Below are 136,583 nucleotides of genomic sequence, written 5' to 3' on the forward strand. Positions count from 1 at the left end.
TTCACGGACTGGAGGGCGGCCTTCCGCACACATGAACCCCCGGGTGTGTCCAGGCCCGTCTCCCCTCACTGCCCCTCCAGTCCCCCTGCAGCCGTCTGTGCTCCGTGGCTGGATGGAATGGACCTTCTAACACGTTTTGCTCTCTGGTGGGGCAAGCGGTTCTCACTCTTTTTTTCTGAGAGGTTGTGGTGTTTTGTTTTGTTTTGTTTTTTGGACTATTTTTGCTTGTTCATTTTGCATGTGAACGCTAGCGTCAGCACATCGAGTTCAAGGGGAAAAGCTATTTACTCTGCAATACACTCCTATCAGCTTCTCGCCAAACTCCAGGCCACCAAATCAAAGAGGCTTTCTTGTCATCATGTTCTGGATCCGTTTCTCAGCAGCATTCGCTCAGAGGGCGGTCCCCCTTCAAACACTCCTCCCCGGGAGCTCCCAGGTTTCCTTCTACCTCGCTGGCCTCTCTTGACTCCTCCCTGACCTCTCCCTGTCAGGACCTCCCCTCAAAGCCTGGCCACACGTCTCCTGAGTGGTTTCCAGGAACACGGACTGAGATCCGGACTTCCCCTCAGCAGACCGGCTCCTCACCCAGCTGCCCCCATCCGGCGAATCAGGGCATCAGCGAGCCGGCCGGCCAAGCTGGGGGCCTGGATGTCATCCCGGGTCCTTCCTCTGCCTCACTCCGCGGTCTCCCTACAGCCTGCTGCAGAACAGGTGCTAGCCCGAGTATAAACAGCCCCCGCCCAGCTACCCCGGGGCGTGGAGTCCCGCACGGGAAGCACGCCCAGCCTCCTTCCTCGCCCGACCTCGCTTCCCAGCACCGTCCTGAGCCTCCCCTGGCGGGGAGGGCTGCCCTCGCAGCGGCGCACGGGGCGGCCGGGACCGGGGAGCGGGCGTCCCGGGCCTCCTGCCCCTCCTCGCCCCGCGGGTCCCCCGTTGCACGCCGCCGCCTCACGCCATGCCCAACGGCTGCCTCTGCTGCCGGACGCCACCCGCGGAGGCTCTGGAGGGGCGCCTGCAGCTCGACGGGCGGCGACGGAAGGCGGGCTGCAGGGGACGGCGCCGGGCCGCCGCACGGAGGAGGGCGGGCGCGGCCCGCCTGTGCTCACTGCCGCGTCCCGCGCGCTCGCGGGCCACGCGGGGCGGTATGCAACCAGACGGCTCCGGGGCGGCCCCGGCAACGCGGGCGGGTCGCGCGTTGCTCACGGATGGTCCGTCTGCCCCAGTGTGTGATCTGCTGACCCGCGTCCGCAGGGCTCCCGCCGGCCCAACGCGTCCTGCCCGCACACCGGGTGTGAGCGACTGCGTGATGAAGGCCTGAGGACCGAGACCCTGCCTTCCTTGGTGTGTCCATTGGTGCCCGGCACTGTCACTCCATACTGGGCGCGTGAATCAGGAGACACGGTAGGTGGGTTATGCACATGCCCGCTACAGCCACCCCGTGTGACAGCAGGACCTGAGGCCAGGCCAGTGTCTGTCCCCGGTGGCTGGAGGAGAGCCTGAAAGCATACACACTGATGGTGTCTGCTGAGTCTGGGGCTTTATTCAGGCCTCACACGCCTGCTGAGCCCTCCTGCTTACCCAATGCAGCTCCAACCAAGATGAGTAGCCACGGTATGGTCCCGCTACTCCGTGCTCAGCCCTGGGTCTTGTGGGCAGGGATGCTCTGTCCTGACCCTCCGCAAGGCAGCCTGCATTTCTTACTAAGCTCTCTAGAAAGAAACCCTTCCACAACCTGAGTGGACCCAACTTGGGGGAGACGTCTTGGTTTTATCCCCGGCTGGCCTCACTTGGGGCCTCACCAGGCGGAGGCTGGATAGAAGGGGGGGGCGGCAGTATGCAACCAGATGGCATGAAGCTCAGGGGGAGCCTGCATTTCCCCCAGTGGGGGGAGGAATGTTAGCGGCAGCAGTGGGACGGAGGGGAATTCTGGCACATCTCCAAAGGCTGAGCTGCGTGGGCTCTGGGAGAAAAGCCTCCCCTACTTTAGAGGGCTACAGTGCAAGTGGTATCCTCACTGGAGAGCTTGGTTTTGTACAAATCTAGGAACCGGAAACTTTCCGTTTCCCTAATCCTCCTGCTAACAGTACGCATTTTGCTACAGATGACATCTCTGGAGTGAACTCCATCTCCATTCCCACATCTATCTTCCGGTTGGTTTCTGTGCCTCCTGTCTCCTCCAAGTCTCTCTAAAAAGCGAGCTTAACTTGCTTTTTAAACTTGCTCAAGTAAATTTAAACAAATGTCCCTCATTAACTCTAGGTAGGTGGAAGAATGGTTGGATATGTTAACCTAAAGCAATAAAATAGCCAGTTATTTTAGCAGCAAAACAAGTTCATTTGGGAGCAGTAAAGAATTGAAGTTTGGGACATTCAACTGCGGCAAACCATGTGAGACCTGGAGAAGCAAAGAAGACGAAGCCCTTTTATAGAGGAGAAGAGGGAGTTGGAAGGGGCTGTTATAAGCAAAAAGTCCACTGGAAGAAACTGGGAGATTGTGGAGTGTATTGGCTCTTCATTGGCTGAGTTGTGACAGCCTCTCATTGGCTGGGCTGTTGCCAGTCGATGAGAAAATCTTTCTGCCTCCTGCTGGTGGTAGTAAAGCAGGGTCACTTCCTGCCAGGGATATAAAGTACCTCCCTTCCTGTTGGAATCTGTATTGGTGTCAGTGGTACCTGCATGAGAGGTCTCCCTCCTGACCTCCCAACTCCACTTTGGTGAGGTTTCCCTTATTCATTTTCACAGATAAATGGATGGATAGTTGGATGAATGGATGGCTAGGGTATCAGTTAGAAGCACTTTTGGCTTCAAGTAGCAGAAATTCTGACAAGTGCAGTGGTTTGAACCAGTAGGGTTTTATTTTTCTTCCATAACAAGAATCCTGGAGGCAGGCAAGTCTGCTTTAGTTCAGCAGCCCATTCATGTCAGACCAGCATCTCTGCAATCATATGGGGCTTTTCCTCGTGGTCACAGAGGGTTGCCACAGCTCCAGACACCACACCTATGTTCCAGGCTGGACAAAGGTGGGAAAAGAGATAGCTAGCTCTTTTATCATGGAAACAAAGTTCTCAGAAGCTCCCCAGCAGGATTCTGGCCACATCCCACTGGCCAGAACAATGTCACATTGCCAACATGACTGCAGCACAGCTCGGGGAGAGGACACTAAGCTTTCCCAGTGTTTAGAGTGGAAGAGAGAAGGGGAAAAGGGTGTGGAGTTCACGACGTGGTGGACATCTGTCATTGTGGCAGCTCAGCATCTTCTGAGTATCCTCCTGCAGTTTGACAGTCCCCACATTGTGCATCCTTCCTGTCCCTCTTAGACTCCAAACAGCGGCCACCAGGGTAGACGTCTGACCTGACCTGTGAGGGGCTGCTGGGGCCACGGTTTTGCTGGGCCAGTATATTTCTGGGCCGGGAGGGGGCGGTGTAGGCTTCCTGCTGCTGCAGAGACGGCTCTGGGCTTGGTGGGGGCAGCAGGGCGCTTACCCAGGCCAGGTCTGGCAGGAGTTCTGGGCACGGTTCCCGGAAGCTTAGCCATCTCACAGCTCCTTATAAATCCGTGTCTGCTTAGACAAGCTGGAGTGGATTCTTTTATCCACAACTGTTACAGGTTGGATTGTGTCCCCTCCAATGCTATGCTGAAGTCCTAATCCCTGGTACCTGCCAGTGTGACCTTATTTGGAAATAGGGTCTTGAGAGATGTGGTCAAGTTACTGAGAGGTTATTAGGGCAGCCTTAACCCAGTGTGCTGGTGTCCGTGTAAGAAGAGGGAAGTCTGGACACAGACACAGGGGAGAAGCCGTGTGATGGCAGAGGCAGACACTGAGGTGCTGCAGCTCTGAGCCAAGGAAGGCCAGACTGACAGCCGCCCCAGAAGCTGGAGGAGGCGGGAAGGAGCCGCCCCTGGAACCTTCAGAGGAGGCACAGCTCTGACCACACCTTACCGTTGGACTTCCAGAGTGTGAGAGAATGCGCCACCTGATCTGTGGTGCTTGGCCACGGCAGTCCCAGGGATCTCCCCCAATGACAGAGTCTGGGTGCGTGGACGGGGGTGAGGAACGTGTAACCAAATCTGAGGGTGGGTCTGCTTAGTGATGAGGCTTCCGCGTCCTGAAGAGAGATGGAGCAATCAGCCCAGACTTCTCTCCCTGTTCTTCCGGAGAAAGTTCCATGAGAGCTGCCAGCTGGCATGTCTTTGTGCAGCACTGCACCCGCTCTGGTCCTGACTGGTGAGGGAGCTCCGTGGGGTCTTTTACAAGAACACTAATCCCATTCATGGGGGCTCCACCCTCATGACCCAATCACCCCAGAAGGCCCCTAATGCATCACAAGGGGGATTAAGTTTTAATACTGGAATGTGGGGGACAGAAACATCAGCCCACAGCACTAGGAGCACGAGCGGGGTGCCCTGCACACCCGAGGAGGGCAGGGCTGGGAGCCACCCAGGCAGGAAAGGTGCAGCCCTGAGAGGACCAGTCCCTGACTCTTCCCCAAGGGGAGGGACCCGCTGTGCTCTACCTGTGGCCAGGAAGCTGGCCGGTCCCCAGGGGTGGGGCCACATGGTGGCTCCGACTCTGTCTCTGCTGGTGGTTAGACAAGGGTCTCCGCTTGTGCAGGGACAGCAGTGACTTGGTGAGGACGTGGCCGAGGCTGCAGAAGATACCGTTCTGTCTACCTGATTTTTTGAGAGTCTCCTCATCAGGGGATGCTTCTGGGAGCACTTCCACGGAACACACACATCTTCATCTCTGCCTGTTTCCAGTGGCTCTTAGAATACCTCACCCGAAGCCTCCACTCCCCCAACCACCCCAGCTTATATTTTTTTCCTTTCTTTTTTAGCTTTAAAAATTTTTTTTGAAGTATAGTCAATTTACAATGTTCTGTCAACCAGCTTTTTTTTTTTTGAATGGTGATGGGGGGACTTAACCCAGGATCTCGTGCATGCTAAGCATGTGCTCTACCATGGAGCTGTGCCCCCCCCCCAGCAGCTTGTTTCTGCCGAGTCACTCTACCTGTGACCTCTCCGATGATGGCTTCACCTCACTGTCCCACTGAGGGGACTGGGACTGTTGGGCGGGGGCGTCCCAAATCACCCTCAGGCCACACGTGGCCGACCCTGCACTGTCGCTCTGCGCGGAGACGCGCCAGCCTGGAACAGGTGTCTGCGTGGAGAGACGCCTTTCCTCCGGCACTCAGGCTCTCTCAGCGTCTGGAAGGGGGGGGGTCTCAGCATCGGGGGCGCTCTCGGCATCCCAGGGTGCTGTCAGCATCCCGGGGCGCCTCGCTTCCCACGACTAGAGCGCCACCTGGCGACGCCGCAACCGAAATAGCGCCCCGTGAGGGCCTCCACGCTTTCCCGGCTGCGCTAAAGGGCTTCTCCGCGGAAACCCCCGCGGCACCGCAGGGCGGAACTGTGGAATCTGGGTTCCCGCCCCGCGGCGGGTAGGGGCGCAGGATCGGGGGGTGGAGCCCTGGGGCGCCCGGGGTCCGTCCGCACTGGACAAGAGGGGCGGGAGAGGGCGGCAAGGGTCTGCGGGGGGAAGGCGAGCCCTCCGGGAAGGGGCGGGCTTTGTGGTGGCGGTGGCCGCACGTGCAGAGACTCGGCAGCCGGGACGCCCAGTCCAGTGGCGACCGGGGCGTAGCTGCAGCCCTGGGGCTGCGGGGGACAGGAGAGCAGCGGGATGAATAGGGGCTAAATTGGGGGGTGGGGTTCCTAGGAGAAATGGGGAAACATGGGGGATTTAAGCAGGCGCGACAGGGGCCGGTTTGCACGCAGGAGGGCTGCTTTGTGTATAGAGCAGATAATGGTTGGGAGACTTGAGGGTGGCTGCCCTGGTCCAGGGTCTTCCCTTGGGATCTTTGGAGTGGGACGCCCACCATACGCCTTCCGGTGCCCAAGGCCTTGTCTCGGAGGCCCCAGGTGCTGTCGGAATTCCTGGGAGTGGGGGGAATTGCCCGCAGCGTCTACTGGGGCGCGGTCCTTGCAGCTGGCGCTGCGTGGGGGTGCGGGGAGGCCGGCGTAGGTGGGCGTGGCGGCGTAGGTGGGCGTGGCGCGGTGGACAGTCGACCGCGAAGACTGCTGTCTCCTTCTTGCGCCGGGGCAGCCGCGGAAGGGAGCGCGCTGGGGACTCGGGGGAGGTCGGAGGAGAGTTCGGGGACTCGGGGGAGGTCGGAGGAGAGTTCGGGGACTCGGGGCCACGAGAAGTTCGGAGAGAGAGAGAGAGAGGCCAGGCCAGGCAGGTGCGCGCGCCCAGACTCGGAGAGAGAGGCGGGGAGCAGGGCCTCAGTGGCCGCAGAGACAGGGCAGTGCCCCTTGGTTCACACCGCTGCCTCCTCCTGCATCATTTTGCCCTGGCCCCTCCCGGGGTCCCTCCCAGGATAACGTGTTCATGTTCTTTAAAAAATTCTTTAAGCTTGTTTCCTGTGTTTAAACTTACATGAATAACAATGTATTAAAAAGGATGCTGTAGGGGGAAGGTGTAGCTCAGTGGTGAGAGCACATGCTTAGCATGCACGGGGTCCTGGGTTCACTCCCCAACACCTCTGTTTAAAAAAAAATCCATTTTTATTCACTCATTCATGAAACTTTTATTCAGAAAATGCCAAAAGCGGGTTTCACTAATATGACCCTGGATAGGTAGGAGGCATCCGATAACACACAGTCCAGTTCCACCAGAAGCCTAACGGGCAAAACAGACTGGACATAAACAACTGTCCTGCCTCTCTAGGATTGGAAATGCGAACAATTTTCCATTTAAAAGTGGAATCTGGTTTCCATAAGGTTTGGAGAAGAGTCCTACTTTTAAGCAGCAGACCCTCAGGTATTCTAGCTATGCGGTGCGAGGCGCCTAGGGCAAGGGACAGTGTAACCCTGGTCATATGAGCCATTCTGATGAGCTCCTCACATTTAAAACCAAATTATAGGTCTTGACCATAAATTCCATCATTTCATCACTGAGAGTTTCTTCATGTGTTTTGGAAAAAACTGGCAGGCCCCTGCTTTCCTTACAGCTGGTGTGTCAGTTAGATGTACATTGCCCTGTGTTCTGTTTTGGTTTTTCCTGTAAGTTTCAGATTTAAAAAAAATTTTTTTCTATTGAAGTACAGTCAGTTACAATGCGTCAACTTCTGGTGTACAGCAAAGTGTCCCAGTCATGCATATACATACATAAATTCATTTTTGTATTCTCTTTCATTAAAAGTTATTACCCAATGTTGAACTGTATTCTATATTCCTGTGCTTTGATCACAGTTTAATGTAGGGTTGTGCATTTGTATTAACAAATCCTTTGCAGTGGATGTCTTCTTAATATTTCTTATTAACAATAACCATTTTGTCACTAATTCTTCCATAATCATGTGAGTCTCACCCCTGGAGTCCCTTAGGCCTCCACGTTACCCGCCACATGAGTATGTTTCTCTAGTCCCCAGTTTTAAGAGTTCCTTGTGAATTGAGTAGTATCTTCCCTCAAACGTAGAACCTTTCACTCTTCTGCTTCGTCTTCATCTGTTTTGCCTTTGAGATGGATCTTTACCTGGACGCAGGTTCCAGAGAGGTGCTAAAGTAGTTTCTAGACTTTCTATGTTATAAAGCTAACTTTACCTTTAATTGTTTGTTTTACCATGTCTTCGTTGGGTTGTCCTTCTAACTTCTAGTGTTCCCTGACCATGTGTTAGAGTGAGCCTTTCCCTTCCGTGGGTCTCTGCCGAGCACAACTGTCTTGTGCTTCTTTATTGGTTGCCTCATACCTTTTGCTGTTATTAATTTCTTCCTTTTTTGGCAGAGGAGGTAATTAGGTTTTTTTTTTTTTATTTTTTAATGGAGGTACTGGCGACTGAACCCAGGACCTGGTGCCTGCTAACCAGGCACTCCACCACTGAGCTACACCCTCCTTCCTTCCTTTTATTAAATTGAAGTATAATTGGGTATAATTTACACGTAGTGACAGGCACAGGTCTCTGCTGCAGAGTGCACGTGGAGTATTGGCTGTTGTCCAATGCCTCTTATGCCTCCCTTTTCATTCTCTTTCTTTTTAAGAAATTTAAACTGAGAGCTAATTCGTATACTGTAAAATACACCCTTTAAATTGTGTAATTCAGTGGCTCTCAGTATCTTCAGAGTTGTGCCACCATCAACCATCATCAGGATTTAATTCCAGAACATTTCCTCCCCTCCGAAAGAAACCCTTGACCCTGTAAACCATTGCTCATCGGCCTTTTGTGTGTCTTCACTGGAGAAATGTCAACTCAGACCCTCCACCCATGTTTCCGTCAGGTTCCTTGTCACTTCACGACCATCGAGGTGTGTGAGAGCCTGTGCAGACTCCGGTCAATAGGCCTATCACATAGGAGAGCTGCGCGTATTGTCTCTCTTTTTGTGAGTTCTCATTTCTTTTGCTTTTTGCTGTACATTTAGTAGCTTGGGGTTTTCTTTTTGTTGTTTAAAAATTTTGTTTTACTTGAAGTACAGTACACAATGTTGTGTTTCAGGTATACGGGAAAGTGACTCAGTTTTACATATATATATAATATTCTTTTTCAGGTTGGACTGTAGTTTGCTGCAGCTGCTATGAAAAACAGTATGGAGATTCCTCAAAAAACTAAATATGGACTTACCATACGATTCAGCAATCCCACTCCTGGACATGTGTCCAGAGGGAACTTTAACTTGAAAAGATGCACACACCCCAAAGTTCACAGCAGCACTATTTACAATGTCCAAGACATGGAAACGCCTGAATGTCCATCGACAGATGACTGGATAAAGAAGCTGTGGTATATTTATACAATGGAATACTACTCAGCCATAAAAAGAATTAAAATGCCCATTTGCAGCAACATGGATGGACCTAGAGATTGTCATTCTAAGTGAAGTAAGCCATAAAGAGAAAGAAAAATACCACATGATATCGCTTATATGTGGAATCTAAAAAAAAAAAAAAGACAAATGAACTTATCCACAAAATAGAAACAGACTCACAGACATAGAAAACAAACATGGTTACCCAGGGGGAAAGGGGTGGGAAGGGATAAACTGGGGAGTTTGAGTTTTGCAGATACTGACTACTATGTATAAAATAGATAAGTTTCTACTGTGTAACACAGGGAACTATATTCAATATCTTGTAGTAATCTGTAATGAAAAAGAACATGAAAAGGAATACATGTATATCTATGTGCGACTGAACTATTATACTGCACACCAGAAGGTGCCACAACACTGTGAACTGACTAGGCTTCAGTTAAGAACATGTCAGTGGTCTCTTTCAGAGTCTTGCCTGTTGCTGGGCACCTATCCCCCACGTGAGCTTTAAGATGATCTGAGCCGCTGCGAAGGCTTCCTGGGAGGCCTGCTTGGTACTCCTTTCCTTTGTTCAGGTCTCGCTTTATCCTGCTGTGTGAGATTTCACAGCTGTGTGCATAGAAGTCCTGTGCATTCCTTAGTGTAATCGGGTTTTTTATTTATTTATTTTTGTTTCATTCATTTATTTTTTGGTAGGGGGAGGGGGTGATTAGGTCTGCCTATTTATTTGTTTTTAGAGGAGGTACTGGGGTTGGAACCCAGGACCTCCTGCTTGCTAAGCATGTGCTCTGCCACTCCAGCTGTACCCTCCCCTTCTGAGTGGTCTTATTTTATTTTTCTTTGCTAGTGTAGTGAATGAAATGGACTTCCCATTTCTAGAAGTTCATTATTGGAATAGAAAAAACTGGTTGATTATCAACAAGGACTGGCCTTTAATTCTTCTTTTCCCAGGTTTATGCCAGTTCTCTCATTTTTATCCATATTCATAAGTGGGAGGGCTACCTTCTCTCTTTTTTTTATACCATCTGTTATCAGCTGTGGAGGGTGGTCCTGCCTACCCTACAGGATGGAGTACTGTCAGCACGCAGAACTGTCTGCTCTCTAAAGGCCAGACGAGGCCTGCTCGTTCTGCACGCCCAGCCTCCTTTGCTCCTGGCCTGCTCTGGGCCCCTGCAGGACATGCCGGCTGCTCCTGTGACTCCCGGCCACCCTCCCGCTCATCAGGGAAGGTTTTGAGGACAGTCCCTGACCTCCTGAAGCCAGGGATCTTTTAGCTGGTGGCTCCTCTCAGCATGGGGTGTAGCTGTCAGCCCACACCGTGTAGGCTTGGGGGCCGAGGGGGAGAAGCCTGGAGCTTTCCACCCCGGGGGGCCCATGGAGGGCCCAGGCCAGCCCCGCTGCTGGGCATGCTGTCAGCCCTGCTGTCACCCTGGGGTCACAGAGACTTCCCCGCCCAGTCCACCTGTAAGTGGAGGTGGTGTGTGACACCCCAGGGGGACAGGGCAAGGCCAGACATCCCAGGGACAGGCATACAGCCGTGCTCAATCCTGGAGGTGTCCCTCCCTCCCGTCTGGGGCGGAGTGCCACCTTTCCCTGCCCGAGGGCGGCCTGGCCCCTGGCCTCCCTCCACCCTTCCTACGGCTCCCAGCACCTGCACCGTCCCTACTATGTCCTTCACCGCAGGCTCCCCATCCTGAAAAGGGCATGAAACCAAGCGAAGTCTGTCCCCCCACCCCCGACCACCCCGAGCCACCTCACCGTAGCGACCTCCAGCCTCCCCTCCCCGGGCTCCCCGCGGACCAGACCCCATCCCGCCTTCTCTGGCGGGTGCTCTTCCCCGGCCGGGAGGCGGGGAGGGGCGGGGGGGGGCGGGGAGGCGGGGGGCTCCTGTACCCGACGCCGAGTCAGCGCTGCCCCCGTCTTCCGGGGGCCGCGCCCCCATCGTGCACGCTGCAGGAGGGACTCTCGGGTCGCAGACCCAGCGGAGCGCGGAGGGTTGCGGGAGAGTCGCGGGCTGGGGTCCAGCCGGCCCGGGGTCCTGCTTCTGAGGGAACAAAGCGGCCGCCGGCTTGGCTCAGAGCTGCCCAGGCCGCGTCCTCCTGCCTCCTCGTGACTCCCCGCGTCCTCCCCTCCCTTGGGACCCCCGTCCCAGCGCGGCGGGACACTCACCGTCCGCACCCAGCGCTCTCCCCGGCCCTCCCTGCACTCCAGTCCCGGGCTCGGATTCTAGAAAACCCTTCTCTCTGAGCACCGGCGACTGAAGGGGAGAAGCGCGGTGGCTCTGGGACTCGGGTCCCCGCCGCGGTGCCGCAGCTCTTCCCCCGCGTCCCTCCGCAGGGTGCGGGCGCATCTCAGAGGACAGTCTGCCGCCCTCTCTCAAAGGAAAAGAGCCCACGGTTGGCACCTCATCTGTCTTTCCCTTCCTTGGCCAGTCTTCCCCGTTCCCCTCTTAGGGTCTCCCAGCTCCCCCCTCTGCTCCAGGGGCTTCAGCCCTGCAGCCTCCAGGCCGCCCTTCCTCTGCATGGCCAGCACCTGGCACGGTGGTGCCTCGTGACAGCCACGGTTCCAGGCCTCTCCTGGGGCTGCGGCTCCGCGGGCTCGGCCGCCGGTTCACCCGCTCCTCCCCCAGCCACGCCCACCACCAGGGTTTAAAGTTCGGTTGAGGAAGTATTGCCGGTGCAGGGGCTGCAGGAGCGAAGAGCAGGGACAGACCAAGGGCGGGAGGCGGAGGGGTGTGGGGGAGGGGTGGGGCGGGGGTCAGCCAGGCCTCCTGGGGGAAGAGACAGGTAAGTGTCTGGGAGGAAGGGCATGGGGGACACAGCCCTTGAAGGATAGGGAACAACAGTGAAACAGCATGCACAGAAGCTCAGAGTCAGGAAGTGTGGTGGCCTAGAGCTTAAAGACAGGTGGACCTTAAGGAAGGTGAGGGGCTGGCTCAGGTGGGTCTCTTAAGGGGCTCAGGTATGCAATGTGACCCTGAGGGCCACCCGGAGCCAGTTTGTGTTTTGGGATGGCTACTCTCTGTTGGGCAGAGATAGGAGCCGGGGCACAGGCCTGAAAAAAGGGGTGAAGGAGGCCCCCAGGATCTGGAAGATAAACTGCTGCCCTTGGAATGACCTCAGAGGAGGGGAGGCAGTGGGGAGTCCTGGAGAAAGCAGGGGCTGGCCCTCCACCCCAGCACTGCCCTCCCCTGGAGCTGCCTCCCCTCCCACAGCTCAGACCTGTTCAGACCCTGGTATGCTCACCTCACCTGCAGCTCAGCAGCGGTGTTCCCCAGCCCACCTGCTCATGAGGCTAGGGGTACACCGGGTCTGCAGAGTGTCCCCAAAGCAGACCCTGAGATGGGGACCAGCATGCACATGGAGAAGGGGGCAGTGGGGCAGATGGGGGTCGGGAAGCAGCCCAAGCGGCAACTGGAACCCAAATTCCCCAGTAACCATAAGATTGTTTACTGTGTCTGCGAGTCTATTTCTGTTTTGTACATGAGTTCATAGTGTTCTTTTCTCTCTCTCTCTCTTTTTAGATTCTACATACAAGTGGTCTCATATGATATTTTTCTTTCTCTTTCTGGCTTACTTCACTTAGAGTGACGATCTCAATGTCCATCCATGTTGCTGCAAATGGCATTGTTTTATTCTTTTTTATGGCTGAGTAGTATTCCACTATGTAAATATACCACAACTTCTTTATCCAGTCATCTGTTGTTGGACATTTAGGTGCTTCCTCTCTTGGCTGTTGTAAAAAGTCCTATTTTACAATCACTTATCTTTACTTGGAAGATTTCTAATTTATGCTTATTTGATTAAGGTCCAGTTGCTACTTTTTTTTCCTCTTAGGAGAAATAAAAAAGGAAAGAAAAAATGTAAAGAAAGTCATAAGAAATTCACATGCAGCTAATAAACATAAAAAATTCCAAGCATATGCGCACAAAAATCCCCAAAGCAATTTCATAGATTTCTAAAATTCTGCATCATAGAAAAGACAGCATTATAACACACTAATATTAAAGTCTGCTGCTGTATTTTCATTATTCTTTTTCATACATAGCGTTTATACAGCCTGTCTCCTACAAATTACAACGCTCTATTAAAGACGCTTACACAAAAAGTGGCTCCAATGCTGGTTTAAAATAATTTTTTATTTCCCAGGATATATTTTTCCTTGTGTCATTCCCCCAACTTTTTGTTTGTTTGTTTTCTTCTTTTTTTCTTTTATAACTATAAATTCAACCTTAAGGAAGCTTGCCTTTTTCTTGAAAAACAGAACAACAAAGCTTTTATATCATTTGCTAACCTGATCTGGTTTTAAGAGAGAGTGGAGAGTTATCTTGCAAGAGTTAAGTTTATCAAAAAAGAAAAAAAAAAAGAGAGAGAGTTAAATGTATCCTGTGAATGATGGATCTTGCTATGTTTTAATACTTTCCTATTCGAGCCGTAGAACCAGGAGAAACATGTTTGCAGAGTGCATGCATTTGATGAGCAAGAAACATCGGAGGGCATCCGGGTATGTGCTGACAATAAAGCGAGTCACCTGGGGGGAGGGTGTAACTCAGCGGCAGAGCATATACAAGGTTCTGGGTTCAACCCCCAGTACCTCCTCCAGAAATAAAGAAACACATAAAACTGATTACCTCCCTCCCAAAAAAAGTTAAAAAAAAAAACCAAAAAACAGGAAACTCAACCCAAACTAAAGCAACGTGCCTGGAGCAGCAGGCAGGCAGGACTGCAGATGCTGCGGGACAGCAGACACAGCAGATGCCGGGCTCCGGCCAGCGTGCGTGTGTGCGCGTGGGACTCCCAGGTAGGTCGTGCATAACAATGTCTAGAAATGCTGTTGTGCCTTTTAAAAATATGTTGACTTTTATTAAAATGTTACAGCCGGACACAGAGCATGTGTGTGAGTTAAAATACACAGAGGAAATATATGTAGAGAGTGAAAAAAAAATCTGAGATGTGAAGCCAAAAATTCCTTTCTGTAATCAAAATAAAAAGGCACTTCGGGGATAAAGGGTGTAGCTCAGTGGTAGAGTGTATGCTTAGCATGCACAAGATCCTGGGTTCAATCTCCAGTACCTCCATTAAAAGAATAAATAAATAAACAAATAAAAAATTTTAAGAAGGCATTTTGCTTAATGAAAAGTGGCATTTCAATATATCAAGAAGTCTTTGGTTAGGGCTCTAGCAGAAGCTTTTTCTGCCACAGTTCATCCGGGGTCGGCGTCAGCCTTGCTGACCACGGAGGCACCGGGCACCGCTTCCCTAGCCGGCTCGGGCTCCACGTCTGAGGGTTGTCCGCTGAATCCTTCCTTGTTAGTTGTTCAGCACATCACTCACGGATGTCACCATTCAAATTCCAACGGGGAGAGCCCATCTCCAGCCATTGTCTTCCTCCAGTGACTCAATGAGAGCCTTTCACATTTGACTGCAGCAGTGACCATCCTCCCAGGGGTGGCTCTCATGGTCCCACTTCAGATGCAGAATTCAGGTGGCCACCAGGAAGGCCACTGGGCTATCCGAGTGCCACCCTCTCTCAAGTGTTCTGACCCGCTGGGAGTCTGCTTTCTTCCGCTGCTTCCTGAGATAAAATTCAGAGACCCCTGAGCTGTCTCAGTCCTGGCAGGGGTGGGTGATATGACGGGGGACATCTGGCCAAACCCCCCCAGGAGGAGAGCTTTGAGAAGGTCACCTCTGCTAATAAAATTGCAGTGGTCACCACTGTCACCAACAGGGTCATCAACCAGGGGTGGTTGGTTGCACAGGGCATTTGCAAGAATTAACACCTGATGGAAAACTGCCAAACAAGCCTATCAAAATAGGAGGGGAGGAAGAAGCTGTGGTGTGTGTGTGTGTGTATGTATGTATATTACTCAGCCATAAAAAGGAATGAAATCATGACATTTGCATCAACATGGATGAACCTATAGATGATCATACTAAGTGCAGTAAATCAGAGAAAGACAAACATCAAATGATATCACTTATATGTGGAATCTAAAAAAATAGATACAAATGAACTTATTTACTAAACAGAAAGAGACTCACAGACATAAAACAAATTTATGTTACCAAAGGGGAAAGAAGGGGAGGGGTAAATTAGGAGTTTGGGATTAGCTGATACTAACCACTATATATAAAACAGACAAACAAGGTCCTACTGTACAGCACAGGGAGCCACATTCAGTGTCTTGTAATAGCCTGTAATGAGAAAGAAAACGAAAAAGAATGTGTGTGTGTATAACTGAATCACTCTGCTGCTCGTCAGAAACTAACACAACGCTGCAAATCAACTAGACCTCAGTTTACGAAAACAGGGGGCAAGGGGTCGGGGTGCTGCCCGCCATTTCCTACGTGTCGTGGTGTCTCCACTCACATCTCACTCACATCTCGCAGGGATGTTCCAAATTCGAGGCCAAAGGGGCCGAGGAAACAGGATGTCCACCTGATGCTGGAAGTACTCTCTGCCTTTCCTTCCTAGGGCTGCCGGGCCGAGGGGGGTGTCAGCTCCTGGGAGGGACAGCACACGAGGACTCTGCAGAGACTGGGCGCCAGCCAGGGCCCTCCAGCTCTCCTGGCGGTGGTTCTTCCTGAGCAGGTCCACCGGACCCTCTCTTCAATGTCCTTGTCCCTAAGGAGAAGGGACCTCATCAGTGGCTTCCAGGTGGTCGCGGGGAGCAAGGGCTAAGTTCAGGGGTTGCGTCCTGGCAGGCGGGGCCGGGAGTGTGTGTGTGCAGGATAATACATCTTTATTTTAAAAAATAGATCACCAAAATTGATTTTTCCCATAAATCTGTGTATTACTAACATTCCAAGGAACAGCTGGAGAAAGCCAGTTTAAGTGTATCAGGCCACATTGATGTCTGGGCTGCAGTTAACAGAATATTCAACCCAAAGTAGCTTAAAAGGCAGTGGGGCTTTTTGTTCATTTGCCTTAATAAGAATAAGGAGTCTGTTCTGGGTCTGGTTCGGCAACAGCAAGGAGTGGAACTGGCCTCGCAGCTCAGCTCCTGGTCTTCTCCTTTTGGTCATGCAATGGCTGCTGCAGCTCCAAGCATCACAGCCTCACCCAGCAAAGGCAGTGAGCAGATGGCAATGTCTCATCTCACCTCATCTGTTACATGCGGAGGAACAGCATTCCTGGGAGCTCCCTCCATGCCCCCCTGCGGCGGGCAGCCCTGGTGCCTGTGGTGGCGGAGGGCTGCGTCTGCAGGTGAGCAAAGACATCCCTTGTTCTCTGGGGAACCCCTGAGAAAGGGTCGCACTGAGGCAGGAGGAAGTGACTGACTTCTTTAGCCCTTCCTCACCCATCTTGTCTGTCCCAGGAACTGCAGGGTTGTGTGTGTGTGTGTGTGTGTGTGGAGGGGGGGTGTATAAGGAGCCTGGACCTGGGGTGGAGATGGGCCCTGCACTCCAGCCTGAGGGCTTCGTGACCTGGGCCTTCTCCGGCCTCGTCACCGGCCTACTCTGTCCCACAGCACTGGAGAGCCGTCCTCAAAGCCTGGGGCCGGGGACAGTGGGGTGTGAATGGGGCGAGGGGGCAAGAATTCCGTGCAGCACAGCCACCACCCTGCCCATGCTCGGGCTCCCTCTGTCGGGCGACTGACTTCTATGTGGGGTGCAGGCGGGCACCGTGACCATGCCCTTCAGGAGGGAGGCCCAGGGGTAGGGGGACACTGCCTGGCAGCCCCTCCAGGTTAGCGGTCCTGGAGCTAAACCGTCCCGCCATAGGCCAGCATCTGTGCTCCCAGGACGGCCCTGGAAGGATGGCAGCCCCTTCCCCGGAGCGGTGCGGTGCCCCCTCAGCTGCTGGGTCTCAGCCCGGCCGCAGAATTAAACAGGGACACAAGGCGGCTCAGGCTTTAAGGACCCAACCCTCCTGCTGTCTGTGGGTAATTACCTCAGCCAACAGACCGAGCCCAGAGGACTGGGTCCTAGACTGGGAGGCCAGCAGACCTGGGCAAGCAGCCAGGGGCCTCCACGCCGCTGATGTTGGGTGAGGTGTGGGGGTGCTGTCTGGGCCACCTGCCTCCTGGCCCTGAGCAGGGCCCTGCCCCAGCTGCCCCGACGATGCAGATAAACCCCACTGGGCGCTCGCAGCTGGGGACCCGGGGGGCCCAAGCTTGCAGGCAATTCCTGCTGTCCCGGGCTGGGCAGGTCCACATGGACCTGGGTAGCCACGCAGCGGACATTTACAAAATGGGAAGCTAGCTCACTCACAGCCAAGGCGGCACTTGGCCTCGCCTTTGGGAAGGCCCAGCCCCTGGCTGCAGCTGACCTTGGGCCCTGGGCGCCAGCAGGGGCACGTGAGGCCACGCAGACAACTGGGAAGGAATAAAAGGGCCCTGGGCCTGATTCTCGGAAAGGAAACTGCGTTCTCTCTGCCGGGATGTGTGTCTGTCAGCTTTGTGCCATGTTACTGGCTAGTGGGGAGGAGACAGCGCAGCGGTAGAGCGCGTGCTTAGCACAAGGTCCTGGGTTTGATTCCCAGTACCTCCTTTAAAAATAAATGAAATAAATAAATAAACCTAATTACCTCCCCTCTCCCCACAAAACTTTACCCGCCTGCAGTGAGGTTTTTCTGCCACTAGCAGGAAATGAACATGAAACTAACAACCAAATGCAAAACTCCAGAGGCAGAGGGACAGTTGAGGTCCCACAGTCCCTGACCACGGAGGACAAGGTGGCTTGGCTTCTATGAATTTGATCAGATCCCCGGCCTAAATCGGAGAGCCGCGTATGGGGTTCAGGAGGAGGCTGAGGGAATGTGGGCCGACCTGAGGTTGGTTCCAGCTCCAGCCCCACCTGGAGGCTGTTGAGCCCAGTGGCTTCAAAGGGCGGCAGGGCCCTGGGGCTGGAGCCGGGCTGGGAGGAGGAGGGGAGGTCTCTGCCCCTACAGCAACCTCTGCTTTTTTTAAAAATTTTATTTTTCATTGAAGTGTAGTTGATTTACAATGATAGCTTCAGGTGTACAGCAAAGTGATTCAGCTATATATATACATACATATATACATATATTTTTCAGATTCTTTTCCATTACATGTTGTTATGAGAAATTGAATATAGTTTCCTGTGCTATACAGTAGGTTCTTGTTGTTTATCTATTTTGTTTACAGTAGTGTGTATATGTTAATCTCAGACTTTTAATTTATCTCTCCCCCCCTTCTCCTCTCGTTTATCCCCTGGCTTCACTCCCACTCGAAGGCGGTCTGCATGCCTACCTCAAGCCCCAGGCTCTGCCTCAGACCCCTGCCTGGCCCTGGAGCCACGAGCCCACAGGATGTGTGGGACAATCCCTTGACACCCCGCCCCATTCTGCAGGGGAGACCCCCGATGACCGCCTAAAGAAACCAGCAACTCTCATCATCATTAATACAGCTTCCTGGTTTAAAAAGTTCAGGCAGTACCAAGGGCAAAGGTGGAACAAGGTCTCCCCATCCCCCGTTCTCACGTGCAGAGGCCACCCCGTGCAGAGGAGGGAGCGGGGGCTGTGGGTTCACTGAGAACACTGAGGAGCTGGTTGGTTCTGTGCCCACCCAGGGAGCTGATGCGTGGTCCCCAAGGCTGCACAGCATCCGGCATCCCCACCCATGCCCTCGCATGGACAGAGGCCCCTCTGTTTATAGCTTTGCTTTAGGTGCAGAGCAGCGATGAAAATCTTGCCTGGGCTGGGTGCACACGTGCGAATATTCCCACAAGACAGGGGAAGCACAGGCTGGCTGGGCATGGGCTTTTGTAAAGTTGATGGACACTGTCTCCTAACCTCCAACCTCAGATTCACACATCAGCTGAGAGCCCATCTCCCCACCACTCCTGTCTTGTCCCTCTGCAAAACCTCCAATGTCTGCCCATCTGCAGGTGAAAAATATGAACTCCAGGTCATACGAGATTGCATTTCTCTGATTGTGAGTGAAAAGCATCTTTCAGCCAGCAACCATGTGAGCTTCCTTTTGCACGTGTCCAGGCTGCCGGCTGACTTCCGGCGAGACTTGCAGCCCCGCCCTTGCTCAGAAGGGCTCTGTTGGGATGTGAGTTAGCAACAACTTTTCCCAGTGTGTGGCACATCCTTTGACTTGAAAGGTTATATCCATGGCAAATGTTGCAATTTGGGCTTTAATTAAATTTATCAAAAAATTTTTTGTGACTTTGGCTTTTGTCACGCTGGGAAAAGCCTTTCTCATCATGAGCCTCTTCAGCCATCTCCAGTCCCCTGCGTTTTCTTCAGATGCTTTTGGGGGTTTGTTTTTGGCATTTATATTTCTGGTCCATAGGGAATTTATTTTGGAGTGAGACAGGAGTCTAATGTCATATTTCTTTCCAACAGCAGCCCAGTTTTCCCAATGCCCTTTATTAAAGACTGCCCTTTTCCTCGTGGATTCTAAATACCAAATAATTGTATGCTAAATGATCACACAGACCTCTGATCGGTGTGCTCAGTCAACCGCCTGTAACAGAATGTTCTGGTCAGTTTTGTGACAGATTCTACCCTCTGGCAGGACTGGAACCTTCTTTTTCAGAATTTACAGGCGTGTGTGTGTGTGTGTGTGTGTGTTAGGACACATCCAACATAAAATTCACCATTTTAACCATTTTTAAATGTACAGTTCAGTGGCTCATTTGTGCATAAGTACATAAGTACATTTGTGTCATCATGCAACCATCATCACCCTCTACTTCTTAACTTCTTGCATCTTCCTAAATCTGAACCTTTGTCTTCATTCCACACTAACCCCCATCCCCTGGCAACCACTATCCTACTTTCTGTCTGTCTGTAATATATTTGATTACTCTAGGGACCTCATAGAAGTGGAATCAGAAAGAATTTGCTTTTTGTGACTGGCTAATTTCACGTGGCATAATGTCTTCAAGGTTCATCCATGTTCCTTCCTTTTTAAGGCTAAATAATATTCCACTGTATGGATGGACCACATTTCACTTTTCCGTTCATCCATCAGTGGACATTTGCGATGCAGCCATCTTTTGGCTGTGGTCAATAATGCTGCGATGAACAAGGGTATACAAGTGTCTATTCGAGTCCCTGTTCTCACTGCTTTGGGCCTGTGCTCAGAAGTAGAGTGGCTGGATGGAACAGTAGCTCTACTTTTAATTTTTTGAGGAAGTGCCATCCTATTTTCCATAGAGTCCGCATCAATCACATTCCCAGCAACAACACCCAGGATTCTAATTCTCCACGTAGACCCTCGCCAACATTGGTATTTCCTGTTTTTCATTTTGACAGTAGCCAGCCTAACAGCTGCTAAGCGTGTCTCACTGCACTAGCTCGTGCACCTCCCCAGTGACCATGATGCTAAGCCTTTTCCCACGTGCTTGCCAGCCCTTTGTGTGTCTTCTTTGAAGACAAGTCCACTCCAGTCCTTCCAGGCTATTTATTCTTGCCCTTCAGAATTGGTTCACAGAGGCTAAAAAACAAACATCCTTTAGCTACTCTTATTGGGCTGCATCCAACGTGTGGATCAGCTTGGGGGTCAGTGGCTTCACCCCTCCCTGGGCTTCCTTTCCAGTCTTCACAATGAATTCCTGGCTCAGTCTACCTCGTTCTTTCTACCCCCTCCCTGTGGCTCCAAGTTATCACCCACACCTGATGACCTAAAGCTGCCCCGAGCTCTGAGCTCTGTCCTAAACTCCCAGATGCTCCTGGACAGCTCACCTGAATGTCCTCAGGTCTCTCCATCCCCATCCCTCTGTGACAAATTCTCAACTGCTGACCCCTGCACAACTGCTCTCCTGGCCTGTTCACCTGTTTCCTGGTGACAGCAGGGGTCTAGGTGACACTGGGCATCGTCCTTGCCTTTGCTCTCCCTCGCCTTGGAGGGAGGCAGGGTCCTGGCAAAGGAGAAAGATGCAAAGAGAGAAAAGGACTTTCCTAAAGGTCCATCTGCCAAGGTATGGGCAAGGGATAGCTGAACCCAACAGGGTGGTGAAGGCCTGAGTGGGGGCTGGTCCCAGAGCCCTGCAAGTGTAGGAAGGGCCTCAGGGCAGGAGCTGGGGCCTCAGGGAGAGGACCTCAGGGAGAGGACAGGTCTGTGACCATCAGGGAGAGAGCTGGGGAAATTCCCCAATCTCTGGGCCCAAGTCCAAACTTACCCAAAAGACAGTGGAGAGTGGGGGAGGGGGCCCAGATCACCGGGCAGTGAGGGGGCAGGGAGGAGCAGGGAGGAAGGTGGGTCTGGGGGGCAAAGCAGGAATACGCAGCCCACTTCTCAGACCCCACCTCTTCATTCCAGGGCCTCTGGTTGGACGCCTGGCCTTTCCCCCACCTCCTAGTCCCGTTCTGCTGCTGCCCACTCCCTTTGGCACCCGGAGCTCTCTGAAACCCTCATTTGAGCAGGTCTCAGCTGGCATCAAACGCTCCTTGGGCGCCACGTTGTCCTGGGGATGAAGTCCAAACTCCTTGATCACCAGGCTACAGGGTTGCTTCCCAGGCTTGCCCCCCACCCCCATCTCCATCCCTCTGGTCCCATCTCGGGTTCTTCCGTGAGCCCAGCACAGGTGCTCCGCCCACTGCCTGGCATACACCGTGCACTCTCCTAGCTCTTTCCTCTGCAGTGGCTTTGCACTCGCATAGTTGGTGCGGGGCTCCACGCTCCAGAGTATGGGACCCCCTCCGTGCTCCCGTCCCCCAGGTCAGGGCCTGGCTCTGTCCGGGCCTAGTGACTTTGGTAGCAGATTATGGAGTGCCGCCGCGGGGCGGGAGCAGGCCCAGGTGCTCCAGGTGCAGGGCAGGGTGGGCCCCGTCGCAGCCGGTGAACGCTCAGTGGCTTCAGCTGCCCACTCCAGAAAGCCCAGGTAACTTGGCACACGCCCTCCTCAACCCCATCTCCTAGGACTTCCCTTCACTTTTGCTGCGCACCTGCTTGCCTTTGTCAAGGCCAACCCCCACCGGTAATGCCTACAGGGGAACCCCTCCACCAAGGCACCTCCCACAGCGCCCCCCGCCCCCGGCGTTAATCCCTTTCCCCCTCTCCCCCGCCGGATAGCTCCACAGTAGCGCCTGGAACGGAGCGGGCAGCCCGTGAGAACTTACTCCAGGAACCACCCCGCCCCCCACCCCCCGGCCCCTCGGCAGGGTCTGGCTCACAGTCGGCGTCCAGGTAGGACGGCGTCGACACCCACGACCCACCGTCCCCCAGCCCCGCCAAGAACGCCCGGGGTAGGAGCGCAGGGTCACGGGAGCGCGGGGCGGGCCTCTGGGACTCGCAACAGCTCCTTCGCCTTCCACCCGTCTTTGCGGCGGGCGGGACCAAAGGTTAGGGGCACGGGGTGCGGCTCGAGCTTCGGGCTCCCGGAGCTTGGTTAAGCGTTAACCGCGGGCTCCGAGCCAGGTCGCGGAGCTGCTGTGGGCACCGGGTTGCGCCCGGCACGCAGGGGCGGGTCCCCAAGCCGGGGCGGGACGGAGACGGGGAGGGGAGGGGAGGGGTCTGGGGGTAGGTGAGGGGAGAGTAGGGGAGGCTGGCTGGGCCTGGGCGGTGGGGGCAGTTCTGGGGCGCGGGGGCCGGGCCGGCTGCGCCGCCGGGGGACTGGAGCCGCGCTCACCTTGCGCCCCGGGCCCGCCCTAACCTGGATTTCCGGGTGACGGGGGCGGGGCCGGGACGGGGGCGGGGCGGGGCGGGGCGGGGCGGGGCTCCCGCAGACGTCAGGGACCCACCGCGCGAGGCCCGGGCAGCCGCTCTGCCCGTGGGCTCGCCGGGCTCCCGCGAGCGTGCGGGCCGCGCCGGGCATGTCCTAGGCGGGGGCCCCGCCCAGCGCTCGGCCGGCCGGGCGGGAGGGCTGGGGCCGAGCCGGGGCTGAGCTGGAACCGAGCTGCAGGTAAGACGCGCCGCTCTGCGCCCGAGGCGGCCGGGCCTCCCTCCGCCCGCACCTGCGCGCCTACGGGCAGTGGGCAGGGGGCCGGGAAGCGGAGCCCGGCGGGCCGGACAAAGGCGCGGGGGTGGCGGCTGCCGGCGCACCTGGGCAGGCCGGTTCCCGCCGCGGCGGAGGCGGCCCAGGTCTGCGCCAGGCCGGGAGGGGCCGCGCGGCTCGCGTCTATGCGGCCCGGATAGGGGGCGCAGGCCGGGGCGCTGGGGTCCCCGCCCAGGCACCGGCTTGGCCATGGCCGCCCCCGGCGAGCGCTGATTCAGGAGAAGGCGCCGCTCCCTCCCCCTCCGGGCCCGGCACTCCCGCCCGGCCGCCTCCCGGCCTGGTCTCTCCTCCCGCGATCCCTCCCTCCTTCTTCCTCCTCCTCCTCCCTCTCTCCTCGTTTCCCTTCGCCGCCGCCTCTCCGCTGTCCCTGCCTCCTCTCCCGGCCTGTCCCCGGCCTCCGTTCCGTCTGCCTCTTCCAGCCGCCTGTCCGCCCGCAGCCCCGCCGTCGCTCCCTGCCCCTCCCAGCCCCTGCCTCCATCCCTTCCCTTTCCCCAAGCTGGCGGCTCCCAGCTCCTGCCCCGGGCGACTCCACCTCCCCTCACCTCCAGGCGGGTGGCCCTTCTGGCTGGGGCGGCCGAGAGGACAAGTTTCGGGTATTTATTGTTCTCCGTCCTGGCAACCAGGGCCAGCCCAGCCCCGGCCCGGCCGCAGGCTGCTTGGGAGCGTCCACGACTCTAGGCCTGGGCCTTTTCCGGATGGGCTGGCGGTGGCAGGGGCCGCCTGGCTCTGGCACAGCCGCATAACCAGGCTCTGGGGGTTTGGCCTCTCTCAGCCGCAAGCAGAGGCTGTGGCCTCCTCTGGGTGGGGTCTCCAACTGCTCTTCAAGACCTGGGGACAGGTGATGGCAGAGGGTGGGACGTGGGGTCTGGGCTGGAGGTTGTAAGGGGGCTGGGGAGCACGATGGTGGGGTGGGGGCTCTCCTCCAGCTGCCCTGATGAGGCCTCCGAGGGAAGGCCCCGCCCCCTCAGCCTCCCGTGCCTGCCCTTCTGGCTGGAGGCAGGGCGGGGGTCCCAGGATGAGGGGGTTCTGTCCGGCTGGGGCTGTCTTCTGGGTGGATTTTTCCCATCTTCCCACCTGCTTGCTTGTGTCTGCCATGGGTTACATGGGCCTTCCCAGATGGGTGGGGCCTGGAGTTGGCCTCGCCCACTGGTCACCCAGAAGGGATTTGAGACCTGGGCTAAGAGGCCTCTAGGTGCGGGCACTGCAGGGACAGGGCCTGGGGCTGCCCCACATCCTCTCTGGCCAGGGTGCCCACACCTGTGTCTCTGCCTGGTTATCATCTCGCCACTTGTCTCCAGCCTGGCTTCCTGTCTGTTTGGATGCTGAGCCAGATCATCACCTCAGGACCTCCAGGGCCGGCCTCCAGGGTGTGTGACACACCCAGCCCTGCCCTCAGACCCCGAGCCGACTTCAGCGCATTGCTCCTTGTGAAATCCCTCATCCTTTTGGAACAAGTGCCCTGCGTTTTCCTCCTTCACTCAGCCCCTCAGTGGTGCAGCCTGGCCTGGGCCCTCCAGAGCCTCCCGTCTCTCTCCTGGGTGGCTCAGTGTCTTGGCAATGGCTGTTCCCTCTGCTTGGAGTGTGGCCCCGGCTGTTCATGTGCCCACCTCCGCCCGCACCCCCTCCCAGGAAATCTTCCCTGGCCACCCTCCTTAATCAGACCCCTCCTGGCAGAGCTCAGGACATGGTTTACCATGTGTGTGCGCATGCACACATGCAAAGCAGCCAGGGCACTTGTAGGTGATAGGTGTATGGGGATGCTGTGTGCATATGTGTGTGGCACAGGTGTGCCCACACACTTGGTGCCTGCACACCTGTGCTGACGTAGTGACACAGCTCTGAGTGACAGGGCACCTGTGAGACCACATGCACACTGGCTCCATGGGGCCTCAGGCTGCCCCAGGGCCTGCTCTCGGCGTGACATCGGCCCTTGTTGTCACTCCAGTTGCCCCCACTGCACCACGGTGCTCCTCTGCCCATCCTGACCATATCAGCCTCTCAGAAACCAAAGTGCCACCTCCCTCGTGGGCCCTGGAGGGGCTGCCTGATTCCCTGACCACCTGGCATTGTCCTGGCCTGGGGGCGTCTGTGGGGCGGTCGTGGTGGCCACCAAAGGATGTTTGGTCTCCTCTCAGCAGTAGGCTTGTCGATGGTTCCTGGCTCTGGTCTCCGACTGCTCCCTCCCTGTCCTCCTGCTGAGGCCCACCTGGGGTGTCCAGCTGAGGGAAGGGGTCCTCTGGTTTGGAATCTGTCTTGGGTCATGGACCTGGCCTTGGGGGACCCTGATGGGTCAAGCTAAGTCCCACGTGGGAGGTGTTCCTGGTCAGGTCACGGGGACATGGGTGGGTCCACGCATCTAACCCTGGCACCCGGAAGAGAGAAGAGGTTACGTGTGGGCCTGGAGCATAAGGGGGACCAGGCGACCTTGGCCTAGGATGGGGTCCATGGTTGACAGGTATACTCAGGGAAGGGCTGGCCTGGAGCCCAGCATCTCTAGAAGCAGCCACTGCAGTGGGGCTGAAGGTGCTTGGACCCCAAAGGGACAGAACCCGTGCTGGGCCTTCAGTGTGTCCAGGCTCCCAGGCCCAGGCAGGGGAGTCCTGCTCTGATGACTCCTTCCCCTGCAGGGCCAGACAGACCTCGCCAGCGCCAAGATGAGTGTCACCTCCTGGTTCCTGGTGAGCAGCAGTGGCACCCGCCACCGGCTCCCACGGGAGCTCATCTTTGTGGGGCGCGAGGACTGTGAACTCATGCTGCAGGTGAGTGTGGGGGCAGGGCGGGGGCAGGGTTGGGACTGGGTGGGAAGGTGCCCACCCCACTTGCTGCGGGACCCATGGCAGGCTTGGGGGCCTTGGGTGGGTGTGCACTCGGGAGTGAGGGTCTGGCCTCTGCATATGGGACATTTTCTGATGGGAGGATGCTATCAGATTGTCAAGGTGTTGGGAGCCCTCCTTTGGAAAGTGCCAGAAATTGGATCTGTCCATATTCTGGTTGTCTGGGAGCCCCAACCAGGCTGTGAGTTGGGGACCATAAGTGGCCAGGAGATGGCTAGTTCCCAGGGGTCAGGGACAGGGGCCTTTCTTGGGCTCCAGAGGCTGGCAGGACACGAAGGGCCGGGACACCAGGCACCTGGCAGTCAGGAGTTTCCCTCTGGCCCTGAGTTTGAGTTGAGACAACCTTACCCTCCACGAGGCTCACACACCTGGCTCCTAGGCACAAGGAGGGAAGGGAGAGGGCGGGGGACTTGACCCTGTAGGGTCCACCTGGGTTTCCCCACCCTCAAGGGTGTGGTCGAGTGGGGTCCCTGCAACCCTGGCCCCTCCCCAGCGTGGCATATAGGCCCCTGTCTCCAAGCGCCCCAAGCTCTCCCCCCACTGTGGGGCTGTCTGGAGGTGTCCTAGGTGGGCCACACTGCCTGGTCTGGCCACGGGGCCCACTTGGGTGCAGGGTGAGGTCGCGCTTGGACCCCTGTTCCATGTGCAGCCCTGGCTGCTGCCACCCACTCCCTGGGGTGTGTGGGGCTTGGGCTGCAGCCGGAGTCCCAACCACGAGCACGTCCACTTGGGCAGCAAATGCAAGTCCTGTCCATTTCCAGAACCCTGTTCTCCCCACATGTCCTCTGATTTGCCTGACTCCAGACCTGGCAAGGCCCCCCTTGCTGTGTGTGGCTGTTTGGTCTTTACTGAAGTGCCTTCGGTCTAGAGCAGCGGCTCCTGTGTTCTCTTTGCTTCTTGCCTTTGGAAGTTGGAGAGGCCGAGTCGGCGGCTCTGTACAGGGCTGGGCGAATGTTCTCTGTAAAAGTCTGGCTAGATATCTGAGGCCTTGCGGGCCACATGCCTCTGTCACAGCCACTTAGCGCTGCTGTTGTCGCAAAGAACTGTGCATAAACCAACGGGCATGGCTGCGCTGGTACAACTCTGTTTCTTTGTTGAAATGTCAGTTTCGTGTCATTTTCTCCTGTGGTGAAAGTCTTCTGATGTTTTTAGACCACCTAAAGTGTGAAGACTGGTCTCAGGCCTCATGAAACCAGCAGAGGTTGTAGGCTGTGGCCCTGGCCCCCATGGGGTGGCTGATGGGAGAGTGCGATGTGGCCGGCGGCTCCCCAATGCTGTCGTATGACATGACCCCTGTTCTCTGTCCATTGGAAAGAGCCCTGAAGGGGTCACCACATTAGGCCCTGACCCCTGGCAGGGAGCTGTGTGTTCCCTGCTGTGCCTGTGTGGCCTGTTGGTGGCCCAGCCTTTCTACCCATGGGCCAGGAGGGCCTCTTGGAGGAGGTGGCATCTGGTGGGAGTCTGTGGGGGAGCCAGAGTAAGCCCACAGTGGCCTGTGGCTGCTGGGGGCCCAGAGTGGTTGCTCTCCCCGCCCCTGGCTCTGCCCTCCCGTCCCAGGCCCTCACTCCCAGGTGGTGGGGGGAGGCTGCTGGGGCAGGGAGTGGTCAGGGTGCTCAAGGTGAGTCTGTGGTCTGATTCCTAGTTTCTGGGCCAGTCTGAGCAGGGCAGGGCGATGGGGGCCTCTCAGGCCTCTGGACTGGGTGCACCTGCGTTTCTGCCCCTTCCTGGGCAGCATGGCTGTGTCTCCATCAGAGAGGTCATGTGGGTGTAGAGTGAGTGTGGGAAGGCTGCCTCCCGCCCAGCGCCTCCCGCCCCAGCCCACCTGCCCCCTGCTTAGGGTGCCCCAGCCTCTCGTGTCCTGGGGGCTGTGCTCTCCTGCTGGCCCCCCTCACCCCTGCTCTTCTGTGGAGCCCCTGCTAGGGAGTTCCTCACCTGCACACCACCACCCAGCCCCTAGTCCACCCTCTGCCACCAGGCTGCGAGTGCCTGCCCCCCGCCCAGCCTGAGTTCCTGCCCTTCACCCAGACACCATCCCCTATGGCAGTTCCAGGCCTCCCCATCTCTCCCCTCCCACGTGGCCGCCCCTGCGGCTTTCCCTCGGGCTGGGCTCTGAGTGCACCAGGCCTGTCATCTGCCTGCCCTCTCCTTGGAGGGTCTGTCCACACCCAGAGCCTCGGTTTCCACCTCTGCTCATATGATTCACAGGGTGTCTCTCGCCACCCTGTCCCCAGCCTCCTGCGTTCATCAGCTGCCTGGGGGCATCTCAGAGGCAGCCAGACCCCCGCCAGAGTCCCGGGTGGTGAATGTCCCCGCCAGGTGTGCGGGGGCCAACCCTGACCGTCCCTCTCCCTCATTCATGCCGTGGGCACCCCCGAGGGCCACTTGCACCCAGCCCGGCTGCTGGGACAGCCACCCCCACCTGCTAGGCCTCTGCTCTCCCCAGCTGCCCTGGCTCTGCGGGGCCCAGCACACCATCCCAGCCCCTGCAGTCAGGCACCTGTGCCCGCCCTGACCTCGCCAGCCAGCTTGTCCTCCCCGCCCCATGCTGTGCTCCCGCAGGGCTTGGGCCTGCCCTCTGCACGTCCTTGCGTTCATTCCCATGGGTGTCACTCAGCAGTCACTGTGCTCCGTGTTAGAGACCCTGCCTCCTGGGGTCTCCATTCCAGGGAGGGGCTGGGCTGGCCACAAACATGTAAGCAGGACCAGATGATCCCCCAGGAGACAAACCTGAAGGTGGCACTAGGGGTGGGACCGGGGCCGTGGGCCCGACTGGGCACGGTGATGTGGTGAGAGCCAGGGCAAAGGGGCAGCGTTGGGGGTGCTAGCAGAGGCACCAGGCCGAAGGTGGGCTGCCTCTGTTCAGGGAGAGGAGGAGGCAGGGCTCTGGTGCATGGCATGTGTGGCTGTGTGCACCAGCAGACTTGTGCACATGCGTGCACACAGACACACAGGTGCGCATGTGCACGTGTGCGCATGTGTGGGAGTTGCACACATGCACCTGTGTGTGCACGGTGTGTATGTTTGTGGTGAGGTGTCCTCTGCTTCTGCCCAGTTTGCCCTGGGCAGGCATGTGACAGCTGGGACTCATTTGACCGCACCCTCACCCGGAAACCACTGCCCTGAGAGGCCCAGCTTGGCCACCCCTGTGCACACTCAGGCTGAGCCCACCCGCTGCGTGTGCTGTGGCCCTGCCGGGTGGCGCTGGGTGTGAGCTGCAGGAGGGATGCTCAGAGCCCTAGGCATTGGGGTCCCAGGCAGGCTCTCACCCGTGGAGGGCATCAGACACGTTTTGGAAGCACATGCCTATTTCGTTTAAAAGTGAGTGCAAACAACTGGATCCTTTTCCAAAACATCCCTGTGTTTGGAGCTTCTTGGGACCATTTTACACATCTGTTTCACCCACTCGTCTTCCTGTGTGGCCGGACCGCTTTCCATGGGGCCTGGTCTATGTCCTTTTAAGTCTTGAGACCCGGGCCGAGGGGCTGCCTCCACATCCCTTGAGTGGGCTTCCAGGCTCAGATCACCTAGGCTCAGCAGGGTTGAGGTCTGCTTCTGGGCTGGGAGGGAGTTGCCTGAAGGTGGGGCTTCTCCCCGCCTGTTTCCAGCAAGCCCTGGTGCTGTCTGCAGTCTAGGGAGGGCTGTGCTGGGAGTGGGCAGGGCAGCCCAGGCTCTGGGTACAAATGGGGGCGGGGCGCCGTACCAAGTCCAGGGAGTCAGGAGGTGGGTGGGGTGGGCAGGATGGGGCATCTTGCTGGGAGAGGGAAGATGGGCACAGGGCTGGGGGGTGGTTCTGGGCAGAGAACCAAGGTCCAGGAGAGGGCACAGCACCTCCAAAGCCTGTGAAGCGGTCTGGCCAGAGGGCTGGCTGGTGCAGTCAGTGGAGGGGGGTTTGGAGAGGGCCTGTGGCTCATGTGACACGACCAGGGAGCCCCAGCAGATTTCAGCAGAGGAGGGAGGGGCAGGGCCAGGTGGGGGCTGGGAGGACAGGAGAGGGGAGCCGTGGTTAAGGAGGTGGGCTGGGGAAGGAGGCGGGCGGATTTATGGGGGGTTTGGGGGTGTGGAGGAGGAAGGCCAGTGAGACTTACTGCCTGGGGCTGAGGAGTGTGGCTGGAGCAGCTGGGGGCTTGGCCGGAGGTCTTCCCAGAAGGAGGCATGGGGCCAGGTGGGCAGGGAGGGAGGGGCTGGTTTGACCAAGCTGGGCTTGAGCTGCTGGAAGGCAGCCAGGGGTGTTTGCAGGAGCCGGGGGTCGGAGGCTTAGAGAGGGAGTGGAGTTGTTCCTGCTGGAAGGGCCAATGCAGAAGCCCCTCTGGGGGGCTGCTCCTCAGCGAAGGAGGCGTCCACACCTGAGGGATGGGGCGCCCTTGTGCTCGCACCCTGTCCGCCTTGGGCTGGGCAGAGCCTGGGGCCGGCCTGCGTCCCACTGCATCCTGGTGTGCGGCGCCCCGTGCGGCCTTCTCAACGCCGTTTCAGGTCCGCATTCCAGGAGGTTCGATTCCTGGCGGGGGTTTGGGGGATCCCTTTGGCCCAGCGGCATCCAGGTGTCAGGCAGGGCTGAGCTATGCAACTGGCTGTGCACAGAGAGGGCGCGGAAAGCGGTGAGCTCCTGTCCTCCCAGCTGCCTGGCTGGACTCTCAGGAATGCCTGATCCACGGGGCCGGGGCAGGGCCGCCAAGGAGCCAGTTACCTGGCCTGAGGTGGGGCGAGCCAGAGCACGCGGGCCCCCTGGAGAGTGGCTGATTCTTGTCTGTGCCCTGGGGCTGAGTTCTGGGGAAGCTCCTCCAGCGCCTGCAGCTAGGAGCCCAAGGCCCAGAGAAGGGGGTGCTGTTTCCCCCAGTGTGCCCGCCCAACCCTGCCTGGGCCAGGGCCAGTGGGAGAGGCTGAAGCTGAAGGTCACTGGCTGGCTTCTGGAGGAGGTGAGTGCTGGGCAGGCCTGCATCGAGAACAGGAGGGGAGTCCAGTAGAGGAGGTGGTACCTGGTGTCTGGGGCTCAGGTTGCAGTCAGGGTGGCCAGGAGCTGTCCAGCTGTGGGTGCCAACTCTGGATGAGGAATTCAGGACGGGGGCAGTCAGTCTCAGGGTCTGACTTACCTCGCCAGAGACCCATCACTTTGGAGGCAGGTGGGTTGGTGCCAGGAGCCCCACCAGGACCAGTTCTGGGAACTTCACAGGCAGGGAAGAGGCCCTACACATCCCTGGGCCCATGCGGGTGGCACCAGGGCAGGTGGCTCCAGGTGGGCCTCTGTGTCAGGGAAGCCCTGGCTGGTCCTGCAGACTCTGCACTGCCCTGGAAGCTGCCCCTGCAGCCCTGGTCCCTTCCAGAGGACCAAAGGTCCATGGCAGGATGAGCTGTGGGCCCTGCCACCCCCCCCCCAGCACCCCCACTGTAGCAGCAGCAGTGCGTCCAGCCAGCCACCTCAGGCCAAGGGCTGCAGCCTCCCAGGAGCCCTGCCCACAGCAGTCTCCTTTCCAGGTCCTGCCTGGTGCCTTGGCCAAGTAAAGTGACCTTGGGTAGGGGCAGGGCTGGGCCAGAGCCCATGTCCACCCCCACCCCTACCCTGTTGTGCACTCTGGTCTCATGGAGGGAGGGGGCCCACCCCTGGGAGACTCCAGTCCTTGGGGGCAGGTACTGGGGCCTCCCCTAGAAACTGGTCATTTCTGGATGGTGCTGGAGGGGGTGGGCAGGTGGAGAGAATCAGAGAGATGGCGGTGGTGACGTGCTCTGTGCTGGGACACAGGCATCTTGGCGGGGTGAGGCGGCCGTGCTGACGATACCTCAGCAAGCGGAACGTGGCCCTCCAGCTTGACCGTGTGCAAGAGTGACCATCCTTGGGGTGGGGTCCCCGGTAGGCTGGTGGCCAGAGCGGAGCTGGAAGAGGTCAGGGTGGAAGTACCCACATGTGAGCACATGTGTGTGACAGCTGGGTGGCAGGGCGTGCTCAGGGCGTGCTCAGGACGTATGAGCCCTGTGCATGCGCGTGTTAGGCAGTGGGGCCTGAGGCACATCACGCATGCGTATGTGTGTATGTGTCCATCACTCCAAGAGGCTGTGTGTGCTGTGCGGCTGGCTGGGCGGGGAGGCCTCCCCCAGAGTATCCCAGCCCTTTGAGCCTCCCTCTGGGCTCTGCCAACTCTGCAAGGCCACCCGTGCCTGCCCTTGGGAGTGAACAGTGTGTCCCAGATGACCAGAGGGTAGCCAGCCCCTTCCACAGCTGACCCAGGAGCTGTGGCTGGGATGGGAGGGGGTACTGGCCTATTGGTGCAGTGGAGGGCTAGTCACAAAGGGAGGGGCCCTGGTGGCAGCCTGGGACAGAAGGAACCGGCCCTGGGATCTTGGCAAATCCCTGCAGCCTGTGTGGCTGGGTCGGGTCGGGTCGGCTGGCAGGATCAGCCGTGCTTGCTGGGGCACATGCACATGCACTCGAGATGTGGAGCCGTGGGTGGGACCTCGTGGGTGTTAGGCCTGGTGTTGGTCTTGTGGTCTTATTGGGTGGGATGGGAGAGAGTGTGGGCGGGGCCTCCTGGGGGTGCCTCTGCTTCCTGGGCCACTAGCCAGCATGGCACCTCTGTGTCTCCCAGTCGCGCAGTGTGGACAAGCAGCACGCCGTCATCAACTACGACCAGGACAGGGACGAGCACTGGGTGAAGGACCTGGGGAGCCTGAACGGGGTGAGCGCTCTAGCCGCGTGCTGGCCCAGGCCCCTGCCTACTCAGCTCTGCAGGGGCCCCACCCCTCCTCCTGCTCCTTTCCGTGACCCCGTGCTCTGTGCTGGCTCCGCTCCTCAACGGCCCCTCCCTCTATGCTGCCTCACCCTATGGCCCCACCCCTTTGATGGCCCTACCCCTCCATGACCCCGCCCTCTGTGCTGGCCCCGCACCAGCTCCATCCCCACTCCGGCTCTGCCCACCTGTGGCTCCGCCCCTTCTATGATCTTCCCCTCTGCTTTGCCCTTACCTAGCTCCCTCCAGGACCTCCTGCTCCCGTGGCCTCCTTGGGAGGGCTCCTGCTGAGCAGGGCCTCTGGATGGTGGGGCTGCTTTCTGGGTGGGCAGGGGAGGCACTGGGACCACCTGCAGGCTGGAACTGGGGCTCCTGAGATGGGTGGGGCTGTGCTGGGTACTCTGTCCTAGGGGCGCATGTGAGCTCTTTTGTGAGTTGGGGGCGGCAGGCACAGGGAGGTGACCAGAAGGTGGTCCTGGCTGCAGGAGCAGAGAGGGATCAGATGAGAGGAACCTCATGTTTGGGGTGGAGACTGGCCAGGAAGGACGGGGAGCATCCTCTCCAGCGACCAGGGTCTGTCTCGGTGTCTTGTTCTTTCTGTGTTTGGTCCCCTGCCCCAGGACGTTGTTTCAGGAAGAAGACAAACCGCCAGGCTCCAGCCCCTTTATCTGGGCTGAGGAGGGCCCTTCCGTGTCCCTCCCCGCCGATGCAGTCTGGCCACCCCCACCATTCCTGAGCAGGGGTCCCACAGCAGTGTCAGGCCAGCCCTGCTTCTGCAGTGAGAGCGCTCCACCAACTACTGGACCCCATCTGACGGGTCCCCATCAGGGTGCCCCCAGCTGAGGGTCTCAGGCTCTGCTGGGCTCTGCCCCCTGAGCCCCCTTCTCCCTCAGCACGCCCCTGTCAGAGGAAGCAACCCTGCCCAAATGGGGCTGCAAGGGAGCGGGCCTCCCCTCTGCCACACGGGGTGCACCTCGACCCTGTGGGGCCAGTTCCTCAGAGACCTGTGATGTGCCCAGGGCAGGGCCCACTCCTGCCGGCCCACGTGACCCCAAGTTCAGCCACACAGCTGTCCCCATGTCAGGACTGCTGTCCTCTGCTCCTTGCTCAGAGCCCAGACTCCTACTTTACATCCAGCGTGTCCAAACCGAGCTTGCAGTCCCCGGCTCTCCCAGCCCCGCTCTGCTCCACACCCATCTCTGCGTGCGCAGGCCCCTGGCTGCGGCGCCTCCCCGGGAAGCCGCCCTCCTCCTCGGCAGCCAGAGACCCTCCTGTGACAAGGCCCCCTCCTCTGTCCTGTGACGAGTCCTCATGCTTCTTGTTCCTTCTGCCAGACTCTGGGCACAGCTGCCTTGCTGAGCCACACTCGTCTCCCCTGTCACCCTGGCTGCCCAGAGGCTCTCAGCGTGCTGGGGCCTTGCACTCATCTGACCACAGTGTGGTGTCTTCAGCCGGCTGACAGGAACGCCCTGATGGGGGAAATGGGGCTTCCAGGGGCTGGCGCTTCGATGCCCCTGTGAGCAGGCAGCCTGCGTGGGGGTCGACGTCAGAGCCTCGCACAGCCTGAGCAGCCGTGCCCCGGGGCCACCCTGCGTGCTGCTCCCGTGGGCATGGCGGGGCCAGCACCAGTCTCTGTGAGGATGAGAGAAAGGGTCCGTTTCACCAGGGCATCCGTGGTTCTGTGCTTGAGGGGCTCTGTCGGGCCCCTGGGTGCCAGGGGGTCTTTCAGCGGCCGTCTGTCCTGTGGTCGCCTTGGGGCATGGGGCAGGGTGCACGCATGCTGGAGGGATGGTGCTGGGCCCAGCGCAGCACAGGAGGGCCCGCTGGCCCGCTGTGGGGGCTCCAGAGTGGTTGTCCCGCCCGCGCCAGCTCAGCCGCACCACCTGCTTCCCCCACAGACGTTTGTGAACGACGTGCGCATCCCAGACCAGAAGTACGTCACATTGAAGCTCAATGACGTCATCCGGTTCGGATATGATATCCTTTCCTGGTGGCGTGCGACCCGTCCTCGGAAGCGGGTGGGGCCTTGTGGGCACAGCTGGGGCCCGAGGGCATGAGAGGTGGTGAGGGTGAACCTGGGCTCCGCTCCTGCCGCCTGCCCCCCCCCCCCCCCCCGCCAAGGCCCCAGCTTCGGCACCTTCTGCCTGCCCGCTGGTCCGAGGAGCTAAAGAGCCCTCCTGGGACCAGGAGTATCAGCGCTTCTGGGGCTGCCCAGGTGTGGTGTTCTGCACTCAGAACGCAGCTGCGAGGGGCCTGAGCCTCTGCCCTGGGCCGCCGCAGACCCGCACGCATGGCTGCAGAGCATCTTCTCCTCTGTCCGCCTGGACCCGCGCTCGCCTTGGCACAGCCAGACCCAGCCACTGGCTGAGGCCCTCCCCACCCCTGGAAACCTGTGGGCCAGGGCTGTGGGGTGCTCTGGGATGGGAGGCAGAGCTGGGCTCCCTGGCTGTGAGTGGGGTGGACAGTGCACCCCAGCCCTGGGGCTCTTGTGTGCTGTGACCTGGATCAGCCTGTGTCCTGCCCCTGAGTGGGGGCCGCACGGCCTACAGACTGTCCCTACAGTCTGGACATGTGCCGGTGCACGCGTGGCTGTGTGTGGCCAGCACGGTATCTGCCCCCCGACCCCTGGCCATGTTCCCTCTTCATCAGCCACGCCTGGGAGTGGTCCTTTCATCTCCGGCTGAGGCCGCTGTCCGAGGGCCCCGCCTGGCTCCCCCACCTCCTGTTCTCCTTGACACACTGTCACATTCCAACATGTATGTGCTGGAGCGCGTGCAGCACCGTGTCCCCGAGGAGGCACTCAGGGTCAGTGCTGGTGCTCAGCTGGGGGCCCCTGGCATCTTGTCCCCACAGCCCTCTGCTTCCTGCTGCCTGTTTGCCCCTGGCCTGGCTGTGGTGCCGTGAGTCAGCCCGCTCTGGCCTGCCTCACCGGATGGCCCGGTCGGGCAGGTGGGGAAGATAGTCACCCCCCCACCCCCCAGGCTGATGCAGCCACGGACTGGGCGCGGCTGGAGCCCCAGAGGAGGCTGCTGTGCCCAGCAGGAAGGGGGGCCGAGAGGGCCTAGCTGGCATCAGGCCACCATGGGTTGGGGTGGCCAGCAGCAGGCAGGAGGGCCTGTTTGGAGGCCGGCAGTGGGTAGCCTTTGGGGCCAGCCTCGTGGGAGGTCCTGGGTGAGGGGTGCCCTAGAGTGCCCTTCCTTCAGCTGGGTGGCTTGAGGGTCCCAGTGGGGGGGGGTCACAGCTGGTGGGGTGTCTCCTCTCCCCTTGCTCTATTGTGCGGGAGTCATGGAGCACTTGGGGGACCCTGCCAGAGCATTTCCCAGGAGCCCTGTAGGGGATAGCCATAGCCCCTTTTCCCAAAGTAACTGTGGGCAACATGGAGCATGGTGGGGCTGCCCAGAGTCACACGCCAGTGAGGGGCAGGGCCAGTGTGAGCCCTGCTCTGCTGACTGCGACCTCAGCCAGGGGCCCCAGCATGCACATGGACACACGTGCACGCACACGGACACACGTGCATGCACGGACAGACGTGCACATACAATGCTGGGTCCACTCCAGATGGAGCGGGGAGGAGAGGCAGGCACCCCGGGTGGGGGTGTTCTCCCCAGGCAGCCCCCCTCACCCTGGCCCACTGCCCACAGCACGAGAAGTACACCAGCCAGCTGCAGGTGAGCGTCAAGAGCCCGGCGCCCAAGAGGGGCGAGGCCTTGCCAGGGCACACGCCGCACTGTGAGTCCTCAGCCCCCAGGCCTGAGCGGGGGGACCGGAGACCCGGAGCAGGTAGGATGGCACTGCCGTGGCCCCGAGCACACACAGGCCCCCCGCCCCACGTGGCCCCCACACCCCACGTCCAGCAATCCTTTCGCCCTCACCCCCCAACACACACCTCCCCCCCCCCGCACGACCCAGCCCCACCCCACCCCACCCCATGGCAGCCGCAGCACAGACCTGCTTGTGTGTGAGTTCAGGGACCTGCACGCCCCTGTGCCCCCCACCCCTGTGGGTACCCCCACCCGTGTACCCGCACTCCTGTAGAAATATCTATCTTACATGTCCTACACCTGTCTTATCTCTGTAGACACACTCACCTGTGTGTGCCCACAGCCCTGCATGCCTGTAGGAATAGTCACCCACGCACACTGCCTGTGTGCTCCAGTCAGACTGCAGTGGCACTCAGCCCCCAGGTCACCCATTTGTGGCCTGAACCGTTTGCAGAGCCTTGGAGAGAGGCCAGCCCTGGGCTGGGCTCACTGCTGTCCTTCTGTCCTTCCATTGGGCAGGCCTTGTGGGCAGAGGCCTGGGCAGGATGGAAGGGGTGGCTTGCCCCAGGACCGGGGCGCCGAGGATGGTGCTGCCCCAGGGACGAGTTTCCCCTGCAACAGCCACCCCATGGGGAGGCCCAGGCGGGGATGGAAGAGGCAATTCTGCAGCTGTCTCCTGCCGTGGATGCAGGAACAGGACCAGAGCGGTTGGCAACTGGCCAGGGGTGGCTGGGTGGCTGCAGGTTCCAGCCAGGAGGTGACACCTGGGCCACCTCCAGACCCCAGCATCTTCCTCAGCTCTGGTCCCCCTGCTATCTGTGTTGGGGCCAGTGACCCAGGGTCAAAATTCCCTCTGCAGAGGCAGCAGCCTACCGCACCCCCCTGTACGGGCAGCCCTCCTGGTGGGGTGAGGATGAGGGCACCCTGCCCGAGTACCCGCGCCAGGACGAGCCCTGCATGGGTAAGCCCTGGAGGGCAGCCTGGTCTGGAGGGAGACGGAGCCGGTGGTCCTGGCGGAGGTGGGTGGGGTGCGGGTCCCACACGTGGCCCCACCTGACCATGTGTTCCCCCACTCCCCAGAGCGGCCTAAGGAGCTGGCACAGAAGGATGGGGATCTCACAGGGACAGTGGCCGGCTTCCGGGCCCCCGCGGAACCTCAGGGCTACTCGTTCCGGCGGGAGCCCAGCTACTTCGAGATCCCCACCAAGGAGACCCCACCACCACGGCCCCTGGAGGTGCCGGTGCACGAGGCACCCCCCAGGGGCGTGGAAGCGGGCGGGGGAGGGGCGGCCCCCGTGGTGCAGAGCCATGCGTGCTTCACCATCGAGTTTGACGACGGCAGCCCCGGTAAGGTGAAGATCAGGGACCACGTCACCAAGTTCTCCCTGCGCCAGCGGCGGCCCCCCGGCAAGGAGGCCGCGCCCTCCGAGGTGGTCTCCGCAGAGACCAAGGTGGCTGACTGGCTGGTGCAGAATGACCCCAGCCTGCTGCACCGGGCTGGCCTCGGCGACGACCGGCACAGCACCAAGAGTGACCTGCCCGTGCACACCCGCACCCTGAAGGGTGAGTGCGCCCGGCCCACCTAGCCGCCTGGGGGCCCGTGGCACGATGCTGGGGGGCGTCCAGCGAGCTGGGCCTCATGTGTTGTTCCCGGTGGGGCGCCGTGTACCCTACCACCTGACCCTGTGGTTGTGTGTCCACCCTCAGCCTTACAAGTTGCGTTCCCTGCCCCCTCCAGGCCACAAGCATGAGGATGGTACCCAGAGCGACTCGGAGGACCCCGTGGCCGGGGCGGCTGGGGCCCCCGGGGAGGCCAGCGGGGAGCAGGTGCGGCTGCAGAGGCAGATCAAGCGGGACCCCCAGGAGCTGCTGCACAACCAGCAGGCCTTCGTCATCGAGTTCTTCGACGAGGACACGCCCCGCAAGAAGCGCTCCCAGTCCTTCACGCACACACCGCCCTGGGACCCCAGGCCTGACCGGCGCCGCGGCCCGGGGCCGGCTGACAGGGACCGCCCGGCGGCCCCCGCCCCGGCCCCCACCCTGGCCCGGGGGGCGGGCAGCGGCTCAGGGCCACAGAGGGCCGGCTCCCTCAAGCGGGAGAAGGCAGAGGAGCGGCTGGGCAGCCCCGCCCCCGCCCCCCGGGCCTCCGCCCGTCCCTTCGGCAGCGTGGGGCGCCGCTCCCGCCTGGCCCAGGACTTCATGGCTCAGTGCCTGCAGGACAGCTCCCCTGCCCAGCGGCCGGGCCCTGAGAAGGCGACCCCCGCACTGCCCGCCCCCCTGACGCCCCGCGGGGCCAGCCCCGTGGCCCCCTCGACCCCGCCACCACCCTCTACCGACCCCCAAGTGACGAAGGCGCGCAAACAGGAGGAGGACGACAGCCTCAGCGACGCGGGGACCTACACCATCGAGACGGAGGCGCAGGACCAGGAGGTGGAGGAGGCCCGCAAGATGATTGACCAGGTGCCCATTTAGGGGGGAGGCCTGGGCGCCTGGCTTTGGGCGTGCTGCTCTGACCCGCTGCCCCGCCATTCCTCCTGGCAGGTCTTTGGGGTGCTCGAGGCCCCTGAGCTCTCCAGGGCGTCCTCGGCCACCTTCCGCCCAGTCATCAGAGGAGACAGAGACGAGCCTGGTGACGGGGTGGCCCAGCGGATGGCCCTGCTGCAGGAGTTTGCCTCCTGCCCAGTGGGCGTGCCCCCACAGGTGGAGCTTCAGGTGTGTGGGACAGAGCCCTGACGCCATCCTTGGAAGGGGCTGGGCGGGGAGGGGCCGGCATCTGGGCCGGGGCCCAGGTCACAGGGTGCCATATGCCCTCAAAGGCTCCGATCCTGGCTGAGCTGTGGGCTCCAGGCTGCAGACACACAGGGCAGGACCTTTCAGAGGAGCGTGCCCACCTGGCAGGCAGGCTGGGGCCCTGTGCAGAGCTGTCAAGGACAGGCCTAGAGGCCCCGAGTCAATTGGGTGCCTGGGTGCGTGTGCCCATGGGCAGGGCTGGGCTGAGTCTGAGGGGCGGGACACAGCCACAGCCACTGACCTCCGAGCCACTGAACCAGCTGAGACGTGGGGAGTTGCGCAGGGTTCTGCAGGCTGCTTCTGCTGGGGGAGCAGGTGGCAGGCACAGGGATGGCCACCTTGCCACCTGCTCCCGCTCCCAGCACCTCCCCGTGGGGCTCCTGCCTCTCCTTGCTGCAGACACACCCCTGCCCTCCTCTCTGTAGGGCCTCCCGGTGCCAGGCTCCCCTGGGGGTCAGAAGTGGGTGTCTCGCTGGGCCAGCCTGGCTGACAGCTACTCGGACCCAGGCCTGTCAGGTAAGTGGCTCCAGCGCTGTAGTGGGGAGAGGGCAGCCTCTGGCCACCGACTGGACAGCTAGGAGCTCATGTCCCCATACCTGGAGCAGGGCCAGCTCCCTGAGCAGGTGGAGGGCCTGGGGGCAGCGGCCGCTCTAACCCGCTCCCTTGTCTCCGCAGAGGATGGCCCTGGGCGCAGAACTGGGGAGCTGGAGGGGGCCCTGCCTGTGCGCCAGCGGCGACTACTCCCGCAGCTGCCCAGCGACAGAGCGGACAGCCCCGCAGGCCCCGAGGCTGCCAGGAAGAGTGGGCCTGGGCCGCCGGAGCTAGGCAGCGAGCAGGCTGGCCTCCTCTTGGGGCAGGAGGACCTAGAGCCCGACAGCCTCAGTGATGCCAGTGGGTCGGATGGCGGGCGAGGCCCTGAGCCAAGTAGGGGCCCACAGGAGGGGCAGGCGTGGACGAGGGGCCGGCGCTCACCAAGAGGCCCTGGGGAGCCAGCCCCCACCACTTTCTTCATCGGGGACCAGAACGGGGAGGCAGCCTTGCCCAAGAAGCCACCTGTAGCCCCCAGGGAGGCAGAGGGCCCAGGGCGGGTGGCCCAGCCCAGCCCCCCAGCGAGGGACGGCATGTATGTCAGCACCAGTGGGAGGATGGTCATCCAGCTGCGGACAGAACGGTCCCCAGAGCCCGAGAGCTCCTGCCCGGCGCCCCCCAAGGAGGCCCTGGCCTTTGTCCGGCAAGACAGCTTCACCAAGGAGCCCACCAGTGGCTCTGCAGCGCCCGGTCAACTCCCGCACATCCCCAGCCACCCACTCCTGCAGGACCTGGCTGCAGCCCGGGCCTCGTGCGTGGACCTTCACTCCCAGGACACTCATCTGATTCTGAAGGAGACAGAGACAGCGCTGGCTGCCTTGGAGGCCCGACTGCTCTCCAAGTCCGTGGAGGGGCCAGAGGGCGAGATGGGCAGTGCCCCCCGGCCTCCTGAAGACTCTCTGTCTGGGGACTCTGACGTGGACACGTCCAGCACCGTCAGTCTGCTCAGTGGCAAGAACGGGCCCAGCCCAACCGGCCCCCAGCCCACAGGGCTGCGGAAGGAGAAGGCACCGTCCCCGCCAGCAGTGCAGGACCCGGGGACTGTCGCCTTGAGCAGCGCCCGTGAACGGCTCTCAGAGAAGCAGCGTCACCCACTGGGCCTGCCAGATGTGGGCCGTGGAGAGCCGACAAGGCGCCCGGTCGTGCGGCGCAGCCACGGGCCCCAGGGTTCCAGGGACTGGCCTGAAGAGGAACAAGGCTCCAGCCTTGCCCACCTGCCCAGTGCAGACATGGTCACCTCTGACCACGAGACCCCCACGGCCACTGGGGCAGGGCGGCCAGGGCCTCGCCGGAAACCCATGGCCCCCCCGCCACCCCCTGCCGCTGCCCGGGAAGAGCAGCCCCGCGGCTCAGCCAGCGTCCAGAAGGGGCAGCAAGCACTGACCCGCTCCAACAGCCTGTCCACCCCGCGGCCCACGCGGGCCTCCCGGCTGAGACGGGCCCGGCTGGGGGATGCCTCGGACACAGAGGCCGCAGACAGTGAGCGGGGGCCCCCGGTCAACCCCGAGCCAGTGGGGCGACCACCTCTCGAGCAGGCCAAGAGGCTGTCCCGCCTGGACATCCTGGCCATGCCCCGGAAGCGGGCCGGCTCCTTCACCGGCCCCGGCGACTCAGAGGCCACCCCAACCCGTGCTGGCTTCTCCGGCCGCAGCGTCGAGTTGTACTGCGCCGGCCGCAAGCCCACCGTGGCCGAGGCTCGGGCCACTGCCAGGAAGGCCACCAACACTGCCGCGGTCTCCCGCCAGCCCTTCAGCAGGGCCCGCCCAGGCAGCGCCCGCTACTCCTCATCCAGTGAGTGCCGGGGGGGGGGGGGGCAGGCAGCTTTCTGGGCGTCAGCCTAGCTCTGGGCTGTGGGGCCCCTGTCCCCTGGAGGAGCCCCCTTTCCCATCGGCGGGTGCGTCTCCACACACACGTGCACTCAGGTGTGCACGGCAGTGGGCCTCCCGCAGCCCCCGGGCCATCCTGGTGTGAGGGCAGAACCCCGACCCTCTCCGGGATGAGGGTGCTGCCTCTGACTCCCAGGTGGGCCTGGGGGCTGTGGACGGAGGGCTGGGTCTGCCCACTCTTACCTGGAGTTCCGGGTCCAGGTGGGACCCCAGTGGCTCGTGAGGCACACGTGGAGGCCCAAGCTGTCCCCTGTGGGGCTGGGGGCTTAGGGGCCTGGGGAGGGTGCGCTGCCCTAGGCGGTGGTGGGTGTGTGAGTCTGGGAGGGCCCCCTGTGGCCGGGGGAGGCCTGTGGCAGTCCCACCAGCACACCACAAGCAGAGGCTCCTGCAGCCCACGGTCCCTGTGTGCAGCGAGGAGGGACGGGCTGCTGTGGCCCCGGGGCTGGCTCCCGCCGGGGATGGATGTCCACGTCCACGCAGCCACGCTCGCCGTGCTGGGGGCTGAGCCTCCGAGAGAACTGGTTTGGAGGTGTCGGCACTTCTCCCAGCTCCGTGCTGCTGCTGTTGCTCTCGCCCGATACCAGACCCTGCCTGCGCTCTGGCTGGGCCTCCTCCCAGACTCACAGCCACAGAGTTAGGGCCCCTCCCTGGCTGCTGGGTCTGCTGGGGGGCCGAGGTGGAGTCTGCTCCGTGGCTGGGGGCTGAGGAGTGCTGAGGGACAGGGTTCACTGGAGGAAGGGACGGAGTAGGGACAGGATGGTTTTGGGCTGAGGACCACACCTGCTTGGTGGGAGCCCCCCACCCGTGCTCCTTGTCACCCTGAGCATGTTCGCAGCTGCGGTGGGGGTGGGGGCTCTGAGCAGGGGTGGGCTAGGGGTCAGGTCTGAGAAGACCAGGTGGGCACAGGGAGGGGCTGCAGGGGCTGAGCCCTGTGTGGTCCAGCCCAGGGCCACGGCCAATGCACGTGGGGAGGTTTACTGCCGTCTAGGGTGTCTGGGCACCACAGCCCTGCCACCAAGGGTGCCGGTTCTCAGCTGACGGGCACAGACCCACCCCCAGGACATGGCCCCTGCCCGCTGGCTGGCCAGCTGCCCCCTGGGCTGCTCCGCAAGGGCCCACGGACGCGCCAGGCTGCCCATCCCTGCTTGCACCTCCGGGTTGGCGGCGGCCTTGCCGGCCCTGGACCCCAGCAGCGGCTCGTGCTTCAGCTGAAGGGCTTCTGTGTGTAGGGTACCAGCTGCAACGCAGCTTGTCCTGCGGCGCCAGGCCCTTACCCGGAGGGGCCCGGGCTGCCTCGTGGTGCTGAGTGCTGCTCTGTTCTGTTCTTGCTTTTGGAACCAATTCACTCACCCGAGACACGCGTCGCCGGCAGCAGGGTTCAGATTGCACGTCCACATCTGAGGAGGAGTACGGCTCCCACCATGGCTCCCCCAAACACACACGCTCCCATGCCTCAACAGCCACGCAGACCCCACGGGCTAGCGGCTCCGGCCGGGCCCGCCCCCGGGCCCCTGGCCACCGGGACACGGACGAGGAGGAGGAGGACCCCTGCGGTTTCCTTGTGCAGACATCTGACATCGCTGAGATCGCCAGGTGAGCAGTGCCGGCACACAGCATGAGCTGTTGCCCCCTGGGTGCCTCTCCTTGGGACCATCCTGGGCTTTACTTCCTGAGTGGGCATGGGAAGTGCTTGTCAGATGGAAGGGTACATGAGTGAGTGGATGATGGATGGATGGATGGTGGATGTTTGGAAGGATGGAGGAATGATGGACGAGTAGACGGATGGATGATGGATGGATGGTTGGATGGGTGGCTGAGTGGCTGGATGTGTGGATGCAGATCTGTCCAGGAGGAGGGGGGAACCTCTGGTTCAAGGAAGACCTTCACTAAAATTTTTTATTAAAAACGAGTTTCTTCATGTAGCCGTTCAGTGGAAGGCTCGCCCCTAAGCCAGGTGCTGAGAAGAAGGGCGCAGAGGGGGCAGGGGATGAAGCACGGTCCTTCACTGAGCGGAGGTCAGGGCCCCGGGGGCTGGGCCCTGCAGGGCTGTGGGAGCGGGAGGGGAATGGCTGGAGCTGGAGTCGGTGAGGCACCTGGAGCGGAGGCAGGTGGACCAGAGGCTGCTGGCGAGACAAGAGCCCACGTGGGGGGAGGAGGCACGGGCGTCATCAGCACAAAGATGCTGACGGGGCTGTGGGTGGCGTGAGGCTGTGCGGAGAGGCCCGGGAGAGTACGAAGCGAAGCAGGCCAGAGACCGAGATGCCTGCGGGGCAGAGGGTGGGGGGTCACCTGCAGGTGGTGCTGGGGAGGGGTGGCGGGGCTCCCGGGGTGGGGATCTGGAAGGAGGCATGGCACCTGGGCCAGGTGAGCGGGGCACAGGTGGGAGGGCCCCGTGGGCTTCCCAAGGTCTCTGCTTTCAGGGTGGGTGCCGGTTCAGAGGCCTGGGTGGGCAGGGGACTGGCTCTGAGGCAGGGGCACAGGTCACCAGGCCCCTGGGGAGCAGCCTTTGTATTTTTTTGACCGGTGGGGGGCCCTTCTCTGGAGGCGCCTCGGGCAGGCTGCTGGGGAGGCAGAGGTGCCCAGGGGAGTTGTCTCCAGCAGTGTTTATTGTCTGTTGGGCGGGGCAGAGCTTGGTGGCTGTGCTGGAGTTGCCACTCAGTGGGTGGGCCCTGAGGGCCAGCTGTGGAGGGACCCTGAGTAGAGCTAGGACAGCTGGTTGAGGGTGGGGCATCCCTTGGGTGACTGCGGGCATGAAGTGCTGAGAGGGCCGGGGGCCAGAGCCCGTTCCCCCTGGGAGAGACGGACCCCTCTCCCCAAGCCTGGCCAGGGGCTCACGTGGTGCAGAGCGTGCTGGCTGTGGGCCTGAGGTGCTCAGAGGGCAGGCGACAGAGGCTGTGGGCTGCAGCCCAGGGAGCCTCTCAGGGAAGCATGTGTGGCCTGTGGCCCTTGTGGTGGAGAGGGTCTACCCTGGCACTGGAGGCTGGGCCTCCCTGCCCTGTGGGGAGGTCCCTGGCCTCTCTGGGGCTGCATGACTCTGCCCCTTGTCAGGGACCCTGCCCCACCCTTCAATTCCCCGCCCATGGAGCAGGGTTTGTGTGGCCCTGGCTGTTCTGTGACAGCCCTGATGTCAGTCCTGGTGGCCAGAGGAGGTACGGCCGGGAGCCAGAGGGTGACTGTCCACTCTTCCTCCCAAGGCCCTGCCCCAGCCCCCCAAGTGGGGCCCTGTCCTTCCTGGAATTGCCAGTGGCTGGAGGGATATAGTTTGGGTCAGGCTGGAGGCTGCACCCCCCGGCCCTGCCCCTCACCCAGTGGCTGCCCCCCGGAGGGACTCCCACCTAGGGTGGGATTTCTGCTTGTGCAGGGTAACTCACGTCCCATCTGGCTCCTGTCCCCAACCTCCCCTACACTGGATCCCCACCCAGCCTAGAGCAACCGCACAGGATCTGCCTTGTCTCCCGCTGGCTGCAGGCTGAGTCAGACACTGGTGAAGGACGTGGCCATCCTGGCCCGGGAGATCCATGACGTGGCGGGGGATGGGGACTCGCTGGGCTCCCCGGGGTCTGCCCGCAGCCTCTCCATCAACAATGTGCCCAGCACCCCTGCCTCCACCATCTCCGCCCGTGAGGAGGTGAGCCCCCCTGCCCCACTTGGGGGTGTTGGTGAGGGGTCATGGCCGTGAGCCCTCACTGAGTTCCCGCCATGCACCTTCGCTCAGGTCCCCAACAGCCACCCTGTGTCAGGGACCTGCGTCCATTGTTGGAGGGCGCCCGGGGACCCTGAGCTGATGGGGCTTGGGTCAACCCTGTCCACCTTCTGTGCCAGACACCCCATCCCTGGGCTGACGCTGCCCCTGCTCCCCATTTCCGCAGCTGGTTCAGCGCATCCCCGAGGCCAGCCTCAACTTCCAGAAGGTGCCGCCTGGCTCCCTGAGCTCTCGAGACCTGGACCAGAACATGAATGACCGCTGTGAGGACCCCCTGGCCAACAGGATGCGGCCTCGGAACCGTGAGGAGGCAGGCAACCCCCCACCCCCGCCCTTGGGAGCTGGCCAGTGGCTGGCTCTCTGTGCGGAGGGAGCAGGGCTTTCTAGGGGTTCTGGGCGCCACGCTGATGCATGGGTCTCTGCAGGTGATCTTTGATAACCTGATGCTGAACCCCGTGTCCCAGCTGTCCCACGCCATCCGTGAGAACACGGAGCACCTTGCTGAGAAGATGAAGTGAGTGGGCCCTGCTGGCCAGTGGGAGCCCCTCGGGGAGGAGCTGGGAGCCACACAGCGAGATGCCCTGACGTGGGTAGAAACCCGAGCATGTGAACTGGGACTGTGCCCCACATCCACACACACACATACTTGGTTTGGCAATCGGACCCTGAGTCTGGGGAGGCTAGAGCCCCAGGGTGCCCCCCTCCCTCCCTCCCTCCCTGCTCCCCTCTTCCTCTCAGCCCTCCCTGTGTAGGGCACAGAGACAGGGACCCTGGTACCAGGCCTGTTTCCCCTTGGGCGCAGGAGGTGGTGGCTAGGGGGGTGGTCTGGGCAGGGCCGTGCCTGGGTTCCTGGGTCATCATCCTCTGCCCGCTCCCTCCCCCAACCCCTGGGGGATAGGATCCTCTTCCAGAACACTGGGCGTGCGTGGGAGGACCTGGAAGCCAGGATCAATGCTGAGAATGAGGTGCCCATCCTGAAGACGTCCAACAAGGTGAGGGCTGGCGGGGGCCATGCCCGCCCCCGGGGCCCCGCCTCCGGGGCCCTCCTGGGGAGCTGACCTGAGCCTGACCCGACTCCTGCCCCCAGAGCCCTGGGGGAGAGGTGAGCGCCTTGTTCCTGCTCCACCTGCCTTCTTCCTTTCCTCTTCCAGGAAATCAGCTCCATCCTCAAAGAACTGAGACGAGTGCAGAAGCAGCTGGAAGGTGGGTGTGGACCAGGCCTTGTGGCTGGTGGGTGGCGCTGGTGCTTCTGGTCCCAGATAGGCAGTGGGAGGGACCTCGGTGAACCCTGACTCACACCTGTAGTGAACCGGCCAGGAGGCCCCCAGGTGGGCAGGGGAGGCAGGGCAGGAGCCCCGCCAGCCTGACCCTCTCCCCTCCCCCAGTCATCAACGCCATCGTGGACCCCAGCGGGAACCTGGACCTGCTGACTGGAAACAGGGGCCCTGCGGGCACAGCCCAGCTCGGGAAGGGCCGGCCAGCTGCCCAGAGCCCATCCTCACCCGCCTCGGCCCTGCCTCTGAGGAGCTTCTCGCAGCAGCGGGCAAACTGCGGGTCCCCCAGCCTCCCAGACCCCTCCTTCCTCCCTGACTTCCTCCCCGACGCGGAAAGGTTCCTGATCTAGGGGGCGGGGGCTGGGGCAGCCTCCCTGTGCCCAGGTCTGGTGCCTCCCGTCTACACCGTCCGCTGCTGCAGCCCCTCCGGGCTGCAGACAGTTCACCACAAAGACCCCTACACGTGCCATAACCCTGTGGGTGCCGGGGCGCCAGCCAGGTTGTCCAGCCCACACCCCTGCTGGCCTCCGGGCCCAGCTCCTGCTGTGGCCGATGCCAAGGGCCAGCATTGTGGGTGAGTCTCCCGTCCCCTCTCCATCGCTATCATTTTTGTCTTTAGCTTTTGAGGGAAGAGTGGTTTGTGCCATTGCAGCAGCCTCCCGGGCCCCAAAGGGCCTTGCCCTGCCTCGTAGGCTGGGGGACACATGCTCACTGGCCTGTCCCTTTGTGCTGGCCAGGACCAGGCGGAGGGAGAAGGGTTGGGCAGTGGGGGTCAGTCAGTGCCAAACACAGAGCTGGGGGCCCAGTGACACTCCAGGACTCAAAGAGGGCAGAGTGCAGGCTGGCCGGGGCGCTCTCAGCCACCCCAGAGTCCAGTGGCCTGGGTCAGGGAAGTGGCCCGGGAGACATCTGGGGCAGGAACCCCACCGCTTTGAGCCTTTGGTGCCAATACAACTGCCAAACTCCCTGAGCACGTGACCGGGCGGCTGTGCACACACGCACACGCCAAGCTAACGCGCAGGCACATCCAGTGCAGGACTCGCAGCCTCTGCACCTGGCTCCCAGGGGCTCTGGCCAGGTGGAGGGGAGCGACAGACCAAAGTGGCCTGGAACCAGGCTTCCAGAAGCTCCTGGCAAGCAGCCCCCCTGACCTCCCCCCATCCTCTGGATGCTGTGGGCATTAGTTGGGTGTCTCACAGGCCCCTGTGCTCCTGGTCCCCTGGAGGGGTGGGCAGGGACAGGCCCCCAGGAACAGTTTATTTTCTCAGGATTTTTTCAGCTGGGAATGTGCCAGGCAAGCAGAGTGCACCACCCCACGGGGGATGTTTCTGGAGCCTCTAAGCCAAAGAGCCCATTGGCTGTGGTGTGTGTGTGTGTGGCTGCCCCCACCACCACCCTGGGGTGGGAGGACCCCGCCTGGCATCTGCGTGAGTGTCGATTGCTGGCGGGGGTCGCTGAGGCTGGGCCGGCGGCTGCGGTGGGTGATGGGGGTGTCCGTGTTCACACGCAGCTGGTGTGGTGTTGAGTGCAGGGGTCCTGTGCCCCCCATGTTCACGTGTGTGAGTGGCAGTGGGGTCCCCGCCCGGCCCCACCCACAAGCCTCAGTGTCCACACGGAGGAGGTGCTGGGCCTGGCGCCCCCCCGCCCCGCACGCCCCGCACTGCTGCCCGCAGCCCGTCCCTTGGAGACAAGCAGTGGCCGTCCGTCCACCTCCATCCACACCCCGCAGGAATGGCTGTACAATTTTTTTAATTCACCAGTCTGTGCCCCCCCCCCGCCTTCGCTTTGGTATTGGTAACTTATTTGTCTGGCTTCTGGGAGGCACCTTTGCGTTTGTCCTCAGGTGGTCTTACGGATGTCTTTCAGAAAATGGTTATTTTATATGATTTGTCATGGAATTTGTTCTAATAAATCATTCTTCTGTCATGTGGCAGCATGCCGGCGTCTGTCGCCTTGGCCTCATTTCTCCACTGGGGGTGTTTGGGATGGGGAGGCCCCCCCCCCCCCGCCACCCCAGAATGCTTAGTCCCAGGTGTCTCCCATCCTGGGCTGGAAAGTCCGCTTTGATCCCCACCAAGAGCAGGGTGCTGCAATGCACATACATTGCCACCAGGTGGCGACCTAGATAAGAAAGCAAAGCAGGGAGATTTTCTGGCCATCTACTCCTCAAAAAAGGGAAGTTATTTTAGTCAAGCCATTCAGGGATGCAGCATCCAAGCACACTCTTATAAGTAGGCCATGCTGTGTAGACACAGCACAGGAGGGGTACAGGCACTCTTACCTCCCTGTTCATGGCTTTAGAGGGGTCTCTGACCTCACCCTGGTCTCTGACCATCACTCTGGGGTGATGCTCCCCCCACTCCTGCTCCAGGGAGGATCCAGGGGCAAGATGGACAAGGCGGGCCGGAGCCAGCGTCCAGCATACTGGCAGCCCATGAGGCCGGCCACCACCAGAGCCTGCTCACCAGGTCCCTCGACCAGCCGCACAGGAGTCAGGTGTATCGCAGCAGTTCCCCCTCAGAGCTCTGCTCCCCACAGCTCTGTTCCCGCACATCCTGTGAGCGCTACACCAAGTCATTAATTTCACAGGTGATTAAGTTTATGTGCTTGTTTATTTTAGTGGCGGCACCGGGGCTTGAACCCAGGACCTTGTGCGTGCTAAGCACACGCTCTACCCCTGAGCTCTCCTCTCCCCCTTCTGGCTGTTCTCGACTGTCTCTTGGCTATTCGTTTTCCGGTGGTTTTCCTGCTGTGCCCAGGAGTGTGCCTGTACTTACCTGTGTGGGGGTCTGTAACGCGTGAAGTGGTGTCGTAGGCCTGTCTGTCGTCGGTGTGGGGAAGCCTCACCCAGTTCTCTGCGGGTGCTGGTCTGCCCGTTTCCCGCCGTCCCTTGGTGGGTGGCGTTCACACACGCGCCAGGCCTGTCTCATGCTCTGTCTGCGTGTTCCAGACAGTTCCTCTTGGTGCTTCTGTCTCCTTCTCTACTGACCTCAGCTGCGGCTGACTGGTCCTCTTCACTCCCATCCAGTTGTCCACTGGCTCATCAGTTGTGCTCTTTACTTGGGTTATTTTTGTTTTTACTTCTAGAATTTCTATTTGACTTTAAAAAATTCATTTCTCTAAGCGAAAATGACCGGCTTGTGACTTACTGTTCTGAACAGAAGAGTCACGGTTATTCCAAAGCTTGTGTCTGGTTGCTCCACTGCCTGGAGCCCCTGCTTTCCCTCTGGGTTCTGTTTCTCGGTGTGCCTGGTGACTCTTGATTTCAAATGACAGGCGCTGAGTGACAAACAGCGAGTCTCTGGACAATGTCCTTTTTCATCACAGAGATCACCCGTCCTCCACCTTAGGGGCCGAGCAGGTGCGGAGCTGATCTGACATGAAGGGAGGCCGTGCGGCCTCTTGTTTGCCTGCGGTCCCGGGGCTCCGCCCTCCTGGGGTCCCGGCAGAGTCAGGTGAGCCCACCTGCACTCCCCTCCTTTGCAGGTGGCCCTGGGGGAGGGCCCAGCTCAGCGGGAGAGCACATGCTTAGCGTGCACGAGGTCCTTGGTTCAATTTCCAGTCCCTCTATTAAATAAACAGGTAGATAAGTAAACCTAATTACTCCCTCAAAAAATAAAATAAAATAAATAAAAACAAGACAGAAGCCTTGGGGAAAATACGTTTTAAAAAAAAAAAAAAAAAAAAAAAAGGAAGAGTCCCTGAACTTCATTCTGTTTCCCCAGATCCGTAATACTACTGGGCTGTGTTCAGCTTTTCAGCCGCCCTACGCTCAGCCTCCCAACCCGGAGCAGCACAAGAGTCGGCAAGTGCCTCAAAAGGGAAACTAGCCTCTACTGTCTGGTTCTCCTCAGCTCCCCTTTCTCTTGGGAATCTAGACCCCTCCAGCTCTGGTGGCCCTGGCAGGCCTGAGTGCCAGACTCTCCCTCCGGCTCTGTGACTCTGCCAGACCCATCCTGCTTCTCTGCCACACTCCACCCAGCTTCCTGGCCTCCCACCCCTGCTGCTTCCTCTCTTACCAGCTGGAACCCCTGGAATGGCCAGCTAAAAGGAAAATCAAAGTTAAACACAAAGCTGAGATAACAAGAAAGAGAAGGAATCCCCCACGTGCCAGAAATTAAGTTGGGGCTGAAAGCCAGCGTGGGTACCGCAGCACCTCGGTGGGGGGTCATGGGCCCGAAATACCCCGACTGGCCATGCACCTGGTGGTTTCTATCCACGTGGTCGGAAGATAAGGGCTTGTGCTGGCGAGAGGAGAACTCACATCAAGAATCCTGTTCAGGGGGTGGGGGGTAGAGCTCAGTGGCAGAGCGCATGCTTAGCATGCATGAGGTCCTGGGTTCAATCCCCAGTCCCTCCATATAAAAAATTAATTAATTAATTAATTTAAAAAAGGAAGATGAGAGGAAGTTACACAAAATGCAACACATAGGAACATGGCAGTAGAAAACAGGAGAAGAGTTACTGGGCAGAGAGGATTGAGTGACAAAGTGTAACATCTGTCTGTTCAGAGCTCCTGAATGGGGAGAGGAAATAGTCACAGAGAAAATGAGTAGGAATTTTCCAGAATTGGCTATATGTGAACAATTCATATGCTGTAGGTTGAATTGTTCTCAAGTCCACACACCCAGCACCTGTGAAGGTGACCTTATTTGGAAACGGGGTCTTCATAGATGATGGAATTAGCACGAGGTCATTCTGAGGGACCCTGATCCAAGGTGACTAGTGTCTTTGGAGAAAAGGGAAAATCGGGTGCAGAGACACATGTGCACAGAGGGCAGATGACGTGAAGACACAGGGAGGACACCACCTACAGGCCGAGGAACACCCAGGGCCACCAGAAGCCAGGCGAGAGATGTGGGGTAGGTTCTCCCTCGCGGCCCTCAGAAGGAACCGACCCTGCCGACACCGTGGTTTAGGTCTCCTGGACTCCAGGCTGTGAGACGAGAACTCTCTGTTGTTCAAGGTGCCCAGTTCGTGGCACCTGCTACAGCAGCCCCAGCAAACTAGGCGCACGCACAGCTACTGGAGTGCGACGCACGCCTAGCGGCACTGCAGGAAGCCACCGGCGAGGAGGAAGTGCACACCGCAGCCAGGGTGAAGGGCTCCCTGCCGTTCTCCCAGCAGCAGCGGAACCCTTAAACCCTGGGTTGCCAGAGAAAGTGCCTGTCAGTCAGGAATTCTGTACCTAAAAGTTTACCTTTCAGCAATGAAGGAGAATGGAGACATTTTCGTGGTACTAAACACAGAGTGTTTGCCAACACTCACCCACTCACAGAGAATAATTGGCAACCAAGACTTTTATACCCAGCTAAGTGATCGTTCAAGTCCTTTCTACAGGACGTGTTTTGGGAAGAAGGATGAAGCTCTCAGAGGGAGGCTCTGAGATAAAGGGGTGGTGCACAGACAAACTGGTAACAGGGAGTAAATCTAAACACACTCTGACTGGAAAAAATAATTATAAGATGCATAATTTATGGGGTTTTAAAATAGCAATAATAGCACTACGAGATGGAGCAAAAATAACTGACAGGAGGATGTGAAGCGGAGCTCAGTGGAGCTGAAGTCTTCAAAGGGCCTCCCACTGTTCAAGAAGAGGGGAGGTGTTCATTAGGGTTATGTCTGCGAGGCGACACTTGGAAGGTAAGCTACCTAACGTGGATGCCCACCCCCTCCGAATGCCAGCGAATCCACACAACAGAAGAATGCTTATTGCTGATGTGAAGTCTACTATGGGTCTGAGTGGCTTGTGAGGAAAGAGTCCTTTAGGTTGCGAGTTAAGGACCCAGGAATTTCCCATCCAGGACTGCGTTGTCGGAGCCCAGAGCAGGGATGATGGTGTTCTTTATACCCAAAATTCAAGGCTTTGGAAGAGAAGTGACATAAGCCCTGTCACTCACAGCACATCAGGCAGAAGCTGGCCCACCAGCTGGCGAAGGAGAAGACTCGTCCCCCGTGTCTTGAGTGGTCTGGGCGAGTGCTAGGAGCTCACATCCCAAAGCAGCATCACCAAAGCAGAGAATTAGGGGAGCAGGGGAAAATGGAATAAGAAAAAATAACAATCCATTGGAAGCAAGACAAGAAAAAGAGACAGAAAAGCAACACCCAGTGTGAGCCAAACAGCACAGTGTAAGGTATGAAATGAAAACACGTCAGTAATCACAATAAACGTAAGCGGACTAAGTCCAGCTGGAGTGGGCAGAGATGATCAGACTGCATGATTTTTCAAAATTCTAATTCGATGTTACTTGTGAGACTTAAACTTGAAATATAAGAACACACAATTTAAAGTAAAAGGCTGTTTTTTAAAAGCCAGGTAAATGTTCATCAAGAGAAAGCTGGCATACCTAAATCAGCAGCAGACAAAATAGATTTTAAGGCAAAAACCATTATTTGGGAAAGAGAGAGCCATTTTATAATGATACGTAGTTGAGGCCAGAGGATGTAAAGAGACTGAATGTGTATACACATCTAAAAAGTAACCTTAACTGTAAAAATTGCCAGGACTACAAGTAGAAATTTATTTATGTTTCTTTTCTTTTTTAAACTGAAGTCGGTTCACAATGTGTCAATACCTGGTGTGCAGCACGATGTTTCAGTACATGTACATAGATTCATTTTCATATTCTTTTCCATTATAGGTTACTGCAAGATAGTGAATGTAGTTCCCTGTGCTGTACAGAAGAAACTTGTTGTTTACAAGTAGAAATTTATAAAGCTACTGTCATAAAAGATTTCAACACCTATTTCTCAGCAATTCCTAGCACATTTACCAAAACCGAGCCTACCCTTGAATGTAAAGCAAGTCTTAACAAATATTAAAAGTCCAGAACCTCATGGACCTTGCTCCCTAAACCAAGTGCGAGTAACCTGTAAATCAGCAGGTGAGAAAAAGCTCCGCAGCACACTTGGACATCTTGAACCAGATTTCTAAATCATCCGCGGGTGAAAGAAAAAAATAGCTAAAAAATTTAAAATACTTACAACCAAATAATGACATGCCACATAGGAAATTCTGTGGAATGCAACAGAAGCAGAATTCTGCAGGCAATTTATCTTTTAAACCCTTCATATTAGCAAAGAAAAAGAGCGGACAATTAAGGAATGAAGTATCCAGCTTAAGAAGACAGAAGAATAACGACAGAAGTATACTACAGGAAGCCGAAGACGGTATAATTAATAAAGGCCAAAGCCAGAAATAAATGAAAAACAAAATTATAATAGAACCAAAAGGCTGAAAAGTTGGTTTCTTTAAAGAATTAATAAAACAGCTAAAATTCTGGCAAGATGTCCCCAGGGGGAAAGAAAGGCTAAGAGGCTCAAAACCCAAAGTGCGGAATGAAAGGGGGCCTCACTGCAGACGTAACAGAGTGGGACAGGCAGGCGGCTCCGTGAGTGGCCTTAGGGCAGCACGCTCAGGACCTTAAACGAAGCGGACACGTTCCTAGAGGAAGCAGCATTTGCCAAGTTTGACTCACAGAGAAGCAGAAAGCCTGAATCACCATATCATCATCAGAGAAGTTGAGTGAACAATTTAGTCTTCCCACAAAGACACCCGAATCTGACAGATGTACATGTTCTACCAAAATTAAAAGGGATATTTTATGCCATTTTTACAAACTTCAAAATGTTGGGGAAAGTGGGAGCACTGCCTAATGGGTTCTTGACTCTGATAAAATCTAACAGCTAAGACATGTGAGAACTTAGGGAGGAAGAGGACACAAAACCAGCCGTAGTCTTTGCACAGACGGAAAACCCAAAGTCCTTTATTGCCGTATCAAACCCAACAGTGCACGACGTGCACCGTGGTTCACAGGGGTTATCCCTGGAATTTGGGGCTCATTTAACCTGAGAGAACCCTGAGTTCACTCCATGAACAGGTTCAGGGAGGAAACCACAGGGTCATCTCAGCAGACGCCTGCGGCGCATGTGGTCGTCCTAACACGGGGGAGGGACTGGCTGGAGCCTTAGTACAAAGCCAGAGAGGGATGGAGTCCGAACAGCACTGGCCTCGGAAAAACACACCAGAAGAGAAGAGAGCTCACAGAAGGCCGGCCTGCCTCTGGAGACTTGATAGCACCAGGGCTGACACAGCCAGTGGGCAAGAATTCCTACTCCTCCCTCAGGAAAGGAGGTGAGGCAGGACTCTGGCCTCACGTCTGACGTGACACCAGCTCCAGGCGTATCACACGCTTCCTCATGGAAAAAAGGGACTTCAGAACACAGTGCTTGATTCTGCATCCTTGGTCAGATGTCTTACAACGGCAAACACACCCTGCAAAGAGGCCACGCGTTTCATTCGGTGCTCTTGTTGTCTGTCGTGATGTTGGAGTGGTTATTTTGAAATTATGTTAAAATATTATAAACTACAGCTGACAAGTAATTATATTCACGTTAAGCACAAACCCAAAGAAATTAACAAAACTTTGCCATAGAAAATTGACACAACATTGTAAATTGACTATACTTCAATTTTTAAAAATGCAAAAAAAAAAAAAGAAAGAAAGAAAGAAAGGAAACACTTTGTAATGGAAACCAAGTCCCTACTCTGCAGAGATGTTTGCATCTCCACATACTGTGAACATTGCATTATTCACAGTAGCCAAGACATGGAAGCACCCTAAGTGTCCATAGACCGATGAATGGGTAAAGAAGATGTGGTGTATGTTTATACAATGGAGTCCTATTCAGCCATAAAAAAAGGAAATCCTTCTATCTGTGGCAACATGAAAGGACCTTGAAGGTATTATGCGAAGTGAGATTAAGTCAAACAGAAAAAAACTGTATGATCTCACTTCTCTGTGGAATAAAAAAAAAAACAAACCCTAAACTTATAGAAACAGAAATCAGATCTGTGGTTACTGGAAGCAGAGGGTGAAGGATGGGGAAACTGGGTGAATGGGATCAAAAGATACAAGCCTCCAGTCATAAGTCCCAGGGACATCCTGCACAGCACGGTGACCGTAGTCAACAGCACTGTGTCATGTACTTGAAAGCTGCTCAGAGTATAGATCTTAAAAGTTCTCATCACAAGGGAAAAGGAGAGGTGATGGTTGTTCACTGAACTTATTGTGATTCTAACCATTTTGTAATATATACACACATCAAATCATTATATTGTACACCTTCAACTTGTGCAATGTTACATGTCAATTATAGCTCAATAAGCTGGGGGGGTGGAATAATAAAAGAAAAGAGGAAACCTTGTAATGTTACGTTTGAGTCAGAAGTAGCAGTAGGGACTTCCTTACAGAAGATTGGCAGCCAAAACATGCAGAGGAATAATGAAGCCAGAAGACCCAGGGGTCCAAACCCGTTAGGCACAAGTCAAAGGGCTGGAAAGCTGCAAGGTGCCCAAGTGCTCACCCTCAGGGTGCTTGCTGGGTGCATGGAAGGAAATATAGTTTTATAAAGATTGATTTTCAGATCAGGAACTGTGTGGGAGCTGGAATCTAACGGGACCCTGTGCACACAGCACCACCCAGACAGCGTCCTCGCCAGGGTCAGTTCCCTCTGCCCGACCAGGCTTTGTCTCACTTCCAGGTCCAGGCAGCGCAGGGGAAAGAGAAACAGAGACTCCATGGGTCGGGGAGAAGGCGCGTGGAAAGGTTGTTTGCGGGGAAAAGTGATTTAAGAGACAGAAGAACCAAGCTCAGTGTGTGAACCTCAACTGGATGCAATAACAAATCAAAGGTGGAAGACATCTGGGGGACAATTGGGAAAGTCTGAACATTGCTATAGACTGAATGTTTGTGTCCCCCCAAATTCACGTTGTAAAGTCTAACCCCCAGTGTGACGCAATTAGGGGCTTTGGGGGTGATCAGGGCATGAGGCTGGAGCCCCCATGAATGGGATTAGTGCGATGTTCAGAGAGTTGACCCCAGAGAGCTCCCTGGCCTTTCTGCTACGTGAGGGCACAGTGAGAAGGTCCAGCCGTGAACCAGGAAAGTGCGTCCTCACCGGACACCCGATCCACCGTCCCTTGACCTTGGACCACCAGGCCCCAGAGCTGTGGGGAGTGAACACCTACTGTTCCTAAGCCCCAGTGCGCGACGCTCTGTGACAGCAGCCAGAGCAGACCAAGACGAGCGCAGCGATGAGGCTGACCGCATTAAGGAAGTGCTGACTTCATCAGGAGGGACCGTGGCGCTGTGATTCTGCAGGAAGTTTGTTTAGGAAGGTGTACTGGTGTACTTACAAGAGAAATGTTCCCCGTGTCCTCCTCTAATTTATTTATTCATCTACCAATGTGTATTTTTGGGGCAGGGGAAATAATTAGGTTTATTTATTTCTTAATGGAGGTGCTGGGGATTGAACCCAGGACCTCGTGCGTGCTAAGCGTGCCCTCTAGCACTGAGCTACACCCTCCCCCATTTGTTTTTCATTGAAGTATAGTTGATGTACACTATTACATAACTTACACATATACAATAGAGTGAATCACAATTTTTAAAGGTTGTACTCCAGTTACAGTTACTATAAAATATGGGCTATGTCCCTGTGTTGGACGACTCCTCCCTGCCTTGGGAATCCCGCCCTGAAGTGGGTGTGACAAATGTCAGCCGTGTGACATCCGAGTGGCGACCCCACAGTGTCCCTCACACTATGCTCTCTGCTTTCCGCGTGCCCAAGTTTTTTCTAAAAAGAAGAAAACATCTAAGTGAGGCAGCAAAGTGAGAGAAGATACTGCTACGCACAAAGCTGACGATTCGGGAAATGCAGTAACTCCCCAAACTGAGGAGAAAAAGCCAAGCGCACCACGTGAGCACGGGCGAAGGCGCAGACAGGCCTTCGCAGAGAGGGGCGCCCGCCCCCCCCACCCCTGGGGCCAGCAGACACACAGCGACACGTGGCTCGGCTCGCAGGCAAGGGCCTGCTCCCGGCAGCCACAGGCGACGCTGACTCCCACCCCCGACACCAACCTGAAAAGTCAGACGCCCCAGGTGCAGGAAGGCACGGAGCACTGGGGGACCCACCAGCTGGCACTCTCTTGGAAGGTGAAGATGTGTCCCCATCAGTGGAGGAAACGAGGCCAGCAGACTCGGGCATCCAGCAACCCCGCCAGAGAGCAGAGGCCTCCCTGGTTGTGGCCTGGAGAAGACGGCCAGCGTTCAGAGTGTCCGGGAGAAAGTAAAGAGATCTTGGGGGCAGTGAGTGGCACTGTCCCCATTCACTTCCCGGCCCACCCACACTGGCCCCAGGACTCCACCCTCAGGAACTGACACCCACCCCAGTGACGTCCTTCCCCCGAGTCACCCTGCGGTCAGCACCCTGGACAGGGCCTCGGCAGCCCCTGCCCTGCTGGGGTCTTCCAGGCCGCAGGCACACAACCAGACCTCGCTCAAAGGGAGGGGCTATTCTAAAGGTCCCTGTCTTCTGGGCAACAGGGACTTCTATTCAGGAAGCCCTGGTCGAGGGGAGAGGGGGATGGATGGGGCAGAGGGAGGCAGAGACCCTTCCTGTGAATCCAGGCTGAGCACTAGCAAATGATAGTGAAGCCTGCCTTTTCAGAAAGGCCAGTGAGCCGCCCACCTGCGTTCTCCAGGGTAGAGGCCCTTGCTGCCTCTATTCCCCAGCCTCCCTGCAGCTAGGTGCAGCCACGTAACTAAGTTCTGAATCACGAGACAGAAGTGGAAGTGCCCTGTGGGACTGCCTGGATGTCTCCTCTGACCTGTCCCTTACATGCTCTTAGGAGCATGAGGCAATGGCTGAGCTCCAGCAGCCATTGTGGGGCAATGAGGCTAGAGTTTGGTCTGGTCAACCCTCAGGGTTGGGAGTTGAGAGCTGGAGAGACCTGGCTCCCAAGGGCTGAGGAGCCCACACCATCCCTCGGCTGCCAGCCCTGGCACCTGGTAGGTGTGACAGAGAAATAAACAATCTTGCTCAAGCCTTGGCTCCTTGAGTCTCAGTGGTTTGTGCCAAACCAAACTCAGGATACACAGGCCCGTGATTTGGGGATGGGGACGGGGGAGGGATTTCCCCTGGAGGTGAAAGTCCTCAGTCCTGCCCTCTAGCTGGCCCACTCGGCTCCAGATGTCCGTTGGGGGCGTGGAGAGAGGTACTTGGGACAAAGAGGAAGTGGGCAGAAGAGGAAGCAACAGGCGGTGGGGAGGAGACAGGTGGGCAGGAGGAGAGGCAGCCACTGAGCCCGCCCGCGAGCGCGAGCAGGGGGCCTGCAGTCTGCGGCGGAGCCACGATGAGCACCAGGGCAGGACCCCCAGAGGTGAGTGCCAGTGGGCCAAAGGCCTGGAGAAGGGGGCTCCGGTCCACTGCCCCGTGGCCCTCGGCTGCCAGCAGCCCTGGGCCTAGAGGGTCACCAAGCCTCCAGCTGGGCCTGCAGACCACCTATTCCTCCCCCAGTTTGTGCAGCCATGACACCAGGGCCTCAGGGTCTCCCAGCGAGTTGACAGCAGGCCCTCTGCCCTGGCCTAGGCCACGCAGCTGCGCCCCACACCCCACAGGGCAGGATGTCCCACCCCTTCAGCCATGACCCCCGATGCCTGCAGGGTCCCACGGCTGCCCACCATGGGGCTGGGGAAGCTCAGAGCTGTCCCATGGGGGCCTCCCACCCTGTCACAGCCCTGAGATGCCAGCGCTAATGGGTCATCCTTTCCCGACAGCTGGCTTCACCTCAGGGACGCACAGGGTCCCCAGGGCTGCAGCTGCCGAGAGTCCCTTGGGTGGCTGGCACCCCAGGCCCATGCAGCTCCCAAAGGCCAAGTGGAGGAGATGCCCTCTGGGGATGGGTGGCCTGGCAGGTGCCTTAGACGGGCTCTGCGTTCCAGGTGGGGGCAGCGGGGGCAAGGCTGCTGCGCTCCAGTCTTCCTGTCTGCCTGGGGCCCTGGGCTGTGCTGCCAGGACCCCACCCAGGCCCGCACATCCGCTGCCTCTCCTGAGAGTTAATGAAGGGGCCTGGGGAGCCTGTTCACGATGAAGGCCTGATGCGGCACCCCGTCCTCCCTGAGGCAGGGAGGGGCGTGGCAGGCCCCTGAGCTCCCCTCTGTGAGGTGGGGGTGGGGAAGCACCCTGACCCCCGCTACGGGGGCTCCCCGACAGGGAGTGGGTGCTGGCCTCCAGGCCCTGCCTGAGTCTCCCTTTCTCACTCAGTTTCCGGGGCCCCCAGCACCCTGTAGTGGTCCTAGCTCAGGGCAGACGCAGCCCCAGGCTCAGCTCCTGTGGCCGCCTCTTCCCTACACTGAGGCAGGACAGGGTGTCTGGGAGGACAGTCCTTCAGAGCCCGCGAGGCCAGCTGCACTCACAGGCCTGCAGCACGACCCCAGCCCCAGGCCCAGGCTGCAGGGCCGCTTCCCCACCGAGGCCTGGAGGGAACAGTTGGCTGCCCGGGCGACCTGGTCACCGGGCATGGGCCCCTCGCTGCAAGCCAGGGAGGACACCCTAAGCGCGGGAGCGCCCTGCTCGTGGTGGCGTTTGAGGCTGCCCTGGGAAAGGGCCCAACTCCAGCCCGGGCCTCAGCCTGGCTTCCAGCTCCTTGTGGAGGTGACCACTCCGAGGGGACAGGACGGATCTTCTGTCCCCAGCTGGCTGTCCCCAGAGCCCTGCTGGAGAGGGAGAGCCCCAGCCAGCGCTGCAGGGTCCCCACTCAGCCCCCAGCCCCCTGAACAGCAGCGCTTTCTCTGTGCTGGGTCTTTGCTGCTGGCCGGCTCCCAGGAGGGGCTGCCTGGCGGCCGGGCCGGGGACCCAGCCCCGGGAAGGGAAGCAGCTGTTTACAGGCCCGAGTTGAGAGGGCCGGGCTCGAAAGCAGAAATGGTATCAGACACACTGAAGTTGTGGTTGAAACAAGGAACTGAGATTCAGACACCCACACTCCCACCAAGAGGGAGACTGAAAGGGAGAACAGCGGGTCCCGCGTGTCCTGGGCACCGGCCGGGAGGCGCACACACGCGCACACGTGCTGGTGACAGGCCAGGGCTCACCATCCTCAGGTCCACCACCTGCAGGCCGGGCAGGGTGAGGGGCTGATCTTGGGCAGGAGTGGGTGGCCTCTGGGGGTTTGAGTGGGTGTCTGCAGAGGTTCCCATAAAGTGGCGTCCCCAGTGCCCGGCTGCCCAGGCTGGAGCTGCGGGTGATGCCGGGGTGACCCGTGCAGGTGCTGAGGCCTCTGCAGAGCGCACCGCTGGCCCCTGAGTGGCCTGGCTCCACGCCACCCACAGCCCGTGGGACAGGGAGGCTGGCATGGTAGGATTGGGGTCCCCAGGGGCAAAGACAGAACCAGGCATGGGGGAACAGGGGCTCCTAGGTCAGTGGACTTCCAGCACCAGCCACATCTCTCTGTCTCAGGGGACCTGGGAAGACAGCCAGTTACCTGTGGCCACAAGGTGGCCCCCAGGTCTCCCATTGCCCCAACTCCTCAGCGCCATCCTTTCCTACCCCAGTACCCCCCAGCCGCAGACTGCCCTCCCTGGGGGCGGGGACAGTCTGTCTCAGCACTGGAGGGGCTGTCAGGCCCACCAGGAGCAGAGCTTGGCCATGCAATCTGGGGACCCTGTGGTGACGCCTTCTCCAGTTGCAGGTTCTGGGGTTGCTGGCCATGCTGGGACTGGGCACTGTGACGCTCACCTACCTCCTGTGGCAACTGCCCCTTCTTTCCACCGGGGGCCGAGCACACCCCCAGGGAGGACCTGCCGGGTCCTGGGGCCTTGGCTCCAGCCTGGCCTGGGAGCCCCTGGGAGGGGAGCCCCAGCAGCAGCCGCAGAAGGACTCCTGCCGGTGAGCGAGCCTGTGGGGTCGCAGGGCGATGGGTGGGTTTCAGCTCCGGGTTGCTGCCTGCCTCCCTGCCGTTGGAGCACCCCAGTGGGTGAGCATTGCCCTCTGCCACCTCCTCTTGGGAGATGCAGGTTCTGGGGAGGGCAGGCAGCGAGGCCGGGGGAGCTGGGGGGAGTAGGGGCTGGAGCTGGTGCAGGAGACCAGACGACTTGGGGTGCTCTTTGCAGCAAACACAGGCTGCCACCTAGGGACTCTGATGAGGTGGGGAACTCTGGTCCCACCCAGCCAATGCATGGCACAGTCACAGCCCTCCCACCCGGGGGTGGTATCACAGCTCCCCCCGCCCCACCTCTGCCGGTCCTGCCCTGCTCTGGCATCCTGGAATCCCAGAACCTCCCCAGGGAAGAACCGGCTGTGTGCACATCCTGATGGAGACAGTGCTCCCCTCCCCTGGCCCAGCCCTTCCCTCTGGGTCAGCTCCGGTGTCTCCCAGGGTATCCGCACCTGCAGGAGCCCAGACCCAGCGGCTGTGCTGAGCTCCGGGAGCGGCAGCTCGGGGTGGGGGTGGGGGACAGGGCCCGGGCTCTGATTGCTCTGCTCTCACGCACTCCCTGGGAGTCACCGCCCCTCAGGCCTGCCCTGCCTGGTCTGGTCCGCTGCCCTCTCCCTGCACCCTGGCCTGGGATCAGCCACGGGTCACGGGCCACGGGCCACGCTGGCAGCAGCCCCGCCTACTTGGCCGACTGGGGTGGAGCAGGTGACCGAGGCAGGCAGGTGGCTCCTGCATCACACTTGGCCCCGCTCCCTCCGCAGCCTCATCCTCGTGGAAAGCATCCCCCAGGACCTCCCGTCTCTAACAGGCAGCCCGTCGGCCCAGCCCCTGGCCCAGGCCTGGCTGCAGCTGCTGGATGCCGCCCAGGAGAGCATCCACGTGGCCTCCTTCTACTGGTCTCTCACGGGCCCCGACATTGGGGTCAACGACTCGTCTTCCCAGCTGGTGCGCCCCGCCCCGCCCCCGCCCCCGCCCCCGCCCCTGAGGCGCACAGCAAGTCCAGCGGGCAGCACGTCTGTCTGACCGAGCCGTGGGCGTCAGGGGTGGCCTCCTAGGCGGGGGTCTGGGTCCTTCCTAGTGTTGGGGGTGATGGGCTAGGGGTGGCCTCGCACAGCTGGCCTGCTCTCGCAGGGAGAGGCCCTTCTACAGAAGCTGGAGCAGCTGCTAGACAGGAACGTTTCCTTGGCTGTGGCCACCAGCAGCCCGACGCTGGCCAGGAAGTCCACCGACCTGCAGGTCCTGGCAGCCCGAGGTGGGTGCCTGCCATCCTGGGCCCTGGGCCCTGGGGCTGAGCCCAGGTGACTTGCTTGTGCCCTGGGAAAATGGAGAGCAATGCGGCTGCCGGGGTGGGGGGGTGGGGGGAGGCCGGGAAAGGCTTCCTGTGCCTCCCTGGGACCCCAGCGCTGGTTCCAAGGAGCCGGACGTGTTACTTTCCACTGGGCAGAGCACAGGGTGATGTCTGGGCCCTGCTGAGCCCAGCTGCTTCACCCTGTGTGTGGGTGGAGGCTCGGCCAGGAGCAAGAGGCAGCAGGGGCCATCCTCCCAGAGCTGGGCTGCCTGGGGGGACCCTGGGACGGTCAATGCCTCTGTTCTCCCACCTGGAATATGGGGCCGATGACAGCAGCGACTTAGTAAGGCTGCTGTAAGCAGAAATGAATCAACCCAACAGTAAAGAGATGAGCATCGGACGCAGCACGAGGTCAGTTCACCCCATGGCTCTGAACTCTTGGCCAGGTGCCCAGGTGCGACGCGTGCCCCTGGGGAGGCTGACCGGTGGCGTTTTGCACTCCAAGTTCTGGGTGGTGGATGGGCGGCATGTCTACGTGGGCAGTGCCAACATGGACTGGCGGTCCCTGACGCAGGTGAGTCCCAGGGCCCCAGAGGGAGACCCACCCAGAGCTTGTCCTGTCCTGTGCCCCTGGGGCTCTGCCTGCTGTCCCCACGTGGGCAGTCACCCAACAGAACCTGGGTGACGTAGCCATGCCATTTAACCCCATGGAAAGATGTTCAAGTCACCTTATGCAGGGACCCATGCAGACAAAGCAGGATCCCTTTTAGGAAAAGCAATGCTTTAAGCACGTGTTAAAAATGGTGATGGCGGGTGTCACTTGGCCACGAAGAATGAGCATTTTCCTTTCTTCTTTCTGCATGTATGTGTTCTCTCTTGTTTTGTTCGGCAATGAACACATATGGCCTTGACCGTTGGGACACAATGCTCAAGACAACTAGGGGCCCACTGGGCACCCCACCCCTCAGCGCCCCCAGCACCCAGTCCACTGCGGGCTCCTGCAGGGGGCGCCGCTGCAGACTGGCCGCCAGTCAGGGGACTGCACCTGCCCAGCATCTTGGCCTGGGTGCTCCCGGCCCGGCCCCCTTCCACAGCCACTGCCCTGGCCCTGCAGGTGAAGGAGCTCGGCACCATCATCTACAACTGCAGCCGCCTGGCCCAGGACCTGGAGAAGACCTTCCAGACCTACTGGGTGCTGGGGGCGCCAGAGGCAGTCCTCCCCAAACCCTGGCCTCGGAACTTCTCATCCCACATCAACCGCTTCCAGCCCCTCCGGGACCACTTTGATGGGGTGCCCACCACGGCCTACTTCTCAGTAAGGGCAGTTGAGGAGGCCTGTGGGAGGCCCTCCTGCCCTGAAGACACCAGGGCATCTCCTAGGTTCTCAGGGCGATGGCTCGGGGACACCGTGGACAGGGCTGTGGTCTCAGGTCGAGGGGCCAGCTGGCATCGGCAGCCCCAGGGCTGTGCTAGGATGCCGGCACCGCTCCAGGAGAGGACACTGTCATCACCACCCACAGGAGACAGGAGGCCCGGGTAGTGGGGCGTCCGGTGGCCCTGGGGGTCTCTGAGCATGCTGTTGGGTGGGGCCTAGGGGCTCCGACTGGAGACTAGGGAGGGTGAGAGGAGGACCAGTTCATCAAGCCAGTCTGTTCCTCTGCAGGGGAGGGAGGGAGCTGGGGGGCGAGCTGGTCATGCCCACAGGCAATGCCCCTCCCGCGGGGTACCCTGGTGCTGGTCTACAGCGGGCACCCAGAGTCAGAACCAGGATGCTTCTCAGAGGGGGCTGGGCAAGCACGGGAGCTTCCTGTGGGGTCAGGCTGCCAGGGGCACTCCTGAGGCCCCTGTTTAGAGCCTCCTTCTCTCCCCACCCCGGGCAGTGTGCCCCTTGTCTTCCTCCTGGCTCCTAGTGCCGGAGGGTGACGCATGATGGGGAAGAGCCCATCCAAGAATGCAGCAGGTCGGAACAGGGCCAGCGGTGCCCCAGAGACTTCTCTGCCCACGCAGGCATCACCGCCCGCGCTCTGCCCCTCCGGCCGCACCCGGGACCTGGATGCGTTGCTGGAGGTGATGGGGGGCGCCCGGGAGTTCATCTATGCCTCGGTGATGGAGTATTTCCCCACAACTCGCTTCCGCCACCCCACCAGGTGGGTCAGGCAGAAGCCAGGTGGCGTTGGAGGGGGAAGACTGGCTCTGCGGATGGGCAGCTCCAGGCCTGTCTCCTCTCCTGCCAGGACCCCTGCCCGCCCAGGGCTCACAGGCAGGGCCCCGTTGGCCTGAGACCCCTATGCCTCCCCTTCCTGCCCCTCCCCAGGTACTGGCCGGTGCTGGACACAGCGCTGCGGGCGGCGGCCATCGGCAGGCATGTGCGGGTGCGCCTGCTGGTCAGTTGCTGGCTCAACACGGACCCCAGCATGTTCCCCTACCTGCGGTCCCTGCAGGCCCTCCGCAGCCCCGCAGCCAACGTCTCCGTGGACGTGGTGAGGACCTGCTCCCTGGCGGGACCGGGAAGCAGCCTCCCTGTCCCTGACACACCCTCTCTGCTCCCCAAGAAAGTCTTCATCGTGCCAGTGGGGAACCACTCCAACATCCCGTTCAGCAGGGTGAACCACAGCAAATTCATGGTCACAGAGAAGACGGCCTACATCGGTGAGCAGGGGGCTCAGAACCCCTGAGTCCTTGGGGATGCCAACGGAGGGGACAGCACACAGAGAGGCCACACAAGCCCACGAAGGGGGCCGTGTCCCCACAGCAGTGACCAGGCCAGGCTGCTGAAGGGGTCAAGTCCTCTCCATGGGAGGCAGCAGCCCAGCTGTCACCTGTCCCTGCAGGGCAGGGGGACATCTCCAGCACTGAGTCCCAGGGGGCTGAGTTGGCAGGGTGATGCGGGGGGAGTGCCCACAGAAGAGCTGGCTGGCCACCCTGCATCGGAGGGGCTGCATGGCTGCAGCTGGACGACAGCAGGGCAGCTGGTGTGCCCACCTGTCTCCAGAGCAGCAGCCAGTGCCACGGGACTGGGCTGGGCGGGGCGGGGCAGCAGAGAAGCCCAGGAAGGCTCCGTCACCCAGCCTCTCTCTCCCGCCCACCCACCTGCAGGCACATCCAACTGGTCAGAAGATTATTTTAGCAGCACCTCGGGTGTGGGCCTGGTGGTCACCCAGAGGGCCTCGGGCACCCAGCCGGGGGTGACCACTGTGCAGAAGCAGCTGCGGCAACTGTTTGAGCGAGACTGGAGCTCCCCTTACGCTGTCGGCCTGGATGGACAAGCCCAGGGTCAGGACTGTGTTTGGCAGGGCTGAGGTCCAGCCCCTCCTGGCGGGGGGGTGGGGCCTGCTCCCCAGCCGGCCTCCCTGCGCGGCTCCCAGTCTGGACTCCAAGCAGCTCCACCCACACAAGCCCTGATGGGGGGCAGGACTGCCCAGCGCGGGGCAGGTGCAGACCATTTGCTCTCCCTCTGCTCTCCAAATCCAGCCCCTCTTAAACCTCCACCTCTTCTGGGGGGTCCTCCAGAATGTCCCTCCCTGACTCCCATAGAGCCACAATCCATGCCCACAAGTGGGACCTTAAGAAAATACGTGAGCCTTCTTGTCTCTCCATGTGAGTCCTGCGTGGGGCCCCGCCCCCTCCACAGCCCGAGGCTGGAGTTCAGCCCACCCACCCGTGAGGGACCTGCATCCACGTGGTCATATTGAGGCTGGGCCAAGCACGTGCCATGGGAGCTCCTGACTCACCAGTGCCCAGTCTGGGCCCACAGGAACCCAGGGACCAGTAAGGGGTGGGTGCACAGGAGAGGGGACCCAGGCCTGTAGGGGCAGGGCTGCTGCGGCACTCAGGCCTGGCGCGGAAGGGGCCGGGGCTATGTGGGTGGAGTCACGAGGACCTGGGTTTGAGCTGGGGCAGGGTGATGAGAACTGGGGGGATGAGAACTCAGATGCAGCCCCATTGGCACTCACCGACCCCTGGTCACCACCTGCCACCGCCCTGCAGAGGCAGGGGCTGAGTCCTGGTCTGACGTCTCTGTTTGGTTCCGGCCCTCCTGCCGGTAGTGCCGGCTCAGAAGCCTGTCTCAGCCCCCTGCCCCCCACCTCCTGGTTTCGGACCTTGGCGCAGAGCCCACTTGCCATGGGACGAGGCCCCCAAGGCCACCCTAGGCTAGAGCTGGGGGCTGGCTCAGGGTCTGAGAGGCCCTGGCCACTGAGGGAGCTGAGTGAGTGGATACCATGCCCATCCTGGGCCACCATGTCCCTGCTCCCAAGTCCTCTCGGCCTCAGAGAGGAAGTTCCTCAAATCTGGCCTGGCTCCGGCCCAGGCCCCCAGGGATCTGGAGGGGGTGCCGTGGGTCCACACAGGCCTGGGAACTGGCCTGTGTGGGGGCTGCAGCCCACCCCCAGCCACACGTCACAGGACTGCACCCCAGGAGCAGCACCTGGACCCACCCTGCTCCCCAGGCCAGCCAGTCACTGTCCAGGAGGGCACTGTGAGGCAGGCCATGACAGGTGACAGGTGGAAGGCCTACTTCACACTCTTTGGGTCTGGTGGCCACATCTCAGTGGGGGCCTTGAAGGCCTGCTCCAAAGCAGACCCCTTCCCAGGAGACCCAGCTGGATGAGGCTTGAGAGGCCCCAGGGGCCCCTTCTGGGGTATAAGGGACAGACCCTGCTTCCTGGAACCCACACCCCTGTGACCTCTCCCTGGAGGGTGGGCGATCCCGGCCATGCTTGGAACAGGCAGAATGCACACACATGGTTCTGTGACCCGAGATGGTGACAGTGTTTTGCTGGGGGTCTGTCCCTTGCTGGTTTGATGAAGGAAGTTCCTAGCTGTGAGCTGTCCTACAGAGAGGTCCGTGTGGCCAGGCCCTGGGAGTGGCCTCCAGCCTCCAGCCAGCAAGATACAGGGCCCTCGGCCACTCAGCCTGCAAGGAATTGAAGGTTGTCGACAACCTTTTGAGTTTTGGAAGTGGCTCCTTCCCCAGTTGAGTCTGGAGATGAGACAGCAGCCCTGATATAACCTCGATTCTGGACCTGTGGAACCCAGCCACCCAGCTGTGCTTGGGCTCCTGAGCCACAGAAACTAGGAGGCCATAAACGTGTGTTGTTGTCAGCCGCTCATTTATGGCCATGTTGTTACACAGCATAGGTGACTCATACACCGGAGAGCAGAGGCCGCACCAGGGGACTGTGGGCTCTGTGCTGTGGGCAGCTCCCCACATGCTGACAGCTGCCTGCCTGGCCTCCAGTAGGGGTCCAGTACCAAAGCCCCGAAATCTCGGGTTCAGACAGGGATGAAAACCCCACGGAGCCAGGCAGACCGCCCCCCCCCCACCTCCACCCCATGGTGTTCAGGAAGCCTGCGCTCACTGCATCTGTCTGACGTACCCGGCAAGGTGGGGGCCTTGGGCTGGGAGGGTGCCACAGCCTCTCTTGACTGCTGGACAGAGTCCCCACAGAGCTTCCCCTCCTCAATCCCCACTCAGGAGCCCTGGGGCCTTGTGTCAGCTCACCTTCCAGAGGATCCCACATCCCTGAACTTGGGGGACCTTCCCAGCCAGCCACAGATGTGACCTGCCTGCGGTGGGCAGTGGGGAGGATCCAGACTCCCCTCCCCAGCCTCCCAGGCTCCCTCAGGGCAGCCCCAGGGGTAGGCAGCCTTAGGAGCCCACAGGGGCTCACAGCCCAGCTCCCACTGCTACACCCACAGCCGTAAGAGCAGCCGTTCCCCTCCAAGCAGGAGGCACATGCCCCCAGGAGCCTGCCTGGGAAGAGGGAGGAGGGCCGGGAAATCATCCGCCCCTGAGCCCAGGAAGGGCATCTGAAGGCAGCTGGGAGGAGGAGCTACGACCCTTGAAAGGTTGCAGGAAATGCCTTGAACCACGCTCTGGCTCGGATTTCCGTGGCCTGCTTGGAAGGAGGGCCCCTGCGGCTAGGGAAGCTTCCTTCCCCTGTTGTGGCCCAGGAGCCCCCTCTGTGCTGCCCCCGCCCCTCACACGCCCTGTCCTTGGGCTGCCTCCCAGCTGGGCGGGGCTGTGGTGGGTCTGCGCCCCTGGCCACACCATGAACTGCTGGGACCCTGCCTTCTGCCTCTTGGGCTGTCACAGCTGCTGGGTCGGAGGAGGACCTGGACAGACAGATGCATGAGTGAAGCACTGCTGTAAGGTTCACGCCTGGGGAGAGGGTAGAGCTCAGCGGTGGCACACACTCCTGGCATGCACAAGGTCCTGGGGTCAATCCCCAGTACCACCATTAAAATAAATAAATGAATAACCTCCCCCACCCCCAAAAAATTAAAAATTAAAAATAAAAAAAGTTATTTGAAAAAATAGATTCACTCTTAACTCTGCTTTCGAGTCACCTAGTCGCACCGGACGGGGGGTGCGGGCACAGGTGAGTTTCAGCCCAGAACAAAAGACCTCACAGCCGGCACCGGGATGCAGAATGTCCTTTACTGCCCTTCCTGGGAACAGCCGAGTAGACGTCACCTGCAGCCTGGTGGCAGTGTGTACATAAGGGGCTGGGGCCAGGCATGGGGCTGTGCACGCTGCAGGGGGCACTGCAAGCAAGCAGATGGGCACAGATGGCTGGCGGGAACTCAGGGACGTCTGGTCCACCTGTGCTGGCGCGCCTGCCCACAACTGCACTGAGCACGGCCGCCAGGTGGCCACCAGCCCCCACCAGTCTGCCCACAGGGTGTGTGCATCGTCACGCAGAGCGTCCCAAAGCATGTCTTGGCAAGACATCCAACAAGGGTGCGAGTTCATGATAAGTGAGCAGGTAACGGGGTTTCCTGGAAGACACCAGACTCTGCCTGAACTAGGGAAACTACACTCACCAGGAAGCAGCAACAGCAGGACAGGAGTAAGACCCAACCTACGTCTACACCCACGGTCATCACAGCCCTTCTCAAAGCAGCAGCATGTCCCGGTGACTCGTGGGGAGCCGGGCAAGTGTGGGTCCCACCGTAGGAGGGCTGTGTGACGGCAGCCTGGCTGGCCTCAGGCGCTTCTGCTCTGTTCTCGGTTCCAGAATCGAGGTGGACACACGCATCGTCAGGGTGGAAGCTTGGGCCCAGCACCCGCTTCCTGGCGTCATCTGTACGTCTGTCCGCCCTCACTTGGTGGCAGGGCCGGGGGCGGGCACGTCCCGGGCCCCTCTGTCCTGCTCCAGCAGGATCAGCTCCGTTCTTGCCGCGGGTGTCACCATTGCTCTGGTGCCTGGCCCGGCACCTGCCGCCTCTGCCTGGTCCCCCTCCTCCTTGTCCTCGGGGGAGAAGCTTTCTCGGGCGTCGAAAAAGGTGATGGCTTCTTCTTGGGGTTTTTGTTCCGCCAGGGCTGCCTCATCTTCAGGGCTTTTGCTCATCTTGGTAGGAGAGGACGAGAACCCTAACTTGGGAAGTCGGAACCAGCCCGCCTTTTCCTGTTTCTTAGGTAGCTGTGCCTCGGGCGGCACCCCAGGCTGTGTCTGGACGGGAGCCGACCTGCGGACTTCCTCTCGGGGATCTGCGCATGTCTCTTCGCCAGAGGAAGAAAACCCAATGTTTGGAAGCCAGGACCGGAACAGACCAGAAGACCTTTTACCCTCTGGTTTCTCTTGTAGAGCCCTGTCCTCCGCTGCCGGGCATGCGGCTGCCTCCCCACTGTCTTCTTCCGGAGGAAAATCGAGAATTTCCGCAGCCTCCTCGTCAGAGCAGCTGTCCACGCCCTGGAGGCCAGGGCACAGTTCAGGGGTGAATGCTGGCCGCTCAGGGACGCCAGTGCTGGACATGATCACTTCAAACGGCTCTCCGGTGTCGGGCTGCAGGTCTCCAGAAACGGGGTCTGCTTCCGGGGCATCTCGTTTGGAAGCCTCTCCCGAGCCCTCCCTTGGCCGGGGGTCTTGGACCCTGACCTGCCTGGGGGGCTCTGGGATCTTTACTTTGAGCAATGAAAATCCGTAAGAAGCTGTTTGGATCTTGGACGCAGGAATCTCTGACTCCCGCACAATCTGAGTGGAAAAAGCCTCGGGTCCTGAGAGGTCCTCTAACTCTGCCGTCACCTTGCGGACGGTGACCTCTGGGCTCTCTACCTGAGCACCCTGAATGTGCACCCTGACCTTGGAAATGGGGGAATCTTCTGGGGAGAGGTCAAGGGCCACAGGCTGCTCGCCCGGGACCCCGGCGCCCGCCTTCAGGATGCTGGCGCCCCAGTCTCCCGGGCTTTGCGTGCGCAGGGCGTCACCAAGGCTGCTCCCCGGGCACCGCACCTCGCTCACGGTGGGGATGAACACGTCAGCCTCGGAGCTGGGGTCAGGGAAGGTGAACCGCGGCATGTCCAGCCTGGGCAGTTTGACAGTTAGCACAGAGCCTTCCCAGGGCTGACCCATGTTGACGACAGAAACCTGGGACGGCAGGCCGGTGCTGGACGCCCTCAGCCTAACAGGGCCTTCAGGCTGGGAGGACCGGTCCTCGGCTCCCCCTGCCCCACCGGCAAGGTCCAGTCCTGGTGGCCCAGCAGGAGCCCGGCCTGTTTCTCCTGCGGGAGCCTGGGTTTCTGAAAGTCTCCCACTGGGCACGTGAAGAGGGAGACAGCCTTCGCCTGGACGGACCCTGACCTCGGGAGTGGAAAGGTGAGCTGCAGGCGCCTGTGCAGGAGGGCAGTGCAGCTCCAAGCCTCTGATGTCAAGGTTTCTCTTTAGAACGTCTGTGCCACACGTGCTTTCTGCGCCCGCCTCTGGGGGCTGCAGGGACATGGGTGCTGTCCCCTCGGAGCCAGGAGCCCCCGGGCCCTCCGCGGGAGCACTGGCAGCAGGTGCCTGCACCGGAGGCCCCGGCAGCCCCTCCCCACCTCGCGCCTCGGCAGGGCGCTGGACGCCAGGCAGGCGCAGGGCCGGCGCTCGGAACCAGCCCCGCTGCGAGCCTGGCACGCCCGCCACAGCGCCCTCCTCTGGGCTCTGCCGCACGAGGGCTGCAGCATCCGCTGTCCCACAGGATGGCGAGAGGGGATCTCCTGCTAAGGGGGCCGCTACCTCCACATGAGGCTGGCTTGCTGACGTGTCCCCAGGCCCGGGGCCTTGGCTGCCGTCCCCCAGCGGTAGGCCGTGCCGGGGAAGAGGGCCGCTTGCAGACGAGGTCGCCACCTTGGCCACGCTGGGCCTGAGGTCAGGTCTGGCGAAGCCCAGATGGGCGGAATGGACCTGTGGCAGATGGGGGTCCACGCCCACTCCTTCTGGAAGGTCCACCACTGTGCCAGTGTCCCCAGCACCACCCTCACCACTAGCCTTCTGTGAGGCATGAGAGTCACCTTCTGCCGGGAGCCTGGAGGCTGAAGCAGCTGGATCTCCTGGGGGCAGGCCAGCCCCTCTCACTGAAGCCTGCATCCTGGGAGGTGCGGGTCCCACATGGGCACAGCCAGGCGTCTTCGTGGCCCCCTCCCCTACGTCCTTCTCCAGAGGCGCGTCCACGCCCACCTCGGTGGGTGCAACAGGAAGCCCGGGTGGCACACACGTCGGACCCGTGTCCACCGTCACGCCGAGTTTTGCTTCCTCCAGGCTGTGTCCAGGCTCCCCTAGGGGCCTCGCCCCCTTCTTCGGGGACCTCCTGAATGATGGAAGCTTGAATTTCAGCATTTTTAAGGGACTGCCCTTCCCTTCGCGGTCAGCATCTTCAGCCATGGCCTCGCCTGCAGCCGATACGGCCGTGTCCGCGCTGCCTGACACGGAGACACCTGAGCATGGTGGCTGAGAGCCTGGAGACCCGAGCTCTGGGGCCCCTTCAGCTGCGGAGGCCGGTCCCCACACAGCGCGGGGAGGGGACGGGGTGGGGACAAACTCCACGGCCCTGGGCTCCAACTCACGACCAGCTGCTTTCGGGATGGAAAACCCGAACTTTGGTCGATGAAATTTAGGAAAAGTCACACGGCCGTAAGCAGGGGGAAGCAGGGGATCCGCTGGGCTGACGGGACTTTCAGTCTGGGACAGTGCAACTCCATCCTGGGGCTGCAAGAGAGCAGGACTGTCTGTGCTGGGGAAGCAGGCATCCTGCTGGGACCCAGAGCCGGGTTCCAGAGGGAGCTCGGCAGGGACTGCAGCTCTGGGGAGGGTCACCTGGTACTTTGTGAGTGTGACGCCCCCGTCGGTGGAGCGGGTTGGGGACTCGACTTGGCCACGACTGAGATGGAGCGTCTCTGAAGGGAAACTCGGGCAGGGTGGGCGGGGAGCCGGCAGGGACGGTTCCCTGGTGAACACAGCCTCAGCACAGGACACCCCGACACTCAGCTCTGCAGGCTCAGCACATGGGCTCGGGGACACGGGGAATCCAGAATCCGCAACTGCTGCAGACTCCTCAGAGATTTTCCCCGCAGAAGAGAAGACATCAGGGATTCGCAAGATGGATTTCTTGACTACGGTTTCTCCGTCACTTTTTTCTACAGGTAAACAGCCATTAACACCAGCTTCGGGAACAGAATGATCAGGACTGACTTTGACACAGGTAATTTTACTTGAAAATCTAACTATGTCACTACCTACAACACTTTCCACAACTTCAGCTGAAATCCCAGAAACTTTCGTAGAAGCCTTCTCAAAAAACAGAACACTGCCTTTATGAATGTGAAACTTGCTGTCTTTGGCGCCCACCTCCTTGTCACCCAGGGCCAGGACGCCCTCCAGCTTGGCGCCCGGGGCCTGGGTGTCCACCTCCACGCTGGGCAGGGACACCTCTAGGTCGGGGGCCGTCACCTCGCCCTTGGCGCCCTTCACCTCCAACTTGGGCCCCTTGATGTCCACCTGCGGGGCCTTGAGGTCCACCTTGGGCACCTTGATGCCGGGCACGTGCACCTTGGGCAGGTGGCCCTTCAGTCCGATGCCCGCCGCCGGTTCCTTGAGCTCCACCTCGGGCAGGTGGCCTTCGGGGAGCTTAACCGCCGCCTCGGCGGCCTTGACGTCCAGCTCGGCGGGCGGCAGCTCAATGCTGAGGTCACTGGTCTTCACGTCGGCCTGCACGGACGGCAGGGACACGTCCGCCTGGGCCTTGGGCAGGGACACGTCCACCGCGGCCTCGATGGACTTGCCTGGCGCCGACACGCCGAACGATGGCATCTTGAACTTGGGCATTTTGAACTTGCTGTCTTTGGCGCCCACCTCCTTGTCACCCAGGGCCAGGACGCCCTCCAGCTTGGCGCCCGGTGCCTGGGTGTCCACCTCCACGCTGGGCAGGGACACCTCTAGGTCGGGGGCCGTCACCTCGCCCTTGGCGCCCTTCACCCCCAACTTGGGCCCCTTGATGTCCACCTGCGGGGCCTTGAGGTCCACCTTGGGCACCTTGATGCCGGGCACGTGCACCTTGGGCAGGTGGCCCTTCAGTCCGATGCCCGCCGCCGGTTCCTTGAGCTCCACCTCGGGCAGGTGGCCTTCGGGGAGCTTAACCGCCGCCTCGGCGGCCTTGACGTCCAGCTCGGCGGGCGGCAGCTCAATGCTGAGGTCACTGGTCTTCACGTCGGCCTGCACGGACGGCAGGGACACGTCCGCCTGGGCCTTGGGCAGGGACACGTCCACCGCGGCCTCGATGGACTTGCCTGGCGCCGACACGCCGAACGATGGCATCTTGAACTTGGGCATTTTGAACTTGCTGTCTTTGGCGCCCACCTCCTTGTCACCCAGGGCCAGGACGCCCTCCAGCTTGGCGCCCGGTGCCTGGGTGTCCACCTCCACGCTGGGCAGGGACACCTCTAGGTCGGGGGCCGTCACCTCGCCCTTGGCGCCCTTCACCTCCAACTTGGGCCCCTTGATGTCCACCTGCGGGGCCTTGAGGTCCACCTTGGGCACCTTGATGCCGGGCACGTGCACCTTGGGCAGGTGGCCCTTCAGTCCGATGCCCGCCGCCGGTTCCTTGAGCTCCACCTCGGGCAGGTGGCCTTCGGGGAGCTTAACCGCCGCCTCGGCGGCCTTGACGTCCAGCTCGGCGGGCGGCAGCTCAATGCTGAGGTCACTGGTCTTCACGTCGGCCTGCACGGACGGCAGGGACACGTCCGCCTGGGCCTTGGGCAGGGACACGTCCACCGCGGCCTCGATGGACTTGCCTGGCGCCGACACGCCGAACGATGGCATCTTGAACTTGGGCATTTTGAACTTGCTGTCTTTGGCGCCCACCTCCTTGTCACCCAGGGCCAGGACGCCCTCCAGCTTGGCGCCCGGGGCCTGGGTGTCCACCTCCACGCTGGGCAGGGACACCTCTAGGTCGGGGGCCGTCACCTCGCCCTTGGCGCCCTTCACCTCCAACTTGGGCCCCTTGATGTCCACCTGCGGGGCCTTGAGGTCCACCTTGGGCACCTTGATGCCGGGCACGTGCACCTTGGGCAGGTGGCCCTTCAGTCCGATGCCCGCCGCCGGTTCCTTGAGCTCCACCTCGGGCAGGTGGCCTTCGGGGAGCTTAACCGCCGCCTCGGCGGCCTTGACGTCCAGCTCGGCGGGCGGCAGCTCAATGCTGAGGTCACTGGTCTTCACGTCGGCCTGCACGGACGGCAGGGACACGTCCGCCTGGGCCTTGGGCAGGGACACGTCCACCGCGGCCTCGATGGACTTGCCTGGCGCCGACACGCCGAACGATGGCATCTTGAACTTGGGCATTTTGAACTTGCTGTCTTTGGCGCCCACCTCCTTGTCACCCAGGGCCAGGACGCCCTCCAGCTTGGCGCCCGGTGCCTGGGTGTCCACCTCCACGCTGGGCAGGGACACCTCTAGGTCGGGGGCCGTCACCTCGCCCTTGGCGCCCTTCACCTCCAACTTGGGCCCCTTGATGTCCACCTGCGGGGCCTTGAGGTCCACCTTGGGCACCTTGATGCCGGGCACGTGCACCTTGGGCAGGTGGCCCTTCAGTCCGATGCCCGCCGCCGGTTCCTTGAGCTCCACCTCGGGCAGGTGGCCTTCGGGGAGCTTAACCGCCGCCTCGGCGGCCTTGACGTCCAGCTCGGCGGGCGGCAGCTCAGTGCTGAGGTCACTGGTCTTCACGTCGGCCTGCACGGACGGCAGGGACACGTCCGCCTGGGCCTTGGGCAGGGACACGTCCACCGCGGCCTCGATGGACTTGCCTGGCGCCGACACGCCGAACGATGGCATCTTGAACTTGGGCATTTTGAACTTGCTGTCTTTGGCGCCCACCTCCTTGTCACCCAGGGCCAGGACGCCCTCCAGCTTGGCGCCCGGGGCCTGGGTGTCCACCTCCACGCTGGGCAGGGACACCTCTAGGTCGGGGGCCGTCACCTCGCCCTTGGCGCCCTTCACCTCCAACTTGGGCCCCTTGATGTCCACCTGCGGGGCCTTGAGGTCCACCTTGGGCACCTTGATGCCGGGCACGTGCACCTTGGGCAGGTGGCCCTTCAGTCCGATGCCCGCCGCCGGTTCCTTGAGCTCCACCTCGGGCAGGTGGCCTTCGGGGAGCTTAACCGCCGCCTCGGCGGCCTTGACGTCCAGCTCGGCGGGCGGCAGCTCAATGCTGAGGTCACTGGTCTTCACGTCGGCCTGCACGGACGGCAGGGACACGTCCGCCTGGGCCTTGGGCAGGGACACGTCCACCGCGGCCTCGATGGACTTGCCTGGCGCCGACACGCCGAACGATGGCATCTTGAACTTGGGCATTTTGAACTTGCTGTCTTTGGCGCCCACCTCCTTGTCACCCAGGGCCAGGACGCCCTCCAGCTTGGCGCCCGGTGCCTGGGTGTCCACCTCCACGCTGGGCAGGGACACCTCTAGGTCGGGGGCCGTCACCTCGCCCTTGGCGCCCTTCACCTCCAACTTGGGCCCCTTGATGTCCACCTGCGGGGCCTTGAGGTCCACCTTGGGCACCTTGATGCCGGGCACGTGCACCTTGGGCAGGTGGCCCTTCAGTCCGATGCCCGCCGCCGGTTCCTTGAGCTCCACCTCGGGCAGGTGGCCTTCGGGGAGCTTAACCGCCGCCTCGGCGGCCTTGACGTCCAGCTCGGCGGGCGGCAGCTCAATGCTGAGGTCACTGGTCTTCACGTCGGCCTGCACGGACGGCAGGGACACGTCCGCCTGGGCCTTGGGCAGGGACACGTCCACCGCGGCCTCGATGGACTTGCCTGGCGCCGACACGCCGAACGATGGCATCTTGAACTTGGGCATTTTGAACTTTTTCTCCTTGGCGGCCACCTCCTTGTCACCCAGGGCCAGGTCGCCCTCCAGCTTGGCGCCCGGTGCCTGGGTGTCAACCTCCACGCTGGGCAGGGACACCTCTAGGTCGGGGGCCGTCACCTCGCCCTTGGCGCCCTTCACCTCCAACTTGGGCCCCTTGATGTCCACCTGCGGGGCCTTGAGGTCCACCTTGGGCACCTTGATGCCGGGCACATGCACCTTGGGCAGGTGGCCCTTCAGTCCGATGCCCGCCGCCGGTTCCTTGAGCTCCACCTCGGGCAGGTGGCCTTCGGGGAGCTTAACCGCCGCCTCGGCGGCCTTGACGTCCAGCTCGGCGGGCGGCAGCTCAATGCTGAGGTCACTGGTCTTCACGTCGGCCTGCACGGACGGCAGGGACACGTCCGCCTGGGCCTTGGGCAGGGACACGTCCACCGCGGCCTCGATGGACTTGCCTGGCGCCGACACGCCGAACGATGGCATCTTGAACTTGGGCATTTTGAACTTGCTGTCTTTGGCGCCCACCTCCTTGTCACCCAGGGCCAGGACGCCCTCCAGCTTGGCGCCCGGTGCCTGGGTGTCCACCTCCACGCTGGGCAGGGACACCTCTAGGTCGGGGGCCGTCACCTCGCCCTTGGCGCCCTTCACCTCCAACTTGGGCCCCTTGATGTCCACCTGCGGGGCCTTGAGGTCCACCTTGGGCACCTTGATGCCGGGCACGTGCACCTTGGGCAGGTGGCCCTTCAGTCCGATGCCCGCCGCCGGTTCCTTGAGCTCCACCTCGGGCAGGTGGCCTTCGGGGAGCTTAACCGCCGCCTCGGCGGCCTTGACGTCCAGCTCGGCGGGCGGCAGCTCAATGCTGAGGTCACTGGTCTTCACGTCGGCCTGCACGGACGGCAGGGACACGTCCGCCTGGGCCTTGGGCAGGGACACGTCCACCGCGGCCTCGATGGACTTGCCTGGCGCCGACACGCCGAACGATGGCATCTTGAACTTGGGCATTTTGAACTTGCTGTCTTTGGCGCCCACCTCCTTGTCACCCAGGGCCAGGACGCCCTCCAGCTTGGCGCCCGGTGCCTGGGTGTCCACCTCCACGCTGGGCAGGGACACCTCTAGGTCGGGGGCCGTCACCTCGCCCTTGGCGCCCTTCACCTCCAACTTGGGCCCCTTGATGTCCACCTGCGGGGCCTTGAGGTCCACCTTGGGCACCTTGATGCCGGGCACGTGCACCTTGGGCAGGTGGCCCTTCAGTCCGATGCCCGCCGCCGGTTCCTTGAGCTCCACCTCGGGCAGGTGGCCTTCGGGGAGCTTAACCGCCGCCTCGGCGGCCTTGACGTCCAGCTCGGCGGGCGGCAGCTCAATGCTGAGGTCACTGGTCTTCACGTCGGCCTGCACGGACGGCAGGGACACGTCCGCCTGGGCCTTGGGCAGGGACACGTCCACCGCGGCCTCGATGGACTTGCCTGGCGCCGACACGCCGAACGATGGCATCTTGAACTTGGGCATTTTGAACTTTTTCTCCTTGGCGGCCACCTCCTTGTCACCCAGGGCCAGGTCGCCCTCCAGCTTGGCGCCCGGTGCCTGGGTGTCAACCTCCACGCTGGGCAGGGACACCTCTAGGTCGGGGGCCGTCACCTCGCCCTTGGCGCCCTTCACCTCCAACTTGGGCCCCTTGATGTCCACCTGCGGGGCCTTGAGGTCCACCTTGGGCACCTTGATGCCGGGCACATGCACCTTGGGCAGGTGGCCCTTCAGTCCGATGCCCGCCGCCGGTTCCTTGAGCTCCACCTCGGGCAGGTGGCCTTCGGGGAGCTTAACCGCCGCCTCGGCGGCCTTGACGTCCAGCTCGGCGGGCGGCAGCTCAATGCTGAGGTCACTGGTCTTCACGTCGGCCTGCACGGACGGCAGGGACACGTCCGCCTGGGCCTTGGGCAGGGACACGTCCACCGCGGCCTCGATGGACTTGCCTGGCGCCGACACGCCGAACGATGGCATCTTGAACTTGGGCATTTTGAACTTGCTGTCTTTGGCGCCCACCTCCTTGTCACCCAGGGCCAGGACGCCCTCCAGCTTGGCGCCCGGTGCCTGGGTGTCCACCTCCACGCTGGGCAGGGACACCTCTAGGTCGGGGGCCGTCACCTCGCCCTTGGCGCCCTTCACCTCCAACTTGGGCCCCTTGATGTCCACCTGCGGGGCCTTGAGGTCCACCTTGGGCACCTTGATGCCGGGCACGTGCACCTTGGGCAGGTGGCCCTTCAGTCCGATGCCCGCCGCCGGTTCCTTGAGCTCCACCTCGGGCAGGTGGCCTTCGGGGAGCTTAACCGCCGCCTCGGCGGCCTTGACGTCCAGCTCGGCGGGCGGCAGCTCAATGCTGAGGTCACTGGTCTTCACGTCGGCCTGCACGGACGGCAGGGACACGTCCGCCTGGGCCTTGGGCAGGGACACGTCCACCGCGGCCTCGATGGACTTGCCTGGCGCCGACACGCCGAACGATGGCATCTTGAACTTGGGCATTTTGAACTTGCTGTCTTTGGCGCCCACCTCCTTGTCACCCAGGGCCAGGACGCCCTCCAGCTTGGCGCCCGGTGCCTGGGTGTCCACCTCCACGCTGGGCAGGGACACCTCTAGGTCGGGGGCCGTCACCTCGCCCTTGGCGCCCTTCACCTCCAACTTGGGCCCCTTGATGTCCACCTGCGGGGCCTTGAGGTCCACCTTGGGCACCTTGATGCCGGGCACGTGCACCTTGGGCAGGTGGCCCTTCAGTCCGATGCCCGCCGCCGGTTCCTTGAGCTCCACCTCGGGCAGGTGGCCTTCGGGGAGCTTAACAGCCGCCTCGGCGGCCTTGACGTCCAGCTCGGCGGGCGGCAGCTCAATGCTGAGGTCACTGGTCTTCACGTCGGCCTGCACGGACGGCAGGGACACGTCCGCCTGGGCCTTGGGCAGGGACACGTCCACCGCGGTCTCGATGGACTTGCCTGGCGCCGACACGCCGAACGATGGAATCTTGAACTCGGGCATTTTGAACTTGTTCTCCTTGCCGGCCACCTCCTTGTCACCCAGGGCCAGGACCCCCTCCAGCTTTGCGCCCGGTGCCTGGGTGTCCACCTCCACGCTGGGCAGGGACACCTCTAGGTCGGGGGCCGTCACCTCGCCCTTGGCGCCCTTCACCTCCAACTTGGGCCCCTTGATGTCCACCTGCGGGGCCTTGAGGTCCACCTTGGGCACCTTGATGCCGGGCACGTGCACCTTGGGCAGGTGGCCCTTCAGTCCGATGCCCGCCGCCGGTTCCTTGAGCTCCACCTCGGGCAGGTGGCCTTCGGGGAGCTTAACCGCCGCCTCGGCGGCCTTGACGTCCAGCTCGGCGGGCGGCAGCTCAATGCTGAGGTCACTGGTCTTCACGTCGGCCTGCACGGACGGCAGGGACACGTCCGCCTGGGCCTTGGGCAGGGACACGTCCACCGCGGCCTCGATGGACTTGCCTGGCGCCGACACGCCGAACGATGGCATCTTGAACTTGGGCATTTTGAACTTGCTGTCTTTGGCGCCCACCTCCTTGTCACCCAGGGCCAGGACGCCCTCCAGCTTGGCGCCCGGTGCCTGGGTGTCCACCTCCACGCTGGGCAGGGACACCTCTAGGTCGGGGGCCGTCACCTCGCCCTTGGCGCCCTTCACCTCCAACTTGGGCCCCTTGATGTCCACCTGCGGGGCCTTGAGGTCCACCTTGGGCACCTTGATGCCGGGCACGTGCACCTTGGGCAGGTGGCCCTTCAGTCCGATGCCCGCCGCCGGTTCCTTGAGCTCCACCTCGGGCAGGTGGCCTTCGGGGAGCTTAACCGCCGCCTCGGCGGCCTTGACGTCCAGCTCGGCGGGCGGCAGCTCAATGCTGAGGTCACTGGTCTTCACGTCGGCCTGCACGGACGGCAGGGACACGTCCGCCTGGGCCTTGGGCAGGGACACGTCCACCGCGGCCTCGATGGACTTGCCTGGCGCCGACACGCCGAACGATGGCATCTTGAACTTGGGCATTTTGAACTTGCTGTCTTTGGCGCCCACCTCCTTGTCACCCAGGGCCAGGACGCCCTCCAGCTTGGCGCCCGGTGCCTGGGTGTCCACCTCCACGCTGGGCAGGGACACCTCTAGGTCGGGGGCCGTCACCTCGCCCTTGGCGCCCTTCACCTCCAACTTGGGCCCCTTGATGTCCACCTGCGGGGCCTTGAGGTCCACCTTGGGCACCTTGATGCCGGGCACGTGCACCTTGGGCAGGTGGCCCTTCAGTCCGATGCCCGCCGCCGGTTCCTTGAGCTCCACCTCGGGCAGGTGGCCTTCGGGGAGCTTAACCGCCGCCTCGGCGGCCTTGACGTCCAGCTCGGCGGGCGGCAGCTCAATGCTGAGGTCACTGGTCTTCACGTCGGCCTGCACGGACGGCAGGGACACGTCCGCCTGGGCCTTGGGCAGGGACACGTCCACCGCGGCCTCGATGGACTTGCCTGGCGCCGACACGCCGAACGATGGCATCTTGAACTTGGGCATTTTGAACTTGCTGTCTTTGGCGCCCACCTCCTTGTCACCCAGGGCCAGGACGCCCTCCAGCTTGGCGCCCGGTGCCTGGGTGTCCACCTCCACGCTGGGCAGGGACACCTCTAGGTCGGGGGCCGTCACCTCGCCCTTGGCGCCCTTCACCTCCAACTTGGGCCCCTTGATGTCCACCTGCGGGGCCTTGAGGTCCACCTTGGGCACCTTGATGCCGGGCACGTGCACCTTGGGCAGGTGGCCCTTCAGTCCGATGCCCGCCGCCGGTTCCTTGAGCTCCACCTCGGGCAGGTGGCCTTCGGGGAGCTTAACCGCCGCCTCGGCGGCCTTGACGTCCAGCTCGGCGGGCGGCAGCTCAATGCTGAGGTCACTGGTCTTCACGTCGGCCTGCACGGACGGCAGGGACACGTCCGCCTGGGCCTTGGGCAGGGACACGTCCACCGCGGTCTCGATGGACTTGCCTGGCGCCGACACGCCGAACGATGGAATCTTGAACTCGGGCATTTTGAACTTGTTCTCCTTGGCGGCCACCTCCTTGTCACCCAGGGCCAGGACCCCCTCCAGCTTTGCGCCCGGTGCCTGGGTGTCCACCTCCACGCTGGGCAGGGACACCTCTAGGTCGGGGGCCGTCACCTCGCCCTTGGCGCCCTTCACCTCCAACTTGGGCCCCTTGATGTCCACATGCGGGGCGTTGAGGTCCACCTTGGGCACCTTGATGCCGGGCATGTGTACCTTGGGCAGGTGGCCCTTCAGTCCGATGCCCGCCGCCAGTTCCTCTTTTGTCTCAATTGTTTCTTTCTGTGGTAGTTTTTGTTCTGGAAGTTCCATTTCTTTTTCTCTTCTGCTCCTGATTCCTCCGTCTTCTTGACATATGTCTGTTTGCAGACTTAGTAACATGTTCTCTTCCTTCTCTGTCTCCTGGGGCTGTTTCACTGCATCCCCTTTCTGCTCCTTCCCTGGCGACCACCCAAATGAGGGTAGTTTGAACTTCAGCATCTTCGTCTTTCCTTCCCTTCCTCCCACGTCCCTGTCCCGTCCCTTGGTGTCCTCCACCCTCTTCTCGGTCGCATATTCCTGTGTTCCTCTGTCCTCCTGGTCTGGCTTCTGGACCAGAGCAGGTCTTCCCTGAGCATCTGTTTCCCCTCCTCCATCCTCCTTGGTCCCCAAGTCCTCTCCGGGGTACCCTCCCTGCCTGTCTTCCAGATGGAGAGCAGTTCCAGCTCCTTTTGCCCCCAGCGCTTTTCCTTTCGGAAATGTGAACTTGGGTGTCTTTAATTTAGGTATTCTAATCTGGAATTCGGGTTCCCGGCCATCTTGGCTGTCTTGGTCCCTGGGCTCCTGCAGAGACAACCTGGCAATTCCAATTTCTAGCCCCTGCCCGCCCTCCCTGGGGCCCTCCTCCCTGCATCCTGGGGCTGCGCCCACCCCTGATGTCCTTTGGGGCACTGTCTCCTCCTGGACCTTGGCCTCCTTTTTCTTTTTGCGGCTTCTGGGTGCCAGGCCTGCCCCCTCCCCCAGGGTGCCCTCCAGGGACAGGCCGGGCTCTGTGGGAGGCTCTGCCTCCTCCTGCACTCCTGCCATGCTGTCTTTTCTCCTGCTGTCCGCGGCCACCACGGCGGCCCCCTGCCCCTCCTCGCCAGGTACTGCTTCCTCCAGAACGCCGGCTTGGACTGTTCCCCCTGGGGCCCCCCTGCCTTCTAGACCCGCAGCCTTCCCTGAGCCCATCCTGAACCTCAGGCTCAGGAACCTTGTCTTCCGCTGGCTGCCTGGTCCCGCCCTCCGCTCACGCTCCTCTCCCGGGAGCTGGGCCTCCGTGTCTGTGCTCGTGGGGGACACGTCAGGCACGTCCCCTCGCTCGTAGGCCTCCGAGGAGCTGTGTGACCTCCGGGGCCCCGGCCTGCGCTTGGTCTTTATAGATTGGAACTTGGGCCAGGAGAGCCTCTCCCTCTGGGGTCGTCTGCCTCTGTCCTCCCTGGCCTTGGAGATGAGTCTCTCCTGGTCCCCATCTCCTTCCAGCATCTTTGTGGGGGTCTCTGTGCACCCATCAGCGACATCCTGGTCCTGAAACAGAGAGAGTGGACCTGTTGGCAGCAGTATAATGAGTCGGAGGCCCTGGGCTCCGGGACTAAGAGGGAGTGGGGGCGCCCCTCCCAGCCTCGGCCTGGGTGCAGGGAGCCCGGGGTGCCAGGCCAAGCCTCGCCAGCCATGGCAACCTCACCTGCTTCTCACTGCCCTTTGGGCCATGCTCAGCCTCGCCGGCAGCCCACTCCTCGTCTTCTGCGGCAGGAAGTTTCCGTTTGATTTTGAACTGAACCTTGTAGGGCTCCGAGTACTGAAGGATTTTGAGAGCGTCTTCATATTTAATGTTGTCAAAGAATATGGTTGTGCTGAGCAACTGGTCCCCTAAATGAAGACAGAGGGGACTCGCGCCTCAGTGACCAGCCTCTCTGCTGCCCCTGGGAGGAGTCTACAGGGGTGCAGGGCCGAGAAGGGGACCCTGCCCGGGCTGCCCAGCTCCTTCCCTCCACTGAGCCTCGGTGGGGAAGGAGCCCCCGCTTCCAGGTGGGAAAACCCGGCACCGTGGCGAGCCCCGCCTGGACACGACGTAGTCCTTAGGGTGCCGTCCCGAGTCTAGGTGTGGCCTGTCCCCTCCAGGTCCCTCCCATCCTGATGGAAGCCATGGGGACCCAGGAATGGGGCGGCTCGGCACCTTCTCTCAGGCTGAAGAGCTTAGCAGCTGAGGAGTCCTTCAGCACTTGTTTGATAAAGATCCCCTGGTCCCCGCCGCCTGTGACACTGTAGCCACTGGCTCCGGCCTCCGCCTCGGTCTTCAGCGTCACCTCTGTCTCGTCCTGCGTGGACTGGAGCAGAAGTGCATCATGGCCTTAGTGAGCATACGCCTGTCCCACTGTGCATGTCGATGCTGGGTGGGGGCCGCCTCCCCTGGCCCCGGAGTCCTTCCTTCATTGGGCAGCCCAGGGCAAGCGTAGGGTCCCCCGGCAGCTGGCCTGGGTTGCTGTGTCCAGGCCCTGGGCGAAGCCAGCTGCAGCTACCTCCGCTAGGAGCAGCCTCCCCTTGCCCCGCCCCCACCAGCCAGGACTCAGGAGCAGCCCGTCCCTCTGCGGCCACTGTTGAGGCTCAGCGGGGCTTGGCGAGCAGGGAGGAGAGGCTTTTGCTTGCACGTGGTCGAAGCCCTCCTCCATCAGCTCCTAGTTCATCCCTCACGCTCACCCCAAGCCCGACAGCATGCTAGGAAGCAGGTACTCAGACCAAGTAGGGGTCAGTCAGCAGTGCCAGGAAAAACACTGCCAACAGTGTGGCTGGCCTGGCCCCAGACACGACAGATCCTGGGGGTCTGGGAGAGTTTCAGGACTGCTGGGGCCACCAGTGACACAGCAGGCTGCAGCAGGAGGGACCGTGCCCTGCACACTGGGAGCCTACAGAAACCAGCAGCTTCCATGGCCTGTGTACACAGTAGGCAGCAGCCCCACCCACTGGGCAGCTGAGAACACTGAGGTTTGTGCACTCAGGCCCACCTGGCCAGGAGTCGGGGCTCTTCGTCTTAAGAGGCAGAGCTTTTGGGGGAAGCTGGGACCAGAGCTCTGGAGCCTCTGCCGCCCCCAGGCCTGATGAGAGAGGTGACATGCCTGGCCCCAGGGCACAGGGAAATGTTGCCAGCCTTCCTACTCCTCATCTTCTTGGTCTGGCCCCGGCTTCCCTGGCCAAAACACCTGCAGATGGGCCTACCCCGACGTCAGCCCCTAGAACACCCACCTCAGGATGGCGCATCTTGGAAAGCATCCGGGAGTCCCCTGAATCCCGCGTCCACCAGGACCTCCGCCTCCCTGATGGCCTCCTCGGCGTGTCTTCCTGCAGCAGCAACAGACACTAGGCTTGCCAACCTGCCACAACCCAGGAGGGACTCGGGGAGGCCAGGATGCCCCAGCTCAGAAGCTTAGGAGCCCCAGAGTGCGGCTGTGCGCAAATGGAGTGGAATTCCTCTGAGGATAGGCGACTCTGGGCCTCAGTGCTTCCCATGCCCCCGTGAGGAGGGGCAAAGAAGAGACAAATGGTACAAGAACAAGCCCTTTAGGAAACATGCCTGCTCCACGCCTTCCCACAGTCCTCGCCAGAGGCGGCCTCAGGGGCCCTGTCTATGTCCCCTCTCCAGAGAGGGCACGTGTCTGCACGTACCCTGGGCCTCGCTGCACACAGGAGCACCAGGTCTGTTCCCCACATGCACACACATGTGCGCTATCTCTACTGGGTCTCGGCCACCTGGGCAAGGAGTCAGAGAGGACGGCTGAATGGACACAGCTGTGGCCCAGTAGGCAGCGTGGCTGCACACACATGTGCGAGCTGCCCATGCATGGTGATGCAGGAGGAGACATGGCCACACCTGTGGCCCCACATCTGAGCCTTCCCTAAACCTGGGCATCTTGGTCCAGCAGGCTTACCGGGAGTCTGAAGCTGGCACCCTCAGTCACACATTCATAGACAGGTGAGGACCCCTGTGGCCGGGGCCGAATGATCTCATCCACAGGCCCTTCAGTCACCTGGGAGGAGGAGAGATCATGTTACTCTCAGCCACTGGGGCTCTGCTCAAGCCCAGGAAATGATGGGGGAGTACCGGGAGGGCACAGGTCCTCCCTCACTTACAGAGCGGTCCTCCTCAGTTTCTGCATCTGGCTCCTCAGGCTGCAGCTGCCGGCCAGACACTGCAAAGGGAGACAGTGGGTCAGTGGAGCCTCGCAGGTGGGTGGGGCAGATGGTGGCCCTGGGGGTAGGATGTCCAGGAGAGGATCTATGCCCCAGAGGTGGTGGAACGCTGGACACTGGATCTGAGAGCACCCACAGGGGTTGGGGCTGGATCAACAGCTGCTGGGCATCAGGGCATCAGGTCAGGTGGCAGTGAGCCACGAAAGGGGAGCTCGGACAAAGTACACAGACTTTACAGATTGAGTCAAAGGAAGTTACTAAACAAACACACAAGTAAAACAACAATCACAACCCTGAAGTGGAATTAGAATCCAGAGTTACTACAAGATATGAACTGTAATGTCTAGCATTCAGCAGAAAATCACATGACATACAAAGAAACAAGAAAGTATGATCCATCATGAGGAACAAAGCAGGTAGTGGGAACTGTCTTTTAATGTCCACAGATGTTGGATTTGGCACAGACTTCAAAGTGACTATCAGAAGTTTGTTCAAAAAAATAAAGGAGGTCATGTTTAAAGAATTAATGAAAAATATGATGACACTGGCTCAACAAAGAGACAATGTAATAAAGAAACAGAAATGATGAAAAAAGCCAAGTGGAAATTCTGGAGCTGAAAATTCACTGGAGGGACTCAACAGCAGAAATGAGATGCCAAAGGAAGGAAGCGAAAAACTTGCAGATTAATAAAAATTAATCAATTTGAAGAAAAACGAAAAACAACTGAAGGAAGATGAACAGAGCCTCAGAGATCTGTGGGACAACAGTGAGAACACCAATGTATGTGTAGTTAAAGACTCAGAAGGAAAGGGGGGGGTAGGAAAAAATGTTTGAAAAAATAATGTTGGAAACAAGCTACGATCTCAGAAGCCCAATAAACCTCAACAGGATAAACACAAAGGGACCCAGATCTAGACCATCACATAAAGTTTAAGGGAAAGAGAAAAACTTGGAAGTAGCAAGGGAGAAGTGACCCACCACATTCAATGGCACAATAATGCAGCTAACATCTGGCACCATGGACGCTAGAAGGCAGTGCAACCACATATTCAAAGTGCTGGAAGAAAAATGTTGTCAACCAAGAAGTCCACATCTAGCAAACAATCCTTCAAAAATAAAGACCCCCGCAAGTGAACAAAGATTAGGAGAAGCCATTGCTGGCAGATTTGCCTTGCGGGAAATGCTAGAGGAGGAGAAGGACCCCAGACACTAATCCAAGCCCACAGGAAGAAAAGGAGAAGGCAGAAGGCGGCCTCCATGTGGGGAGACATAGAAGACTCCACAAATAGGCATTTTTCTGCATTCCGTCTCTTAACTTTTTTTAAAAAAACACAAGCTTATATAAAGCAGGAGTCTGCAAGCTTTTTTTGTACAAGCCCAGACAGCAAACGTCTCGGGCTTTGCAGGCCGTGTGACCTCCGCTGCAACTCTGTAGTTGTGGCCTAGTAGGAGCTGTAAATGATGATGTGCCAATGGGTGAGCATAACTGTGTTCCAGCAAAACTTCCCTTACAAAACAAGCTGCAGGATGGAGTTAGCGCACAGGCCCCAGCCTGTCAACTCCTCATATAAAGTGTGAATTCAAATGCCATATTGTTGGGATTACAACATAGACAGATGTCATATATATGCAGCAATAATAGCAAAAAGGAGAGGGAAGGGCACACAGTGGGTCAGTTTCTATATTTTACCAGAATTAAGTAATTGCTGGGGACTAGGGGTAGGAGCGGGCATTGGCTATAAACAGGCTCAGGAGAATCTGGGGTGATGGAAATGTTCTAGCACTGGATTGTGGTGATGGCTGCACAGCTCTATAAAGTTACTAAAAATGGCTGAATCATGTATTCACAGTGGGTGAGTTTTCTGGTAAGCAGATTATACCTCAACAGGGCTGTGAAAGGAAAAAGGTAATTCCCTGCATAAAGTACAAATAATAAACTGTAGAATTTTACTCTGTAGAAGTAAAACACATGATGACTACAGTTCAAAGGACGGGGCTGGGGCACTGAAAGCTCCTGCTGTAAAGCTCTCACGTGGCGCGTGAGGTGGCACAGAGCTGCCTGCACGCGCACTGTGATGAGTAAAGAACACACAGCATAAGCCGTAAAGCCACCGTTAAGAGAAGATGTGCAGCTGATATGCTACCAGGAGAAGTAAAATGGAACACTAAAAAAAATTACATGTAGATGTGCTTTATATATGTATATATAAAATATATATTAGTAAGTGATTATATATGTGTGTATATATTTGATTAATTCTAAAATAAGGTAGGGAAAGAGGAACAAAGAATGGATGGCATAAAATAGAAAGCAATTTGCAAGACGGTAGAATTTAAGCCAGCCATACTGACAATACATTAAATATAAAGGGACCTAAAATTCTGATCAAAAAGGCAGAGGCTGTCCGACAAGGTTAAAAAAGCAAGAGCTGACTATATACCATGTAAGAGAAGTGGGCTCCAAACATAAAGGTGCAGACAGGTCAAAAGGGAAGAAGAAGTAAACACTGCAAGAACTAATCGCAACATTTCAGAATAATAAAGGGCTCAATTCATCAAAAATAAAAATAAAAAGCCTACATCTGTAAACACGTCACAGCAGAGGCACTGGCCCTTGGAGAGCACCCACCAGACAACCCTTGCAAGCACACTTGGGACATTCGCAAAGATAGGCCCCATGCTGGCTCATTGTAAATGTCTCAATAAATTTAAAATAATTTAAATCATACTAAGTATTTTCTCAGACTCCCCATGGAATCAAGACAGTATGGTATAAACACAAATATCAATGGAACAGACTAGACAGTCCAGAATAGTCCCACACTTTGTATGCTCAGTTGATTTTTGACAAACCAGCCAAGTTATTTCAGCAGAAAAATGAGTCTTTTCAACAATGGTGCTGGGGCAACTGGATATTTACTTGGAGAAAAAAATGGACCCTTACTTCATACAACATGTAAAAATTAACTCAAAATGAATCATAGAGCTAAATGTAAAACTATAAAACTTCTAGAAGAAAACATAGGAGAAATTGTTTGCCCTCTTGGGGGAGGCAATGTTTTCTTCTTTGTTTCTTTCTTCAAACAAAAAGTTTGAATCATAAAGGAAAATTTGATAAATTATATTTCATCATAATTCAATACTTCTGGTCTTGAAAGACACTCTTAAGGAAACAAAAAGGCAATTCATTGCATCTGACAAAGAACTTCCAACCAGAAGAACTTCTCCAAATCAGTAGAGAGAGGCCAAAAAGGCTCATCTCAATTAAAAATAGACAAAAGATGTAAACAGACACCTCACAAAAGAAGACGTACCAATGAGCACAAGAAAAGACGGCCAACTTCTTTAGTCATCAGGGAAATGCAAATTAAAACCAACTGAACAAAACAAAAGTCCCAGAAGCAGACTCACACAGATACAGAGCTGTGGGTGATATATGTTCTTTCCAATAAGCAGTGCTGGGTCCACAGGACATCCATATGGAAAGACATTCATCCCAACTCCTGTGTCAGCCCCAGGAAGCATTAATTCATGGGGCTATAGACCCGAAGTTGAAGGTTTAGCAGGACAGCTCCCAGCAGATAAACAGAAATGACTTGGCAGGTAGGGAAACAGTTCTTAACCACGACACAGAAAGCTCTGGCTCGAAAGGGAGTCACCTGAGAAACTGGTAGACTTTAAAATGAGGACCTTCTGTTCATCAAAAGATGCCACTGAGGGAGTGAAAAGTCAAGCCAGGGACAAGCCAGAGATCTGCAATCCATTCACCAAACAAAGGCCTCCTACCCATAAAAAGGTCTTGCAAATGGAAAGAAAAAGACAGATGGCCCAACAGAAAGATGGGTAAGAAAACACTGGAAAGGCAATTCAGAAAAATGGCTGACTGGTCAATTAACATATGGAAAGTGCATCCTTAGCCATCAGGGCAATGCCAATTAAAACAACAGGCAGCTGCCACTTCACTCCCAGGAGAAGGCTGACAAAACACCCAGCGGTGTCAAGGAGCATCCCCACCCTGTAGATGAGCTGGCACTTTGGAAAACAGCCAGGCAGCGTCTACTAGAGTCTAAAACATCCTGCCCGAAGGATCCGTGGCTCCACTCTCAGGTGTGTGCCCAACAGACACGCAGGCATCCATTCCCCAGAGGATGGGTGCAGCACTACCGTGGTGCCCAGAAGCCAGAAAGGCTCAAATGTCCATCAACAGAATGAAAATAAAAATTTTAAAAAACTGGGAGTCTGTCTGTTACACAGCAAGGGAAACGAATGCGGCAACGGGGAAGAGTTCCCCGAACTTAACACTGAAATAAGCTAGACAAAAGAAGTCGGGGGTATAGCTCAAGTGGTAGAGCGCGTGCTTAGCATGCACGGGCTCAATTCCCAGTCCTTCCACATAAAAATAACAATGATAATGATAATTAAATAAGCCTAGTTACTTCCCCACAAAACAAACAAAGAAAACACAAAGAGCCCAAGCAGATCTCCACTACACAGGCTGTGGTCAGGCACGTCCACTTCGGGGACATGCCTCAAGCTTCACATTTATGACTTGTACCTTTTCACAATTTTTAAAAATTTGACAGAAAATTGAAATGAGGAAATTATAAACTTGATGCCAATAAATCTGAAAACATACAGTAATTGGACGTATTCCTAGAGAAACTCGTGCTACCAGCATCGCCCAAAGAGACAGAGGCTCTAAACAGTTCTGTAATGATTCAATTATCAAGCCGCTGCGCAGAACTTCAGGCCAGCGCCCCTGATTGCACTAAGTATTTGCAGGAGAAGCAGCCCACGGATTTCACACCAGCTATGGCTCTGCGCTCAGCCTCGTCCTCCCTGGCTGAGACCGCATTGCTAGTGACAAAGGGACACGCGTGTCCACTCCCAATCCCCAAGCTCCCATTCACCCCAGCCAGCAAGGCTTGAAGCAGAAGGGAGGGAATCTCTGTCCCACGGCTAGGGGGTGGGGAGGACACCCGGCCTGGGTACCCGGCACCCCGTCCCCGTCCCCATAGAACAGCTGGGGGAAGCCCAGTCCTGGCCCGAGTGCGGGTTTCGCTGCTACTTTCTAGTCAATTTGCTGTGTGACCCTGATTAAGCCTGTCCCTTCTCTGAGCCTTGATTAACCCACAGCTGTCGGAGGGCCACTCTGCCCACCCAGAAAAACCAGAAGGGCCGCGGAGGGGCGGGTGCGGAGGAGGCGGAGACGCCGGGGGGAGGGGGGTGCCGGGGGCGGGGGAAGGCAGCGCGGCGAGGAGCGGGGAGCAGGGCCCTGACGGATCCTGGGCCTCGCCAGAGGCAGTGGTGGAGACCAGAGCCTGTCGCCCTGAGCCGGAGTCAAGGGCAAGGGCTGACCTCGCTCTCTCCGGCCTCAGTTTCCCTTCCAGTTCTGCCCAGACCCTCATCCCCATCCCCAAAGCGGGTGCAGGTGGGTAAGGAGGAAATAGGCCGCGAGAGGGAGAGCCATTGCCCACGGAGGCTCCGCCCTCGGGGTGGGGCCGGGACTGGTCTGCCCCGCCCTCGCCCCGCCCCCCCGCGCCCGGGTGCGGAGCGCCGGAGGGTCCCTGCCGGCCTGGGGGTGGGGCCTGGCCCCGGTGGAGTGGGCGGAGAGGTCTGCGGACCCGCTCAGAAACCCAGCCCGCCCCCCTCCCACCGTCCCCAGCCCCCAGCCTCCACAGGCTTCTCTGTGTCCGACGGCAGAACCCCGGCTGGTGATCGCCCTCTGCTCGGGGGCGCAGGGCGGCGGTCCGCGCAGACCCAGAAAAGGCTCTGGGCCGCAGCTGCCGGAGGTGGGACCCCAGGCGGGGAGTGCGGCCCGGCCAGCGAGCAGGGCCTCGGGCTGGGCGCTGTGAGCTGGGGGCGCGGCGGTGGGAGGCCCCGTAGTGGAGCAGGGACCCCGGGCCCTGAGAAGTTGCACCCCCTCCAGTCTGCTCCAGGGGAGTCCAGGGGGCGTGCAGGGTAGGGGTGGGGAAAGGTGTGAAAAGCTGGGTGGCGAGGGCACACCCTGGCGGGGAACCCGGAGTGGGGGTGGGGCTCAGCCGGCAGGGCTCCACCTGGCGCACGTGCCCTTTCTGCTGGCTGGGCCCCAACTCGGCCCAGCCCCAACCTCACCACCACCCCGTGGTGTGCAAGAGCCCTACACCCACGGTAGGAACAAAAAGTGGAGCTCGGGAAGGGAGGAGCAGGCCCAGCCCAGCCCAAGTTCAGACTGCTGGAAAGTTGCCGGGCTGTGGTTTTAAGCTTTGGGTCCCTCTGCACCCCTTAAGACAGAACCCCAGGCTGGCCAGAGCCTGGCCCAAACAGGAAGGAGGAAATCCTGCCTGCCACGGGGCAAGGCTGCCAGCAGCCCTGTGGCCTAGGACCTGCACCACTGGGGAGGGTGGGAGAGGCACCCCAGAGCACTGTGCTGCCAGTCCCTCTGTCCTGAGTGCACCAGAAGTGTCCAGTCAGCCTGCCTGACCTGGCCTTGGCCCTGCAGATGGCTCGGTAGACAGCCCAGAACCAGCCGCCACCTTGCATAGGGACGACGTAACAATAAGGTTACCCAAGCGCCACCTTCCAGAGGAGGGTGTGAGGGTGACATGATGAGACATGCCCAGCAGGTCCCCAGATGCCCGTCCCCTCCCTCTCTAACTCTGGCTGGGCTGCAAGGCCATCCAGCCCCTCACTCTGGCCCTTCCATGGCCTCAGACGCCACTATAACATCCTACCCCTGCCAGTGCAAACTGTTAGGGGGAGGGGCCCGGTCCTGCCTCACACTCTGAGGAAGAGGGTCTGTGGGACTTTGGGTGTGTCAGAGGGTGGGCACCACGCCAGCAGAGAAGCTTCACTCCCAGGAATTGTAATACTCTGAGGGGCCTCCAGGAAGTGGTCGGGGGAGGGGGCAGAGCAGAGGAGTGGTGTGGTGCTGGCTGGGGGATCTGGTGGAGGGGACGCCGAAAGGGGGGTGTTTGGCTGGATGACTTCCCCACACTCACCTTGCCCACTGGGCCCCCGACTGAGCTAGGGACTCTCCCGCCAGCCCCTAGCCAAGTGGGAGTTCTTAGGGGGCCCAGAGAAGGGCCGCTCAGGATGTGGCAATTTTGCTTAGAACTCAAGTTGGCTTCCAAACTGGCCGCCCCTGGGGCCCAGCTCCAGCCTCCAGGTCTGTAAGTCAAGAGGGCCGTGGTGGGACTGGGGAACCCTGAGACAGGCAGGGAGGGAGGGGAGCTGCAAACAAAGGGGCGGGCCCTAGATGGTGGCCTGAGCGTCCACTCTTGTGTGCACGTGTGTGTACGAGCACAAGGGTATGTGCTCATGGGGTCTTCACGCTTGTGCTGGGGGTGTGTGTGGACACACGTGTCTGGGCCTGGGACCCTCCCTGGAGCTCCGGTGCAAAGCCAGCCCAGGAGCCGCGGGGTGGGAGCCCTGGAGGCAGGCTCACTCCTCAGGGGAGCCCAGTGCCCACAAGAGCACACGGGATGCTCGGCCTCACCCCACCCTGGAACCTCATGTGAAAAGTGCCAAACTCGGCTGACTGGTCATGAGACCTTCAGACTTTCTGCAGCAGCACCCGCAGGCAGCCGAGGGCCTGCCCTCTCCTCCCTGGTATTTCTCAACATAACTCTGCTGCTCGGGGTGCGGCCTGGGCTCCTGTCTGCCTCCAAGGCTCCAGGAAGGTGGGGGACCCAGCGTCGGTCTGCCTGGACCCCTCACCCTCACTGCAGCCCCATCTGTAACCAGGATGTTTCCACAACACTCTCTCCCAAAACACTCCTCTGTAGCTCCCTGGGGCTGCCCGTTAGTCTTCCTGGCCTGCCAACATCTGCAGACTCCCAGCCTGCACCGTTGCTGCCTGGGCCCCAGAGCTTCAGGACTGTGTTTCGGACCAGGCTCTCCCCCATGCCCTGGCCTTTTCACAAGCAGTTTCCTCCAGTCTCCCAAACCAGCTTGGCCAGCCGCTATCATTTTTGGCCACTGCCTGGTCCCTGGTCCCTGGTCCCTGGTCCCTGGTCCCTGGTGCCTGGAACATTTTGCTCACAAATACTCAGAGCCTGGCACACAGTAGGTGCATACTAAATGCTAGTGCAGGGAGCAGGTGGGTGGAGGCAGGGAAGGAGCTCGCAGATGTGGAAGGTGCGAGTCCCTCCAAGCCTGGGGGTGCAGCGGGGTCTCAGGGGCTGGGAGGGGCCCCAGGAGGGCCAAGCGCTTCTCCTTCTGCATGTGGAGAAACTGAGGCACAGGCAGGCACGTCAGCCCACCACCCCAAAGGGCCCAGTCCCCATGCTCCTGTCCACCGCAGCAGGATAGAGGGCCTGAGCTTGTTTCTCTCTGGGCTGAAAGGCCAGCGCCCAGACTCCCAACACAGTGTGGCTCCGTGACAGGGCGGCCCCCACAGCCTCCCAGGGTCCCCAGGGCACCCAACTAGGACAGCAGCCATCATCTGCCTTGGGGATCTGCCTGTCTTGGGATTGAAATGGCCGTCCTGTCGCCCTTGGCTACCAGGACCTGACGAGCCTGCCCTCCAGCATCAGCTGGGGCCAGGCAGGGTCAGGAAGATGCCTGGCCCAGCTCTGCCACGCCCCACCTCTGAGCCCCTACCCAACCCCCTAGGCCTGCTGGGTGGTGAGGTGGTCCGCTGCCCCACGGCTGCCCCCAGAAAGGGGGCAGGAGACCAGGGGCAGGGCAGGGACAGGGGACGGGGCAGCCGCTTGCTTACCGAGGCCGACGTCCTCCCAACTTGCCCAGAAGTGAAGCTTTCAGTCTCCCAGCTCCCTCTGGCTGTCCTCCCGGACTCCTCCCCTCCGCAGCCCCTCCCTCTGCTCCCTGGGCAAGCCCCCCTCGCCCCACCAGAGGGAGTGGGCATGGGCGGGCCCCTGACAGGCCCCTCCAGCTGGGCCAGGCTCTGCCCCTCCAGCTTCAGGATCTGGGGACCCCCCGCCCCCTCTGTGCCCCAAAAGCCAGGCAGCTGACTGGGGGAGGAAATGCCTGCCCAGCACAGGGGTGTGAGTCACTACCACCAGCCCTGCCTGGTCGGGTTCAGTCCAGTCCAGTCCTGCCGTGTGGACAGACAGGTGGACAGACTTGGATGGCACACAGGACCGTCCAGCAGACTGGGCACAGGCCCTGCGCCTCAGTTTCCCTGTAGGTGCTGGGGCAGAGGCAGGGGGCTGGCTGGGCTGGGGAGGCGCAGGGAAGGGAAGGGGAGGTGGACGGAGACCCTCCCAGGAGAGGCCGAGGCCTGGCACGGACCCCTGCTCCCTCTGGGACCTCAGCGCTACACACGGCCCCTCAGGCTCCACCAAGCCCTCTGCCACGGACAAGGCCGCAAAGGCCAGGCCGAGCACCCCCGTAGCCAGGGCCAGTGAGCCTGGGGACGGCGGCCTTGCCCCCACCCCTGCCTGCCCACGCTCCCCGAGGGCAGCCTGACGCTGCCGCCTCCGGCCCTCTCAGCAGAAACCCACCCCTCGAAGTTCCCGGCATCTGGGGAGCTGGGTGTGGTGGGGCCCTGGAACCAGCCTTTTTAACAACTCCCCTCCCCAGTTGTTTGGATGTAACTGGTGGCTGAGGAACACATGCTGAGGAACACATGCTGAGGAACCCCAACTTGCCCACTCCCAGAGCCCAACTGACTGGCCCTGCCACCTCCTGTCACCTCCTCCTGTCCCCTGGACTCCAAAGCTCTGTCCCAGGAACCCCCAAGGGGGTTGAGGATGGCTCGCGGGCCTCTCCCAGCTCCAGGTGTCCCAGCATGCCTGGACAGGACAGCAGGTTGCACTATCTGCAGATCTGCTGGCTCCCAGGGCTGCCCAGCCCGGTGCCCTGTGGGGTGGGTCCCAGCTGGCTGTGGGCACCTGCAGTCCACCAGCAGTTTGGAGCAGGCTGGCACAGCGGAGGTGTCCAGCCTGGGGCTCAAGGGCAGTGAGGGGTCAGGCCCAGCCCCGGGGGAGGGTCAGCCTACACCCGCACTCATACCCCTGCCAGCCAAACCAGGTCAGGGCCAGTGACGGTGGCTGCACGCAGAGCTGGGGCTCCTTGGGCAGCTGAGGGTAGCGGGCACCAAAAGAAGCCATGGGGATCCGGGCCCCACAGTGCGACACCAGAAGCCAGGAGTGGCCTGCAGTGGGGGGACAGCAAGGGGAGGCCCCCACCGGCTGGAGGCAGAGAGCGCTGGTGGGAAGACAGGGCGAGAGGCCCCGGGACGGGTCACCAGTGCTTGAAGGAGGGACCGCACCCAGGCCCCTCCCTGCCTCCCCCCACCAAAACCCTAACAGTCACAAACAGCTCTGCTCTGTTTACAGTGAGGCAGGAAAGCAGGCCAGGCCTACTCCCACAGCCCAGACGGTTCTGGTTCTCACCTGGGAACTCTTTGTTTATGGCCTGACACCCCACCCGACCACCGGCACTGCCCCGGGGCAGGGCAGGCTGTTGACTCCGCTGGAGGGAGGGGGCGGGTGCTGGCACAGAGCAGGGTCACCCCACCTCCTTCTCTCCTGAGCCTGGATGCTCCAAACCAAACTCCCCCATCCTCCTGAACCCCATCACCTCCCCTGCTGCCCCGCACTGGGCTCTGGACCATAGTGACAGGCGCCCACCCAGGCAGCCAGAGGGAAGTGCACGGCCAGACCATCCCCTACAACTGGTGTGTGGCCTGTAGGCAGGCCCCCCTGCAGCCACACTCCTCTCCAAAACCCTATGCTCTGCACACCCCTACCCATGCTAGGCCCTCTCCAGACTCCTGACATGTGCACGTGCCCCTGCTCTGTCCCGAGCAGCCTCCTGCCTCGGACCCCAGACTTTGCCCCCAGACCCTTGGTGGTGCTGTGTGTGTGTGTGGCTCTGGGGTGAAGGGAGGTGGGTGCTGGCAGGATGGTGTGGACAGTGCTGGCCGGGGCGCTGGGTGGGACAGGAAGGAGTCAGCTGGAGGCACAGGGCTCTGGGTGGGACCACTGTGACCTAGTAGGGGCAAGAGTCAGAGGCCCATCCCTCACCCTGCCCCTGGGCTGGCATCCAGTCCCAGAAGGGTGAACCTGGCTCCCCAGCAGATAAGGGTTCTAGGTGAGGCCCTGCCCACTTGTCTCAGCTCCCAGGGACCCCACCCACCGGATCCCTGGCTGCAGGTGGCCAGGCGGGTGCTGGGCCAGCTAAAGAGGAAGCGGGCAGGGTGTCTGCTGAGCTGCCACACAGGTGGGCTGTCCTGGATCATGCCCACCAAGCCCTGCTACACAGACAGTTGTAGCTCAGTGCCACTTGGACCACAGGCTCCTCTTCGGAGTCACCATAGTTAGGGGCCAGGGGCAGCTGAAAGTGAACCAGCTGGCAAGGAGGCCAGGGAAAGCATGGCATTCTCAGGGAATGTGTCATGGGGGAGCCCGGCGGTGCTGGTGCCACCCAGGAGCAAGGCCTGCTTGGAAGGGAGCCACCAGGAGGGGTCCCACGCCAGGTGCTCCTTGAGAGGTCATCCTCCTCCAGCCCTGGAGGGGTCCAGTGTGTCTGGCGGTTCTTAAACAAGGGCATTGGCCAGGGTCGGGGGGGTGCGGTGGGGCAGAGGGCCCCGGGCCCAGTGCAGGCGGCCCACGGACTCCCACCCTGGGGGCTTAAGCCCAGACAAAGGAGCCTTGACCTGGCCCAGTGGGCCGTAATGTCCAGGGCCTCCTGCCCACCCAGATACCCGCGCCTGGGCAGCCCCTCCAGCGGACACTGGGGCTGAGGGAGCCCACCAGCCCACTGCTCTGACAGGGGGGCGAGGCCCCCACAAGGGCCCCACCAGGCGTCCTGTCCCTGGTGCACTCCCTTCTGAGCCTCACCCCAGCCACGGACACCCGCCTCTGGGGCTGTGTCCAGGCGGGAGCACGGCTCGGACCCTTCCCGGGACTCCTGGCGGTTCACCCAGCCTAAGGAGTGGGCAGCCTGCCTCTGCTGGCAGCTCTGCCTGCTGTTCCATCATCACGCCTGGGCACCCGGGAGACGTGCCTGCCCGAGGCCCTCCCAAACAGCTCTCCAGGGAGAGGGCCCAACGCTGCCCCTCACCCGCACCCGGCACGGGCACACTGGGTCAGCGGGGCCTCCTTTGGCTCCCCGGAGGGCAGGAACCAGAAAACCCGTGGGTGCAGCAGGGCACCACCTCCCACCTCGCCCCAGCCCCTCAGGCCTTCTGGGCCTAGCTCCATCTTTCCATTTGAGAAAATGCTTCTGACTATGAAATATTTATCCTGGTGAGGTGGACATTTAGCCGCTGCCTGTGCCTCCAAAAAAAGAAAAACAAAGGGAAACCTGGAGGAAGAGGTAGGAGTGGGCAGACGGGGCGTGGTGGAGGTGGTCTGAAGGCTCCCAGGGTGACCAGACTGCCCTTAGAATTGAGCGATGAGGGAGGCGGTCCAAGGGAGTGTGGCCAGCTCTCACCGTGCATCCCGCTAAGGCTCCCTGTTCACACCCTCCCCACTCTCAGTCCTCAGCACCTCCATCGCCCCCTCCTCCTCCCTGCTGGGCCCCACCCCTTCCCGGGGGACTGCCCTGAAACCCTTCGGAGTTACTGGGTGCCCTCAGAACATAGGCCTCTCTCCTAACAGCCTAGTCCCTGCCTCCTTCCATCCTTAACCCCTGCCCCCAGACCCGCCCTGTGAAGCTGCCCACTGTTCCCTAGTCAATATTCCCTCCAGATCTCTTGCTCGCACTGGTCTCCCCACTAGGCTGTCCTTCCTCCAGGAAGCCCTCCCAGATTTCCCTGTACCCCAAGGCTGCACTGATGGCCAAAGTTGTGCCTGATTGCTGAATGAACAATGGTGAACCCCTGCTCCCCGACTTGTGCACTCCCAAGACCCATGGCCCCTGGGATGGACAAATGGACAGATGGGTGGGCAGACAACCCCCTTCACATTAGCCCTAAGCACAGGGTCTGCCTCCTCCTGCCCTCGCCCAGGCAAAGGACCAAGCTAGGGAGATCTGGGCTTTTTGCCCCTGAAGTGGAGGCAGGGGCCCAGATGGCTCTTGCCACACCCCACTTGCCTGGGGTTCTCCTCCATGACACCTCCAAGTCCCCATGCCCAGGCAGACCAGCCCCAGGCTGAACTTGAAATACAGAGGCCTTCGGAAAAGGGCAGTCACAGGAGAAGACACAGAGAGGGTTGGAGTCTGAAGGAAAGCCAGGGCTGGGTCCAGCAATCTAGGGGGCTTTCTGGAAGAGGCAGCCCCTAGCCAGGCTCAGGATGGAAGAGCTTGGCAAAAAGGAGAGAAGGCCACAAGGGCATTCTTGCCGGAGGCCCAGCCACTCTGAGCCTCAGGTGGAGTGGGTGCACAGGAGGAGGCACTGGACCCTCCCATCCACTGCTGGGCCCTGCCCCCTTCCTGAGGCCCTGGGGCAGGAGCTGGGCTGTCTGGCCTGTTTCCCAAGGAAAAGAAGTGGGGGTGTTTTCAAGGATATGCATGCCATAACCATCGGTGGCTTTGAGAATCATCCTCATTAAAGTGTTGGCCAGTCAGTACCCCAGCCCAGGATGACCTCTGGGGTGTCCTTCCCAGTGCCAGCCCCTGCCATAGGCACTTCCAGGCTGGAGGGCCTGTTGCCTATGGGCTCCCTGCCTGGTGGGGCAGGGCATGGCCGTTTTGGCCCCTGCGGAGACCAGAGAGGCTCCACGTTGGTGTGGGGCTCTGCCTCACTGCCCTGAGACTCAGTGTCCCCGTCTGCAACATGGGTTCACAGCCCTCCACCATTGTGGACAGTACAGAGGCCAGCTCGCAGGAAGGGCAGCCTAGCTCTGCCTCTCTGCCTGCCTGGGCTGTGAGCAGCTGATTACTCCAGCTCACAGATTCGAGATCCAGCCCATAGGCCAGAGTCCAGGGCTGTCCAGAGGCTGCCCTCCACCCAGTTGAGAGGGGTGAGACCAGCACAGGGGATGCTCGGCATTGCACTGCTCTTGGGGAAGGCCCCAGCGCCGCCATGGCTCCCTGCCAGGGAGAGACAACCCAGACCCCCATCGTGGTGTGTCACCTGCACCTGGACCTCTCTGGACCTTGTGGGGGGCTTCTCTGGGGAGTGTGGGAGGGGCCTCAGGCCAAGATAGGGGCTTGTAGGTGCAGGGCTGAAGCCCAGGCCAGGAGTGGGGGCTCCCTGTCACTTGAACTGCCCAGGACCCAGTGCTGCCCCTAGAAAGAAGGGGCTGCCTCTGGGATAGGAACGGGTGTGGCAGCTGGGGCCTATCCCAGGGTGAAGTGGTTAGTGCCTGCATGACAGTGGGGCACCAGGGCAGAGCCCCCTTCCCACGCAGGAGCGGGGGAGGCCGCCTGGGCAGGCGGCAGTGGGGTGCTGCTCAGACTGGCCAGGCGCAGCAAGGTGGGGCGGATCCCTGCGCTGGTGTGCTCCCAGCGCAGCCACCAGGGGTGGCCTCCGTGTGCAGACAAGATGGGAGATGGCTCCATCCCTAGGCCCCTGGCTGGGGTACAGACAGGCTCTGGGAGGGGGCTTCAGAGGACCTACAGCAGCTGGCCCAGGACGGCAGGTTTGGGCTGGAGGGAAAGATGAGGGAGGGGGAAGGCCTGCTAGGAGGGAAATGAGCCTGGAAATGGCCTGGACTGAATTCCAGGGGACCTTATCAGGAATGCAGGCCCCGAGGCCTCCTGTGAAAGGGTGGGGAGGGCCTGGGAATCTGCATGTTGGGTAGAACCCCCTCCCGCCAGAGGTGCTGATCCAGCAAGTCTCCACCCAATGCCTCCTGAAAGCCACGAATTTTATTCCCTTAGAGTGGCTGGTTTTGCAGGCTGGACACAAGGAAAAACTGCCCAGAAGCCAGAGAACCACAGGTCAAAGCAGGGAATGAGGGCCTCAGCTGGGGAGGGGCACCCAGCACAGGCCTCTGAGGCAGGAAGGTGGATTACATGGCCCGAGACCCTGCAGCTGGGGATTCTCTGGGAGGCCATGAGTGCGGAGTAGGCTACTGTGGGAAGCTGGAGGCCCAGCAATGACCCCCGAATTCTTTGGGGCCCCTTTTCTCTCCCTGTGATGTGGTGGATCCCCAGTGATGTGGGCCAGGGCCCTCCACAGTCAGGAGGGAGCTAGGGGACCATCACTCTCCCACTGGCTGTCTAGGGAGAACTGGAGCATCGTGGGCTCCCATTTGGGCAAGGGGGGCCCAAACAGGAGGTCATCTGGGCCTCAGTGCTAACCAGACAAATGGGCCATAGTGGCTCCTGCTGCAGCTGGAGGGCGTGCCCAGGCCAAGGGGCACCCACCCCCTCTGTCTCAGCAGTGCTGTCAGCATCAGTGATCTGTTTTCCCCAGGGACTGGGGTCCAGGCTGTGCCAGTGCAGTGTGGCCCCAGCCCCCCTTGCCGGCAGCTGGCCAGGTGTCCTGGGTGTGGCCAGGCTGCCGCATTACTGCCCCAGAGCTGGACAGACTGCCCTCCAAGATCCAGAGATACCCGGGCCCTGGAACCAGGCCCAGTGCAGGGACAGACAGATGACAGACTGACGGAGAGCACCTGGTTCCCATTCTGTGGCCAGAGGCGCAGAGGGAGGTTGCTGCCCATGGGCAACACCCACCTTCCCTTGCCCAGCACTGGGGGACGCTGTAGCCTGAGCTGACCCTCCCACAGGCCCCTCACCAAGCTGCAGACCTCAGGTCTAGCCCTGCCATGGTCACCACCTAACCAGAGACCCAGATACACAGTAGCCACACGGTAGACCCAGACCAGACCAGACCAGCATCCTTGACCAAAGCCAATAGCCCTAACTCCTGCTCCAGCCAGGCTGCTCTCCCCCAAAACAGGGCAATTCTGGCGGTAGGTCCCAATGGCCTGGTGGCCCACAGCAGTCATGCCCCACTCACACGTGCATACATACCCAGGCGGCTGCCTCTAGGGACGGGACAACGTCCCAGAGAGCTACAGCAGGGGACAGTGACAGAAAGGGAGAGGCAGACAGGGACAGTGAGTGACAGAGGCAGAGGTGGGGAGCGACAGCGTGAGTAGTAGAGACGAGGCAGCGACCCAGAGAAGCAAAGTGAGCGGCAGGGACAGAGAAGGGTGGGAAGCAGAGACAGGGACAGGTAAAAGGCGAGACGCAGGAGGAGGGAGGCAGAGACCCGACCAGCCCCCGAGGCGCAGAGACGCGCCCGAGACCGCGGGCGGGTCCCCGAGTCTCCCCCACCCCTGCCGGCGCCGCAGCCCGCCCGCACTGCGCGCCCCAGGACCCGCCCGGCGCGCGCCCGCGCGGAGCCCACCCGCCCCGAGGGGAGCGGGCTGCAGGCGGGGAGGAGGCGCACCGCTGCCGGGGGCTCCGGGCCAGGTGGGCAGCACCATGTGGAAGCAGTCGCACATCGTGGCGGCCGGGTGGTGCGGGCCGGTGGCGGCCCGTCGCGTCCAGTCGCAGGTCCCGGCTCCGGCGTGCGGGTGGCCGGGGTGCGGGCGAGCGCCGCGCTCTGCCTCCGCCGCCCTGCGCTGCCGCTGGCGGCCGGCCGCGGACTGCGGACGGAGCCTGCGGCCCGCAACCCGGCCACCACCCGGACCCCGCCCCGGCCCGCCCAGCCCACGCCGGGCCACTGCGGAGCGAGGGCGGGCGGTGCCGCCGGCCTCATTCAGCCCATTGGCTGTTTCCAGACCGGCCAAGCCACGCCCCTGCCGGTCCCCAAACAGATCTGACCCAGGCCCCGCCCCCTAAGGCTTCGCCCCGGCCCCGCCTCTCAGGCTGGACCCCGCCAACATCCCACCTCTAGTCCGACTCCAGCCCTGCCCTTAGGTTGGCCTCGCCCCGCGCCCCCAAATGGCCTTCCTGAGTTCTGGGAGTTGACTTTGGACCCCTGCCAGGGAGGGGTCTCCACACGCCGCGCCAAGCCTCCTGGACTCGACTTGCGCGCCGCAGTCTTGCCTCCCAGTTCAGAGACAGACGTTTTAGTTTCAAGCTGCGGTGCGGGGCACCCTCGTTTAGGGCCACTGGGGCAGCGGGAGCCCGGGAGGCATGTCATCTGACCCCACTATCCCTGCCCTGGGGGTTCCTAGTCTGGAGATGTGCTCTGCGGGGTAGCACGGTGCAACGGCGATGGTGGGTGGAAGGGGGTCCTGGAAGGCTCTGGGCAGACAGTCTTAGCTCAGACTTCAGGAGCAGGGAACAGTGTTTTGCACAGAAGCAACACTGTAGCGTGTGTGCAGAGGACGGGAGTGAGAGAGCCCAGGTTGGTTCATGCCGCTGAAAGTTAGGCTGTGGGGCTGGGGACAGGGGGCAGGGAGACTGGGCACTGGGAGCTGAGCAAAGACCACCCTGGTGGCTGGGGATGTCCCCAGGGGGACACTGATGGAAGTCAGGAGCCCTGCAAGAGGGTGGGGCTCGACCAGGGAAGGGATGTGATGAGGGAGAGGGATGTGGGATGTTCTGGAAGCTACAAGAGGGGACTTGGTGAAGACTGGAGTGGGGACTGGTGGGGGCCACCTGGGCTCTAGCTTAGGTGTTGGGCAGAGGGTGGCATGTCTTGGGAAGTGAGGGGGCAAGAGGGAGTCCTGTTTTCCGAGGAAGTAGGGAGTTCGCTGAGGCCTAGCCTGGTGCAGACCTGAGGAAGGGAATCGCGGGGGTGCAGGTCCTGCTGGGGTTCGGGGTGGGGAGCCTGGGCCAGGACAGACCTGGGAGAGCGCAACCACCACCAACGGGACCCTTCCTGGGAGCTGCCCTGGAATGGTGCTGGCAGTGCTGGAATGGATGGATGAGACAGACACACAACTTTTCCCAGGGCAGAAAGAGGCCAGGCTGCAATGGGAGGGAGGGCCACACAAAAATACAGAGACACACAAACACTTGTAGGTGAGATGACACACACTCGCACCAATACACAGGTCTGCTTGGATATGTCCCCCCACCCATAGACAGGCACACACACACACAGATGCTTGGGAACACGCTCATACACATGCAGCCACTCGGGCCCAAGTGCCGGCATATGCACAGTGGGATGCAGACACACACACGTGCACAGATAGGTGCACACCCATCCTGGGCTCCCTCGGGGATGCGCATGGCCGGCCAGGCCCGGGTAAGCCTGCCTAGCCGATGACTCATGCCTGGCAGTTCCCGTTAGCCGGGCTGCAGCCGGGCAGCCTTCCAGCTGCAGGTCAGGCGGACACACACATCACTGCCGGGAAGACGCCCTGGCAGCCTCCCGCCCCTCAAGCCCATGGCACCATGAGGCGCAGACCTGTCCTTCAGGTGGGGGACCCTGGGGCCTGGGTCTCACTCCTCCTGCCCTGGTGTTTTCTCTTGGGCCAGGCAGCATTGCCCTGGGGCCAGAGACCCTACCCTGACCATATGGGAATCTATGACTCGTGGGCGCAGGGAGAGAGCTGTCTGTGCCCCCAGGTGTATCTGGCATCTGCCCAGGCCTGTCAGGGGGTCTCCGCCTGACTGTCCTCTGTGGGCATGACTCTGGCTGTGCGGGCCTGGGAACAAGGGGCAGTCCGTGCAATCGGCACAAGCTCTCGGTCTCCCTGCCCTAATAGGGATGTGACCTTGGTGCAGTCATGTGGATCCTTGGCCCCCATCCAACTGAAGGGGCCTCATCCCTTGTGACTCGTCCCGATTGCCCAGCATGATGCACCCAGGGCAGTGGTGGCTCCTGTCTGCAACGCAGGGAGGGGAGGATGGAGCCTTGGGCATCTCCCTGACCCCCCATAAGCAGAGGCCAGAGGAGGGGGTCTCACCTGGCCGCTGAAAGAGAGCTGAGGTGCACACCGCGGGCCCCTATGTGGACAGTCCCTGCCCAGGCCCAGTCCCTGTGCAGTTGGGTGGTCCCAGGGACCCTGGCCAGCCAGGGCTCTGGGAAGGCTGGGTCAGGGACCTCCCTGGGGCCACATGTGCCCTTGACTTTGGTGAGGGCTGAGCGGGCTTACATTTTCCTGCTGGGGCCTAGCTCACTCTGCAACCTAAGAATTGACTCAGCACTGCCTCAGGGCCCCAGATTCAGGATGGGGGTGGGCAGAGACACCCCGCCTAGCCCAAGGGGCTGCCCCCTCCCCTCTCCTGCCTGCTCTGAGGCAGAGGGCTGGCATCAACAGCTGTGCACCATTTCATCTCTGGGAGGGTGTACCCCTCAGGCAGTGTACCCACAGATGACAGGGGGCAGCTGTGTAGAGGGAGACTACCCACAAGTTGGCCCTCACCCCCAGGGCCAGCCAGACTGGGCCCTGCCTCCTCCTGCCTGATCCCTCCTCCCAGCCAGGCCCTGGGATCACAGGGCTGGACAGAGAGAAGGCAGCCCCGGGTAGGACCTCTGAAGCCCAGCTATGCCACCCCTCAACCTCCCTGTTCTCCAGCCAAAGCCAGCCATGCTCCTGCCGCAGAGCCCTGTGCCACAAGGAGCTCCTGGCCTCACGCTCCACTACAGCCTGTCCCAACGTCCCCCTCTGGGGACAGATGCCCTACTGCAGAAGGCCAGAGCAGCCCAGCATGGCTCGGGAATAGCTGCCCCTCCAGAAGCATGGAGACTCGGGCCGACTCACAGCCCCCCTTGCCCCACACCGTTTCTGAGTGTCACCCCGTACGGGCAGGAGGTGGCCCATGGGGCTTGTGCAGCACCCCATGCTCTCTCCTGTTATGATGCAGGGGCTCCACCTCCTCCACCCTGGGGGCCACACCCCAGCCCAGTGGTCAAGGGTCTCAGGCTTGCCTGCAGCCTCCGGAGGCTAGATACCCATGTACTGGGGGTGCAGGGCACTAGTGGGGCCAGGGTGAGGAACTGGGGCTGCTGACCATACCTCTGCTGGCCCCAGCTGCTCAGCAGAGCCCCCAGCCTGTCCCCACCCGCCTGGCTGGCTGCTCTCCAGGCAAGCAGGGATGCCCAGAGCATCAATCATTGATGTCTCTGTAGGGCAGCCACAGTACTGCAAGCAAAAATAGCTCTGCCATTGTTGTCCCTGCCCTAGCCCAGCCCAGCTGGAGGGGCACAGCACGGGAGTGGGGGCATCTGGGACCTCCCCGCTGCCATCTGCCGTCCCACACAGAGGCGGTGGTGGAAGGTCTGCTGGACCCTGGCCTCTGACTGCCTCACTCTCAAGCTGAGCACCCGCTCCAAGCCTGTGGACGGGCGCCCTCCTCGACTCACCCTAAGGACTCAGGGCAGAGTTCACACGGGCTCTTTCTCCTGACCACACTGCATCCCCCTCACAGCACCTCAGCGAGTCATGGCTTGGGTCCCCCACACCCCCACTTTAATGGGGGGACCTGCCCCCTCTGGCCAGTCTCCCCCAGCAGGTGAAACCTTTCAAACTTCAACAGCTGCCCTCCTCGCCCGCCCTCCTAGAGGCCTGGACCTCGTCTAGTGCCCCATGCTATGCCCAGTCCGCCCAGACACTGGCCTGGGGAGCCAGGGACCACGGTCAACTACTCAGGCCGCCCCTCTCCTGCAGTCAGGGCCAGGCCCCCCTGTCGGGGTCACCTCTGCTGCCTCCTCTGAGTCATGGCTCCCCAAGGCAGCACATCCTTGGTGGGGTGTCCAGGAGTCAGCCAGGTATCTGAGTTTCCTGTGGCTGCTACAGCAAATAACCACATATGCAGCCCTCATTTATTCTCTTACACTTTCGGGTGTCGGTAGAGCTGCGTTCCTTCTGGAGGTGTGTTTCAGGGGCAACCCACGTCCCTGCCTTTTCCAGCTTCTAGAGGCCGCCTACACTCCTTGGTTCATGGTCCTGCCTCTCTCTGACCTCAGCTTCTGTCTTGCCATCTTCTCTCTCGGACTCTGAGCTTTCCCTCTTCCTCTTGCAAGGACCCCTGTGATGACACTGAATTCAGTGGCCTAACCCAGGACCATCTCCCCATCTGAGAGCCTTAACTTAATCATGTCTGTAAGTCCTTCTCCCTTGTAAGGTCCCGTGTTCACAGGTGCTGGGAGCCAGGCTGTGGGCTCCTCTGGGAGGTGTTTTCAGCTTCCACACCAGGTAATGCAGAGCAACCCGCCTTGGGCCTGCGTGGTGCCTAGGTCATCTCATTCTGTCCCTGGAGGCTCACAGAGGCCTCACTCTTCACTGATGTCCAGACAGGGTGTGGGGTCAGAAGGCCTGGTCTGCGCCCCAACAACCCTTCTCGCTCAGGCCTTTGGGCCTGGGCCTCAGTTTGCTCACCTCTACATGAGGACGACATGCCTCCTACCCCTTCCCAGCTGCCTGGACTGTGAGGATGGCCAGGACAGTGGATGGGGTGGGGGTGGGGGTCCAAGCAATGGGTGGACAGCAGGGGACTGCTTTCCCTGGGTGATGTCGAGGCAGGAGAGAGCCAGTGTCTGGTCACCTTCCTGCAGGGTCATCCTGGTGTCTGCTCAGCGCTGGGCAGTCTGACTGCATCGCTCAAAACACTGCATTGCTGGTGGTTGTGCCCCTCAAGAAGCGGGGAAGAGAGGAAGATGGCTGAGGTCCAGGCTTCAGAGAATGATCTCATCTGGTAATTTTTTAAATGGAAATTTTCAGTAGCTTGGCTGAGAGGGACTAGGGAGAGAGCAGGTGATTCATGCAAACAGGACAGGGCCCAGGCAGGTCCCAGGAAGACTCCAGGGACAAGGTGTGGATCAGCGCTTCAGCCACGGCCTGATGGCCACATCTGAGAAGGGCTGATTCCATGAGACTGGGATGGGGAGATGGGGAAAGGCCCGGAATGCCCCGGGAAGGGCAATGGCAGGAGGCAAGGCTGGCCCATTAGTGCCCCTTGCCCTGGGGCCCAGACTGGCCCTGCTCTGCCTTGGGGCTGGCTGGTGACCAGGTCGAGAATCGGGGGGGCTACATGGGACCCGAGAGGGAGGGGTGGCGACCCTCTCCTGCCCGCAGGCAGCGGACCCTCATCCGCCTACACTTGGAAGGACTAGCTTCTGGAGATTCAGGATTTGGCAAGACAGACGGCCCTCGTGGAGAAGACATCACACGGCTACACAGGCGCCCCCGACCACCACCACTGCAGCGGGGCAGCGGCACGAGAGGGAGGCCAGGGAGGCCAGGGTCGGAGGGCAGCAGCTGGCCGCGGGGCATCGGGGTGTAGCGGTGTCGACGGTGGGGGCAGCAGGCGCCCGCTCACCCCCGGCCCGGGGCCGTGTAAGGCGTGCGCTGCACGTTGGGCAGCGGCACGGGGGGCTCGTTTAATGAAACACGAGCCTCTCTTCGCACAGCGGCTGAAGTGCCGCTCTCTCCAGACACCCGGGTTCTCCAGGCTCCGCCGCAGCAGGGGCGGGGCCTGGCGCTGCCACGCCCCCGCGGCGCCGGCGTGCTGACGTCAGGGCTGCGAGCGCCGGAAGCGTGGCTGGCTCGCGTCGTTGCCAGGCAACGTGCCGGCGCTGGCCGAGGGGACGCGGGGCAGCTGCTTGCACACGGGGGCCGAGGTGGCGACGCGGCCGAGGTGGGTGCCGGCCGGAGCCGGACGCCGGGGTCCCAGCGCGCTGGGGTTGCGAGTCCTCCTCTCGAAAGCCCAGGCCAGGCCCGAGCGGGGGGACCTCAGCAGCCGCCTCGGACCTTAGTCCGCCCCGCAAAGGGTCTACCCGAGCCCCCGACCCAACTCTCAGGGACCCCGGGGCGCCGCCCTCCCGCGGGCGCCGCGACTCTCCCCGACTCTGCCAGACTGGGCGCCGCAGACCCCTGCCCACCGCGGCCCAGGCAGGACCCCGCAGCTCGTCCACCTTCCCAGGCCATGCTGACCCCCAGCACCTCGTTGGTCTCTAGGACACGCCCCTGTGCTGGACCGTCGCCCAGCGTGTGGAGGAGGAAGCTAGGCAGCGGCTCCCGTCACTTTCCCCTGGGTGATCAGATTGTGTACGTGATTTGTGTCCGTTCCACAGCGACTTTGCTCCCACACCGGGCCGTCAGTACTCCTGAGGAAGCCGCCGGCAGCCGCTGAGCACTGGGGAGCAGGCGACCGCCGGGCCTGTCCAGCCCTGGGCAGCTCCGGCACAGCAGTGTCTATGTCTCCTGAGCGTCTTCCCAGCGGGTCTGTGCGGACCTGGCGGCACCAACACACAAGGCCAACAGGAGCTGGGGGGGCAGCTGGCCAGATGCCCCCTCTCTGTGCGTTTTTGAGTGAACTGGCAGAGGAAGCAGGGGAGGTTTCTAAAGACAGCGGTGCAAGCCCGGCACCTGGGAGGCAGAGCGGTGACGCTGGGCAGTGGGCGAAGACCTGCTCCCTCCTTCCCTCCTCGGGCGGGGCCGCCAGGGTCTCTGGGCGTGGCGAGGGCTTACCTACCCGCAGTGTCGGTGGCCCAGACCCAGGGGAACGCAGCGGTGCCTGGGGGGAGTTTGAAGGCTTCAGGGAGTCCTCGGCCAAGTCTGAACAATTCTCTCGGTCCTTTGAGCTCCCAGAGAGGCCCGCAGAGACTCAGCTGCCTAGAACCACTTCTGCCCCAAAGGAGTATGGTTCTCGCCAGCCTCACCAGGGTGGACCTTGGGCGACGGGAACCGCCACCATCTCACCTTCTGAGGTATTTCTAAAGTACTCATCTTCACCATGTTGCAAAGGAAGTGTTTTATATGCTGAAAGGCCCGTGGACCTCAGGCTTTGGTGGGCTGGCCAGGGAGGGGGTCTGCTGCTCTCTAGGCTTTGGTCGTGGGCCACATGGCTGGCTGTCCTGTCCTCCTAAGCCAGAGATAACATAAGGTTGCAGAAATGGATCGCCCCAGGGGGCAACACGGGAGCTGGGCGCCTTCTGTGCCCACTCCTCCCGGGTCTGGCCACATCTGCCTCCCGCCTCCACCTTCCCATCTGCCCACGTTCCATCAACCAGGCTGTGCTCTCCTGGCCCAGTTCAGGGCATGTGGGTGAAGTGCATTTTGTCGGAGTCGTTAATCTATTTAATTGGAAAGCCCCACCAAGGGCCACATTTCAGTGTGTGTTTAGTGACCAGGTGCTGGAGACAGCCTGGAGAGCCCAGGACTCAGCCCCCTTTCTCTGCCCTAACCTCCAGGACAGGACTGTCTTCCAACTCAATTAATATATCAGGGAACAATCTGATCATAATGTGAACTTTGCAGGAAACACCAGGTAAATGCACCTGCTGAATGGAGGCCCGTGCAAACACATACACCACACACACTCCCACTTCTCCCAGCCCACCTAGGTGTGCCTTACCGCTCCTCATGGGGGTTAGGGTCCCCACCTTCCAGCACTTCCCACCCACTCACAACCTGCGCACTTTAGCTCTTTTTCTGGGAAGTGCTGTTTATTGGAGGAGGGGTGGGTTTCTCCCTCAACACGTGGGAAGACTGCTCACGTTTTTGCTGGGAGCCTCTCTTTTCCCATGTGTCACTGATGAAGTTCATCAGTTGTGTCCTAACTGCACTCTCCCCACACAGTCTGTGGTCTTCGTTGCATGATTCTGCGTCAAGCAGGGATTGTTAGGCAGGAACACGTCATGTCATAATAGCAGTAACGGTATCATCGTTTACAAATCTCATTTGTACCCAAATTATATATTTGGAATAAGGTGACATAACGTATGTATTTCTCCTGACTTTGGTATTTTTTTTCTCTTTTTCAGCTCCTTCTCAGCTATGAGAACATTTTTAAGTTTGCTTTTCAAGAAGTGCCCATCCAGCAGGTAACTGAAGCTGTTTCCACCTTAGACGGTTTCTTAGAAGCAAGCAAGGAAGAAGCACCTGGCCTTGAACCTGTGCAGACACTGTGGTAAGGAACTTAAGCAGGAGCTAATATTTCTCCCAGCCGCTCAGCAGTAATGCGTTTGGTCGAAATGGTGGACGCGGGGGTCTTTTGTTTTTACCTCTGTAGAGTGTTGTCTCTCCTGAAATTCTGCCACCTTTGGTCCCAGGGCCAAAGGACCAGGTAGCCCAGGTTCAGGTTCATGCCCTGCCACAGCCCCTCCCCTCAGGCCCCGCCCCTGCCCCCCTTCCCTAGCCAGTGCCCTGGAGACATTCTCAGCCAGGGGTATCAGCCCTCCTGTGCTCCTGGGGTGCCTGGCAGCCTGACACTCCCTGGCCAGGTCCCTAAGAGAAATCACAGAGGCAGTTGTTTGCAGATGGCCACTTTCTACGACGCCCTTTTACTGAGCACTGAGAGAACAATCAGTTTAACTCAATTAAGCGATAGCCTGAGACCAGCTGGACCCAGGCCCCAGAGGGAGGGGTGAAGGCGGGTGGGAGCTGGCCTCCCTGCCCCCCCCCCATGCCCTGCTGATCAGGCTGAGACCTCGGCAGAGAGCTGTGCGGGCAGACCTCCTGAGCTCTGGCTGGGGTCCAAGCCCACGCCTGCCCAGGGCACGCCTGGCAGAGGCCTGGGCACAGAGGCCAGAGCCTGGCCCAGGGGGCTGGTGTGCCCTGTGGACATGCTGCCTCCCCAGGTCATGCTCCAGGCTGGCAGGCGGGCGGCATGAGTCTGGGGCACCCAGAGGTGGTCCTGGTGTTGGGACCGGGCAGACTGGACGATGGGTGACAGGAACACTATGGAGTTACGTGCGGTCTGGAAGTGACTCTACTTGGGGCATCTGTTCCCACTGTAGCTGTCTGTGCACCCGCCCTGCCTTCTCTCCTGGAGGCTGCAGCAGACACTCGTGTTCACTCCTCCTGGTTTTGAGCGTCTCTGTGGCACCCAGCATGGCTCTAGGCACTCGAGATCATCAGGGAACAAGATCAGAAAAATATCTGGTCTCGCAGAGCTTCTGCCCTTGGAGGAGAAACTCAGTGATGAAACGAGCCACTTAGCACTAGGCATGTGCTCTGTGGGGCGGAATCAAGCAGGAAGGAGGGGCAGTGCTGGGCACTTGCAGGGTAGTGGGTGTCTGAATAAATGAGCAGACAAGTGAGATGGCCGGGCTCTGTTCTCAGGACTCTAACAGGCCAGGCGCCCTTGTGCTTCCATTCTGAAGCCTTTCTAGGTTGCCCTATAATGATTGCACCTCTTTTCCAGTTCTGAATCTAGAAAACTCTGGAGAGCTCTTCAGAACTCCAAGACCATTTTGACTTCCCAATGTCTCTGGAGTGAGTCCCGCTGCCAGGAAAACTTCCTCCTTGTTCTCGGAATTGATGCTGCTCAGAAGGTGAAGTGACATAGGTGGAGGTGGCTGGGAGTCTCCTAGGGGTCGGCTGGACTTCACAGCAACTTTCCAGCCACCCTGTGGCCACAGCACATCTCAGGGTCCCCCACCGGGACGAGGGCGGGTGAGCCTTGCTGCTAGTGGGGAAAACGTGCAGGTCTGTAGAGGGGCACACCTGCCCAGGACCCTGACTTCCTCAGGGGGTGACTCTGGCAGGGGAGGCAGGGGAGGGGCAAAGCAGGGTGGGGGCCCCTTGTCTGACTCATTACACACCTGCCCTGTGCCAGGCCAACGGGCATCCAAGTGCAGCCCTGCCCTCGGCGCCCGGTGCCAGGGGTGCAGGGCAGAACATGGTGATGTTGCAGCAGGCTGCCCAGGAGTAGCCGTGGAGGGTGGATAGGGGATCGCTCTCTGCTGGGGGCTGCAGGGCGCATCTGCGCCACAGGAGCTTCTGCAGGTGGGGGGCGTGGGGCCGGGGCTCCAGCATGAACATGGTCAGGGTCCACAGCGGGTGTAGGCGGAGGTGTGGGGTTAGCTCAGGCAGGTCCTCTGAGGTGCGAGGCGGCAAAACCAGAGCAAAGATGGGGTGGGAAAGGCTCAGGAAGGCCACGGCAAGGGCCATGGCTGACCAGTCTCCTCGAGACCCAACTTACATGACTCAGGAGTTATCAGAGAACATGCAAGTTGCAAGGAGGGCTGTCTTTCAGTAACCAAGTTGGCAAAGACCTTTTTCCATTTTTAGTATTATGGAAACTTTCAGGCATGGGAAATGCAGAAGGGGCCAGCAGGCAGGCCGGGGGAACATGGGCACAGGAGTGGCTGCCAGGGCCACACGGGGCTGGACCCTGACAAGGGCCGCCAGCTGCCGGGTCTTCCTCCCATGGAAACGGGGAGGGGGCGGCAAAGACCTCGGTTGAGAAGGGGCTCTGTGGTGAGGGGTAGGGGCGGGGCGGGCTGCCCACCAGTGCTGGTTTACAGGGAGACACACTGAAGGGCCTGGGGTAAAAAGGAAAAATGGGGGAAAAGCACCCTCCAGCGCCCTTCCTTCCAGCCCACACTGCTTTGCTCCCTCAGAGCCGTTCCACAGGCCAGGGCCACACGCAGGAGGACCCAAACCTCCAGGGGCGTGCAGAGTCCACGGCACGCAGCTGCCATCTGCCGCACTGCGGAGCCCTGATCCAGACCCAGGTGAGCCGGTCGGAGCTGAGCCGGGCAGCTAGGAGGGTGGCAGGCCCGGCCCCAGGGCTGGGTGGCCGCAGGGTCCGTGCAGCAGCTTTCCTCCGTGGTCCAAAGGCTCTGCTAGACCCGCAAGCACCGCCTGTCAGGGTGGGGCCCAGGCGGGAGGAAGGGGACTGGAAAGGGGCTTTACCAGGCCGAGGAGAAGCCTCCCCGGGAGCAGGGTCTCCCTCCCACCTCCGGACCAGGTGTTGGGGGTGGAGGGCCATGACTAGGCCCAGAGGGGCCTGTCCTCCAGATGCCCAGGATGAGCAGCTCAGCTGGGGTTTGCTCTGGACGCACCCCGACCCTGGGAGAAGATGGGACAGCACACGGTGGTGTGTCTGCCACCAGGCTCTGATCTGGAGTGGGGGCCACAGGCCAGGGTCCAGAACCCTTGGGAGGAGGGGGCCGACATGGCCCTGGGGCAGAGTGTGTCCCCCTTGGGGCGGGTGCTTCAGGAGTCACAGCCGTGCACTTCTGTCTGTTGCACCTCCGTGGTGACAACACTGGGTATAGACCCCGGGGGCCCAGCGGCAGGCGCGGCCACCTCAGGGGACAGACAGGCCGCTGGCATTTCTCATGGTGCATGTGCTGGCCCCGACCCGTCCTTCTGTCCTGCCAGCTCACAGGGACACCTGGCAGCAGACAGGGCAGCCTGATCACATACAGCCTCTTCCTGAAGACCCCCTTCCACGGAAACCGGCAGTTCACAATTCCACGGAAAAAGAAGATTTTCACTCCACGTAATCTAAAAATGACATTGTTTAACAGTGATGTTTGCTAAAGCGGAAGGACTTTGTATCTTTATGAGGAATTTTCCATTATCTTACGAGTTTGGTTTGGTGCTGGAAACCAGAACTATCTTGTGGCAGGGTGGTCCAGGGACCCACCCTGCCCCCCCCCCCCCCCCGCTGGCTCCTGTGGGGCTGAGGCTCTGCTGGACAGGGTGCCCCTTGTCCCTGGGCAGAGCTAGTCCTCACCTGTGCCCCCAGGAGCCCCACCCCAGCCTGAGGAACAGTGGTGGCTCCTGAGTCTGGGGCCCCAATGCAGTGAAGGCGCCTGGCCACCTGCCCTGCACCGTCCAGGCAGCCCGTGTTTGGGACTGTCCCCAGAAGCAGCCGTCCTGGGACCTGGAAGGTCCTGCGTGCGTTACAACTGCGCTTGTCCCCAGCCCCGGGTTCCAGGGCTGCAGGGCATGAGGCGGGGGGCGGGGCAGGGGGTGCTGTTTCCCCATAGTGTGTGAGCTCGTCCACGCCTGCACCCACCTTTGCCTGCCTGCCAGTGGGCAAGCTTCCCTGGTCGTCGGCTGAGGAAACCCCCTTCCCAGGGCAGAGCCCAGCCATCGGCACTGACTTGTAAAATTTTATGAAGTAAAACAGCCTGGACGAGCTGTGTTCTTGCTGAATCGCCCGCTCCTTGGGGACTTGGGCTGGAAACCCTGTCATGCCAGCCTGCCAGGCAGCCCTTGCGGTCCCTCGGAGAGGCCTGGGTGTCAGGCGGGCAGGACTGGCACACACACAGAGTGGGGCCCCAGCCGTCACTGTCCCCCCCAAGGCCCCTCGAGGCTGGGAGACCACAGCTCCATCAATGCAGGCGTCAGTGGCACAGCCGGGACACAGTGGTGACAGCAGATGTCACCTGTCACTTGGGAGGAGGACCCTAGTGTCACCCTGCACCCCAGCACCCCCCACAGGCCACCTGTCATGTCAAGGCTTATGTTAAGGGTAACAGATTTTTTTGGTGCCCTATGTTTGGGAAATCTGTCTTACGCTCTCATCTTCAGCCAGAAAAAAGTGGGAATTTGGAACCTGCTTTTCTGCCGTGCTGCTTCCATCAAGGACAGCGCCTGCACTGGGGCCCCGGCCGGCAGAGGCCAGCTGGGACGTGCTGTCACTTCCCACCTTTGCTTGAAGTTAGACATGAAAGCCCCAATGAGGCCACTCGGCCTCCTCCCCCCCAGATTCAAACTTGGATGCTGGCACTTGACTGTCCCCACAGCTGCCCTCCTGCCCTGCTGGCTGTAAGCCATGCCCCCTCCCCAGCGCAGTGTCCAGCAGGACTGTCCCCACAAGAGCCCCAGATTCCGCAGGTCCCAAATCTCAGCTCCATTCCCATCCCCACTGTGCTCCTCCGCTACCCAGTCCTCAAACCAGAAGCCCTGCCCCCCTCCCCACTCCCCATCTAATCAGGAACCAAGTCTGGCCCTGAGTCTGTGACCTGTTGCCCAGGCCATCTGCCCCAGGAGGGGACTTTCTGAACCGGGAGAGACTGGCACACAGGTAAGTGCTGACTGGTCACCTCTGATTCAGATGTACAGCGAACAAGAGGCAGTCGCTCACCCTGACCAGAACAAGCCCAGTCAGCTACAAGGCCGCAGTTTAAAGTACACAGAGCTGACGATACAGACAAACTCAAGACACCTGAAGCAAGCAGTGGACGAGGCCATGGCCGCTCTTAGCACCAGTGGCGGAGCAGAGGGAGAGGGCCCAGCCGCAGCAAGCAAGGCTTGGCTCCTCGCTGGGCCAGCAGGGTCCAGTCCTGAGCAGCCCCAGTGGACAGTCCGGGCCTGTCCTCCAGGCCTCTGTCTTCGCTGAGCACTCGGAGTAGATGCCAAGGGTGGGGGGTGAGCTGCAGGAAGTCCCCCCAGGGAAAGGCAGCCTCTCCCAGAAGGGGGCGGGGATAGGAAGTGAGAAGGCCTCTGGCGGGCACTCTGGGGTCCCTGCCACCAAGTCCAGAGGTTGCGCAGGGCAGCTGAGTACGCACTCTGGGAGTATTCTGGGCCCTTAAAGGCTAGGGAAGAGGCAGCAGGAAGACCTGGAACGGAGAGTGGAGAGAACCCTCCAGTGATCTAAAAATGTAAAAACATGGCTCAGGCTCCTCCCCAGAATTTTGCCAATGCTCAGACCGCAGGCCCGGCTGCAGCTGCAGTCCCGACACCACCCTCGGAACTGGAGTCTGCAGGCCAGGGCGACTCCTACTCCAGGAACCCGACAGGGTATCACTCACTCTCTGCTGTTCTGTGCTAAATGCCTAGCACACAGTAAGACATCACAAGACAGCGACCCATGGTCAGCAGCAGCAGAACTAGAGATTGCCCAAACGGTAACTCACGAGACTGTAAAACCAAGGCAGAAGCAGTGAGGCTCTAGTGAAAAGTGGACAACACAGGAAGAGATGGAAAGTTTCAGCAGAAACATGGACGTTATAAAAAAGAACAAGATGAAATGCTGGAAATAAAAACTATGGTATCATAAGCAATGATCTTCAGATGGGTTAACAGAAGACCAGACACAGCAGAACAGACCAGCGACCGTGAAGACTGGTCAACAGAAATGCCCAATGGAACACAGAAAACAACAGTCCAAGAGCAGACAGTCTAACCTAGTGTAACTGGAGCCCCAGAAGCCAGAGCAGAGGGAAGAGAGAGCAGGAGAAATGTTCAGAAGTTTAACAGCTATCAACTTTCCAAAAGTGATGGCAGACTGTGATCCACAGATCCAAGAATCTCATGACCCCACACAGGATGAGTATGAAGGAAGCCCTACCCACGCGTCGTGACTGAGGTGGCCACATGGAGCCACGTGCGTGACGGCCGTGTACAGGCCTGCACACACGTATGCCACCAGCTTGACCTCACTGACCTTGGCAGAAGACCCGTCTCTTCCTGTGGACGGGGAGCACTTGTGTGTAGCGGGCCACACCCAGAGCCACTCACCAAGGCTCCATGGGCGTCACAGAGGTGGGTTTGGGGATACAGGCCTGTGGGGACCCCAGCCATGATGCAAAAGAGAGCCCAGCTTCCTTGATGCCCCCACACTGGAGGTGTCTGAGGTGACCATGCACATGGAGGCCGAGAGACGCCGAGGACCCAGTTGTTGGAGTCTGCCAGCCCAGGAACCAGCCAGGCGGGGTGGGAAGCAACAGACAGCTAGGAGGACATGTGACAATGCTTATTCAGAAACCAGGTGGGGATGAAAATACAACATCAAAGCCGGGAGGAAGCCGGGGGTCAGTTTAGAGGGAAATTCACCAAGTCCAGAAAAGGAACAGAGCTGCGATTAACCGCTACCCGACACAGCAGTGTGTGCCCCAGTTTCCTGACTGTGAGCTTTCTAATCTCCTTCTCAGTGACAGTAACTTCGTATCACTCATCGTCCATAAAGATAGCACGATGTATGTTTATTATTGATGGTTCAGAAGTCTTCCAACTTAAGGACTCACCATTGACCAAGAGGTTGTCAGGGCTGGGAACACTTCCAGAATCTGTGTGTGCAGAAGCAGCTGCAAACACGTACCATGACCCACTGTGCACAAAGCTTCCCTCACCCGGAGCCCAGATCTGCGCGAAGCTCTGCCGGCCGGCCAGGGGGACGGGAGGAGGCGGGGTGAAGATGGCGGCCACACAACTGCAGCTGGCACTTTCCTTCTGCAAAGTGGACAAAAACACGTGGCCACACGCACGTGGGAAATTGGAGGGAGTCCTGCACATCCATGTTCAAACCCAGCATCAGCAACTGGCCACCTGCCCCCGCTCCTCTCTGGAGATGCTCTGATGCTTCCGGGGGGTCGGTGTCCAGGTGCCCATTGGCCAGCCCGGCTGGGACGGCAGAGAGGTCCAGCAGAGCCCCACCTCGCCCTGCCTGGGACTTCTAGACCATCAGCAACACCAGGGGCCCCAGAATGACAGTGGGCAGCTGGGGAAGAACTAGGAAAAGCAAAGCAGGGCAGAGAGGCGGCGGGGCTCAGCCACGCCAGCAGATGGGGCCCTGAAGCCAAAGCCGGGGCACAGGCGCTGCCCACTGCCCACCCCCCGCCCACGTACTGTAGGCCCTGCCGCTATTCTGCAACCGAGCAAATTCCCTGTAGACAGAAATGCTAGAGGCACAAAGCACTGCTTCAGGTGTGCGGCTTATAAAACACACTTGACCCAAGGAGAAAATACTTTTGAATCTGAAAGAAGCACCTCGTGGATGCTGCCCAGCCCATATCTCACCCACAGCTCCCCGCGCTGCTGGGGCCCCAGCCCCGGCCCAGATCCAAGGGCCCCGTCCCACACCCATCCCCCGCCGCTGCGCCGGGGAGGGGAGCAGTGTGCCCCTGAAGCCCCATGCGGTCGGGTAATGAAGACGTCCCGGGTGGGGGAGAGCTCAAGTGGTGGGGCGTGTGCCCAGCGTGCACAAGGCCTTGGGTTCAAGCCCCAGTACCTCTGTTAAAATAAATAAGTAAATAAATAAACCTAATTACCTCCCCCCTCAAGCAAAAAAAAACCAAAAAACATTAATTAAATATATTTTTTTAAAAATTCATTCCCCTGCCCACCAACACACCCACCTGAAACCCCTTCCCGCCCCCACTGGCTCCATTAGATAATCTGGCTGAACTGAACCAGAAAAGCAGATCCACTCAAGGATTTAGACATGGTAGGTGACTGACAACACATGTCCACTTTGTAGAATAACTTTTTAATAAAATGAGCTGTACATCACTGATACTAAGAAATGCATGAAAGAAAACAACCCTTTCCGGCTAAGGACTAGAGAAGGGAGAAAAAGCATGAGAAATGGGAAGCGTGGGGTGGGGGTGGGGAGAGGGCAGTCTTACTTGTAAACCAGTGAAAAAGATCTAGAAGTTGTGGAAGGTCTCAGTGCCCCCAGCGGGGTCACGGGGCGAACGCACTACCCAGCCATCCCTGCGGTCGACTGCCCTCAAGATCGAGGGACTATAACGGACGTGTCCAGATTTCTTTAGTTCTAGACTTAAATTTAGTCTTAAAATTCTGTTCCAGCACCAGTTTTACAGAGCGCACGTGAACATTCTCCAGTCCTGCGGTACACAGACCCACGCCCACCCCACCGCGGCAGGCACACGGCGGCCTCCCTGCGCACGGCCCAGCAGCTGGGACAGTCCCGCAGAGGGAGGGCCACAGGGGGAGGGAGGCATCTTCCAGGAGAAGGTCAGCTGTGCTGGGGAAACCGCATGGGAGGGGCCCCGGGAGCCAGATCCTCAGGATGCAGCACCCGAGACACCTCAGGGTGGACTACCTGAGCTTTGCCTCCAAAGACATTCACAAACAGGCACATAAACCCCTCCGAAGTCTGCAATGATGTCTGACGGAGTTCTGGCTCGCATGGCAGACCTCTAACCACGCGAGGACAGAGGCTCCACCAAGCCAGGCCCTCGACCCTGACGGCGCTCTAAGGGGCGCACCGCGTACGGGGAGGGACCGCCCCCAAGTCTGAAGTGGAAACTGCGATGCCCGTACCCTGCCGACTCGGAGGGCAGCGACACTTGTAAAAAGAACAGTGTTTCTTAAAGCTTAAAAAAATGAAATACACCAACTGCAACTGTTGAGTTGTAAGTTCCTAATGTAGCAGCAGCAAACATTCATAGAAAAAATATATTTTTAAGAAAATAGCTAAAAAATCTAAAGTGATAAATGTATAAAAAGCTTAGAAATATATCTTAAGACAAAACATTATCCAAAACATATAAAACATAATTTTAGAAAATCCACCCAGCTGAAGGTGGACACGGCTGACTGCAGCTGGAGGCGTGCGTCCTCCACAGAGCTGGAGCAGGACACGGCGACGAGGCCCAGGGACGAGGGCCGACCAGCCTGCAGGAGACTGCTCGGCACCCCCCGGGGTTGGGGGCAGAGGGGGTGGCCGGTCATTCTCCGAAACACAGGCAAACCAGAGCTGACCCCGGCTGCAGGGCAGCGGGCACCACACCCAGGGCTCCAGCTGACTGCACGGCCTGACAACTCCCTCTGCTCTGCACCTTGCTGGCCGCGGCTCAAGTCTCCACCAGGATCCCCACCACGTGGTCCAGCTCACCCAGGTCCGACTTGCAGCTGGTGCTGGGGGCTGGGGCAGCCATGGCGGCGAGGGCTTCCAGCCCGTCCTGGCCCGACTGAGCGCCGCCCACCACGCCGGTCAGCACGGCGTCCAGGCTGCAGTAGGAGCTGTCCACGTCAGAGAACAGCTCGTCCACGGAGAGGGGGGTGTTACTCTCCAGCGTCTCCAGTATCTGATCGAGGGACTTCTGAAAGCTTCCTTTGTCTTCCAGGGGGCCGTCCCCTTCCCAAATGCTGCTCTGCAGGCCCCTCGGAGCCGGTGCTGCCGGGCCGTCTCCCGCCCCGTCCCGCACCGAGCGGCAAAGGAGGTCCGTGGAGACCAGGCGGTCGAGCGGCGCCCGCCCCGTGGTCTGGGGTGCCGCCCCACGCCAGGCCCCGTCCTGTGTCATCTCCTCCTGAATCTGCCGGACCGTGTTGGCGATGAGGACAGAGCGGCACAGGCTGGGCTCCGCCAGTGCGTGGCAGAGCTGCAGCTTCACCAGGGACATGTCCAGGAGCGACTGGCGCTGCCGGCTGTAGGAGGGCGCCGCCTCCTCGTCCTCGGCGCACTTCCTCTTTAACCCTCGGGCGAACATCATGCGTGTCCTGTGGAAACCAAGAAACATGCCACTGAGCCCACCCGAGTCCCCACAGACAGGGCCCCAGATTCAGTCTCCGACTGCCAGCGGTGGCCTGTGCAGACAGGGGACCTGGGGCAGGGATAGAGCCACAACTCTGGGCGGCCACAGCCACACGGACACTGCAAAGGTTGTTCCAAAGGACATCGCTAAGCCGCAGCACAACTGTCTCTATCAGAAAAGATAAATGGACCAAAAACAGAAGAAATACATTTTAAAGACCTAGGCTCAAAAGTGACACCCAATTTCTAAGTGTTGGTGCCTATGAGGGAGGTGTCTGTGTGAAACGAGGTGGCCGGGCACAGCCGAGGGCCAAAGAACAGGACAGGCGGCCAGGAGCCTTGTGGTCACCAATGGGCTGACTTTGCTGCAAAGCCACTCAGTCCTGGTCACCGACAGCCACTTCTGCACATCAGACACCGGACGATCAATGCTTTCACAAGCTCTCCCAGACTGTGGAGAGCCCTCCTGAAAAGCTGCGCCCCAGAAGCCACAGGGGAGACACACTGGACGTGCAGGGCGTCCACAGGGTGCTGGCGGAGCAACCTAGGCCCCGCAGGCTGCTTTCCACCTGCCAGTCCCAGCGCTCTGCTGGGCGCAGGTGCGCACAGCCAGGGCCTCCAAGGCCATGTGTCCCCTTCCAGTTCCCCGCTCTGGGAAAGGAGGGGTTTCTGGAAGGTCGCAGGGCAGGGGCAGGGTCCTCCCCAGGGCTTGGGGCCTTCTACGGCCACCCCAGGCGGCATCCCTCAGAGCAGGATGAAGATGCTGGTTCCTGGGCCTCAGCCAGACCGGCAGGGGCTCTGGGGGGCCCAGCTGGACGCCGCAGGCTCTCTGTGCCACCACCTGAGAGGCAGAAACACAAGGAAGCTGTTCTTCCCAACAGCCTCTAAGCTGGAGGCCTCTGCATAACTAAAACGTGGAGCAGGAAGGGGCAGGGCCCCACCTACCCCGCGACGCCTGGCCGGGCCCTGCCACACCACGGGCTCTCTGTCAAGGTCCGCACCCGCTGAAACAGTACGCTGTGACGCATGAGTTTCCTCTCTTCTCAAGTCCGTAAAGTAGCTAAATACTTTTATTTCATATAATTCATTTGAGTTGGGGTTAGAATCTTTAAAATGTGCAATTTGAAAAATTTTTCTTCTTTTTAAAAGGCAGTCCTGTGGCTCCCAGTGACTGCCGCCGGCCTGTTACCGTGGTGTGCCGGGCGCCAACATCACAGGGCTGTGCGGCGAAGAGGGAACGCGCCGCTGCCCCCACCGCCCAGCAGGCCCGCCAGCCTGGCCCTAAGACAGACAGAAAGAGGCCCCCATCCTCCAAGTCTCCCCTCAGTGCTGTAGCTCTCACCCGCTGTGTGTTAAACATTTAAAAACTTAAATTTAGTGACTTCTTGGGCATTTATCCCAGAGAAAGGAAAACCAATGCTCATGCAAAAACATGTACAAGAAAGCTTACAGCCGCTCCACTCACACTAGCCCAACCAGACACCAGGCCCTTCCTGTGTGGCGAGGCTGCCGCTCTGGCACCAGCACAGGGCGCCCGCGCTCAGCGGTAGAGGACTGACCAGTGGCTGGGGCACTCGGGTGGGTCTCAAGGACTTACGCTGGATGAGAAAACCAATCTCAACAGACTGCACAAGGCAGGCTCCACCTCCGTAAGGATGCTAACAGGACAGGCGGGGGGTGAGCCCCAGGGGGTCTCTGGGGTAAGGGCATCCCTCTGCATGGGGGCTGAGGTGGTGGGTCCTGGAAGCTTGGCGTGTGCTCCAGCTGCCCAGAACCACACGCGAGCGAGCGCGCGCACGCGCGCGCACACACACACACACACACACACAATCAGATCAGCTCTGTGGCCCTTGGAAGCCGATTTCCTGGTGGGGACGGCGTGTCTGGGCACCCAGTGCAGAGCCAGCACTGGGAGGCAGGGCAAGGGTGTACCTCCAGGACGTTCTTTACAACTTCCTGTGGGCCTATACTTATTTCCAAATAAAAGTCAGAAAACTAGGTGACCGTAGCTGTTTTCCCTTGAGACAAACTTCCCAGAAAAGTGAATAGGTCTAACTGACCAACACAGCCACTGAAGCCATCCAGCTTCCGTCACAACCCCGTGCGTGAATACCTGTTTAGCGACTATTTTTAAATGAATGAAAGAAAGAGCTTACCACTAAATCACACAAAAAAGTATTTCAGTCTCTTCTGGTAATAAAGGATTTGAGCTTTTTGTCTTGGCTACACATTCAACTTCTACAGTTTTTCCCCCCAACTACTGGTGTGAAAGTCACTGGCTTAAAACTTCTAAGCATCTTGAAAATTAATATAAATTATGTCAAACTATAAAGAGACACCCTGTGTGTGGGGGGACTAAGTTTCAAGGGTTCCTCTGTAGCAAGTCAATCACCACTTGGCTTTTCAACCAAACCTGAAACTCGGACTCTGCATGAGGACAGACTTAATTTAGGGCCCAAACTCCTTCGAAAAACACAATTAAGCCCCAGTTTACAGACAGAGGAGGTGGAGCCGCCCTTCTCACTGGCAGGTCCGGGCTACGGGAGGTCAGGGAGCCACATGGGGCTTGGGGGGGGGGGCGGCAGAGCCCATGGCTGACCCATCACACAGGAAGCTATGTGGGGCTCCCCGGGACCCCACGTCTCTTTCCTCCAGGGGTCCTCAAAAAGCCCAGGGCACAGATTCATGAGGGGTCAACCCAGAGCAAGCCCCTCTCTCCAGAGGCTAAATTCAGAGCCATTGCAGCTCCCAGGGCAGCACCGCCAGGAAAGATGCCCAGAGGGCACCCGTGTGACTGCTCTGAGACACGGAACAGACACAGGGATGCCGGTTGACTGTCCCAGAGCCGACCCATCATGCGTAGGAACCAGCCCAGGAAGCTGCCTGCTCCCCACACGGCAGACCTGCGGGAACTCAGACCTCTATCTCCAGCGACAGCACAGAAAGCCAAACAACCTGTAGCAGTTGCCCCGTGGCCGGCCAGTGTGTGACCAATACCCGACAGCATCCATCATTTTGTCCCTGCGTCCAACTTAGGACCAACAGGAGAAAGGCAGGCATGCCCCCAGCCATCACGGGGTGCCTGCATCTCGTCCCACAGCCCCCATCAGGACCCTGCTGCCTTCATCCCTGCCAGCCAGGCAGTGGTGGCTCCCTCTGGAGGCAGCAGTGCCTCTGCTCTTCAAGCCACTCCCCGCAGAGCAGATAATGGGGAGAGAATGAGATAGCGCAAGCAAAGACCCTAGGGAGCCAGTTATGCCAGGTCTTCCTGGCGTTTCCAGGCACATCCTCCTCTGCGTGTTTGCCTGTTGGAGTCACGGCTAGTCCCGCCTTCCTTGCTCATCTCATCCTCCGTGTCATGCGGAAGTTTACCGTCACTTCTGACAGCCACTGTCCCACCTACAAACGCGGGGGCGGGGGGGGGGTGCGTGCTGCTGGGGCCAGGGCAGGGGCACTGTCACAGCACGTGGTGAACCCGCCCAGCTGCTTCCCAGGAAGGATGAACCAGCTCACCCTCCACTAGTTCCTCTGCCCTGATCTGTTCACCTTTGCTGGGAGCCCCCCTCCCCGCCGCCGCCTCCCTGGACCACACCCCCACTCCACTCCCTCATGGCACTCTGCCAGCTCCGGTCTGTCTCGCCACTCTGGATGAAACATTATTTAAGATTTAAAATAAGCGTGCTCGATGGGTAAAGTGGGGGTGTGTCTGACAATGGAATACTACTGGGCAACAAAACCCACGAGAGGCAACAACCTGCAACAGTAAATCTCAAAACACCACGTGAACAACAGAAAAACAGGCGCCATGCGATGCTACTCACATGAACGCGCAGAAAGGCCGAGCTAACCCAAGTTGTTGCCACGGAGGAGTCGGGCCTGGAAAGACCGGACGTGTCGAAATCACTGAACAGCACAACTAATGTCTGTTCATTTCATTGCACTAAATATAAACAAAAATGCACAAACAAACAAGGTGACGGAGGTGGGGGGTTGCCACTACATTAATTTAAATCTAAAACCACTTTAGATGCTGCCTCTGCAGCCACGTCTCACTCAGTATGCCGATCTCACTGGGCCTGCCAGGACAAATACACACTCAAAACCATTCTCAGTCACTCCTTTCCTATGTTCCAAAGCCTGAGCAACCGTCAACTGGTGTGATACTCAACACAAGAAAGTGCTGGCAGACTTATCAGTAGGGGAGGGAGGAGCCCAAGGACAGCGCCGACATGCTGTCACCCAGAGCCTGTTTCAGGGGACGATTCAGGCTGGGCTCAGTGGGTGGCCTCTGAGGGTCCCCCGCCCAGACACCTGTGTTTGGGACAAAGTCAGAAAGGACCCTGAGAGATGCCCAAGGCAGAGGCAGGGACACAGATTTCCCTCCCCTCCAGGCTGGCTTGGCTAAGTCATAGCCCATGACTGTGGCCTGAGGGCACTCAGCCCTTCTAACTCAGGGTGACACAAAGCCCCACAGCTTCCAGACTGTCCTAACTGCGGAGTCCCGAACAAAAATTAGTTAGGTTATTACCCACCTCCATCACCACCGCAATCTGCCGGCAGGTCTTGCCGCGTATGTAGCTAAATGCCCACGTCCCTCCAAGTCCTCTTGGTCAGCACGCTCCTCTTGGAGCCTGTCAATGTCAGGGTTTGCCCCTCTGTCACTGCACAGCACTGCCCTCAGCCTCCTCCAGACCAAGCGCCGACTGGACAGAGGAAAATGAAGGACAGAAAGCCAGGGAGGCGCTGCACCCGCCCACCCAGGGCATCCCCACCCCCCAGGCAAAGGAGACCCCAGTCACAGGGGCCAGGCCACCTCTGCTGCAGCCACTCACACAGTGTGGCCAGCAATCCCGTGAGACCCCCAGATCCAGGCCAGGGATAGACTCATCACCACCTTCAGCCACTGCCAAGCACTCTTAGGAGTGTCAGGTTTTTAAGGCAAATCCACATGAACACTCTCAGTTTCCGTCTCAAGGTCAGATTTGCTTTGAAATACTCAGCAAGATTCTGAGATCTGCCTCTGAGTCAGGTGTGGGGGTCATCACTTGACTACCATCTGTCCGGACTTTTCATAGGCTAGCACTAAAAAGTTGATTTCAGCTACTTTTGTTACTTGGAGTAAAACACAACCTTTCTTTGCCTGGGAATATGTTCCAATAGCAAGTTGAAAGAAACCTCCCAGCCCTCTTTCTAAGACAAAACCAGCCTCTCTCGTTAAAAAAAAAAAAAGGTCTCAACTGATTTTTTATTCTGAATTGCAACGTTAATTGCAAAACATGGTGAAACTTGAAAATAAAGAGCAACTGTAGCAGGAAAGTCATACAACGCGAAACTTAATTTGGTAAGCAGGCAGCATCTGTCTTTCTGTGAACTCAGCCCCGCTCCGCTGTCCGGTGCCAGCAACACACGGCCCCAGGAGGGAAACCCTCTAGTTGGACCATAGCTTCTCCCAGCAAACAGTGACCTGGTAGACGCTTTCCCTGGTGATCCTGTTTTGGGGACAGTACGCTTTGAAAATGTAGAGTTAAGCTTGCCTCTGACTTGCGGAAGCAAAGGTCTGGTACTTTCCCCAGTCAGAGCTCGCTGGCTCCCACGTCTGACTGAGGCGGGGAGGGGCAGGCACGAGGAGGCCACTGAGGACAGTTCCCTTAGCAACCAGGGTCCCAGAATCCTCTTCCCACATCGCACCCCCTTCCCCTGGCTGCCCCCGCCCGGGTGCGGGGGAGCAGGCAGGGCGCCAGGCTCAGGCCACCCAAGGCTGGTGTCATCTGCTCCCTGATATTCGCTGACCAGCTTAAAGACAAGCTGGCTCTCCTGCAGTGTGAGGATGGAAACTATTGCAAAACATTCTTAACGTTCTCTTTCAAAACAATTAAAACTAAGACACAAGGGGAAAGAACTCAAACTGAAACTCCCAGGCAGGCAGCCTGCTACAGGGAGGAGGCCCTGCCCTCCAGGGTTCCAGAGAAAGGTGCCCCTGGCCGGGCCATTTCTGGGCACTCTAGTACCAACAAAACCCAGATTTGCTAAAAGGACCTAAGATGAAATCCAAGCGTTCCGCTGCCAACACCCACACCCACCCCCCTCATTCTACAAACAGCGCAGATTAGGAAGGACATTTAGAAACAGAGAAAATGGAAGGTTAGGCGGTTAGGTGGGGTGCAGGGTGGGGTGGATGCAAGGACGTGTGGAGGGGTGACAGAGGCGGCAGCCACCGGGCACTCTGGTCAGAGCTGAAATACAAGGCGGCCGGACAGGTGGCTCCGCCAGGGCCCCACAGGTCTCTAAGGGGGGCCTTGGTGGGGACCGGGAGGAGCAGGAGGGCCTGCACTGACCTCTCCCGAGTCAAAGGTCAGAAGACAACGTGGGGCAGCCCAACAAACCCATCTTCAGTGCTTCTCCTCTTAAGAGCCCCCGATTTGGTCAAAGCCAAGGCGATGTTACTCTCGGACTGCACCGGTGCGGGACAGGCAAGTTCAGGCTGCGGCCGCTCGGGGGGAATCCCAGGTGGAGGGTCGCTCGTCCGGCGGGCGGGGGCGCGGGTCGTCGCGGCAGCGCCCCTCCCCCGACGGCCCCCGCCCCCGGGCGCCCCCTCCCCCTTGGCTGCCCCCAGCCATCCCGGGGGCCCCCGGGGCGGAGGGGCCGGGCCCGCCCCGCGGCCTCACAAAGGCCCGCCGGCCCCGCCGGGACGCTCACCTGGCCGCCCACCGTCCGCGCCGCCCGCGCCGCCGCCGAGGGAGGAGCAGCCGGAGGGAGGGGCGGGGCCGCCGGGGAGGGGCGGGGCCGCTCCGCGCCCACAGAGGGTCCCTTCGGGGTCGGCCGCCCGCGCCCGCTGATTGGCCGGGCGCGGGGGCGGGGCCTCCGGTTCAAACCGCGGGCGGGGCCTGGCGCGCGATTTTCCGAGGGGCCGCGTCGGCCGTTGGGCCCGCGCCCTCCGCTGCCCCGCCCTCGCCGGCTCCCAGGTCTCCGCGCGTGGCCCTAGTGCGCCTGCGCCGGACCTCCCGGAGGGGAGGGGAAGGGAAGGGAGGGGAAGGGAAGGGAGGGGAGGGGAAGGGAAGGGAGGGGAAGGGAGGGGAGTGGAGGGGAGTGTTAGCTCCCACCGCTCTCCCTAGCGTCCTGTCCTCGCGGCGCCGAGAACGCGAGAAAAGAAAGGGGCAAGGGTTTGCAAAGAAGACCTAAAATATTTACTCCCAGACGACAAGGTTTTGAACATAGGCGACCCAGAGAATCTCATTTTAGCTGGCTTGGGCTTCATAACAAAATACCTTGAATGGGTGACTTAAGCCGCGGAAACTGAGTTCCTCATCGTCCTGGAGGCTGGACGTCCAAGGTCAAGGTTCTGACGAGCTGTGAGCTCGCTTCCTGACTTGCAGACAGCAGCCTCGTCCTTGCGCGGCCTCCGCTGGGCGTGCGAAAGAGAGAAGGACCTTGCCTCTTCTCCCAAAGCTGTGAAATGAAACTCGAATTTTACAGCAAGACAAGAAAAACGTAAACAAAAGTCTTCTCTGCCCTTTGGCCCTCTCTCCCCTGCTGTGCATTGTGTATCTGCATTCTACATCGACCAAACCTTCCCCGTCAGCAGAAATCCCCCCTCAACTGTGCAGAGCAACTTAAGACGAGCCCTTAAAGATAACATTCCTCCTTGACAAGGAGTCCCCGGCACTCGGATCTGGGTTATGTGAACTGTTAATAATGCGTCATTTGATATACAGCCCCGTCTCAAAAAGCTTATCTGTGTCTTGACTTCTAACAGGAGGCATAGTTCTTGGAACTTTCAGAATTGCTGTTACTCACTCAGGCCCACAGAGGAAGCACCGTCCAGCCCACGCCAAGGAACTGGCGGCGGTTCACGCACCGCTGTGGTCGATGAGGCTCCGCACTAGCCCTGGGACCCGAACTGCAGAGTGATGTCATCCGGCGCTGCGCGCTGACGGGGCTTGGGGTCCCAGTGCCCGGACTTCGGGGGGCCTGACCTGGCACTGAGCTCTTGGAAGAGGAGCGTTTTCTCCAGCTGGTGGCAGAAGAGGAGGTCACAGAGTCCCAAGCGTGAGAAGGACTGCGGACGCTCCCTACAGCGGGGGCAGCCCTGGCCGACATCTCGAGGAACAGGGACCTCAGGGCACAGCCATGGGACCTGGATTCTGCCACCCGCGGGATCATGCTCGGAAAGGATCCCAGGCTCCAGGAGAGAAGGCCGTGTCCTTGATGCGACCATGCTGGACGTCTGACCCAGACTGTGAGCTAAAAAATGGATGTCACTTCAAACCACTGCATTTGTGGTGGAAGAAAGCCGGGACAACCACCAGGAGAGAAAGCACGGGGAGCAGCCCTTGTCAGTAGGACGCACAGGACTTACCTGACTTGGGGTGGCCTGTGTCTCACACATCTGGACCCACATTCGCCCAACCAGCCTCTCCCTGGCCTCCAGATGTAGCACCGGCTCCTCCTCTCCACGGCTCTTGGATGTCGTGAAACAGAACTCCTGCCTCCACCCGAAGATTCCTGCTTCATTCACTGCTCCATCAGCCGCCTGACACTCAGCCAGAACCCCCAGGATCCTCCTGAATCCTCTCTTTTCTGGGACCCACCCCTAGTCTGCCCGCCAGTTCAGCCTTTGAACTGATCCAGACCCTGCCCACCTCTGGCCGCTCCGCTGCTGCCACCTCCTTCAGCCTTGGCAGCTCTTGTTTGACTATCTTTTCAGGGCTGTTGTCGGCAGATCACCTTGAACAAAGAGGGTCTCTCCCCTAATGAAGGGCAGGTCTTTGCTGTCCAACATGAGCAGGGATGGGCAGGTTTACCAGCCATCCCTTGAAAAGACTGGTGTTTCCCGGCCCAGGGTTCCTTAGCCATGGGCATGACACCTGAGCACTCCTCATGAGCCAATGGGGCTTGGGTGCAAGGGGCACCGGTGCAGACAGAGTGCCCACTACCCCATGAGAATTAACTCCTTTGTCTTGGGTGTTTGGCCACATCCAGGACATGGGCAGGCCCACTTGCTGGCTGCAAGCAGGGGGACGTCTCAGACCCTTCAGGTCTTGTCGCTAAGCCTCTTCCCTCCACCCCCCCCCCCTCTTCATGGGGACCAGCTGTTGGCCTGTCAGGGGAGCAAATAAGCAGATATGTGAGTAAGTGATGAAGAAGGCTAGGTTTCTCACTGTCAAAGGGAGTTGCAAGAAAGGAAAGGGAGTGGGTTAGACCAACTCCTGGGCTGGACTGAAGTTGGAGGTAGCCATGCAAATTCACAGTTTAAGGCAGAAAGACACTGACAGGGATGCAGACGTGTGTCTGCACTTACGTATGTAGAGACATACATGTATTTTCCAGCTCTAGAAATAATGCTAGCCTGGTAGCCATGAGCATCCCTGGGGCCCAGATCTTGGTTTCTAACCACCACTTTCCACCTGAAAGGAACCACGGGTTCTTGGAGAAAAGGCAGAACCTAGGGCTGAAGCAGAGTAAATTCAGCAAATACTGTACCAGAAAGTAAGTGTCAACTTTAATAATATAATAGCCAGTTACTTCACTAGCAAAGATGAGTTTATTCAGAAATAGCAGAGGAATTGCAATCCAGGATATGCAAACTATGGTGGACTCCAGGCAGCTGCACAGAACAAAGGAGGGGATGTAAGAGCAGAAGTCTGACTAACACAGCTAACAAAGAGGCTTCCCCGATGCCAAGGCTGTGTGCTGCCGGTCCGCTGATTCATTTGGACACACCTTGTTTTTCTTTTTGTTTACTCGCTCTATTCCTTTGCTAAAATGGCCCCTAACCTTCCCTATACATTCTTTTACCCCAAATAGCTTATTTTTTTTTTAACCCAGATGCTGTTTTTCAGAAAGAAAGTCCCAAGTTGATGACCTCAGAAGAATCGACAGACCCTATTTTCAGTGACGCCAGATGAACTTATCAAGCCTAAGAAGAACACAGCACCACAAACCGCCCCGGTTGTTGTCACTCTTCTGCTCTATCCAGTTTTCTATAAAACCTCAAGACCCCAACCCCAAGATGGATTCACAGTCTCTAAGGAGCTAGCCTGCTGGGACTCCCCCTTGCCTGGCAAAACAATAAAGCCACTCATTTCTGATTCTCCCAAAACTCTGTCTCTGAGCCTGAATTCGTCTTTCGGGGCACAGAGAGCAGTTTCTTGGAAAAGGAGGGGAGTTGGGAGAGGCTGTGATAAGCAAATAGTCCCTTGGAGGAGCTGGGAGTCCAGCATATGGAGGCTTCTCATTGGCTAGGCTGGACAGTCTCTGATGGGCTGGGCTGTCAGGGGCGGAGCATTTCCTTCTTCCCGCTACAGAGTAAGTACTTTCTGTGGGAGATGAAGGTGCCTGTCTCTTTCTGTTTGGGGTAACTGAAGATGCAAGGTGGGCATGAGAGCGCCCCCTACACATCTGTCCCGGTACTGCTTCAGCTGAGGTTTAATTCATTCCTCATTTCCCCCTTTCGACCAAGATCTTTCCTTGGAAGCATCACTGATCGAGAGTCAGAATCTCCGTGTGCAGTGGTGCCAGGATGGATCCTCCCCAGTTGTCAAGTCCCAGGTTGGAGGGAAGACGCAAGAATCAGAGACTTCACAAGGCCATATCTGAGTAACAAGGGTTAGTCCACAGTACTTGATGGGGCCCTTCCAGTGAGGCTGGAGAGAATCCTTTTGGAGGTGCCTTTTCCAGGACACAAAATCCCCAGGCTGTAGAGAGTGATGTTTGTTTTCATCTCCTGGGAATGCACTGCAAAAAGAGTGTTCTACCAGAGCCTGGCTATTTTTAATAGATGTAATTAGGCCTTTACAGTATTAAAGTTTGTCTACCTTATCAGCTCTGGATCAAAGGAAGCAGGATCCAGGTGCACTGGGCATCCTGTTACAAAGAACAGAGACTCCCATCAAACCTATGCAAGTGCACACATCGTCACGACAACAAGGGCATTTAATCAGTACTTCAGAACTTTCAGAGGAGCAGGTAGGGAGAGAAAGATGAATGGTTCATCCTTGGTTGAGAAGATACACTTTTCTAAATTCCATAAGTTATAGATAGTTTAAAGGAGAGGAGCAAAGGGGGTCCTTTACATCTGGAAGACAAAACATTAAGGCAATCAGTTTTCCATTAGAGTTTTAGAAATTCTTATCCGATCAGTTCAGTGTTATGATCTTAAAGTTATCAAAAACTTGTATTCCAGAGTACCTGTCAGAGATCTTTCCATGAATTTCTCTGAGATTAAAGTTAATTTTAGTATAAAGCAATAACAGCCTATAAATGACAAGAAGACTTGAAAATGCTTATTATCAAAGATTTTGGTAAAAGTTCAATATTATGGAACTGACAATGAAAACCTGCATATTTCGGTGATATACTTTTAAATTATGACTGATAACATTATATCAGGACATCTCAGAACTTCAGGAATTTCATACAACCTTAGAATAGTTATATTAGCATATACCTACACAATATAAGGTAAAAAGATTTAGTATTCCTTCTTATTTGACAAGCATCTGATGATATTTAACACACCAAATAAGCCTGCTTAGTTTAACATTTTACCAGGTGAGAGACAAATCCTTTGAGATATTCCAGGGGCCCTCTGGAAGAACCCAGAGTTAGTTCAAGGTCAGAAAGACTTCATTTAGAACCCAATTTGGGGATTTGTCAAAAATCTCAAAAGGTTTTGGACATTTGGCTGGATAGGACTACAGACCATTAAGAAATGATACTTAATTATCAATCTGGCCAAAGTAATGAGAAAACAAGCACAAAAGGTTACACAGACTTAAGCAAATGTCACTCTCCCGACACTGCGAGGCTCTTAACTTCTTAAGTAATCAAGGTTCTGACCAAGGCAGCCACAGTGCCAGCGGGACCGGCTCAGCAAACCTTGGCCTTTTAGCAAATGAAAGACACTTCGTTTTAGTTTTACGTAAGTGCAGTACTGATTTTAAAGTTTATTTTTAATATGCTTTTAACAGTAATTCAACCTTAGCCAGCTTGACTGCACATAAAGTTCCTGTTTTCAAAGCTTCCTTTTCCACGAACCTACAACTTAATATTTTCATCCAGCTTTCATCCTGTCTTTTCTCTTTCCTAGTCTGAAACAACCAGCTTCACTTTAGGACAAAATTACTTTCTTTCCCTCAACAAAATTAATTCCCATTTCTCATACCTTTCCTCACCAAAACCACACTGCTTTCCTTGTACACAGAGTTGTTTCCCCTTATTATTTCTAGTAACTGTAAACAATTGTGAATGGTCCGGTACTGGCAGATTTAGGAACACATTGCAGAATTCCTAACAGCACATCATCCTCATGGTGCATTTTCCAATGTGGCATGTTGACCAATAGACCAAAATATCTTTGGTTCCTTTGCAAAGTGGATTAACCTATTTTTAGTAATGTTTTAGTATTTTATCTTATTTAGGAATGATCTAGGCATTTAACGCTTATCCATCGTTTAATTTAGCTTAGCAAAACTGTAGGGCTTCAGGTTGCCAAAAAGTTTGGAGGAAGCCATTGAAAAGATTTACCTAGAAACTTCTATCCCGCTCACATCCATTCAGTTCACTTGTTTTCGACAGTCACGTTCAGACCACTCACGAAAATGTTTATCTTACCAAGTTATTTTCCTTGCTGATAAATTTATTAGCAAAGATAATATGGACATGTCTGACCAATAAAGCCAGGTAGGATGAACACTGTATACCTGCATTGCTCTCAGAGTTGAACACCCCAAAGACATGCCTATTTTACTTAAGCCAACAACTCCTCCAGAATTAATCCCGGATCACATAAGGATGAAAAGCACATAGGCCAGTCTGTTATGTGTTAATCCATATAAGCGCTTGTTTGTTTTTAAGCCAATTAATTAGAACTCTTTTACAAATAAATTTTAACAGTACCAACCGGAAGTAGAAGAGAAAAATTACACCACACACCTACAACATACATATATATATACAGACACGTGGAAATACGGACAGATGCAAGCAGGGACCTACGGCTCCGTCTGAAGTCTTAGGCCTGGCCCAGAGGTAAGCGCAGGCGCAGTCAGGCCCAAGCTGCGCCTCGGGCGGGCGGAAGGGCGCTTTCACAGCCGTCCGTGGGGCTGGCTTGCCTTATTTTTCTTTCAGAAGCTCCTGCAGACCAGCCAAAGAACGCATTACACTGTCTCCAGAGAGGCTGGGAGTCCTCTCTGTTAAGGGTGCCCCTTACTTACTTAAAACAAAGGTTCCCCCTTTTGAACAGGAGATGATTTACCAGCAACTGCGGCAAACACACAGAAGCAGAAAGCAGGTTTCTTCCCAGGAGCCTTGGAGTATACTGGTCTATTATGAAAAATCTAGGACAGCTGCTATTTAAATCTTTTCTTCCAGTTGTTACTTGCTCCAGTTGACTTAGAAACAATAATTAAAGGCTTAGCATTTGGGTCCAGTTGTAAAGGGGCAGCTTTTTGCAGAGGAGAGCGTGGGATGGGGTGAGGCTGCCAGCCAACCGCAAGAAGGCTGCTGGGGGCGGGGTCTGAGACAGGGGGTGGAGTCTGAGACAAAGGGGTGGAGTCTGAGGCAAGGGGCAGGGTCTGAGACAAGTGGTGGGGTCTGAGACAAAGGGAGGGAGGAAGATGTTCTAGATGGTGCGCAAGACAAAGCAGCTGGGGGAGGGAACACAAGGAGCAAGCACCAGGCTTGGTAAGCCATTTTGTTCTTTTCTAGTTTTTTGGTTGTTTTGGCCAATTTAGAAATGGTATCTTGCAAAGAGGCGATTTTAGAGTTTTGCGCACATTTGGAAACTCCCAGATACGAATGAAAATAAACTACCATTAATTTTACTTAATTTTAGAACCGTGGTCCTCCAATGTAATCTTGAGAAAAGAGTTCCGGAAGATCGAAAGTTCCCCGTAGTGGCAACTGTAATTGCAGGTTACTTCTAGTTTGCTCTGCACGCTTAGTTACAATGTGCATCTCTGGGGTCCATAGTTTCTAAACATGCAACTGGCCGGAGGCCTGAAGGCAGGCTGGGATGGTCAGGATCCCACTTCCCTGCGTTCCCCTAGAAACCCAAGAGTGGCCCCAAGTCCCAGCCAGACTCCAGAGGGTTTAAAACAAACTCTTAGATCCCAGTTAGCATGTCCCCAGTCGAGAACCCCGTGACCGCGCTCCAGAAAAAACTGAGTTCTCACCAAGGACAAAGCCTTGAACCAGAAAGGACGCAGGATTTCCGGATCCCTGGTTAAGTCTGAGAACTCAAAACACAAAAAGAGCAGAGCTTGGAATCCAAGAGACGTCGCAGCAAGCCAAACTCAGGTAGCGATTCACAGCGGCAGTGACCACAGGGCTTCCAGGCGGGCACCCCACTTGAGTCCAGGAGCTGTCATCTCTCAGGGGGTTGCCTCCTTTGGGTCCCACTGATGAAACGAAATATGTCATCTATCATAATATAATAGCCAGTTCTTTTACCAGCAAAAGCAAGTTCACTCAGGAATAGCCAGAGGAATTGCAGTTCAGGATGTGCCAGATGGGGTGGACCCCAGGCAGGTCCGGAGAACCAGGGCAGGGAACTTGCTTTTGCAGGGGGAGAGGGGAATTGGGAGGAGCTGGAGGAGCCGGGGGCCTGAAGGATGGAGGCCTCTCCCTGGCAGGGCTGTTATAGCTCTGGGCCACCCCGGGGCAGAGAGCAGCTTTCTTCTCCCTGTTGGATTGTCAGTGCGGGCGCCTTCCTGGGGGAGATGCAGGCCACGTCTCTCCTGTCCTGACTCCTCCTTTTTTTTTCTTCCAGGTTCTACACTGAGGTTTTATTATATTTTAATTGAATTTTTATCTGGATAATTACAGATTCACACACAGTTGTAATAAGTACTACAGAAATATCTCTTGTGCAGTATTCCCAGTTTCTCCAAAGGCAGTTATTTACACATCTGCAATATAACATCACAATCACTAATACAAACCACCAGAGTTGTTCAGATGTCTCCAGTCTCACCCTCACTCATGTGTGTTCATTGAACGCTATAGAATTCAATCACATGTTTAGGTTCATGTGTTCCCTGCTACAGTCAAGACGCTAAATAGCGGTAACACCACATGCCTCCTTCCTGGTGCCCTTGTGAGCCACACCCGTTTCCCGGTCCCCTTCCATCCCTGATTCCTGGCAGCCACACATCTGTTTTCTGTGCCTGACTCCTATTTTAGTCTCTTTAATTCCACAGTAGGAAGTTTGCCGCTTTTGTGTACAGTGGACATTATTTCAAAGTAAAAAGTTGGATAAAAGCATAGACACAAAATAATTCCATATTGTTTCTATGCGTTCCTACATAGGCAAGCGAATGTTTAGGGAAAGCGCAACTTCTGTGAGTACGCATGGATGTAGTAATAAATGAAAGAAAACGGTGTCCTTTGAGACTGAAGAGACACGGCAGGGGTGTCAGTGGGAGAGAATGGAAGGAGCAGACAGAAGTGGACGGCCGACACTCCCTCTGATGTGGAGCAGGCCCTGGGCACAAGAGCTGTGATGGACTGGAGGCAAATGTCATTAGCCCTGAAGAGGCCAAGGAGAGGGATGGGCAGGTGCCGGGCACAAAGGCCCTCCCCTATGTGTCGGCTTCCTGCTCAGATGGCTTTGCCCACAGAGTCTCAGAGTGGCTGCAGCAGCTCCAGACCTTGTACCCAGTCTCATGACAGGTTCCAGGAAATAGAGAGCCTTTCCTCTAAGAGGAAAACTGAAGTCCTGGCCCACCTCTCATGGGCAGAATTGAACACATGCCATTCCAGCGGCACTTGGCTTAGGGCAGAGGTGCTCAAGGTGTGGGCTTGCCCCAGCCGCAGGAGCCTCTCCTGGGAACTCGGCATGGATGCAAGTTCTCTGACTCAGAATCTCTGGGGCTGGGTACCATCTGTCTCTGTCTTAAGAGGCCTGTCAGGTGATTCTGATGCAGGCTGAGGTTTGAGGAGCAATCAGAGCCCACCCCGAGCCCAAACCCAGGGGTGAAGGGGCAGGCTGGGCAGGGTGGGCTGGTCACTCCAGGCAGGTCAGGAGTGGTCATGATGGAGGAGGGTGACTGTGTCCTCAGCAGCAGAAACAACAGGTGCCTCTGCTCACCTCAGCTGACAACCTTGGGGTGAGGCTGGGAGGTGCTCCTGGGAGGGCGGAGGGCAGAGCCCACAGGGGACCCTTGGCCACGCTGCCTGCCTGTTGCTTGAAGCCCAGGTCTCTGTCATCGGGGACTGTGGACCCCAGAGTC

General features: G+C 59.3%; 5 protein-coding genes across 16 annotated transcripts; 3 read left to right on the plus strand and 2 right to left on the minus strand.

Moving 5' to 3' along the window:
* Positions 1-22,485: 22,485 nt before the first annotated feature.
* Positions 22,486-48,200, plus strand: CEP170B (centrosomal protein 170B). 4 transcript variants are annotated; one of them, XM_064486328.1, is made up of 19 exons: positions 22,487-22,619; positions 25,340-25,471; positions 32,122-32,211; positions 34,161-34,239; positions 35,009-35,067; positions 35,904-36,042; positions 36,883-36,984; positions 37,104-37,586; positions 37,762-38,483; positions 38,565-38,735; positions 39,239-39,329; positions 39,489-41,192; positions 42,643-42,880; positions 44,756-44,915; positions 45,157-45,300; positions 45,416-45,504; positions 45,889-45,982; positions 46,142-46,193; positions 46,376-48,200. In XM_064486328.1, the coding sequence occupies exons 2-19, from the start codon at positions 25,367-25,369 to the stop codon at positions 46,612-46,614; spliced, it is 4,761 nt and encodes a 1,586-aa protein (XP_064342398.1). In that variant the 5' UTR covers positions 22,487-22,619; positions 25,340-25,366; the 3' UTR covers positions 46,615-48,200. The 4 variants fall into 4 exon arrangements, with proteins under 4 accessions (XP_064342400.1, XP_064342398.1, XP_031310314.2 ...); XM_031454454.2 differs by having other exon boundaries at positions 42,748-42,880; XM_064486329.1 differs by lacking the exon at positions 22,487-22,619 and adding an exon at positions 23,778-25,167.
* Positions 48,201-58,321: 10,121 nt separating this feature from the next.
* PLD4 (phospholipase D family member 4) lies at positions 58,322-65,900 on the plus strand. 3 transcript variants are annotated; one of them, XM_064486332.1, is made up of 10 exons: positions 58,325-58,487; positions 60,789-60,991; positions 61,802-61,985; positions 62,172-62,292; positions 62,775-62,902; positions 63,443-63,643; positions 64,336-64,475; positions 64,643-64,808; positions 64,881-64,977; positions 65,425-65,900. In XM_064486332.1, the coding sequence occupies exons 1-10, from the start codon at positions 58,461-58,463 to the stop codon at positions 65,625-65,627; spliced, it is 1,470 nt and encodes a 489-aa protein (XP_064342402.1). In that variant the 5' UTR covers positions 58,325-58,460; the 3' UTR covers positions 65,628-65,900. The 3 variants fall into 3 exon arrangements, with proteins under 3 accessions (XP_010996911.3, XP_064342401.1, XP_064342402.1); XM_010998609.3 differs by having other exon boundaries at positions 58,322-58,487; positions 60,795-60,991; positions 64,643-64,977; XM_064486331.1 differs by having other exon boundaries at positions 58,323-58,487; positions 64,643-64,977.
* A 2,854-nt stretch (positions 65,901-68,754) lies between these two features.
* Positions 68,755-102,041, minus strand: AHNAK2 (AHNAK nucleoprotein 2). Its single transcript, XM_064486333.1, has 7 exons — positions 101,930-102,041; positions 85,632-85,690; positions 85,430-85,528; positions 84,747-84,842; positions 83,683-83,833; positions 83,191-83,375; positions 68,755-83,033 (listed from the first exon to the last, which is right to left on the minus strand). The coding sequence occupies exons 1-7, from the start codon at positions 101,982-101,984 to the stop codon at positions 69,435-69,437; spliced, it is 14,244 nt and encodes a 4,747-aa protein (XP_064342403.1). The 5' UTR covers positions 101,985-102,041; the 3' UTR covers positions 68,755-69,434.
* Positions 102,042-107,926: 5,885 nt separating this feature from the next.
* Positions 107,927-113,700, plus strand: CLBA1 (clathrin binding box of aftiphilin containing 1). 2 transcript variants are annotated; one of them, XM_064486334.1, is made up of 6 exons: positions 107,927-108,021; positions 108,342-109,093; positions 110,150-110,295; positions 111,532-111,661; positions 112,733-112,846; positions 113,499-113,700. In XM_064486334.1, exons 2-6 carry the CDS (start codon positions 108,581-108,583, stop codon positions 113,658-113,660), a joined length of 1,065 nt encoding a protein of 354 aa, XP_064342404.1. In that variant the 5' UTR covers positions 107,927-108,021; positions 108,342-108,580; the 3' UTR covers positions 113,661-113,700. The 2 variants fall into 2 exon arrangements, with proteins under 2 accessions (XP_064342404.1, XP_010996912.1); XM_010998610.3 differs by having other exon boundaries at positions 108,458-109,093.
* Positions 113,701-118,317: 4,617 nt separating this feature from the next.
* CDCA4 (cell division cycle associated 4) lies at positions 118,318-127,797 on the minus strand. 6 transcript variants are annotated; one of them, XM_031454466.2, is made up of 3 exons: positions 126,687-126,936; positions 124,884-124,982; positions 118,318-120,317 (listed from the first exon to the last, which is right to left on the minus strand). In XM_031454466.2, the coding sequence occupies exon 3, from the start codon at positions 120,308-120,310 to the stop codon at positions 119,672-119,674; it is 639 nt and encodes a 212-aa protein (XP_031310326.1). In that variant the 5' UTR covers positions 120,311-120,317; positions 124,884-124,982; positions 126,687-126,936; the 3' UTR covers positions 118,318-119,671. The 6 variants fall into 6 exon arrangements, with proteins under 6 accessions (XP_031310326.1, XP_064342406.1, XP_031310323.1 ...); XM_064486336.1 differs by lacking the exons at positions 124,884-124,982; positions 126,687-126,936 and adding an exon at positions 127,617-127,797; XM_031454463.2 differs by lacking the exons at positions 124,884-124,982; positions 126,687-126,936 and adding an exon at positions 127,048-127,177.
* Between the last annotated feature and the right edge of the window lie 8,786 nt (positions 127,798-136,583).

The sequence above is a fragment of the Camelus dromedarius genome, chromosome 5 (assembly GCF_036321535.1).
Source record: "Camelus dromedarius isolate mCamDro1 chromosome 5, mCamDro1.pat, whole genome shotgun sequence".
NCBI lineage: Eukaryota > Metazoa > Chordata > Mammalia > Artiodactyla > Camelidae > Camelus > Camelus dromedarius.

Excerpts from the sequence above, each read along its gene's own strand:
- AHNAK2 (XM_064486333.1), bottom strand. The coding sequence starts at position 101,984 with ATGTGCGACTGCTTCCACATGGTGCTGCCCACCTGGCCCGGAGCCCCC. Across the intron at positions 83,834-84,746 it reads CCAAGATGCGCCATCCTGAG|TCCACGCAGGACGAGACAGA; the intron begins GTGGGTGTTCTA and ends CTTCTGCTCCAG. Across the intron at positions 83,376-83,682 it reads GCTCTTCAGCCTGAGAGAAG|GGGACCAGTTGCTCAGCACA; the intron begins GTGCCGAGCCGC and ends GTCTTCATTTAG.
- PLD4 (XM_064486331.1), top strand. The coding sequence starts at position 58,461 with ATGAGCACCAGGGCAGGACCCCCAGAG. Across the intron at positions 61,986-62,171 it reads ACGACTCGTCTTCCCAGCTG|GGAGAGGCCCTTCTACAGAA; the intron begins GTGCGCCCCGCC and ends CTGCTCTCGCAG. Across the intron at positions 62,903-63,442 it reads ACTGGCGGTCCCTGACGCAG|GTGAAGGAGCTCGGCACCAT; the intron begins GTGAGTCCCAGG and ends CTGGCCCTGCAG.
- CLBA1 (XM_064486334.1), top strand. The coding sequence starts at position 108,581 with ATGTCTCCTGAGCGTCTTCCCAGCGGGTCTGTGCGGACCTGGCGGCAC. Across the intron at positions 110,296-111,531 it reads GAACCTGTGCAGACACTGTG|TTCTGAATCTAGAAAACTCT; the intron begins GTAAGGAACTTA and ends CCTCTTTTCCAG. Across the intron at positions 111,662-112,732 it reads GAATTGATGCTGCTCAGAAG|AGCCGTTCCACAGGCCAGGG; the intron begins GTGAAGTGACAT and ends TTGCTCCCTCAG.
- CEP170B (XM_064486328.1), top strand. The coding sequence starts at position 25,367 with ATGAGTGTCACCTCCTGGTTCCTGGTGAGCAGCAGTGGCACCCGCCAC. Across the intron at positions 39,330-39,488 it reads CTCGGACCCAGGCCTGTCAG|AGGATGGCCCTGGGCGCAGA; the intron begins GTAAGTGGCTCC and ends TTGTCTCCGCAG. Across the intron at positions 45,505-45,888 it reads CACCTTGCTGAGAAGATGAA|GATCCTCTTCCAGAACACTG; the intron begins GTGAGTGGGCCC and ends CCTGGGGGATAG.